Source organism: Pyrus communis, chromosome 8 (genome assembly GCF_963583255.1).
Source record: "Pyrus communis chromosome 8, drPyrComm1.1, whole genome shotgun sequence".
Lineage (NCBI taxonomy): Eukaryota > Viridiplantae > Streptophyta > Magnoliopsida > Rosales > Rosaceae > Pyrus > Pyrus communis.
The window spans coordinates 21,372,539-21,514,412 of NC_084810.1; the positions used below are offsets into that span (position 1 = coordinate 21,372,539).

Consider the following 141,874-nt stretch of genomic DNA (forward strand, 5'->3'; position numbering starts at 1 on the left):
GTCACATCAAACGTCACGCTGGTGTCACTTAATATGAAAGTTACTTTTCTTTGCAACCCTAGCTATGAATGAAAATTTTGAAGTCTCTACGTTTTTTGAGGGGCTGGACTGTGATATTGCTGATTTTCTCATAGTTCCCCTAAAGTATCATTGCAAGAAAGCTTGTTGTGGATGCAACCTTTCTAAAAATTGTAACAGTTACTAGTGAGATCAAGCTTTCTTAATTTTTAAACTTCATGGGGGCTCAAGACTCGAGAGCATTGATTGAAAATTCTAACATGAAGGTTTAAGTCCCCATTAAACACGTTGTCAGAGGGTCTCTTCCTTGTAAACATCTCCTGCAAGAGAATTTCAAAACTGTAGACATATCCAGTTATTAACACCTCACTTCCCATACAACACTCTGCCATTCAAACATCAGAAAATATTGTTAGCAAACTGAGAACAAAATAGTTGAATTATGCAAAAGTTTAAAAGAAGAAATAAAAAAATAAAAAGATATTTTGGAGAGGATGTGAATATTTACCTAAAACCACATAACCAATCGTTCCTGTTATTATGGCAAAACTTGTTTAATTTGTTGAAGCTTTTATACTGGTCAGTTGTGAGAGAAACCTTGCTAATCAAAGTCAGAAACATGTCTAGTCGACATGTTGTCCAAAAGAATGGTACTTGGCTTCAGATCCTAATGAACTATCGATGTTTCACAATGATTATGAAGATAATCGACTAATCAAGAGCACAAGCAACATCAATGGCAATGCTGAGCCTTTGCAAGTTTAGTGAACTGTAAATCAAATTTAGCAATTCTATTCTTGAGAAATGCCAAGGAGACTTTCTCAAAAATGAAAATTTTCGTGAACTCTTTGTTATCTCATAGTTATATTCACAATATTTTATAATGTTGACACGGAAATTAACATTAAACTGTAAAATAACAAATTGTCCATATTGACACAAGAATTAACTATAGAGTCACACTTTGAGAGATTTTCTTACCATGTCCCCTCTCTTCTGTTAATTCTGTAAGTATTCTAAGCTATGAGTCCAGGAAAAGAGGATCAAACTCGACCCAAACTTGAATAAGGAGTCAGACACACAACACCAACTTACAAACCTAACCGACATTTGCATCACAGTTTACACTTGTTCACTAAATTTGGAACTTAGTTTTATCCTTATGTAGTGATGCATTGCACGCCTAGAACGCGCATGCTCCTCAAGTGGATAACAAAAGGCCAAGAGTAAGGCCAAAGGATGACATAGTGGCATATGTTAAAACTAAGGTTTTTGCGGAGTTAAATATTCCTTACTGCCCATTCTTATTTTGCTTTCAGCATTTGGGATGGGCAAAATCGAAACTTTTGAAAGAACGGAAATTAACTAACCCATAAGAAATATCAAGAATTTGCGGCAATAAGTCAATTTCAAGTGAGCCCTTTCCACATGGTCAGTAAATAGATTGTTTGGATTTTCTATGGAACAAGACTTGGCTGCTGAAATTCCAGCAGCCACTCCTACTTACACCTAATTCCGTGTGGACATGTATCCAAATTTTAATTTTTTTAATTAAAACTTGGGCATGTGTCTACACGAGATTGGTTGTAAGTAGGAATGACTGCTGAAATGTTCAGCAACCAAATTAATTTCTTTTCTATGTGCTACCAAACATGTGATACTCTTAATTTTTTAACTTTTGATATTTAAGAAGTCCGAAATATTGTATATACCGAAGTACCACATAATTTTCTATGTGCCAGTTTTGACGCCAGTTGCGGCTCATGCTCATCCAGCCGGTCCTGGCGCCTTTCACGCTCACCCGCACGATATCCCCTGCGCCCGCCACGTTGCTGATCAGAACCAGGTTGAAGCAACGGAAGCCGTTGATTGTGAACCGGATCCCTCCGCGCTTCCAGCATGGCACCCTGCGGAAAAAAGTCAAAAATCGTGAGGGCATGTTCGGAATTTTGACTCCAACGTGGATCGTGGATCGCGGACCGTGTTTTACGGCGGGCATGATGAAATGAGCCAATCAAATTGAACACTAAATGGTCTTTTCACATTGATCGACGAGTCTCGGAATTTTGGGGACTGTGCTTTGGAATGGTCTGTGATTTTGTACGTAGGGAACTGTGAACTACATGCGCTTCGTACTGTGTGATCGTATGATTTACTGGTCAAAAAGTACGTACAGTGCAGATCTTGCCATAGACCAAAGAGCATAATCCAAGAAAAAAGCCATGTTTGGTAGCTAAATGAAAGTTTAGTGAACTATAAGTCAAATTTAGCAACTTTATTATCGAGAGATGCTGAAGTGGTTCTCTTAAAAGTGAAACTTTTCGTTGACTTCTTGTTATCTTATTTTTTTTTTCACAATATTCTATAATATTGACACGAAAATTAATGTTAAACTGTAAGATGACAGATTGTTTATGTTGACATAAGAATTAACCCTAGAGTCGCACTTTGACAAAGTTTCCTTAGCATGCCCACTCTCTTTTGTTAATTTTATAAGTATCCTAAGCTATGAGTCCAAGAATAGAGGATCAAACTTGACCCAAACTTGAATAAGGAGTTGGACACACAACATCGACTTACAGACCTAACCGACATTTGCATAACAATTTACACTTCACTAAATTTGGACACCCAGTTTTATCCTTATGTAGTGATGCATTGCACGCCTAGAACGCGAATGCTCATCTAGTGGATAACAAACGGCCAAAAGTGAGGCCAAAGGATGACATAATGGCATATGTTAAAACTAAGGTTTTTGGGGAGTTAAATACTCCCTACTGCCCATTCTTATTTTGCTTTCAGCATTTGGGACCAATTGGGCAAAATCCAAACTTTTGAAAGAACCGAAATTGACTAACCCATTAACTACCATAAGAAATATCAACAATTTGGGGCAATAAGTTAATTTCAAGTGAGCTCTTTCCACATGGTCAGTAAATAAATTGTTTGGATTTTCTATGGTACCAAACATGTGATACTTCGAATATTTGAACTTTTGATATTTAGGAAGTTCAAAATATTGTATACTCTGAAATACCATAGAATTTTCGTCGTTAGAAACCATATACATTCTGCGAAAGCAATTAAAACTCATACCAGAATCCAACTCACTTTACCACAGGTGTGACCCGCAAGATTGAGAAAGGTCACACCTTAAAGAAAAAAGAAAAGTAGTCCAATTTATTTCATATGAAAAGAAATTAAATCAGAAGAAAAAAAGAAACACTCACAACCAATTCCAGTACAATTATATTGGAGAGAAAAGTGGTCTAAGTAGAAATTTTGGAAACCACATTTCATTGGGCTAAAACGTTACAACTATTGTTTTTTCAAGAGTAACAGGTAATCGATGTGAGTTAGATCAATTAGTTTTCTGAACTCACGATCGAATCTCACTTTACATAGATGTAAAAGAATAGTAACTCATTTTGTTAAAAAAAATGTTCCCATACTTCCAAATCCAAGTTATTACTTTCAAATTGTTAAACTAAATAACCAAACCTAAAAATAGAGCAAGGAAAACAGAGAACAAAAACAGAGATGTGGGCTTTACTAACTTGCGGTAGGAAACAGGGACGATCCCAGCTCTGTACTCGACAATCTTGAGGAACATGGGCATGGCGAGGTCGAAGTGGGGCCCTAGGAGGGTTGCACCATCCGCCATTGTCGCTTGGTTGGGCAAAATTGGGATGGCAAAAGTTAGTGGCAGTGATGAAAATAGATGGACTTCCGGCGTGGCACCAGCTGGGGTCGTCTACACACTTGAGCTCAAAGCAGGCTCCGCAGCTGAGGCCATTGTTGAACAGTGCTGTGCTCAGTGCCGCCGTGTTAACTCCGTACCCTTGGCTGTATAAATTTCCGTATCCACAAGCCCCACCTGAAAAATTCAAGTGTTTTAGTTAATTAATTGATAATTAAGCTTGATTAAGTTCTTGGTTTTAGATCTTTGATGGGTTTTGTTGGATTTTGCTACAGTATCCCAACTCAGTCATGCAACGTTATGTGTAAAAATCATAATGCATGCAGCGCATGATTAGGATATTGACACAATGACATTCCTAGTGCATGTAAGTTTTTCCGCTTTAAAAGGAATGTGGCATTATTGTGTACATTAAGAAAAATGAAAAGTTGAGGCAAATGGTGAAGAGTTTGAAGGGAAATGTAGGATTTTGGTTGACGTACCCATGGTTCCGGAGGCGTCGGAGCCACCGTAGAAGGTGGCATGAGCGCCTTGCCATGCACCACCAGTGTAGACTCCTGGGATTCTTGCTTCAGCCACCCACATTAGTGAGATGATTAGAGAAGCAATGCAAGTAGAAACACTCACCACTCCCATTTTCTTTTTCTTCTAAAATTTCCCCACTTTACTTCACTATATTTCTTGTCAATTTCAAACTTAAGTTTAATTTTACTCTCATTTTCATACATCTGTTAGTTTTTTTAATCAAAAGTTAAATTAAGTGACGATGTAGCATTGCTCTGGGCCACAAAATTTGGCACATGAATTAAGAAATTAATTAAATAATAAATTAAGGAATTTTGTTGTGGCCTGAACACAATTAAAATTAAAGATAATGTTAGAGAGATCAAATTTTTCAAATCAAATTTGCAACCCAAATAATGTAGTTGTTGATGATTGAATTATTATTTAAACGTTAATTAACGTACTTATTTGTTATAAGTGACACGTCATTTAGGAAGAGTATTCAATTGAGAATTTGAGATATTTTAATGGATTTATAAATTCATGGATTTTTATAGAGTTTAATTTATTTGTAGAAATTCCATATAAAATTTTGATTCAATTCTCTCGAAATCTCATGGGAAGATGTGCGATTTGTGGATGCTTAAAACACATTACGAAATCTCTCTAATTCCTTGTAATTCATCAACTTTCCCAAATTCTTTAATATCAATTTCTAATTGAATACACCTGAATTTCTAAGCATTTTAATAAACTATCTTAAAATTATAATTGAATACACCTTGAATTTTAGAGAATCACTTAAAATCCTGATTGAATACCCCTATATTCATTAAAAGAATTAAAATATTACAAAATCTCAATTGAATACACCTCCTTAGTTTGTAAGTTTAATTTAAAACTTTAATCTCCGTAAAATTATTCTAAAATTAATGAAAAAGACACTCTCGCTTCAATTGTCGACCCTATCCAACTTCATATGTTCCACCGAAACCCTTATCCCCATTCAGATCGTCGAGGATTCCTTCTCCGAATTCGTGACGGCTCTTCCACCAGGGTAGAAGACCAAGTCCGAGAAACGACATGACCCGGAAACCCCTGTTCTGGAAGGCCTGTTTCAAGATTCTAGTGCCAGCCAAGGCCAGAAGCAAGCTGATCCAAATAGGCGACCGGGTCTCGTCACCCGGGTCGTCTTTGCTGACGGAGAGTTTGCGATCGTCATCCTCCTCTAAGAACCATTATAGGGTCCAGAACCAGCTCGTTGTGAGTCGAAGTTCTCGAATGGATCTCAGATCTCGTTCTCGAATGGGTCGCCTTCTACGGATCGAGACCGCATCGATGTCAACATGTATCTCTCAGATCTTGTTATCGAACCATTACCCTATATTCCCACTTCTGTTTCTTTTCGATTGCACATAGCACAAACTCAACAAAAAATAATAATCAAAATCAAAATTTGCAATTTTGTTTGGTGATTTTTCTTAAATTTCTTAATTTTAAATAGAGATAAAAAGAATTCTTAGAGAAATGATGAAGACCAAGAACATGATTAAACGGCAGTGGGGCGATAGCCCAAGTCGATCCTGGGATTCGAAGAGAGAAAGGGAAAAAGAGAAGGGAGAGGGAGAATGTTTTCTAATTTTCAAATAATTTAATTTGCCAGTCTAGGTGGCAAATTTGAGGGGCCAGTTCACGTCGTACTTGACAGAACTAATAGAAGTATGAAAATGGGAGAAAAATTAATTTTTAGGTATGAGAGTGAAACAAAAAAAAAATGTTGTAAAGTGCGAAATTTGAAAAATTTAAGAGTACTAAAATGAAAATTACCTTAACTAAAACGAGGCAAAGCCAACTAAAGTAGACGATGTGCCAACTAAAGAATTTGAAAAATTCTTCCAACTCAAATTTAATGATTCAAGCTGCCTAAGATTTGCACAACATTCCCAAGTTGTAGTCGATGTGCCCGAGTGGTTGAGTGCTTGACTAACGAATGTAACCATTAAGATTTGGATTATTTTTTAGGGTAAGAAATAACATTGCTAATTTCGGATTTATGGGTTTGAATTTTTGTCGAGTATGTGATTTTGTGTTTTGTGTATATTGATTGACTGATGAAAAAAATGTAGCCATAAAATATTGATTTTGACAATTTTGATTCTGAGATTGCCTCTTTGTATAATGTACAATTTTTGTAGTTGCCTTCAATGTTATTGTCATTGGCTCGGGTGCTCAAAAGATCTATACAAAGTCATTTTGCCAATAATGTAGGTATTGGGTTGAATATCATAGAAGTGAACATCTGTAACTATAGATTTGCAAATGTTCGGTAGATAGAGCAATTTGGGAATTTGTTACCAAAACATTGATGGATAACATGTATATCATTTTTTTTACGTGAATGTTGAATGTTGAATGCCTTATCATGTTGGTTTTTAACGTGCCATTGTTTATCTATATCCAAAATGAGTCTGAATCTTTTCAAATAAATGTTACTTTCTGATTGAGAAACCGTAATTCACTTTTTATTGATCTTTTCCTGTATATTTGATTTACAAAGCTCTTGGGTTGTCAATTGTGACTGAAAATTCTACTCCTTACATGGATCATAGGTAAAAAACACTATTTTCTTTTCTTATTACTTTTCCTTTGTGTTTTATTCTGAGATTGTCTCTTTATATATTGTTTGGATGCTTTTAATTGTCTAGTTTTAATTGATGTTTGGATGCTTAAAAATATTCTTCATTTTGTCTTTTTGAACCTGAACAGGTAATCAAATTGGAATGTATTCTATTCTTTTAGTTCATTTTGCTTATCAGTTTATCTTACTTCATTAGAAAAGCCACAACCATTAACAAATTGTTTGCACCTTTACGCAATCTCCATTAGAAAAGCCACAAGTTTCTCAACCAAGCAAATTGGCATCATAATATCCAATGGGTGCAAATTAGCCTTTTCTCCTTTTTTTATTTTCTTTTTAAAAACACAAGAAGCAGGTAGCTAGCACCATCACTATGTCTGTCCAAACATCAAATGCCCCTTTCTTTCTGAAACAAAAAAAACAAACAAACACAATAAGCAGGTAGCTAGCACCATCACTACGCGTTTAAAAGGTATTAAGCTCATATAACAGTGATAAATAAGGGAGTAATCATTATTTGAGTGTGGAGAACAAAAATATTCTTATAATATTGTACGCAAAAGGGGGAAAATTTCCTAATTGCAAAAGCAAAATAGAGGTAATAATTAAAGTGTTTATAAGCTCGTAATTAATGGTATTTAATTTGCTTGGTAACGAGAATTATCTGGGAGTCAGTCACCTACCGCTTGCATGCAAATTGGAGGAGACAATTCATGGACCAAATTACACCACCGTATCCTTTGGAAGTTCGCTTATAGCCCCATGTTCACTAGGAAGACATGAAAATTATGAACAAAATTGATTTTTCTACTAGCCATGCCAACTGGGTCACGATAAATTTATAACTCAATCAAGTTTATTTGTTTTGATAATTAATATTTTGGGTAACAATTTATGATGAGATTCATTAAATACTAACAATTAGAGGACGATATTAATTGAAGTGCATTAAAGATAGGGCAATAAGTTATAAGGTCAGTGACACAACTATAAGCTTTAGACCTGGTTTGGTACTGAGGTGATTTTGAAAAAAGCTGATATAAAAAAAAGCTAGGAGCTGTTTTTGTGTTTGGTAAACATTTAGCTTCAGCTTTTTTTCACAATTTTGGGTGAAAAAAAAAAAGCAAAAAACAAGAAGCTGCAAAACCCAGCTTTGAAAAACTGGCTTTTTTTCACATCTATTTTACATAAAAGTTTACCAAACACTATAATACTGTTTTTTTTTTTTTTCAAAGGCACTTTTACAAAAAAGTTTACCAAACACTCTGCTGCTTTATTTCACAGCTGCTTATTCTTATAGTACAATAAAAGCAGCTTGTTTTCAAAGCACATCAATACCAAACCAGCCCTTAGTTTGGTACTGAGGTGATTCTGAAAAAAGTGGCTATAAAAAAAAGCTAGGAGCCTTTTTATGTTTGGTAAACATTCAGCTTCAGCTTTTTTTCACAGTTTTGGGTGAAAAAAAGTCAAAAACGCAAAGCTGCAAAACCCAGCTTTGAAAAAAAAAAAAAGTGCTTTTGAAAAAAACAAGTAGTATTATAGTGTTTGATAAACTTTTACGTAAAACAGATACGAAAAAAAGTTGGTTTTTCAAAACTGGTCTCTTACCTCTTCAATTACAGGAGGGGATGCAACCACTCCTCTAAGTTCCTTTGGTGCATCAACTCATAAACTAGAGCCTTGAAATAATCATTGAGAAAACATGCAGATATGACCTTGACGCGATTTTGATGCTTGAAATTTCTCAAAGCCTCATATTTGGCTATGAAACTCTTTGATGCTCCGTGACGTATAACATGTTAAACACCAGTCGAATTAGCAAAAGAAAACCAATCAGTGGCTTTTGAGAAAGTAGCATATGACACTTGCAAGTAGATCAAGTCCGAATACTAAAGGGATTATTAATTTCAAGCTATGAGCTAATCTTCTTTTCTTGGAGCTCTTTAGACTTGCAATAGGGCAGCTTGAGATTAGGAATTCCCTTGCAGAATCTAGTGTTGTCAACAGTTCAAATAGAACTTTGATTTTGGAAAACACCTTACACATATGGTGGTCAAGTCTGATAGGAAACTCAACTCACCATCTTTACAGCTTCCAAGATGATTTTATTGAATGTTGAGGGTCTTGAGGTTATGAACCTTTCTAAAATTTGGAATCTGTCAATGTGAATATTCAACAATTTCCTGGCACGAACTAGATTTTAATCGATGTGAATATTACACAAAAATACCAAGTACAAGAAGTAGTAATACACTCTTCACACAATGAACCTCATTGGTGATTATTTACATTGCAAACTTCCACATCAACTGTGGTAACAAAAAAGCTAGACTTCACAGGCAATACAGGAAATTTCTCCATCACAAAAGCTCATGAAAAAGAGTTTCTATCCAAGAAAAGTATTCCTAATGGAGTGAAGTTCAGATGCAGCATCATTGATATTTTTTAGTCGATCTGTTGCAGATTCAGCAGAACAAGCAATTCCAATTCTAAATATTGAACTCAAGCACACCTCAACTTTATGAATTCTCACACTGCATTGATTTGGATTCTCGTTCGTGCCTCCTTGAAGAAGTGGTGCGTCTGCAATCTCAGTAACTCGCCCAGAGAGAGCCATCTTGACAAAATTATGAAGGTTGAAGCTATCACCAAACATGTTGTCAGTGGGTCTCTTCCCTGTAAACATCTCCAACAAGAGAATGCCAAAGCTATAGACATCACCATTCGTTGACACCTCACTCCCCATGCCATACTCTACAATTCAAACATCACATTTGTGTATAAATAGTTCAGTTTGAATTTTGTAAATTAAATACTCCAAAATTAAAAAAAAGGAAATATAATGAAGTATATATCTAGCATGTATATACCTGGAGCTGCATAACCAACCGTTCCTTTTATTCCAACGGAACTTGTCTGACTCTGAATTGCTGAAACATTACTCGTTACTTGTGAGAGAAACCTTGCTAATCCAAAGTCAGAAACATGGGCAGTCAATTCGTTGTCCAAGAGAACGTTGCTTGGCTTGAGATCACAATGAACTATTGGCGTTTCACAATGATTATGAAGATAATCTAGTGCACAAGCAACACCAATGGCAATTTCTAGCCTCTGAAGAAGACTTAACTTCTTGGTTACATGATCTCTTAACTCCTCAGTTCCAGTAGGTAGATGCAGCCACTCCTCTAAGCTCCCTTTGTCCATGAACTCATAAACTAGAGCCTTGAAATCATTACCATGAAAATCAACACTTGAACACACGGTTGTAATCTTGACGAGATTTCGATGCCTAATATTTCTCAAAGCTTCACATTCGGCTATGAAACTCCTCGAAGCTCCATGTCGTAACAAGTTAAACACCTTCACGGCAACAAGTTGAGCTTTATCATCCTCATCAAGAACTCCTTTGTACACTGACCCAAAACTACCAGCACCAATTAAATTAGCCTCTGAGAACCTGTCAGTAACTTTGAGTAGAGTAGCATATGACACTTGCAAAATAGTGTTCCCCAAAGTGCTCAATGAAATTTCTTTCCTTTTCTTCCGTGATGAACAAAGAAAGAAATAGGAGAACACCATGGCTATTCCTAGAAGAGTAAGTCCAAATACTAAAGGGAGTATTAGTTTCAAGCTACGATACAATCTTTGTTTCTTGGTCTCTTTAGACTTGCACTTGGGAAGCTTTAAATTAGCAACAGGACTGCACAGATTAGGGTTGCCAACAACTGAAATAGCACTCGCATTTTTGAAAACACCTCCAGTTGGTACCACTCCCCAAAATTGATTGAATGATAGGTTCAGATGATTCAGGATTCTAAAGCCTTCTAAAAAATGTGGAATTTCACTTGAAAAATAATTGCGAGAAAGGTCTAGATCTCGAATCCCTCTCACTGAACTCATAGACAAAGGAATGGACCCGTTGAAGAAGTTTCCTTGCAAATGCAAGACTTCTAAACTCTCACAACCACCAAGGCTACTGGGGAGTTCTCCAGATAACATGTTATCAGAGAGATACAGTTCACTTAGACTATGGAAATTCCCAACCTCCGGGGGAAGGGAACCTGTGAAGAGGTTATTAGACAAGGCCAAAGAAATCGATAAGGAGGGGAGTCTAAAAACTTGTTTGGGTATTGTGCCATTTAGGAGGTTATAAGAAAGATTCAACGATTGCAACCCATGGCATTCCCCCAGACCTGAAGGAATGCTGCCCTCAAGATAATTTTCATCCAACGCAAGTTTAATTAACTTGGTTAAATTTCTTAAGGAAGACGGAATATTTCCTGATAATTTGTTTCTGCCAATAAATAATATTCCAAGGTTTGAAAGCTTACCCATGTCAGAGGGGATGTTACCTGTGAAGCTATTATCCCCCCAACGCAACGATTCCAAGCTCACCAGGTTCCCTATCCCAGATGGGATGCTTCCATATATTTGGTTATATTGAACCCAAAACATTTCAAGTTTGGTTGAGAGATTGGATATTGACATGGGCAATGTCCCTCCAAAATTGTTGTCGTCAATAATCAGCCATTGTAACTGGGTGGCATTGGTCAAGTCCGAGAGAAAACTTAAGTCACCATCTTTACCGCTTCCAATATTATTAAGTTGAACGTTGAACCACCAGAGGTTGTGAAGCTTTTGGAGATTCGGTACCTGTCCGATTAGGTTGTTACTCCCAACGTCAAATTTCCACACACTTGTGACATTGGATATTGAGGGAGGAATGGACCCAGTAAGTTGGTTTGCGCCGACGTTGAAGATTTCGAGATTAGGAAGACTTTTGCCAATATCTGATGGAATACTCCCTTGAATTTGGTTAAATGCCATGTAAAATGAAACAAGAGATGAGAGGTTATAAATGGAGGAAGGGATGCTACCAGACAACTGATTTAACCCCAATCCCAATGAGGTTAATTTTTTCAATTGGCCAAGAGAACTGGGGATGTTTCCCATCAAGTTATTACCAGCAAGACCTAGTCCCTGGAGAGACGAAAGGTTCCCCAAGGAAGGAGGGACCTGTCCCGTTACATTATTATATTCTAATGTAAATTTTTGCAGTTTCGAGAGCAATCCAATTTCTAAAGGAATTTTACCCACCAACTTGTTGCGAGTGAAATTCACAAGGATAAGGTTGAAGCAATGTGATATATTGTGTGGAATACCTCCACTAAACGAGTTAGCGTCTAATCGCAATACCTGCAATCTACGCAAATTTCCTATTTGTGGAGGAATTTCATGACTAAAGAAGTTGTTTTGCAGCTGCAGCTCCCTTAGAAAACTCAGATTTCCTATGTTTGGGGATAGTCTCCCTACCAGATTTTGAGATTGTAGGTCCAGGTTGGTGACCCTTTGGCGATGTCGTCGACTGCACGTCACACCATGCCACATGCAAAAGTGCATGGATTCGTTCCAGGAGCTCATCACATTGTAATTATGGAGATCTTGCTTTATTTGAGCTTTGATGGCTAGCAGCGCCAGCCTATCCGTCGCATTCCCTCCAAGTCCCGATTGTTGGAAGCTCCAACAGCAAACGAACACTGCACAGGAAAGTATGCATGTTAAGATCAATTTCACAACCAAAACCCCCATTTCATAACAAGAGAGAGAAGCAGAAAGAAATAGAGAGATGGGTGTTGAGTTGTGAAATTGGTAAGTTCCATTTGTTGCATGACAAGACAATTTATAGAAGAATAGGACCATAGGAGGAACTTGCATCACAGTTTCTGGTTCTTGAAAATTCAAATATGAGAAGGGAAAAGTTCAAGTAAATGACGAAAAAACAACAAAAAGAAACACCAAGTTCCATGTGGCACTTTCTGTGAACACCAAGTCCAAGATGAAAAAACAACAAAAAGAAACAAAAAGAAAGTCAGTCAAAATTTCACGACGGCATAATTTTTATTTTATTTAAAAAGCAATTGTTTCCTTCCTACATCCCAAATCATTATAAAAAAAAATAAAAAAAAAATCCTTAGAAGTTTATTTATATCAAAATGTTTTGTCATTATGTTTTTTTTTTATCAAATGTTAAGTATTCTACAACATAACAGACAAAGAAGTATTCTCCAACATAACAGACAAAGAAGTATTCTGAAATATTCAAATCTGAAATCTGTACATGTATGGTCAACTGCAAAGCTCAGCACATAGCTGCTGAGTCTGGGAGGGGCTGGGATCCGACAACGAATATGTTCCATTTCTACCGTTGCTTACGGATGTTAAGTTCAGCTGATTTCCTATCTGGCTCGACTGCAAGGTTGGTGCATAATGCATATAAAGAACAATATGTCAGTACGAAATCAAATTATAGTACCAACAAAGTACATTGTAGAAGCAATTTCCTGACTCAGAATTTCTTAGTCATTTCTTAAATTACATTTCTTCAAGGCATTAGATTAAACGGCGTGCCAACTAGAATGACTGAATGCAACCATGATCGCATAAATAAGCAAGCACTTCTATCTATCAAATATTAAGGCGGAAGTTAATTTACCAAACAATAAATATTTTGTGACTTGCAATTCCATTTTGACGCAGGGACACAGCTCAAATAATGACACCAGGAACAGTGATTGTTTAGATTGACCCCTTGAAAAAGAGTAACCAAGCCAAGAGTATACCTGTCAAAAACATGACGTCTGTTAGAAAATGCCTGCATATTCTGATACTGTGCAGATACGAGGAAAATGAACTTTTATTTCCAATAACAAAACAACAAAGTACTGCCAACACATACAACCCAAAACAACAAACTAGAAGCCGCTATCAACAAAGTGACCAATTAGTACTACAAAGAGAATAGCGATAACACAATGCCTTCTCCAAACCATTCTGATCAGAAACAAGCAGATACAGAGACTATTCGCAATGACAACAATGAAGACATATTGCAGGACGCATGATATCTACATATCTACACAAAATCAAGTTCTCTGATTTGATAAAAAAAAAAAAATGTGCATGCGTCAACTGTGCCTACAAGATACTCATGCAGGAAATTGATTAGGTTCATGAATTCAAACAATTAAATTTCTGAGATTGAGGAGGAGCTTACCCAACAATCAATAAAATCAAAGAGAGGACCCACAAGACATATTGATACGTCTTGTGTTTAGATTTAACTGGAGTACTAACACATCCAGGGGGAGCATTCCGTTGGGTAAGCCATTTAAACTGGGAGCGGATCAAAAAAAAAAAAAAATTCCAAGAAGAAATCCAGAGACAAATCCTCCAATATGAGCAAAGTTGTCCATGTGTGGTAGAATTCCCACTGCTAAGTTTATTGTGATGATGAAAAGGAGAGTAAGCAATGCTGCTAACTGCGGACTGAAACTGTAAGATCAAAGGGTCGTGCACAAACTATAAGGAGGTGCATCATTGAGTATACAGAAACTTTATTTACCTTATTTACATACATTGTCCAATTTGATATGAGCTCTGAAAGCATGCTTCCGAGTAAACCAAAAAGTGCACCAGAAGCACCAACAGAAATACATATTGAATAAAAAGCGTTGAAAGCAAACTCCCACCAAAACCAGATGTGAGATATAGGAAACCAATTCGAACTGCAGAAGAACAAATCAGAAAAACATTAGAATTTCAAACCAATTAGTTAAAACAGTTCATCAAAACAACTGTACAAGATGTAGATCAGCATCAAACTATTATTTTTTCAATCTTTTCAAATAGACAGCATCTCAAAACATTCAAAATGAGGTGCCATGTCTCCATGTACAGGATATCCAAAACAATCCTTGTTCCCACAGATGTGATGGAAAACTGAAGTAATCTCTCAGCTTCTGTTTCAAGCAATTTTCTTCTGTAAAATGGAATACTATGTCTAAAACTAAAGTTTGAACCCCATCTTCGGTGTATAAACTCTTTTCTTTGCTCACCGCAGAATAAAATGTCCTCTTGTTTCCATCAGACCTAGCAACATACTGGTGTAAGTTATAATGCAACCAGCACTACACGACCACTACTCTAGGATTACAATTCAATAAACAAATGCATAGAAATCCTGTCTAGATTAATCGCAAGGTAGCTAAAGCCATCTGGAAAGTGTTTCTCTTCTAGATTTATGAAATGGTAACTAATTTATTATTCTACAATTTATGTCGTGTGCTTTATCTTTTACCACAAACATTTATGGATGTGGCTATACATGCATGATAACATACATGAAGCTAAAAATCCAGATGCATACCAAATCCAAATTCTTGCTCAAGCCAAATTCCAATGAATACAAGGCTCAGCATATTGGCAAGCACATGGAAAACTCCAGCATGTAACCACATACATGAAATCAGCCGCCATCCCTGGTGTTGATGAACCACTCTCTGCGCGTCTAGAGCACCCATCTTTTCTAACCTTCAGGATGAAAACACATGAGAAACAAGTTAGATATGCAACTGAGACCTATTGACCCTTATGGGGCATGTCTATGGCTCTTATTTCCAAACAGATGATATCTCCCTTGCCCTTGTATTGCTACTTTTAGCAGTTATAGACTTTGGCTGATGCATAATGAAATAAGCACACTAAACAGCTTAAAAGAATGACAAACAAGTCCCTTAAGAATGCATACCGCTCTTAAACAGCTTTAAAGAATCATTCTACCATTGACCTCACAGAGCAAGGAAAGTCAAACAAAAATTTTGAAACTAAATCGCTAAAGAACACTACTGTAAAACTTTAACCCTGTAACATATTACAGGGGACATTTTGGTTAACATAGCAATCTAATCAAACCAAGTAGTTCACTACTTGCAGCTCTTTGAGCACCTTTCTCCTTTTTTCAAGCATTTCCGATATGCCGACATCAAATAGACATCAAGCATTGCCTGAATGTCACTAAATACATAAACCCTCATTACCTGTCAAGCTCATTTAAGTTTCTCAACTAATCGTAGATTCGCTTCTATATTCACTAGGGTTCCCAAGTCCAACATTGATTAAAAGCAGAATTACATCAAGTTTTATGCAGTTCAACTATTTTCTTTACAAATATATGTAATATAACCAAAATTCCAAATCCACCAAGTCATAAAATTTACCAAAAAAATGGTAAAAACATAACTTTCACAATTACTCTTACCTAAAAAAGTCTCAACCTTGATTGATCCCTCTCTAATTTCACAACAAAACCAATCCAACTATCCAACCCTCCTCATCATAGTTTCACCAAAAACACACAAACGAGATCAACTTACATGAAACGGGTTCGCCGCCACTCCGGCAATTCCCCACAATCCACAACTAAAATTTTCCAAATTTCCACATGTAAATACCCAATAAATCCCAAAAACACAAATTTCAAACCAAAACTCCAAACCCCAACAAATTTAAACAAAGAGAAATTAATAAAAGAGTGAAAGCCTTACGTGGTTGAAGACGGCCCAAGAAGTGGGTTTTCCTTGAAGGGCTGAAAGGAGAGGCGGCCGAGGAACCGACCAATGCAAGTGTCGGAGTTCTTGGGGCAATCGTTCACGAACATGGTCACCACAAAAACCACAATGTTGGCCACCACAATCGACGGCACCAGCCATGACACCCACCTCTTCAACGGGCTGTACTCGCTGAACGACCGCCGTGGCATCGTCGACTCCGGAGGCTGTCCCGCCGGGTGCACAACGTTGTCGCCCCGCCGTGGACTCGCCACCTTTTATCTCTAAGCTGCTCGGCGCAGCAGGTTGACCTCTCTCCATAAAAATCTCCCCTTTTTTCGTTTTTTTTTTTTTTTTGTCTTCAATCAAGGATTTTGATTCAGACCCAGAAACCCCATTTGGGTTTTGATTCGAGTCTCATCGAAATCAAAATGTAGGACAAAATTGAATGAATGGGTTTTGAATTTTGCCTCTTTTTTTTTTTCCTACTTTTGGGTTTTTTTTAAAAAATAAAATAAAATAAAATTATGTTTCTTGGGTTGGAGTAGAGATGACATTGGTTCGGTTTGGGAACGAAAATATTATATGCATTCCCATAACCATGAAAACTAACCATATTCATAACGGTAAATTAATCATCGGGTATTATCCATAACCATACCCACCGAATAACAAATTCTTAATCGATTAACGGTTATATCTATATTCATCAATAAAAATAATATATCTATTCAATTGACGCATGATAATTTAGTAAATATTAATTTCGTCATTAAATATTTAATGTATATAATGATTTAATAAATGGATCTTGTAAAGCATAAAAATTAAAGCTAAACTTTGATAAAGTTGGTTTGATATTTGATATCTCTCATAAGTATCATTGAATTCTCATAGTTTTGATTCATATTAAAGTTGTTGAACTCTTTCACATAATGCAATTTTTGTATTCTCAAAGTAATGGACTGGGTGAATAATAAATAAATATATGTATATTTTTTTTTAAAAAAAACTTTAATATTATATACAATATATGTTATTCGGTTCGGATTTGGGGATAGATACAGATTGGGGATCCCTATAACTATATCAAAAACCATAACCGAATAATAATCACGGTTTTCCCCATACCCAAAATATACCCAAATTTTCAAACTCAAATCCAATCCATTCAGAAGGTTATCCTCGATTATCGGGTTTAACAGTTAGAATTGACATCCCTAAGTTGGAGGGGAATGTGAAGGCTTTATGGTTAAGTAGTTTTAGCTTTATGATTTAGATTTCTCTGGAAAGTGTTTGTGGGATCTGCTTCGGTTTCAAGCAATATTGTGCTAAGATAGTATTCCTAATTTTAAGTATTTTTTTTTAATATACTGCGTTCCGGGTTCATACTCTTATCTCTTCCTTTTAGTATAGATGAGAATAGTAATGTCGTTTGTAATTTAAAAAAAAAAAAAAAAAGAATAGAGAATTTGTGAGTCTCGTAGTGAGTATTTTAGTTTTATATTGGTGTGTTATCGGCTTTCATGTGTCTACTTTGTTGTAATTGAATACAACCCTTGGTACAACAATGACAACATACTGCATTTTGGGTTAGACTCTCTCTCGTCCTCTATCATAATAGTAATGTTGTTTGTAATTGAAAAAAAAAATAGATGAGAATTTGTGAAAATGAGTATTATAATTTCGCGTTGATATGTTATTGATTTTTTTGTTTAATTTGTTGTAATCAGTATATTTATTGATAGTGTTGTGCAGTAAATTCATATTTACAATCATTTACAAATTAAAAGGTTATGTTGAAGATGTCTTGCATATTAGCTAATTAGTGTTTGTCAATTATACAAGTTAATTTAAAATACAAATAAGATAGAAAGACACGAAAAGATTAAGGACACTTCTCACCTCATAGTTAATTTTCAAACTAATTTCATTACATGACGCAAACGTTCTCATTGGGTAATAATTTCATGACTTGATGATTGAGAAATTCCAAAATTATGCAAAGGTGTTTGAAAAGAAATTGATTCTTCGTTTTAAGGTGGTTATAGAACTTGTACAAAATTTTAATTAATTGAATTTTTTTTTTTTTTTTTTGGTTGACAAAGGGGCATAAGCCTTAAAAAAAAAAAAAAAAAAAAATTGATGTAAGAGCATCTCCAAATGAGACATTGGATTCAAAACATCAAATTTAAATTTAATGACTGACTTGGCAATTTTACATATTGTCAATATTTTCCTTCCACTCGGTATGCCAAAATTTATTGTTTCATTTATGTTTTTTTCAAACAAAATAATAAAAGTTCGGTTGTTGTGGGTTTAAAAGTAATAAAATAATAATTAACTATGCTAGCATTTAAGGTAAGGCAAGTGGATTACCTTTGGAAATAGCAAAAATCAAATTTGAAGGCAATTTCAAATTTGATATCTCTTTGTCCATGTAAGCTTAGCTTTCTTTTTCGTGTCATATTTCATATATCAGTTGGAGTAAATTATATGTCATTTGTTACCGTTATAAGTCTATGTGGTATTTTTAATATCTTCTTTGGAGATGGTCTAAGACTATCAAAAGGCACGCAACTAGCAACTGACAACAAGAAGGATGAGTTTGCTACAGAAAACTAAACACAAGTTGTATGATAAACCCAAACGAGTTTGATTTTTGATGAGATTTTCAACCACTTTCGTCGCGCCACGTATCATTATTCATTAGTAATATTCGGTCTGATTTTTGTTCAAGTGTGAACTTTGTAAGGTTTTTAGATTTTTTTTTTTTTTTGAAATTTTCACCATTGGATTAATTTTAGCCGTTAAAATTTTCAATTTTTTGAAATCAGATGCGCTACAAAGCACCACGTGATACATCAGCATCATTTTCCAATTTTCCTTTACCGTTGGGAATCTAACGGTCCGGATCAACAAATTGTTGGAAATCCAACAGCTGTGGCGCGCCCAAATTGGAGTTGTTTGACTCACTTTGATGAACGTGGTGGGCCCAATCTTCTATTACTTGAAGTCAGACCCGAAGCCACCAATTGCTAGAAAGCTCAAGGCCCGACAATTGTTGCATAGTGTCTTCTTTCACCTCGTCTTTCTATCTCCTTCCATTCATTCCTCTCACATTCTTTATTCTGTCTTTCTTTTTCTATAAAAAAATAATAATAAAAAATATTAACGTGGCTTAACCATGACCATTCAAATGGTAGGAATGGAAAAATAAAGAAGAAGAGAATCCCACTCCTTCCATTTTAGAGCGATCCGTCATAATGCTTTTGTTATAGTTGTACCTAAGGATATTTTTGGGGCTACCTACATGCCCATGTAGTTCATTTAACTGGGAGCTTCATCAAATCACAATAATATGCCGGGGATTGAAGGGAGACCTCCTAAATTGGCCGTTTGCCCTAATTATATGAAGGTGGTTGTGGTGGTTAGAATTCAATTAAACCCCATACGTTTAGGAAGTTTTCATTTAATCTTGCAAACATATATATTTAAGCCAAATATTTCCCACTAAAAATAAGTATCTTTAGTGTTGGTAAGATGATATTATAAGCTATAACCATGTGGCTTTGTTTGTATAGACGCAAACAAAATCATGTGGCTTTATTTGTATCTCGTATCGGGGGCTCCTATACCTAGGACTCTCTTGAGTGAGAATGGTTATTTAACACTTTGACATCAGATTACTCTTACCTAAAAATTTGTAAAAACATAACTTTCACAATTACTCTTACCTAGAAAGGTCTCAACCTTGATTGATCCCACTCTAATTCACAACAACAACAACAATAAATAAATAAATAAATAAAAACCAATCCAACTATCCAACCCTCCTCATCATAATTTCACCAAAAACACACAAACGAAAGCAACTTACATGAAATGGGACTACCACTGCGTCAGTTCCCCATAATCCACAACTAAAATTTTGGGTAAATTACACAAAACTACCTAAACTATTGGTCGAACCACAATTTCATACCTTATGTTTTAAACATTGTAATGTCATACCTTAACTTATGAATTCGTTGCAATGTCATACCTCTATTAAATTTTCTGTCAATTTAGCTGTTAAATAATGACGTGACAAGAATGGGGCCTAGTACTTATCCAACAAAACTTAAAACATTAAAAATTAAATTTTTATGAGCCCACTACTTATCCAACAGAAATAAAAAATTAATTATATGACAATTAAAATTAATTATTAAGAAATCTCCTCCTCACTCTCTTCCTATCTCTCTCACTCATCTGCCTCACTCACTCTCTCTGCTCTCACCCCTTCCTCCATCCCCCTTCTTCCTCCCCTTACTCCCTCCTCCATCCCTTTTCTTGCTCGTCCTCCTTAAACATTCCAATTTCCTGCGCCGATCCCCAACCACATCTCTCTCGACCTCAACGCTCTCTCCACTACGTTATGAACTGTAATCCATGTGATTTTCTTAATCACATTTTTAGTAAGTGAGTTAGTATTAAGCATGGGGTTAGATACAATTGGTTATGCTTTTGTTGTTTTGTGCTGAAATGGCCAGATGGCATAGTTTGTATGGCTTTATATGGCCGAATGGTTGCAGTGGACTTCCAACGGTTAATTGAATTAAAAATATTATTCCAAAAAATAGGAGCTTAGGTCCCCTTCTTCTCCATCACTCCCATACTCCATTGTTATACCCTGCTGCAACAAGTCAAGGTTGAATTAGGTCCTAACATTGGTATCACCCATTGCCGGTCCTGGTTTCCCTTCCGTGCTACCCAAACACACTACCACCACTTGCTTTATGGCCATGGATGAGATAATGGCTGCTCTCGAAGCTTCTTTTACTTCTTTGTAGTCCTCTTTCTCTGATATTCTGGACGTCAAACTCGCGATTTGCTTTGAGCAGTTTCGCCGTGAACTCTCTTATAGGGGAAAGAATGGTGGTGAAACCTCAAATCCAGAGCGTCGTTCACCTTCGATCATGGAGAATCTCCTAGATCTCCGAGAATGAGAGCTTATACACACTCCATGCTGCGAGATCTATGACGGTGCACACCAACAACGGCAAAACCTGCAACATTGTATCAAATTTCCCAAATTCACCAATGGCGATGATTTGATTGCTTGGATTTACAAGGCCGAGCAATTTTTCACTTACTATGGCACTGCGAAGCATCAAAAAGTGGTTATAGTCTCTTTTCACTTGGAGGGCGAGGCGTTGCAGTGGTTTTCAATGGATGGACTGTTTGGTCACTACACATTGGGATGATTCACCACTGCGTTTTGCCGTGAATTTGGACCTTCAGAATGTGAAGATTGCACTAAATCTCTCTTCAAACTCCGTCAATTAGATACTCTCAAGGAATATTACTGGGTTTCGTAGGCTTGCTAATAGAACTTCTGATGTTGGTCCAATTTTCCTCAAGAGTTGTTTCCTAGGTGGTTTAAAGAAAGAATTGAGATTTGATGTGAAATTGCTACGCCCTGCCACTGTCCATGAGGCTATTTCTATAGTTATTTAATTGGATACCTAAGTATGCTAAACTTAAATTTGGTTACCAAAAACCTTTCCCTCAGTACAAACCCACACCACAGCCTGCTAACCCCCACAATGTTGCCAATCCTCAGCTCCCTAACTTACCACTCAAGAAAATCTCACCTGAAGAAATTCAAAAAAAGAGAGAGGGGTGATTGTTGGTTATGTGATGAGAAGTGGGTTCATGGACATGAGGGTGGCCAAAAACAATTGTTGATGATCGATTTCCTAGGAGAATACGAGGTAGTATTTAAACCACCTGATGATGCATTGGCTAAGATCCAACATATGGAACTTAGTGAATGAGCTTATTTTAGGGCTTATTTTAGGACTATATCCAAATAAACACCTCAAATTATGAAAGTGGTAGGCTTCACTGGCAGCCAAACAATGAAAATCTTACCAAATTATGGTAGTTCTTAAAGTTTTGTGGATTCTAGGCTGGTGAAACAAATGGGTTGGCAATTGCAGAGCACAAAACTTTTTGAAGTTATGGTGGCTAATGGAGGAAAAGTGAAAAGTCAGGGCTGTTATAAAGAGGCTTCCATATCTTGAAGGGGTTATACATCTACTCATACATTTTTTACTCTTCCACTTGGTGGATGTGATGTTGTTTTAGGTGTTGATTGGTTATCTACCATCAGCTCTATACTCTGGGAGTTCCATCTTTTAACTATGGAATTCATAGTGAATGACCAACATTATAAACTTATCCATAGCAACTCTCATCCATTACCTTCTTTACAAACAATATCTTTGCACAATTGGAAAAAGAGTTTTTGAATTCTACTTTGGGATTGGTGCTCTACTCATTTGAAGGTTCTAAAATGGAGGCTTCTGAGTTAACTCTATCTCAACTACAAGACTTTGAGCCTCCATTTGGAATTCCTACTTCTCTACCACCTTCACGAGTGCATGACCACAAGATTTCTCTCTTGCTAAGCACCAAACCGCCCAACATCAGACCCTACCACTATGGTCTTCTCCAAAAGTCTGAAATAGAAAAAGCAGTAACTGAGGTGCTACAAGTAGGTTTCATTTGTCCAAGTCGAAGCCCTTTTGCTTACCTAGTGTTACTTGTGTTGAAGAAGAAAGACGGTTGTAAGCTTTGCATGGACTATAAAGAGCTAAACTCCATTACCATAAAAAACAAATACCCTATCCCATTAATAGATGACTTGCTTGATGAATTGTATGGGGCTAAGTTCTTTACCAAGCTTAATTTGCGATCTAGTTACCACCAGATTTGAATGTGTGAAGAAGATATCGAGAAGATTGCTTTTCATACTCATGAGGGACACTATGAGTTCCTAGAGATGCCCTTTGGGCTCACAAATGCACCTGCTACATTCCAAAGCTTAATGAATGATATCTTCCGACCCTACTTAAGGAAATTTGTGCTTGTGTTCTTTGATGATATTCTCATATATCGCAAGTCATGTCAGGATCACCTTTCACATTTAAGAACAACATTCCAGGTACTCACATATCATAAGTTTTTTGTGAAGAAACAAAAATGCTCTTTGGGCTAGTCCAAAGTTGAATATTTAGGGCATGTAGTTTCTAGAGAATGTGTAGCAACTGATCCCTCCAAACTTCAAGCAATAGTTGATTTGCCTATACCTGTGAATGTAAAGGGATTGAAAAGGTTCACAGGCCTAACTGGCTACTATAGAAAGTTTATTCCAGGCTATGGCAAAATCTGCCAACCCCTTTATGAGTTGACAAAAAAAGATAGGTTCAATTAGAATTCTAGTGCTCATGAGGCTTTTCTTACCCTCAAGCAAGTTATGGCTTCTCCTCAGGTACTTACATTGCCTAATTTTTCAATGCCCCTTGTCATTGAATGTGATGCATCTGGGAATGGCATAGGGGTAGTGCTACAACAAAGGGGAAAACCTATTGCCTTTTCTAGTCAAACACTTGGTCCTAAGAACTAATCACTCTTAACTTATGAAAGAGAACTGATAGCAATAGTGCAAGCTGTCAAGAAATGGCAAAATTATTTGCAGGGAAGGCACTTTGTCATTAAAACAGACTACATAGTCTGAGATACTTCCTCAGTAATAGTGCACATACTCATTTCCAACAAAAATGGGTATCTAAGTTGCTTGGATTTGATTATGAGACCCAATATAAGAGTGGTTCTGAAAATGTGGTTGTGGATGCTCTCTCAAGGGTAGTTGAGACCTCTTAGAATCAAGAAGAAACCAATGCCCACCTTGGAAAGGTTGTTACTTGTCAAGCTATCTCATATCCCTATATGGGGTGGATTGATGATTTGAAGAGGTTCAATGAAAAGGATGAATGGATCTTGCAAAAGGTGCAAGATTTAGCTAAAGATACAACAACTACCTCTCACTACCAGGTTGACAATAGGCTGCTCAAGTATAAATCAAGAATAGTGCTCAGTCCCAGTTCGATTTGGAGAGATAAGGTTCTCATTGAGCACCATTCCACACCCACTTTAGGGGATGAGGGGGTTCTTAAGACATATAAGAAGGTTAAACGTGACTTTTATTGGCCAGGCATAAAGAATGATGTAAAGAGATTTGTTTCTAAGTGCACAGTTTGCCAACAACATAAATATAAAACCATTGCTCCTTCAGGTTTGTTACAACCTTTGCCAATTCCTCAAGGTATTTGGAGAGACATTAGCATGGATTTCATTGGGGGTCTTCCTTTGTGCTCTAGTAAATCTGTGATAATGGTGATTTTAGACAAGCTTTCCAATTATGCCCACTTTGTGGCATTAGCAAACCCTTACACTGCCTCCATTGTGGCTTATGCATTTGTGAACCATGTCTTCAAATTACATAGCATGCCTGCATCTATAGTTAGTGATACATACCTTATCTTCTTGAGCTCTTTCTGGAAGGAGTTCTTTAAACTCCAAGGTTCAACCATCTGCCTAAGCTCAGGTTACCACCCCCAAGCCGATGGCCAAACTGAGGTTCTCAATAGGTGCTTGGAGACTTATTTAAGATGTTTCACCAATGCACAACCTAAGAAATGGTTACATTGGCTACCGTGGGCTGAGTGGAGCTACAACACTTCTTATCATACCTCTGCACAATTTACTCCATTCGAACTGGTTTATGGATCCCCCCCCCCCCCCGGGGCACCGGACATTGCAACTTATGAGATTGGCACATCAAGAGTGGAAATGGTGGAGTAAAGTTTGATAGCCAGGGATAGACTTCTGTCTTTACTCAAATCCAACTTGGACAAAGCTAGGAACAGAATGAAGGTGCAATTTGACAGGCATAAAACTAAGAGAGAGTTTGTTGTGGGGCAATTGGTTTATCTCAAGCTTATACCTTATTAGTTGCAATCCTTAGCTTCTCACTCTTATCACAAACTCCAGCCTCGATTTTATGGTCATTTTGAAGTTTTGAAGCAGATAGGCTCAATAGCTTACAAGTTAAAACTCCCTAAAGGCTGCAAGTTACATCAAGTTTTTCATGTTAGCTGTCTTAAGCAACATTTGGGTCCTGACATTATGCCTAAAACTACCTTGCCCTTTATCAATGATGATGGTTTGAAACAACAAATGCCCATTGTCACGCCCCAATCTCGACATACGGTCAGGGTCGACACTTGACGTCACCAAGTATCTATAAATCTAACAAACCCGCCTCCGAGATATGTACAAAGTGCAACTCAAGATTCGAATTGCATATAAATCTTCGTAAACTTTATGGCTACATCTAACCTCGTTAGACTGCCTACGTACCCTAAACAGCGATCAAGCCATTCGTAGTTTGTCTTTCACTATACTCGAACAATTGTCACATAAATCACTATGTCTCAACATAATACCACAATGCATATCATGCAATATTTCAAAGACCAAACTACGAAGCAAAAAAATATTCTCTAACCATATTGATCATCAAGTCTAATCATAATGCCAACAATCACAACCAACATCATTCTACAATCACATCATCAATAACACATACAAAACACCGAAATGCAGGGCTAGAGTGACACAGTTCGGCCAAAGCCTACATCTCTGAAAAATGAGATTTCGGACCACTCAACAAAATCCAACAAGATTAAGTTCTTGACCACTCAATGGAACCAAAACACCAAGCGAGATTCCATACCACTCAACGGAATCTAAACCAGGATACGATTATGGACCACTCAACGAAATTGCGGAGTAGAAAGGATTCCAAACCTCTCAACGGAATCCGAGTGGATATGATTCCGAACCACTCAACGAAATCGCGAAGTACAATGCGTATCGAACTACTCAATGAAATCCAAGCTAGATATTATTCTGGACCACTCGACGGAATCGCGAAGCATGAGGGATTCTGGACCACCCAACGAAATCCAGACAGAGCAGAGAATCGGACCACTCAACGAAACCCCAGCAGATACCCAGTTCTAGATCACTCAACAGAACTGAGCTGAAAGCCAAGAAATATATCAACGACTCGAACAAACAAAACATGAATCAAGTGCACAATTTACAAAAGCTCAACGAAATGAAGCAAAGTACAAGTACTAAATTTAGAATGGTCAACGAAACGAGAAATGAAACAATGAAATGGGATATGAAAAAAGCTCCGAAGCAACAAACCCCATGGCAATGGGTTAACGGTCCACTTCTAGCCTTCACATTTCATCACATCATGCCAATCATACAAATCGAACCACATTCCACAAACATATCAATGCACAAATCAAAACATACTTAATAAACAAGTATAATATAATATGGTGCCACTCCATTAGTACATGAATCGAATCACACGTCAATCGAGGAGACACGTCATCACGATGAGCCCGTCAAGTTCCATGAAATCTCAACCACACTCTAAGCTTAGAGGTACGCTAGAAGAACTCGGGCTAGTTGACAGATTTCACTATATATACTTCTAATGGAATGCTCTTGGTTAATTATACTTAGCACAGTGCCATACCCTAAAGCCGATCCTCTCAATCTCGGAGGAATCCGCCGCTACTACATCTTTCTCAAATGGTACCTTTTCAACTGAGCTGTTTGTATCGTTCGTCTTTACCTTCATTGCACTACCTTTCCTTCATCACAAAGCGTAACACATTTCCTTGCCAATTCATATAAAAATCCACTGTCTAAACCTTAAGAATCCTTTATACGAGAACATTAAATTATCCCGTCCTTACACTATCTTCCCAAAAATCATCAGCCATGACATTGACATAGAAAAGAGTGGAGATGTCTTATTAAATATTTGCCTAATGCTACAGATTATATGAAGTTCCCCGTCATTGCATCAAAATTGAATGAGCACGCTATATAATTCTTTTATGTGTGGAACACAAGAAAGGAAATGCAACCAATAAAACATAAAATATAAAAAGAAGAGTAAATTACACAGAACTACCTCAATTATTGGTCATTAACAATTTCATACATCGTCTTTAAAGTTTCAATGTCATACCGTATCTTCGAATTTGTTACAATGTTATACCTTCCGTCAGTTGTCTGCCAACTCCTTTATTAAATGCTAACGTGGCTTATGACGTGACACACTTTCTATTTAAAAACTAAAAAAATATTATTAAAAACTAAAAAAAAAATCATTTAATATTTTTAAATATTAAAATAATAATTAATTAAAGAAAAGTTATTTATATAAATAAAAAAAACCCAAATTCATCTTCCCCCCTCCCACCCCTGCAACCCAGAAATAAAAAACATAAAATTATTTAAGATATATATTTATACACACACACACAAAATTGTACATTTACTACAATATAATAATTTTACATAAAATCACATGTTGAAATATTACAAGCTGTACACTAAAGCTAACCATAAAACCAATGAGTTATACTGAGAAATAAGAAACTATCCATGAAGGTACCAAACAAAACATTGTCATTTGAAAACCTCACACATTTCTTTGAACATCTCCAAAAAAAAGGACTTAGAGAGTGAAATACTGCACCTAATGCTTCAGCTTCAGCAATTGTTGTCTCTCACATAGACATAAGCATTTGCATAGTCTCCAACAGTCCACGCATGAAGCCGAAAATTAACCATTAAAGACTTGCACAAATATACAAAATTAACTCCAACAAAAGCATGTAGTGCAAAATTAGCATTGCACATGCAGAGAATTGAGCAAATGCAGCCAAGAACTTACTTACAATCATTAAGTTTCTAGATATTCTTCTCAACTCTTGACAAATTATAATACGGAGAGCACTTTAAGAAAAGATAAACACATGATTAGATTATGAACCTACTAAATAGAGCCACTACATATATTTCTGCAGATATATACTACATAAGATTAACCAAACCAATCTGATAAACCAAATAAATCATTAGCCCAAAAATTAATATCAAATGTTTACTCTGTGTTAGGATTTTGGCTTGTCAAATATGTCCTAATTGGTTTAGGATCGTTTTAGGAAAATTAGAGGTATACCAATTCTTGTCCTAGAGGGTTTAGGAAAGAATTTCAGATTTTCTTATTCAATTTAGGTTTGGATTTCTAGAAGTCTATTTGGATTTGGATAAGTGTAATTTCCTAATCCACTTAGAAATAGGAATTCAATTAGCCTTAGGACATGTAAGCCGAACCTATGCCTATAAATAGGTTGCGGCAACGTTTATTTTTAAGAGAGAAAACAGCCAGAGACAGCCGAGAGTTTTGATATTAGTTCTAGGGTTTGCAAAAGTTATGTAATTTCCATTCTTAATCAAATGAGCGGTGATTTCTCTACCTAGAGAAATCACAAATGGATGTAGGAAAAAGTTTTGCCGAACCAGTATAATTCTTGTGTGTTTCTAAGTTTTTCTATATTTGCTAGTTTAGTCTATTGTCGTTGGTTATATTAAAGAACAAGGTCTAGTGGGCGTGTTTTTCAACAATTGGTATCAGAGCTAGGATCAAGGTGTTCTACGATGTCAAAAGGGAAGATGAATACGGATCCAAGACCTGTGTTAAAGCCATTTGACGGCAAGGATGACTTCACGGACTGGCAAAGGATGATGAAGAATGTACTGATACAGCAGGATTTGGACGATGCACTCGATGGTGAGAAGTCGGAAAACATAATAGAAGCAGCATGGACTAAGGTTCTCAAGAAGGCCAAGAGTTCCATCGAGGTCCATCTCACAAGATCAATTCGTGTTGGGTTTTACGGCTCAAAATTAGGATGATGCAAAAAATTAGGTTTGTGTTACCTATTTGGTTTTGGTGTCTTATTTGGATTTGGATTTTGACTTCTTAGTTGGTTTCCTTGGTGGAGAGATTTTGTTAATTACCTATTTGATTAGGATTTGGATTTACTTCCTATTAGGATTCTTATTGTAACCTAAGTCCTATGCACTATAAATAGGACCTTAAGGTTAGTGTATTTTGTGTGGCTCATTCGTGTGGCAATTTGGTGAGAGTCAATTTGTGAGTTTGTGAGTTAGAAAGCAATTTGGGAGAGACTACTCCATTTGTTTTGAGTTTTCTACTCGTTTGGTTTAGGGTTTGTAATTTTTGGGATTTGGGTTGTGAGAGTTTAAACACTCCTTTGTAATCTCCGTTTGTTTAGTGAAATTCCTCACCGTGTTTCGCTCGTGGCCGTAGGCTTTACACTGAACCACGTAAATCTCGTGTGTTAGTTTGAGATTGTTTTAGTTTTCACCTACGACATTGATATTGGTACTTTGTTAAAGTTCGCTTCCATTTGCGCATAGAAGTACAACAGTTCGGTCACACATCACCGAAAAATGATTGCCCAGGAAGCATGCGAAAAGTTGGAGAATGTTTATATGGGAAAAATTATGTCTAATAAACTTTTTCTAAAGGATGAACTGTTTGGGCTTCGACTAGAAGGAGGTGATATTGAAGATCACGTATACAGGTTCCAGAATTGCATAGCTAATCTTCAGAAGGTCGAAGAAACTTACAAAGATGATGATATGGCTATTATCTTGCTGAGGTCTCCCTTGCTAATCTTCAGAAGGTCGAAGAAACTTACAATATTTGATGGAAAACTCCCTTGAATTTGGTTACCTCCTATGGAAAATGTAACAAGAGAAGAGAGGTTATAAATGGAGGAAGGAATGCTACCAGACAACTGATTGGTGCCCAATCCCAAGAAGGTTAATTTTTTAAATTGGCCAATAGAACTGGGGATGTTTCCCATCAAGTTATTACCAGCAAGACTTAGTCTCTAGAGAGACGAAAGGTTACCCAAGGAAGGAGGGACCTGTCCCGTTACATTATTATAATTTAATGAAAAAAGTTGCAGCTTCGACAACAATCCAATTTCTGAAAGAATTTTACCCACCAACTTGTTGTAAGTGAAATTCACAAGGATAAGGTAGAAGCAATATGATATATTGAGAGGAATACTGCCACTAAATGAGTTAGCATCTAATCGCAATACCTGCAATCTACGCAAATTCCAAATTTGTGGAGGAATTTCATGACTGAAGCTGTTGTTTTGCAGCCACAACTCCCTTAGAAAACTTAAATTTCCAATGTTTGGGGATAGTTTCCCTACCAGATTTTGAGATTGCAGGTCCAACTTAGTGACCCTTTGGCGATGTCGTCGACTGCACACCACACCATGCCACATGCAAAAGTGCATGGATACGTTCCAGGAGCTCATCACATTGTAATTATGGAGATCTTGCTTTATTTGAGCTTTGATGGCTAGCAGCGCCAGCCTATCCGTCGCATTCCCTCCGATTCCCGACTGTGGGAAGCTTCAACAGCAAACGAACACTACACTGAAAAGCAAGTATATTAAGATCAATTTCAAAATCAAAACCCCTATTCCTGATCTGGTTAAGTATATAACTATAGAGAGAAGCTGAAAGAAATAGAGAGATGAGTGTTGAGTTGTGAATTTGGTGAGTTCCATTTGTTGCTTGACAAGTACATTTATAGAAGGATAGGATCATAGGAGGAGGGTTGGTCACTTGGTCCTGAGATTTTGGGGATCTTGTGCAAGACTTTAACAGATGCCTTTAAATTGTATAGAATTTACATTGCTATGCTTTCTGTAACATTTTAATTTTTATGATTATGAATGAATTGAGATTAAAAAAAAAAACAAATTTAGGTGTGGTGGACCGGTGGTTAGGTACTTATTTGCATCCCTATGTTTTTTAGTTCGAAATTTCTTATTTTTGAATACAAAAAAAAAAATGAATAAAAACCCTTAAAATGTCTGACATTATAAATTGTATAGAATTTAGATTGCTATGCTTTCTTTTACATTTTAATTTTTATGGTTATGAGTGAATTGAGATATATATATATATATATATATATATATATATATATATATATATATATATATATTTAGGTGCGGTGGACCGGTGGTTAGGTACTTATTTCCTGGATCAAGGATAATACGCTCAAGACAATAGCACAAAGAGGACAATTTAGTATATCATTGCACATTTAAATTTATATATGAAATATAAAGATAAAGTAAATTTGTAAATCAGGGTCCTTCTGAATTTGGAGACTTTGTGCAATGGCACCACTTGCACATTCTCAGGCCGGCACTGCAAAGGAGGAACTTACACCACAGTTTCCGGTTCTTGAAATCCAAATATGAGAAGGAATAAGTCCAAGTAAATGATAACAACTTTGGCTTCTTTTTATTTTTTAGACGGCTTCACTAGCTTACTTCCACTCTTGGGACCTATTGTCCGGTACTTTCGGTACGCCAAGGACCAAGACCAGTAAAGCACATTGATTCCAGAAGCTGACTGGAAACATTTGGCAACCATCCAAAATGAAAAAACAAGTACATAAACCAAATTTTTAGACATTCATTCCAATTCAAGTCTAAACTTCAAGAGTAATACGTAAACCAAATTTTTAGACTAAATTTGCAACACATATAACATGTCATTGATAAGGAATAACAACCTTAATCAATATTTAAGTAATAATCCAATCATCAACAATCACATCATATAATTTGCAAAATTTGATTTAAAATTTTGGTATCCCTAGCATTAGGGTTTAGGGTTTAGTAAATAAGAAAAAAACACATCACAAGTTGTATAAAAAACTTTAAAATTTTAAACAGAAGGGAAACAAAACTCATCATCTATCTACTTGTACGTCCGGGGTTTTTGGGTTCCCTTCTCTCAATACAAAATAAATTGGTTTTTCCGTATCTAAATTATTGAGTTTGAAGTACTTTTCTAAGTATAATTTTATCGAAATCTTACGTGTGAAAGCAAAAATAATTTTTAGGAAAACTAATAAAAAGAGCTTAAAAACTTTGAGTTGTAACGATAAAGACAAAATAAAGCGTAGAGTGAATAGTACCAGGATTGACTTTTTAGTGTAAAAATATGGTTTTTCGTTAAAGTGAACAGTACCGCGAACTTTTCGTTAAAACTCTCATTTTTTTTCTTTTATGAAGTTAGGACACATTTTTTAAGTCTTTTTAAGCCTCAAAAGTCTCAAGACCAGCCCAATCTTTGCTGCTCCGTGGCATAACAAGTTAAAACACCTTACGGCGGCAACCAATTGGTCTGTATCATCAACATCAAGATTCGAGAACTCCCTTGTACACAACCCCAAAACTCCAGCACCAATCAAATTAGCCTCAGATAACCCATCAGTGGCTCTTAGCAGAGTAGCATATGATATTTGCTAATTTACTTAACGAATTTTCTTTCCGTTCCTTTCTTGACGAACAAAGAAAGAAATATGACAAAACACTAAAGGGGATTATTAATGTCAAGTTTCGAAATGATCCTCCCTTATTGGACTTGCACTTGCAGTTGGAGATTGGCACTACCTCCGTAAAGCCTGGTGTTGCCAGTCATTGAAATTTCTTTCCTTTTCTTATATTGATATTGTACAATAATTCGAATTGTCTATTTGTGTGTCACCCTTTAAAGTCCAACTTCACCAAAAACCAAAGAAATTCATATTTGTTTTGTCACCTAATTGTTATCCAATAAATAAATGAACTATATTTTTCAGTTAAATACTGACAATGTTAAATTAATGGTTAAATGATTTTTTATTTAGTTGATTTTTTTTTTTCAAAGTTGATCTCTAGAGGATGAACTATAAAGTATACATGTATCCGATTATCTTGCAACATTGCAGAATGAGAGAGAGAGAGAGAGAGAGAAACGAGAAGGTAGAGCGCAAATATTCGACTGAGAGGATCTGTAACATCCCACATTCAAAAAACTTAGGTATGGTGAGTAAATTGCGCGTTTAAGTAAATTCAATGTGGCGAGTAAATTTCATAGTTGTCGGTATGAGTTTCAACTGTCCTGGGTACTAGAAAAGAGGTACAAAGGCAGTAAAAGAATGAAAAGAATAATGACAATAAGAACCATTGCTTGGTGAATACACAAGACTATTTTACCCAACAAAAAACAAAAGAAAGAGAATGAATACTTCCTACAAGAATGAAGCATATCAATCAACACTCTCTAATCACCTTTGAAATCTGTACATGTATGGTCAACTGCAAAGCTCAGCACATAGCTGCTGAGTCCGGGAGGGGCTGGGATCCGACAACGAATATGTTCCATTTCTGCCATTGCTTACGCACGTTAAGTTCAGCTGATTCCCTATCTGGCTCGACTACAAGATTGGCACGTATATGCATATAAAGAACAATATGTCAGTACAAAACCAATTTATAGTACTAGTAAAGTACATTGTAGAAGCAATTTCCTGACTCAAAATTTCACGAGTCATTTCTTAAATTACGATTCTTTAAGGCATTAGATTAAACGGCATGCCAAACTAGAACGACTGAATGCAGCCATGATCGCATAAATAAGCAAGCACTTCTATCTATCAAATATTAAGGTGGAAGTTAATATACACAGAAAAGAAGTACAGCATGTTACCAAACAATAAATATTTTGTGACTTGCAATTCCATTTTGACGTAGGGACACAGCTCAAATAATGACACCAGGAACAGTGATTGTTTAGATTGACCCCTCGAAAAAGAGTAACCAGGCCAAGAGTATACCTGTCAAAAACATGATGACTGTTAGAAAATGCCTGCCTATTCTGATACTACGCAGATACGAGGACAATGAACTTTTATTTCCAATAACAAAACAACAAAGTACTGCCAACACATACAACGCAAAACAACAAAGTAGAGGCCACTATCAAAAAAGTGACCAATTAGTACCAAACAGAATAGTGATAACACGATGCCTTCTCCAAACCATTCTGATCAGCAACAAGCAGATACAGAGACTATTCGCAATGACAATAATGAAGACATTACAGGACACATGATATCTACATATCTACACAAAATCCAGTTATCTGATTTGATTAAAAAAAATAAAAAATTATTGCACACGTCAATTGTGGCTGCCGGATTCTCATGCATGGAATCAATTAGGTTCATGAAGTCAAACAACTAAATTTCAGAGATTGAGGAGGAGCTTACCCAACAATCAATAGTATCAAAGAGAGGACCCACAATACATATTGATATGTCTTGTGTTTAGATTTAACTGGAGTAGTAACAGGTCCAGGGGAAGCATTCCCTTGGGTAAGCCATTCAAACTGGGGGCGGATCAAAAACAAAAATCCAAGAAGAAATCCGGAGACAAATCCTCCAATATGAGCAAAGTTGTCCACATGTGGTAGAATCCCCACTGCTAAGTTTATTATGATGATGAAAAGGAGAGTAAGCAATGCTGCTAACTGCGGATCGAAATCTGAAACTGTAAGATCAAGGGGTCGTGCACATACTATAAAGAGGTGCATCATTGAGTATAGAAAAACTTTATTTACCTTATTTACATACATTGTCCAATTTGATATGAGCTCTGAAAGCATGCTTCCTAGTAAACCAAAAAGTGCACCAGAAGCACCAACAGAAATACCATATTGAATAAAAAGAGCTGAAAGCAAACTCCCACCAAAACCAGACATGAGATATAGGAAACCAATTCGAACTGCGGAAGAACAAATCAGAAAAACATTAGAATTTCAAACCAAATAGTTAAAACAGTTCATCAAAACTGTTCATGATGTAGATCAGCATCAAACCATTTTTTTTTTTTTTAAATCTTTTCAAATAGACGGCATCTCAAAACATTTCAAAATGAGGCGCTATATCTACATGTACAGGATATCCAAAACAATCCTTGCTCCCGCAGATGTGATGTAAAACTGAAATAATCTCTCAGCTTCTATTTCAAGCAATTTTACTCTGTAAAATGGAATACTATGTCTAAAACTAAAGTTTGAACCCCATCTTCGGTGTATAAACTCTTTTCTTTGCTCACCACTAAATAAAACGTCCTCTTGTTTCCATCAGACCTAGCAACATACTGGTGTAAGTTATACTCTAGGATTACAATTCAATAAACCAATGCATAGAAATCCTCTGTAGATTAATCGCAAGGTAGCTAAAGCCACCTGGTAAGTGTTTCACTTCTAGATTATGAAAGAAGTTTTGCTCTTGGTAACTAATATATTATTCTACAATTTATGTCATGTGCTTTATCTTTTACTACAAACATTCATGGATGTGGATATACATGCATGAAACTAAAAATCCCGATGCATACCAAATCCAAACTCTTGCTCAAGCTGAATTCCAATGAATACAAGACTGAGCATATTGGCAAGCACATGGAAAACTCCAGCATGTAACCACATACAAGAGATCAGTCGCCATCCCTGGTGTTGATGAACCACTCTCTGCGCGTCTAGAGCACCCATCTTTTCTAATCTTCAGGATGAAAACACATGAGAAACAAGTTAGATATGCAACTGAGACCTATTGACCCTTATGGGGCATGTCTATAGCTGGTATTTCCAAACAGTGATAGCTCCCTCGCCCTTGTAGTGCTACTTTTAGCAGTTATAGACTTTGGATGATGCATACTGAAATGAGCACATTAAATAGCTTAAAAGAATGACAAACAAGTCCTTGAAGAATGCATACCTGCTATTACCAGAGATATTAAGACAAAACAATTTCATTTTTCCATAATCATTCTACCATTGGCCTCACAGAGCAAGGAAAGTTGAACGAAAATTTTGAAACTAAGTCGCGAAAGAACACTGATATAAAACTTTAATCCTGTAACACATTACAGTGGACATTTTGATTAACACAGCAATCTAATCAAACCAAGTAGTTCACTACTTGCAGCTCTTCGGGCACCCTTCTTCTTTGCTCAAGCATTATGCCGACATCAAATAGACATCAAGCATTGCTTGAATGTCACTAAATACCTAAAACCCTCATTACCCGTCAAGCTCCTTTTTCTCAACTAATCGTAGATTCGCTTCTATATTCACTTTCCCAAGTCCAACATTGATTAAAAGCAGAATTACATCAAGCTTCATGTAGTTCCCCAAGACTACATTGATTACCGCCACTGCGTCAGTTCCCCAAAATCCACAACTAAAATTTTCAAATTTCCACATGCAAGCACCCAACAAATCCCAAAACACAAATTTCAATCCAAAACTGCAAACCCCAACAAATTTAAACAAAGAGAAACTAATAAAAGATTGAAGCTTTACGTGGTTGAAGACGGCCCAAGAAGTGGGTTTTCCTTGAAGGGCTGAAAAGAGAGGCCGCCAAGGAACCGACCAATGCAAGTGTCGGAGTTCTTGGGGCAATCGTTCACGAACATGGTCACCACAAAAACCACAATGTTGGCAACCACAATCGACGGCACCAGCCATGACACCCACCTCTTCAACGGGTTGTAGTCACTGAACGACCGCCGCGGAGTCGTCGTCTCCGGAGGCTGTCCCCCCTGGTGCACAACGTTGTCGCTCCGCCGTGGACTCACCACCTTTATCTCTAAGCTGCTCGGCGCAGCAGATTGGCCTCTCTCCATAAAAATCTCCCCTTTTTTCGTTTTATTGTCTTCAATCAAGGATTTTGATACAGACCCAGAAATCCCATTTGGGTTTTGATTCGAATCTCATCGAAATCAAAATGTGGGACAAAATTGAATGAAATGAGTTTTGAATTTTGCCTCTCTTTTTTTCTACTTTTTGGGGTTCTTTTAAAAAATAATTTATGTTTCTTGAGTTGGAGGGGAATGTGAAAGCTTTATGGTGAGTAGTTTTAGCTTTGTGATTAAGATTTTTCTGGAAAGTGCTTGTGGGATCTGCTTTGGTTTCAAGTTATGAACAAACTGTTGTTTTGGGTACGTATAGTCTTGGTTATCTGTGTCTTTGTACTTTGCTTTCCTTCTTCTTTTGTTCTTGTTTGATTTTCTTATTAGTTGGTTAATTACATCGCCAGTTTTGCAATTATGCAGATTGTCTTGTGGTACCAAGAATTGTTGTTGCCATTTTGCTATTTAAGACCTGTGTAAATTTTTTCTTCTATTTCTATATTTGTTGTCAAGATTTGTTTAATAGCCTATTTGGCACGAGCAATAATGTGCCAAGAGAGTATTCGTGATTTTAAGTGGTAGATTGTTATTGTGAATACAACATTCTTTTTCAACTTAATGCGTTCCGGGTTTAAACTCTCTCGTCCTCTTAGTACAGCTCCTAATAATAACGTCATTTGTAATATTTAAAAAAGAGAGAGAGAGAGAGAGAGAGAGAGAGAGAGAGAGAGAGAGAGAGAGAGGAGAGTTCGTGAGTCTCTTTTAGCAAGAATTTTAGTTTTGTATTGGTGTGTTATTGATTTTTTCTATGTCTATTTTGTTGTAATCAGTATATTCATTGATGATATTGAGTACAAAATTCATTTTACAATCATTTACAAATTAAAAGGTTATGTTGAAGATGTCTTGCATATTAGCTAATTAGTGTTTGTCAATTGTACGAGTTAATTTGAAATAGAAATAAGAATGACACGAAAAGATTAAAGACACTTCTCACCTCCTATTTAATTTACACACTAATTTCATTACATGACAGAAACCTTTTTATTCGGTAATAAGTTCATGACTTGTCGATTGGGAAATTCCAAAATTATCCAAAGGTGCTTGGAAATAAAAATTGATTCTTGGTTTTAAGGTGGTTCTACTACTTGAACAAAATTTTGATTAATTGAATTTATTTTTTTCCGTTTCACAAAGAGGAATAAGCCTCAAAAAAAAAAGAAAAAAAAAACAACGTAAGAATATCATGAGGCACGAGATTCCAGCTATGTCTACAGCTAGCAATTAACGACAAGAATGAGGAGTTTGCTAAAAAAGACTGAACACAAACTGCATGATAAATCCAAATGAGCTAAATCATTAGCAACATAATTTTTTTCACAAAAATTTGATTAATTGAATAATTATGAAGAAAGAAGGAAATGGAAAACTTTAAGAAAACGCAAACCTTCCAATCACGTCATTATTTGCCCTACACGCAATTACTTGCCCTACCAAACGAGGAAAGTTTAGGAATAATCAAAACCACGTTGCCAAACAAGTACTGGGGGTTGAAGACTCCGTTTGGTATAAATCATTTTATCCTTTGTTTCTGTCTGCAGATTAAGACATATATCCACCTTAGGTTAAACATCTGCAAGTTAAAGAAGAAGAAAAAACACAGAATTGCAGGTTAAAACAAATTGAAGGAAGAAGAAAAAACAGAAGTGCCATATAGGTTTTAGAGGAATACCACTAGACCGTAACATTGTTCTAAAAATCCTTGCCTAGCACCGCCTAGGTGCTAGGCGGTTGGTTACCGTCCTGATTAATGCCTAAGCATTTGAAAATTAAGAAAGGGCGCCTAAACCTGCTGAGGCGTCCGTCTAGGCACCTGCCCAGACCTACCTCGATCGCGACTCACTTAGACAAAATGTAGATAACTTTCATTTTGCATTTTTTTTTCCATAAATTGTAAGAGACATGTTGCATACTTAAATGAACACACATTGTATCCTTATTCCCCATGTTTTCATTATGTTCCAATACTTCATAATATATATGTCATTCTATTTTGTAGTTTATGATGAAATTATATATATTTAAAGTATAATCAGACACTTATTTACACAAATATAATAGATTTATTTAAATCTGCCTAGTCCACCTAAGTTCTGCCTAGCCGCCTAGCCGCCTATGCGGTAGGCTCCAGCCTACCGCCCAATTAACGCCTAACATCTTTTAGAACCTTAGACCATAGTCTAAGCGGCATGCTGTAGCTAGATTTATATTGTAGTACATGTGGTGGTTTTAATTGTTTGGATTAATGTTGATGCATGCTGGTTTTTCAGTCATTTTCTTTTTATTAACTAGTTTTTCTTGTGCTTCGGTTGCTGTTTTGTACTATGTGTTTAGGCTTTTCTGGTTCTCCACTTCGATAAAATTAAATGTTGGCTGGTCATTGTAAAAGTTTAAATATAAAAACATTGATTATTCAGTTATTAACCATTTTGATATTATTTTCTAACAATCACTCATTCTTAAGAGTTAAAATCAGCATTCTTAAGACTAAAGAGTCAGGGTAGAAAAAGGAGGAAAGTTCTCCGTTCCTAGTTCTCCTATAACTAGATCCTCTAGGACTATCTTTGAGTGTGGTTTGAACTATTGATTTACGTAATTGGAAGTAACCAATTAGGTTTCAGATGAAACCTAGAAATCGATCACATATTTTGATTCCTATATATCCACTTATGTGGTACTTTATTATATGATATCTATATAAGAATTATACGACATATATATAAGATCCATTTGTATAGATATCATCATCTACATTCAGAAAGAGGTACGCTTCGGAAGAAGCTTGTAGAGTTTGGGAAAGGGTTTTGATTGATCAAAAAATAAGAATCTACTTCAACCGATATGCTTTTAGGCATGGCCATACATAACATAGAAATCACACTTGGAAAGGGTGGACAATTAGCTAGAGCAGCAGGTGCTATAACAAAACTGATTGCAAAAGAGGGGAAATCGCCACATTAAAATTACCTTATGGGGAGGTCCGTTTGATTTCCAAAAATTGCTTAGCAACATTCATACAAGTGGGGAATGTTGGGGTGAGCCATAAAAGTTTGGGTAATGTTGGACCTAAATGGATGGGTAAGTGTCCTGTAGTATTCTAAAATCATATTAAATTTGTTACTTAGTAATACAATTTAGTGTTATACTTCTCCATTTCTTAGTATAAATATATTGTTGTATTAAAAAAAATTATACCAAACTTACATGTGACCCGTTATAAATTCAAACTCGTTCATGTTGTGTTGAATTTGGACCGACCAAACCAAAACTAGGACCAATTAATTCGGTTTGGTGTATTTTATGATAATTTATTTGTTGATAATGATTGGCACACATGCTTTTTAATTTCGCACACACTAAATTTTCTCGAAAATTGGTCATATTGATGAATCTACAAAGGCCCAATGGTGAACTAACTAAACGCTAAACATATTGTTGGACCATGTAATTTAGCTAAAATATTAAGTTTGAAGTGATTTTCACTAAAATATAATGGTTTCCAAGAAAATGTGTTTTTTATTGAGTACTAACAATATGTATTACACTTTCAGCGTGCACTAAAATTCAACACAATATGAGTATGTATTAGTATTGCATCTAAGGGTGGCGTTTTAGTGGGTTTACCGACCAACTCAACCGAATTTGGTTAGGTTGGGCTATTCGGTTGAGTTGGGCTAGGTTGTAAACTTTATATATTTATTTTTGCGTAAAATTTCAACCACACAATCCGACCACCCATTCACCAAGTAGGTTGGGTTGAAGTATTACTAACCTGTTTGAGACTGACCCACCATAATATCAACAATTCTTAAACATATATACATATACATATAACCACACTTGTTTGTTTCTACTTTATTTCAGTAATGAATTTAAATATCAAGTAACAAGTAATGATTCTATAACACTAAATTCACATGTTTAAAGCTAATATGACATTTATTTTAGACTCTTTTTATTCATACTCACTTTAGGAATAAGAAAGAAACTAAATAATTCCAACATATGGAATTCGCCCAATCCAACCTGCCTTAGAATAGTTTGGGTGGGTTGGTTTGCCCATTTTGTTGAGTCGAAATTAGTTCCAATAATACCAACTCAAGCCTATTGGATTGGTCAAGGGGTTGAAATCTAACCAGACCAACCCACCCAATGCCCACCTCCTAGGGTTGAAGTCTAACCTGACCAACCCACCCAACACCCACCCCCTGGGTTGAAGTCTAACCCGATGAACCCATCCAATGCCCACCCCTATCAGCACTAATTTAAAAGAGTACATAATGACATTTTTTGAATTGTTATTAGCAAAAACTAATAATCACTTTAGAAATAACCCATCGAGTTCAAGGTTTTGATCCAACGGCCAGTGGTAGCATGTGACAAAAAGAAAAGGCATTGCTACTGAAAGTGATCAAGTCATGTATAATTGCGTAGCAACGTCCCCAACTAGATCTCAGTCTTTCTCTCTTCCGAATTCCCATCCACTTTCCAAGCAATCCGGACATTAATTTTTCCTGCAGAAACACATACAAACCTTTTCAAACCCTTGCATTTCATTTTCTTGCCTCTAAATGCATCTAATTCCACATTAAATATTCATCTTTTTTCAATCAAAAACACCATTAATCTTTTGATATTCCTCTTTTTTCTCACATGGGTTGGTTCGGTTTCTTGCACCTGCCACACTGTTCCATAGAGTTTTCTTAATCCTCATTGATCCAAGATTTACAGAAGGTAGATAATTACGACGGCTTATCGGAGAAGGTTACGAATGAGGGCCTTTCGTGACAACATGGGAAGGCCTTTCGTGACGTTTGCAGCGTGCCGCAACCAATACTGGTTTGTATGTGCCTCATTCCTTATCTGGTTTCTATTGCTTTGTGTATACCACTCGCAGTTCATGGTAGGAAAGAGCCTGATTGCATTGTTAGGTAATCACAATATCAACATTTCTGTCGATGTTGCTAGTGAGTCTGATGATCTCATTGATTCGGTTTCTCTGCCCGAAGAAATCAATGAAAGTAGTAGCAGAAAATCTAGAGATGATGCTCATATGAACATTGTTTTCAATGACCGAAGTGGTGGGGATTTTAATCTGAGAACGAAAGATGTTTTCGGAATCACAGAACATGGCTTTGAAAAATTTGGGCACCTTTCTAAGAAGGAATCAGAGCCTCGTGACAGAAATGATCAAGCACGCGATCTGAGCGAAAATAAAGCTCAATCCGAGAAAGGGGATGATGCCGTTAAGCCAGAAGAACATGTGGTTGAAAGGGTTGAATCGTATTCGGAATCCGTTTCTGAATCATGCTTAGGCAAATACATTTATGTTCATGACATCCCTAGCAAATTTAACAAGGACTTGTTGAAGAAATGTGGTTCGCTTAGCAATTGGACTGACATGTGTGAGCTCGCATCAAACTTTGGTCTTGGTCCCCATCTTTCGAATTTTGAAAAAGTTTACTCAAACACTGGTTGGTTTGCTACAAATCAGTTCTTGTTAGAGGTCATATTTCACAGCAGAATGAAGCAGTACAATTGTTTGACAAAAAACTCATCCCTAGCTTCAGCCATTTTCGTACCTTACTACGCTGGCCTAGACGTCGCACGCTACCTTTGGGGATCGAGCATTTCCATGAGAGATTCTGGTTCACTTGAGATTGCGAAATGGCTGAGAGAAAAACCAGAGTGGAAGAAAATGTGGGGAAGAGATCATTTTATGGTGGCAGGAAGAATTACTTGGGATTTTCGGAGATGGACTGACAAGGATTCGGAGTGGGGAACGAAGCTTATGCTTTTGCCCGAATCGAAAAACATGACAATGTTGGCAATAGAATCCAGCCCTTGGAACAGCAATGACTTTGCCATACCATATCCAACATACTTCCACCCTTCAAAAGACATTGAGGTGTTCCAATGGCAGAACCGAATGAGGAGGCAGAAGCGGCGCATATTGTTCTCCTTCGCTGGCGGCCCTAGGCCTAATCTCCAAAACTCAATCCGCAACGAAATCATAAACCAATGCAGGGCAGCAAGGAGGAAATGCAAGCTCCTAGAATGCACATCCGGTCCAGACAAGTGCCACAAGCCGGTTTTTGTCATGAAAATGTTCCAAGGCTCCGTCTTCTGCCTGCAGCCTCCCGGGGACTCTCTAACCCGAAGATCAATCTTCGATTCAATCCTCGCAGGCTGCATTCCAGTGTTCTTCCACCCAGGGTCCGCGTACGTTCAATACCTATGGCATCTCCCCAAGGACTACACCAAATACTCAGTCCTCATACCAGCATTCGACATAAAGAAAGGGAAGGTGAGCATTGAGAGGACACTCAATAACATTCCGAGGCAGAAAGTTTACGACATGAGAGAGGAGGTTGTGAAGCTGATTCCTAGAGTGATATACGCCGATCCAGGCTCCAGATTGGAGACGCTGGAGGATGCATTCGACATTGCGGTTAAAGGGGTTCTTGAGAGAGTGGAAACAATTAGGAAGGACATGAGAGAAGGGAAGAACACAAGCTTCGATTACGCAGAGAAAGTGAGTTGGAAGTACAATTTGTTTGGGAATGTGGAGGAACATGAGTGGGATCCTTTCTTTGAGAGACAACATTTTTAAATCTTGCCTTAGCTAGGCAGATGAGAGTCTCTAGTTTAATCAAATCAAAGAAAAGGTAAACTAGTTTGTTCTTTTTCTCTCACACGTACAATTTATTGGTGTTCGGAATTACTGAGCTTTAACCTTGAAATTCTTTCATCACTGGTAATTTGACAAGATCAATACATCTTCTATATATTTTGAGACATTTTTGAGAGCAGAACTCCTAAATAGTTATCATGCACTTCTCACAATGCTCGTATTTTTACAGAGAAGGAGTTTGAAATGACTTGTTCAGTGTGAAACAACTCCCATGTTGAAGTTATGTTGCAAAGGCCTCCATCTTCCTTTTGCCAAATAACGAGTGCGATCTTACTTATCTTGATCACATCATCAATGATCCCTGTACATTTTATACGTCAAGCTTCTTAAACCACACTTCTTCTCACTAATCATATATTGGGCAAGGAATTCAAGATATTTGTGCATGGAAATACTCTTTGTGCACAGTGCTTAACTGGCATGTATTTTAAACTTAATTAAATAATTACGTGCAAAGTGGTTAACTTGCATGTATTTTAAACTCAGTTAAATAATTAGATAAATAGAATTAGTAGGCAATCCTTTGTAGATAAGCGTTTGTAGTCCAACGGTTAGGATAATTGCCTTCCAAGCAATAGACCCGGGTTCGACTCCCGGCAAACGCAATTATTTTTTTTTTCCATTTAATTTAATTTTTTTTTTTTTTTTTTCCTTTGTGTAAACTGCGTTACTTTGAAAAGTATCCTCTCCACTTTCGGACCTCAAAACCACCGAACCAGAGCCAAGCAAACCAACCAGATATTTACCCGCCAAAACCATTTCCGTGGCCCAAATTCTCTCTCTCTCTCTCTCTCTCTCTCTCTCTCAACCGCTTACTTCAGAGCATCACCTTCCACACTCCAATTTCATGGCGGCCACGAGCGCCTCCTTCACTCCACACTTGGTGGGGTCCACAGTCCCCGAACTTTCCAGAAACCCTAGATCCACAGGAGCTCCGTTCTCCGTCCGAATCTCATCCGGCAGTAACTACCCGACGACCCGCGATAATCTCTCCGAGGGCCCCTACTGCATCTACGTCGGCCCGATCGAAACCGCCAGCAAAGAAACCCTCGAAGCCCTCTACCGTCAGGTAATCCCCCTTCTTCCCTTTCCGGTTTTTTTTTACCTTTAAATTTCTGCTTTTTGGGTGAAATTTTGATATCTGATTGGTTGGTGGTGCACGTGATAGGCACGTGATGCGTATTACAGTGGCGACCCTTTGATTGTCGATGACATGTTTGATAGAGTCGAGGTATGTATATATGTATGTGTGACTTATGAGTTCATAGATTTTCGATAGGCCGATGTTTTTTTTACCTTTCCTTCTAAGTTTTGTTTTTTGTTGTTGACAAATTTTGCAACTGATTGGAAGAACAGATGAAGCTACGATGGTACGGATCGAAATGCGTCGTGAAATACCCACGTTGTAGTCTTAGGAGACAATCAACTTATGCAGATGCTGAGGTAATTGGTTTTTGTTGAGTTTTTTGAAGTGTTGTTTCTAAGTTTTGCATTAATTCATGAATATTGCTAAAAAATATGGGAAGATAAGAGGAAATGAAAGTAAGGTTATGCTCGAATCGATGTTGGGTTGGGGTAAATGGGTTTGATAATTTGTCATTCATTTTGTTAATGAGCAAACTATATGTTACTCACGTGTTCGGATGATTGTCAGCGCTAATGTATGTGCTTGAGACTCACTGCAGAACCCTCATACATGAATGGTTTACAATCGTCTCCCTAATGAGCAACCCTTATGTTAGTTCACTGATGTATGTACATGAACCCCCATACATGAATGGAGGATTGTCTTCATTGATGTATGTGCATGAGACTCACTGCAAAACTCGCACACATCAATGGTTAACAATCGTATCATTGAGTTACTGAGCAAACTTTATCTTAGCTCACTTGTTTGGACGATTGTCATCGTGAATGTATGTACTTTAGACTCACTGCAGAATACATCAATGGTTAACAGTCGTGTCAGTTATTTAATTGCAATGTTAGTTTGTCAACCAAAATGTAGTTGTTAATGCACCATCTTTTATGCATTTTATTTGGTGAAATGGAAAAGTGGGTTCTATCTTTCTTTCTCTGCTTGAATATTGAGTGACATGGATGTAGGGCAGGAAGATTTCTCACAGGTTTTTGCATTAGCGAGCATATGGATCCTCTTTCTTGCTTTTGGCAGTTCAGTGTGTCTTGTGCCTGTAGTTTACACTGGTGGCTTAGCTTATCAAGATGCTTTCAATCCAGTATTTTCGTATATAAACCAAGCACCTGCTCTTTCGATGCTGAATTCCATTCTCTTCATGATACTGGGTTCTGTCATCGGTTACCCAATTGCATCAGCTTCTGGTAAGTTAACCTGCATCCATTCATTTCTAAAGCATTTATGATGTCAAATTCTTGTGCGGGCACTCTATGTTAAATCGAGAAAATTGGATATTGATTAGGAATTTGTATAACTTTTGATGTTATAATTGTTAAATCTCAGCATATACTAAAGTTGCCTTTCTCACAGTTAAAGTACTTCAAGGCCTGTGGAGAAATGACTTGGTGGCACTAAAAGGGGCGTGCCCAAATTGTGGGGATGAGGTCCGTTGATTTAGTCTGAGAACTTCAAACAACTCTTAATTTATAACCCTTGAGGCATCCATTTTCTTCTTCTGATTTGAATAGCATCTTTCTGCAGGTGTTTGCATTTGTGAAATCCGATCAGTCTAACTCCCCGCATAGAGCAAATTGTCACGTATGTGAATGCTTGTTAGAGTTCCGTACCAAGGTTGAGGTAACCTAGTTTTCTTCTCTCGCACTCCATAAATTTTATTTGAGGGATTCTGGATATTAACAAAGATACGCACCAAGAACCTTTTACTGTAAATGGGGTTCTGTAAAAGGTAACCAAACAGGACTGGAAAGTATCCTCGGACTTAATATTCTTTACAATTTATTACATCAATTAAACTACATTTACTTATCACATTGCTAATCATATCTCTTACGGAAGTGAAACCCACCTGAGACCGGCCTATACAAGTGGATCCTGCTTATGTAAAATATATCAGAAATGTGGTATATATAGCATCGCTCTTGCCACGTCGTGTACCGTAGGTGTTGTGAGGTTTTGTAGCAAATGGCCTCACTATCTCACTTGTCAAAGTGCCTCTATCCCTTTTCTCACGGTGCTAAAACTGCCCGGGTCAAGTCATTGGCTCTGTTAAATACTTCCTCTTTTTTATCTTTTTGAAATGTTTATCGGCTCTCTGAACACTGAATGGACAAGGAGTTCAAAAAGATACATGTTCCGTTGCCATTTTATAGAATGAAATCTTTTGAGTATGTTTTTTGCTCACATTGGAGGTTTTTTTTGTGCAGATGTCTATTTCACCACTCGGTAGAAGATGGGTACATGGCCGTATCTACCTTGTTTCGCGAGGAGGCAGAAGCCAACCCCAAAGACGGCTATAAATGTCTTTGAAATCCCAAGTACAAATGCGTATTGGAAGCTTTATGTACGGTAGGACAATTCTTTCAAGTCCTCATTTTTTTTCCAAATTATAATGTAATAAATTTACCTGAATAGAGTCGTCCCATCCCACCATGTCAAGGAGATGTATTTCCCACAAGTTATTGTCATGGGTCATTGGACAGTTGAGCTTCTTGTATTGCATTCTGATATGATCGTTTGGTATATGATGACGGTATCAGTTTCACTTTATGGAAATGTTTAATTTGAATACAATCAGACATGTTACGTTGTCAAACTATCGATTTAAATCACCGATGGCGTGAATTCTTAATTGACAATGTGATATCTTTAGTTTATTTGTTTTGAAATGAAGATTCCCAAAGGTTTCGCATCCAAATTCTTGGACTAACCACAAAAGGGGTTCCTACTTTTCATGAAATGTTATTCGAAAAATCGGTGCCCAATTTTTTGAGGGCAAGCTCGAAGAAAACCACTCGATGAGATATAGTCCCAGTACTCAAATAGGGAAAAATGTATCGACACATAAGCCTGCAATCGTACTCTGTGCGGTGTCACACAAATTACACAACCACATATTATTGTCGGCAAAATCTACAAGAACAATGATTGCAGGTAATTTTATTAGAGGCTACCAAAACAATTTTGATTGTCAGTTCTGCAGGCCATACATTGCTACATTGCGTGGACGTTTTTGAAGGACATTGACCGGAACATCGATTCACCAACTCATAGTGTTGCTTAACATAAAGAAACGAGCAAACAGTACCGACTTAATGACTTCTAATGAAACTTTCTCATCGTATCCAAGGTTATCATTCGTCATGTAACCAAAGTCCTATAACTGAACACCAACAGGGATGGAAATGACGGCGATATTGATTAGATAGCCAATCAGAAATGTCCCAAGCTGTATACTAGAATCCAGGCAAGCTGTTAAACAGAAAGAAACGGAAATGAGAAAAAGGTAAGAGACTAAAAGAAACGCATTGATCTTAATTTATTTGAGAAGGTAGTCTCAAGGGGAAATAGGCGATAAAAGTTTGAAAACTACCAGAAAAAGAGTTATGGAAGCAAAAAGCCCCTCTTGGAGGAGAGCTCCATGACCACCAAAGTCTTCTTCGTCAACCCTTAGTACCATTGCGTAGTAGCCATATATGATTCCAGTTGATATTACCAAAAAACTGTGAAAAAACAAAGTCCACGACATAAAGATTAAGAAAATATATGACACTAGTTTGGAGAAAAAGAAAATTGTTATCTTAAGATGGTGAAGCATATGATACATAAGAGAAAACTCAAAACCATCAAATCATATTTCTCAAACACGTAGGTGGGAAGCAAGGACATCCAACTCAGGCATACATTCTTCTCTCTTGGCCTGAAACTAAGAGATAAGTTGTCTGTGTGAATCTAAATAGTATTACATGCCCGCGTAAACCTATCAAGTTGGTACAGTAAATTGAAAACTGTCTGCACTAAGTCCCCCTAAAGTTGAGGTAATTCTCTCTTTCCGAGAACTACAATATTGCAGAAACAATTTGATGAATGCTCCAGCTTTACAGTTGAACTCACGAAGGTAACTCTTCATCTAATATGTCGATTTGGAAAGAAACTTTCTAAAATTATAATGCTCTAGCGTTCATATAGGCCATTAAGATTCTAGGCAATGACGAGAAGCTGAAGTTCTACACCCCTATGATTAAATAGGATTCCTGAAGTCTTGAAAGTAACACCGACAACCTAGAGAATTTAAGTTTCAGCATACTTACTCATATGTTTTATGATCCAAATATTGGGCAGTCGCAAACGAGTTTTAAGTCCCATTCCTACGGATTTCTTAACACTAAGCAAACAATGTTACATTTGGGCAAATTCCTTGCCAAGATTTGCTTTGATGGGTTCCTAACGATCCTCAAGTTAAATGAGCTGATCACTGATTAGCAACACAAACATATGATGATTAAGTGGAAACGGTAACTATGACAAGCAATTAAGAAGGTGTCCAACCATCAACTTACATGACGAACCATATGCCTCCGACCAATGGTATTGCACCCCACAGTAGCCCACATGCGAGGGCCATTGCTTGTCGAATCCAATGCAAGACATCTCCCAATTGATCCTGCACACACACACACACACACAGAGTAAATCATTCAAGTTTGCCATGAGAAATATTAACGAATGCAGAATTTTATTAATTTTCCGCTCGTTACACTCAATAAATTTGACCGTTTCAATATTGGCCTTCAATTCCAAAATTTTAGAAACACATTGTAAATTCCGATGCTTCAATAGATACCCAAGATTCAAACTTCTTTTTCTAGTTCGTTTTCTATCAAACTTTCTCGGCAACCAAACATATCATACATTCTCGGGAACCAAACATATCGTACTATCTCGGGAAGTTGAAGTACCTTGTCCCAGGAAGCTTCCGGATCCAACAACTTGGCGAATTTGAACGGCGACAAGTGACCGTTCTGGTGCTGCGGCGGCTGCGGCTGCTGCTGTTGACCGTTCAATTTTACTGACTTCCCTTCTTTCATGCTTTGCAAAATCACAAATTTTATCCAAAACAATAACAATCGACCCCAAATCTTCACAAAATTCAGTGGGCTTCTGCCGAACTTGCAGAGGGATGATCAGAGCTCGTTAGGGTTTTTGGATTTGGCCGGAGAACAGAGAGAGAGAGAGAGAGAGAGGAAAGTGATTAAATTTGAAAAGCAAATAAAATTGAATAATTGAATAGAAAAATGGAATAGCTTCGCTGTAGATTGCGATTGGGACTTTTAGACTGCACGTGACATCAGATTTCTTTCAAATCATTATAACATTTCCAATGAACCCGACTTTTTACACCAGTTGTCATTATATAAATTGTTGTATATTTGAAATAAAAAAAATTTGAAAAACGTAGAATCTTATGCCTCATTTTTAAGACCTTTTAGATTATACGATTATTATTATTTTATTTTTTTTAATCAAAGTTCAAACTTTTCAAGTTTCAATTCCATCAATTTATATCACGATAGATGAATTCCATAAAACTTGAAAAAGATGTAAAATTTACAATAGCTCCGATACTGCACTAAACGTTTTATTAACTGAGTCCAACATAGTCAGTTTTAAGTCACTCTAGCTTAGTCCATGAATCTAGTCCAGTCTAAAATAGTCTGGTATAACAAAATCACCTTTAATTTATTGTTATTTTTACGGAATCTCATCCCTTCCTCAATTTGAGGATTCAATTATAGCTAGTGAGGGTCGAAATTAATTTGATGAAATATAATAATCAATATATTTGGTATTATCGTAGTCTTTGGTATGAATAAGATTTGGGATCAAATAGTCCTACGTAGGTATGTAGGTGAATTATGCTAGAGATAGGTATGGAAATTCGTGGTCTTTGGTATTATCTTAGTCTCGATCCAGTAGTGATTAAGTAGATACCAAAAGGATATTGAAATGATAAGATTAAGGAGTAAGATATTACACTTTGATATACTTACTCGGAACTTTTGGAAGAGCACATACTTACTCGGAACTTTTCTTCTTTTTAGTAGGGGTGGGTTCAAAAAATCGAAAATCGAAAACCAAACCGAAAATAGAACCAGACCGAGGCCCAAAAAAACGAAACCGAAACTTTCAAACCGAATCTGGCCAGTTCAGCTTCAATTTTTGAGGTTCGGAAACCGAACCTAACTGATATATATATATTTAATTATTATTTTTCAATGTTTATAAATAGTTTAGTCATACAATCATAACAAAACAGAATCTATTGCGAAGTTGTTTTCAATGAAACTTTCCAAGCTGGATTTTGGAGATTTTTTTTAATTTTTATGACCAAATCAACAAAACCCTAACACAGCCAAACCTTTTCTATTTTTCATTCCCCTCTTCTCTCTCTCTCTCGTTCCCTGCCTCCAGCCTCCCTCCATGTCCATTTCTCCATTCTTCTCCATAACCCGCATCCTCCTTTCTATTCCAAGCTTCATATTTGTGAGACCCTCCATGTCCATGCCTCCAATTTATCCATTCTTCTCCATAACATGCATCCTCCTTTCTATTCTAAGCTTCATATTTGTGAGACCCTCCATGTCCATGCCGCCAATTTCTCCATTCTTCTCCATTCTATTTCCATGACAGTAATTATTTGCTCGATTGCAGATTTGTATTGCAACTTTATATTGCAGATTTGTATTACATCTTCGTATTGCAGATTTGTTCGATTTTTTGTTGTGGGTTTGTTAGTTATTTGAATTTCAGATGAATAAATGTAATTATTGATGTGAGTTGTGGATTAAGATAGTATTTTGATGGATTATGTGCTTGTGTTGCTCTTGGTGTTGCAGACTTGCAGATTTGTTTATTTCCAGATACATTTCTTTACCAATTTCCAGATTTACTTGTTTATCAATTTTCAAATGTCTGCTTCTCTTTTTGTGGTTGCGGTTTGGTTAATCTTCACTTATGGTGTTTGTTGGGTTGCTGGTTCATGGTCGCCGAAGCTTGCTTTGACGGCGGCTAGGGTTTTCAGTTTTTTTTCTTTCTTTTTCAAGCTCAACCCTTGGGTTGGGTTGTTGCAGTCATATTTAATATACGGATGTGGTTATATAAATCCTAACATATTTAAGGATATCATGATGAGATTATACCATAGATTATACTTTAGATATTATCTTATTAGAGTTGTAATCATATTGGGGTACCTTCCTACTACTATAAATAAGGGCACGGTGAGGTAGAATAACACACACCTCACAATTAAATCTCTCTCTACTATCTCTTTGTGCCAGTGGCCACCCCTTCTCTGTCTTCTGTAATTGTTCAGTAAAACAGGCTTACATCACGTTATCACCACGCTCTTGACGCTGCGTTAAAGAGAGTTTGATCTTCAATCAGGAGAGTATTATGTTTTAATCATTTCTTTTATGATTAATTTATTATTTTATTGAATTGATCTACATGCTATTGATTCAACTTAATGTTTTTTTGTTGAACGTGATACAATGCATTAGATATGCAATTTCAGCTTTCCAGGAAAGATATTCTACAAATTCAAAGGTTTTTGTCCTTTTTGGCCAATCAAGTACGCTTAAAATAAAAGAAGATATTTGAAACGATCATGAAGTATGAAAATAGTCCCCATGATTCATGAATCCCCTACATTTACAGTTACATTTACCTTCCGACACACACACACACATTACACAATTTTTTTATGTAGAATTTGTAAGTCAAAGAATCGAAAGAAATTAGAAACAATTAGGATTTTTCATGATGAAAAAAAAAAAATTAAATTGGGATTTTTTTTTACGGCCTCGGGAGGGACAACGTCGTTAGACGTCTAGACCACCGCGGGCAGCAACCCATTGGGCTTGTTGCGCATGCATAGAAAACCAGACTTCAACTTGGGTGGGGTTCCACACGGGCCTGCAGCTCCCAACCCAATCCAGATGGCCTGGAGCCATGATGGGCCTTGTTCTCATGTCCCTGGCCCAAACCAAAAAGCGTGCTGCTTGCTGGGCTTCACCCAATGCACACTGACTCACTGCACACTTTCAATGGATATTAGATTCAGTTTACTTGATGTTATTGTTGAAAAATATTAATATTTAAGTTTATTCTAATATCTTTCAACGGAGTTTGATTTAATTTACTTGATGTTATTGTTGGAAAATATTAGTATTTAAGTTTGATTTAATTTACTTGATGTTAGTTTAGGATTTGGGTTTAACCCTTCTGAGTTAGGGTTTTTTGGGTTAAACAAATCAGCCATAATGTAATTTTTGAGGTTTTTGTAACTGTTTCAGCATTATTGATTATTTAATAATAATTTTATTATTTAATGATATTTAACTTGGTATCAGAGTAGTTTTGACTTTTAGGGATTTAATCTGCTCTCGTCTCGTCAGTTTGTTGTCTGTCTTCTGCTATTTGATTGTTCCAGATTAGATTCATCGTGAAAATTGTAATTGTTCGTTGTTTGTTCTTGTCCCCGTACTCCTGCACATGACCCGTATCCCGCACCGTTTCCGCACGTGGATCCATCCCACCAGCCGCGTCCCCACCTTCATCTACATCTGCTCTTCATCCGCATCTTCACTCACAACCCGTATGAAGTCCCCTTCTGCAGTTTGACTTTGCAGAAGTTGTTTTGTTTGCTGCAATTGGTTTTGCCCAAATTGAAGAAAGTCGGAGTGAAGGAAGAAAGAAAAGAAAAAAACAAAAGAGAAAAAAAAATGAAAGAAAAAAATTTGCCGGTTTTTTAGGCCCTAACGGGCAAGGAGAAAAAGTATTGGTTGGTTTTTAAGTTATGGCTGTTGGTTTTCTGATCGAATTCTTTGAGTTCCTTTTCCTAGGGGTCATGTGATCTTAGAGATTCTATGATCGTTCATTATATATCGTGCGGTCAGCTTTCGTTAGGTAATATTTATATTTAATTTTAAAATTTAAATTTTGAAATCATTTCTAACCGTACGATGTACGATAAATGATGATGAGATCCCTAAGAAAAGAATCTGACGAGGATCATTTTTCGTCATTATATAGATTGTTGTATATTTGAAATAAATTTTTTTTAAAGTTCCAACTTTTCAAGTTTCAATTCCATCAATTTAAATCACGATAGATAAATTAGCACAACAGAGCTTGCATCCACATCGTCGATTGTTAATGTCACATTCCGGCCCCTGCGGGATCACTTCTCGGGCTCGACTCCACCGTAGCAAGATATTGTCCGCTTTGGGCTTACCATTCCCTCACGGTTTTGTTTTTGGGAACTCACGAGCAACTTCCCAGTAGGTCACCCACCATTTCTTTAAGGTTTTGTTTTTGGGAACTCACGAGCAACTTCCCAGTGGGTCACCCATCATTGAATTGCTCTCGCGCGCTACTCGCTTAACTTTGGAGTTCCAATGGAACCCGAAGCCAATGAGCTCCCAAAAGGCCTCGTGCTAGGTAGATATGGAAATATACATATAAGGATCACTCCCCTGTGCTAGAACGATATTGTCCGCTTTGGGCTTACCATTCCCTCACGGTTTTGTTTTTGGGAACTCACGAGCAACTTCCCAGTAGGTCACCCACCATTTCCTTAAGGTTTTGTTTTTGGGAACTCACGAGCAACTTCCCAGTGGGTCACCCATCATTGAATTGCTCTCGCGCGCTACTCGCTTAACTTTGGAGTTCCAATGGAACCCGAAGCCAATGAGCTCCCAAAAGGCCTCGTGCTAGGTAGATATGGAAATATACATATAAGGATTACTCCCCTGTGCGATGTGGGATGTCACAATCCACCCCCCTTAAGGGCCCGACGTCCTCGTCGGCACACACGTGATCAGGATTAGGCTCTGATACCAAATTGTCACATCCCGGCCCGGGCGGGACCACTTCCCGAGCCTGACTCCACCGTAGAACGATATTATCCGCTTTGGGCTTACCATTCCCTCACGGTTTTGTTTTTGGGAACTCAAAAGCAACTTCCCAGTGGGTCACCCATCATGGGATTGCTCTTGCGTGCTACTTGCTTAACTTTGGAGTTCCAATGGAACTCGAAGCCAGTGAGCTCCCAAAAGGCCTCGTGCTAAGTAGAGATGGGAATATACATATAAGGATCACTCCCCTGGGTGATGTGGGATATCACAGTTAAACTCATGTCATGTACCGCCATGAATTTGATGGGGGTGTTAAAAAAAATATTAGTATTTAAATTTATTTTAATATTTGGATTTTGCTTGTTAGTTTACGATTTAGGCCTAGCGGGTTTCTTAGGTTTTGAATCTCTATAAATAGAGGTTGTAGCTTAGTATGATAAATAAATCAGTCACAATGTAGTTTTTTTTTTATTTTGTAATCGTTTCAGCATTTTTGTTTATTTAATAATATTCTTATTATTTTGTAATCTTGTTCGTTGCACATCGTGATATTCAAGCACTAGATCTAATTAACAGAAAGGATTATATATATATATATATATATGTATATGTATATGTATATGTATGTATCATTTTCATAGCAAACGAGACTCGATACTCGATCGAGAACCACCAATGATGTCTGTCACAAATCGTGCATGTCAAGAACCAAATGAAACAGGCTCATTTTATTATATATATATATATATATATATATATATATATATATATATATGTATATATAGACACACACACACACTTTCTTGTAGACAAGAGACTTAACACCACATTACAAACTTTTAACAGAAACTTACACCAAATCTGTTCAGCGAGTCCTTAAATGGCTGAATTTGTTTACTAGTAGGCATACATTTTAATTTAATTTTTGTTCCAAGGTGAAAACAGAACGTTCGATTTTCATGTATTTGCTCGCCTCTTTTTTTCACGTGACAGTTTTTGGGCAAATCTGCACAAATTATAAAACAAACAGACATATCAACCACATTTTTTGTTAACACCAAGCAGTATCTACCGTGCTAACCAAAATGAAAGGGATCATAATGATTCTTGTGCTCACGCACTCTGCAATTGCGTCTTTGTATTTGCGTGTCATGTCAGTTGGTTCATCATACCAGCCAGTGTCGAGGTTCAGTGCACTGACAGTTTTTTCAAGGAGGTCAGTCCCCAGCCTTCACAAGTTTTTTGAGATTTTCAGGACTTGAATTAGTCATATCAATTTCATCAGGTTTCAAGCCATCCTCCTGCAGCACGGATAACCAGCAAGTGAGAAGGTGTGTGCCTGCATCCGGAGACGACATTGAAGTAAAGCATACATGGACATGGTTAATCAGTTGAAAAATAAACCTGGATCCGGAGATAATTGCCATCAGAGCCGGAGACATTGAAGAAAGCAGACAGGCATACTTCAACCATGTTGACACTTGGAGTCGTAAGAACATCAATTAAAGGGATACCGCTTCTTTTTGGATTCATGAACCAATTCAAGATTCCCCATTCGTTGGGATTTCCGACTTCCAGCATCGCATCCTTCTTTGCAGATCCAGTTCCCAGGGACAGAACCAGAAGTTGAATGTTGAATTCAAGTACTGAAAAAGAGGACATTTGAATTGTTGCAAACTACTAGTAGCAATATAATTGGTGTGGCCTACAAGTAGTAACCATAGTCATGTACTTCATTTGTTCAACGCTACCATTCACCTCTTGGATTTCCAGAATTTAAACTCTACCCTTTGGTCTAAAGGTAGTAACCATAGCCCTTTATCGCCACCATTGCCGGTATGAACCTCCCGCACACACCCACCCTGCACTACAGCTTCTCAACCAAATGTGCTTATCTCCTTATCACGAAATCCAAAAATCATATTAGGTTTGTAATATATCTTTTTGTTTTTGGATTTGTTACTTAACTTATTTTATTTTGGTTACATGTTAATTTGACTTGGTATGAATGATTGGTATTTTAATTTGTATGAAATTTGAGAATATCGAACCATCCCGAAATATATACTGAAAATATTTCGGGAATCCAAAAAATTGGGAATATTCAAATTTTGGTTCGAGATTGGTCTTCAAATTTCTGTTCCGAAATTTTCAGTTTGAAATTTGGGATTTCATTTTCGATTTGAGATTTCATACTGAACCACACCCTACTCTTATGACTCGTTTACTAATCCGTAATCAGAATGAGAGGAATTGAATTGAGGAGGAGTTGAAATTGGATTTTGTTGAAGCTGTTTACTTAAATTTTCTGAAATCGGAGTAAAAAAAATATTGATTCCACTTAATTGTTTACTAATTCACTGGAATCGGAATATAATTCCCCCATTCCCTCTTCTCCAAACCAATCTTATCTTTCTCTTCCCCAAATAACCCACTCCTCACCGCCACCTCTCGCTATCTCAATCCATTCCATTATGATTTCAAGTCCTGGGCATTTGATGGCAAATAAACTCCACTGTTACTCCCTCATTCCCTCTTTCTCTTCTTCTTCTCTCTCTCTCTCTCTCTCTCTCTCTCTCTCTCTCTCTCTCTCTCTCTCTCTCTCTCTCTCTCTCTCTCTCTCTCTCTCTCTCTCTCTCTCTAACTGAGTGCATTTTGATTTCAAAATTTTCTTGGGGAAACATATAGATATGGCGGAACGTGGGAGTAGTGGGTTTGGGTTACGTCGCTGGGCATGGGGTGGTTGTGGTGTTGGGGGAGGGAGTGGCATTGGAAATTAGCGTTGGACAACGGTGGGTGGATCTTCTGTGTTAATGCAAAGGGTAGTGCTGAAATTTTTAAAATAAAGTGAGGATATAAGTGGTAGAAAATTTGTATTCCGGATTACCCACAACAGGCGGAATTGAAATACCTCATAGATCTCAAAAGTCCAATTCCTCCGTAAGAAGGAATTGAATTCCAAAATTTTTAGGTCCCACTACTTTTTCAATTCCTCTAAATTTAGTAAAAACTAAAATACTCCATTATTGGAATTCAAATTTGTATTTTAATTTCCATTACGGTACGTAAACGCGCTGACTTCCAACTTCCACTACGTATCTGACAAGCGACAGCTGCGACACGGCAGGCAAAAATAAATTGATAGTCAACGCCTTTTTCTTCTTTTTCGTTTTGTTTGACTGTTAACGTCTAGGCCCACAGCTTGGGCTTTGAGCTATTTGCTTTATTGATTTTTAATAGCCTTTTGATTAGGCCCAAGGTTTAAGGTATGATTAGGACTTTGGCACACCAATAATGGGGTCATCACTGATATATAAAGTAATGCTAGTAGAAATGCTCTGGGCTCTCAAAAGTGAAACTTTTTAACACTTCGTAACTTAATGTCAATGTTTTTACTAATAATATAAAAATTTGTGTCAAAAATATAAAGTTGCAGAGAGTCCCACTTTTAGATAAGAGTGTGAAATCCGTTTCTAGATTTCACTGTTATAATCTACGTACTTATATTATTGAGATTTTATATTATTTTTCAAAATTTTATATTAATTTATTTGAACTTAGATTTTAATTAAATTAGTTACAAAGTTTGAGGTTTGAAAATTAATTATCTAAAATCCATAGACCTTTTGAGGCACAATTTATATTTTCGATTAAAGCTCGATCTCACGAATACGTGGGCGCAAACTATTCATGAAATGGAATTATAATGAATAAGTTATGAACGAGCAAAGTTATGGACGAAATGATCATTTGACCATAAAATGGAATGCTCCACAAAATCTGGAAGGCCACGTGGGTGGCTATGATGGAGAAAGGAAATGGATGGATGGCTAGGATTGAAAGAAAAGAAGAGAAATGAGGGTGGGGTGCGGCCAATGAGAAAAAGATTAAGACAAAAGGACGACCATGCAAAGTTGACAGTTCTGCCATGTAGCACAAAAAGAGTCAAATGAGTAGTGATATTAGAGTGAACAACTTGTACTCAAAATACCGTGTTGATCAATTTAAGCAACTTCGAGGGTTAGAGAATGTAGCCACTAATGATATTGTGGTTCTTGAAGATGATTAAAAATGTTTTGATAGATATGTTGAAATTTCCTTTTCTTTAGTTTATTTTCTATCATGTTTTAAGTTTAGAACTCACGGTGGAAAAATTCGTAATGTAAAAATGTGAACTAGTTACAACAATCTTCCTGTAATTCTTTGAATGAAGACAAGCAAGTTTATCTACTTACTGTTGGAAAAGTTGATAATTGGTTTCTTTTAATTGCAGGGTCTTTGGTTTTTTAAATCTTAGTATTTTCCATGTTGCCAAATATCTATGCCTCGTAATTGGAAAATTTTCAAGGAGAATTGTTTGATTTGTTGTTTATGCGCATCAGCGGAAAGAAAAAAGGCAAATGTGTGGGCATGGTAGTAGAAAGATAAAAAGTAGTCATGGAAATGCTAGTAGGAAGAAGGGGGTGGGGCAAGGACACCATTTTGAAAAAGAAAAAAAAATCAATTAGAGATGTTATTTACAAAGGGAATGAGTTTAAAGATAATTTATCATTTTGAATTGGGTTTGAGAGAATAGTTTAGATAATAAATTTGGGTTTAAAGAAAGATTAGTTCTTTAATAAAAAACAATATGAATTAAAAGAGTAAGTTAAGTGTAGAAAGAAGTTACATGAGTTCAAATATAACTTTTTGGGATTTGCATGCATACAAATTATAATAGGATTGTAGTGGAGGGTGTAAATTATGCCACGTGTCAAAAGACAAGGAAAATAAAGCGTTCATGAATCTCCCGATTCATTAAAAAGGGCAGAAACAAAAAGGAGCCGAGAGAGTAAACACATCAGGAGGATATGAATTTCCACGTCGTTCTTCGCGAGGCTCTGTGGTGGCTCTGCAACCCAGACTCATTCCGACGCTAGGTGAATTTTTTTTTTCCAGAATTTCCGAAATTTAACTCTCTTTTGGCGACCGATATATCGGCGATAGAGCCTGAAGAAATAGTCACCCCTTTTTCCAATGCCAACGCCTCAAGATTCCGATATATCGCCGAACGTGCCGGTTTCTACAAGATGGCTTGTAATTCAAGAAGCGAAATTGCAACTGTGGCTGGCGGGTCCTCTGATTGCAGTGAGCTTGTTGCAGTACAGCTTACAGGTCACAGCAGTCATGTTTGTCGGCCATATCGGAGAGTTGGAACTTTCTAGTGCTTCCATGGCCTCTTCCTTTGCTAATGTCACTGGATTCAGCGTCTTGGTAAGCGACTTTCTCTTCAACATTTTGTTCAAATTTTCTTTCAATTTTTCCAGTTTGTGGCGGTGTTTAAGCTTTTCTCCATTTGTCACGGTGGTTTGGGACAAACGCCGACGTTCCCGTTCCATGAAAGTCCTCCTGTTGCTAACGATGGATAATAAAAAAGTACTGTATTGTACAAGTCTAGTTTGACAAACGCCAATGTGACGTTCCCGTTGCATGAAAGTCCTCATATTGATTACGATGGATAATAAAAAAGTATTGTATTCGACTCTCATTAGAATAAAAACATGAATAGGATTTAATTCTTTAGGGGCTTATTTAGAAATGTTTTTTAGGAAACACTTTTGGCATTTTATTAGAGGCCCGTAAAAGAGTATCAAACATGTCTCACAGTTGGGAATGGGAAGTGCATTGGAAACACTATGTGGGCAAGCCTACGGAGCCAAACAGTACCGCATGCTTGGAGTCCACATGCAAAAAGCAATGCTAATATTATTAGCAGTAAGCATTCCCTTATCGCTAGTCTGGTTCTACACAAGCAACATTCTCATGGCTCTTCACCAAGACCACGAGATATCTGCCGCGGCAGGAACCTTCAACCGCTGGATGATTCCGAGCCTGTTCGCCTTCAGCCTCCTCCAATGCCTCAACAGATTTTTACAGACGCAAAACAATGTGATTCCAATGATGATCACCTCTGGAGTCACAGCTTTGCTCCACATTGCGGTTTGTTGGGGACTTATTTTTAAATCTGGACTGCGAAACAAGGGTGCCGCGTTGGCAATTAGCATTTCGCATTGGCTTAACGTGGTGTTAGTGGCAAGTTATGTGCTGTTCTCGCCCGCCTGCAGGAAAACTTGGACTGGATTTTCGAAACAGGCATTGCATGACATTTTCAGCTTTGTCAAACTTGCCATTTCTTCAGCTGTAATGCTATGGTAGGTTTCATTTTCTGCTTAATTGATAGTACAAAACATCAAAATTGTCATGCGTACCAGAAATGTTGGATCGTTTTTTTTTTTTCTATCTGAATCACTGACCACATACACGCTTTCGAATTGCAGCCTCGAATATTGGTGCTTCGAAATGGTTGTTCTCTTATCCGGTCTTCTCCCGAACCCAAAACTAGAAACATCTGTGTTATCAATAAGGTACAGAAAGTAGAAAACTATAGAGAACTATTATTCGTTCACTCGTAAGTAAATTTGAATAGTTTCTGATTTTGTTGTTGTCTTTGCAGCCTTAACACATGTTGGATGGTTTATACGATATCAGTAGGCCTTGGCAGCGCTATAAGGTCGGTGATTCATGTGATTTCTAACGGCATATCAACATTCATTCTTGTACTTGTAATTATCTTCTAATCTGAGAAATTGAGAATAATGTTTTCCTGTTATTGTAACAGCACAAGAGTGTCAAATGAATTGGGTGCTGGACGACCGCAAGGCGCAAAATTAGCTCTACGAGTCATGACTGTGATGGCTTTGTTAGAGGGTGCTGCAATCGCAATAGCAACGGTTTTGATACGCCATGTTTGGGGAAAGCTCTACAGCAATGAGCATCAAGTGATCAAATATGTTGCTAAAATGATGCTACTGCTTGCAGTTTCCGACTTCTTGGATGGATTCCAATGTGTGCTTTCAGGTTCTAGCAATTACTGAATCCAATGGCTTCATGAAGTTTGAAACTTGACATATTTAATTTAAGTGCTTTATTTCTTTTCAAAATTCTGATTTCACAGCTAAAAAGAATTAATAATTGGGTATGCAGGGGCTGCCAGAGGCTGTGGATGGCAGAATCTTTGTGTAGCCATAAATCTTATTGCTTATTATGCTGTGGGAATTCCTACTGCTGTGGTTTTCGCCTTCGTCCTCCATATTGGAGGAATGGTGAGTCTCTCTCTCTCTCTCTCTCTCTCTCTCTCTCTATGTGTGTGTGTGTGTGTATGGATCAGCCATTGAAGTTTAAATTTGTGTGTATAGGGACTTTGGATGGGAATCATTTGTGGACTTGTTGTTCAACTAACCGCACTTGTGGTGGTAAATTTACGCACTGATTGGAATAAAGAGGTAAGTTCAGGACATGTCCTTCGTTTCACCTTGCTAATACCATTTTGTCCATGTTTAATACAGTTCCTCATTTCAGGCAACGAAGGCTGCCGATCGTGTTCAGAATACCACCTCAGTCATCGACAGTACGACCTACGTAATTTGATGCGGCAGATCAAAGCAATCTTTTCTTCTGTTTTCGATAGAAATTTATTGTCATGAAATAACAACAATTCGGAAGCCAATTGGAAAAGAAAGAACTTCATTTGTGGACCTGCAGTGACGCTTAGGAAAGTTCAGTAGCAAACCAAGCCCCAAACAAGTTGTTACCATTTCCTAGGAGTCCTCGACTTCAAATAATTGCATTGCATTCTATTTTCCTATTTAACATCGAAAGAACACAATACATAATCTGAATTACGAAACTCTTGTTGTCATGCAATGATATTGGCTATTATGCACTACTAACAGCAGACTCCAATTAAACTAGCATGAGAAATGCTTAGGAGATTCTCTTAGCTAAAAGTGGGACTCTATGCAACCTTATATTTTTTGGATATGTTTCAAGACAATTAAACTAACATCGAAGGGATACGTTATTAACTAATGAGATACGTGTATCGTACTATTGAGATAAGAGTATCCTACTTTTCAGATACGTTTCAAACTAAAATCGGACGATAATAACAAAAAATTGCAATAAATCCGTACATAATCTTGATTGATTGAAGTTAGCTAAACTGAAACGATTGTTTGACAAAAAACCGAAACGATTTTGTGTATAAAATTCAAATTTACCTATTTTTCCTTACTCGAACCTCAGAAATCACTCTACTTGGGAGACTTTCACCATTGACCGTAGTCTACAACTGCTCCCTTGTCTCTGTTTGGAACTACTCCATCGTTTCCATCTGCAATTGCTGGTGAGAGCTTTCGTTTTCACGTTGTTGATAGTTTCAATGCTTTCCTGATATTACTCATCAGCTTTACTGATTCAATGACTCCATTTGAAGCTTAATCTGATTCCCCGATGCCAAAACCCATCTTTGAAACTAAAAGCCCATTTTACTTTTTTGTTTTTAACTTTTTGTATATTATAATAATAATATTATTGTATTTTGTATATTATAATACTACTGTGCAGTGGTCTGGATATTTAGATTATAATAATTTTATGTATGCTTTCGTGATGCGTTTTTTCATCTCTTGAGTTAACATAAATTTTTGATGTAATATTATTTGTCTCTACGATGGATTTGAATCATTTAAAAAGAAAAAAGATCTAGACTGTTCAAGTTTTGTATTTTTGTGAATTAGACCAGTGAGATTAATCAACTAATTAAAGTAATAAAATTTAAATTGAATGATCTGAATCTCTCGATTTTCTAAGTGCCAGACAAAAAAAATTGGAGTGAATCTCAATCCGTAAATTAGGTCAACTAATCTCAATATCCCAAAACAACATTCCAACGCATGGGATGACCTCATTAAGGAGAAGAAAACACGCGTTCCTAAAACGGAGCGGAAAAACTAAACCGAAAATGCGTCAGGTCCTCGCTGTAATCTGGAATTACAATTCTACCCCCACTTCCCCCGGCTCTCTCTCTCTCCAATTTCTGGGTTCTTTGCTTCTTAAATTTCCGTACGATTTTCCTCTGTTTTTCGGACCCTTTTTTCCCCTTCATCCTTCCAATTTTGGAATTAGGGTTTGAACGATTCGCACAGAATCTAGAGAGAGATGGGTAGCCCAAAGAAGGATGAAAACAAAGGCTTCTTCGCAGCCATGAGTTCCGGCCTCTCCATGTTCGGCAACGCCATGCACCGATCCGTCGGCGGGTTAGCTTTTTTTTCCTTTCTTCCTTTCTTCCTCGTAATTCAATATTCCGCTTGAAATTATCTTCCTTTAGAGGTGATTCATGGCGGCGGCATCGTCGTCGTCAAATCCTGATTGTTTGCTTAATCAGTTCTGTAGATATACTCTAAATCACTTTTTGATTTGGGTTCCGTAATTGGATTGAGCTGTGACATTTTGATCTTGCATGCGAAGACTGTGATGTATTTGGTTGTATGGGTTATTGATATGCAACTTTTGTGAGTGAATTGTTGAATGGAGAGTTCTGTTTTCGATTTTCGTGGTTTGATTTGTAATTGTGAGATTGAAGGGTTTTAGGATGATTGGGTTAGTTTAAAGAGACAATGTGGTCTTTGTATCAGCTCTTGAATTACTATACGAGTTAACTTGAGTTAGTGTTTTAATGAGCTGGTGAGACGGCTTGTGTGTGCGTTTGTGTTCGCGTGTGTAGTTATTTACAATCATCATCGTCCTACCAATTTAGATTTGTTTAAAAGTTTGGACATTTAATTTAAAACTAATCAGTTCTTATATACATCTCTTAATTTAAATTATTCGAACAAAGAAATGCTTATTACTTGCTAGACAAGGGTGCCTTGGATAGCACTCTATTAGTTACCAAAGAGGTAGTCTATGACTTGGAATAAAATTGTAATGAAATTTTTAGATATACCAAAGAGTGATTGTATTAATAGCTTGGTTCTCTGTGTGTGTGTGTGTGTGTGTGTATGTATTTATCTTTTTCATAGCAAACGAGACTCGATACTCGATCGAGAACCACCAATAATGTCTGTCACGAATCGTGCATGTCAAGAACCTGAAGAAACAGGCTCATTTTATTCCATATATATACACACACACATACTTTCTTGTAGACAAGAGAATTAACAACACATTACAAACTTTTAACAGAAACTTACACCAAATTTGTTCAGCGAGTCCTTAAATGGCTGAATTTATTTACGAGTAGGCATACATTTTAATTTATTTTTTGTTCCAAGGTGAAATTTTCTCCCTTTCTTGGTAAGAGACGACCGTTATTCTCATCTTCAAGTACTATGATATAAAACCACAAATTAAGAGGGTTATCGAAAACAGAACGTTCGATTTTCATGTAGTTGCTCGCCTCTTTTTTTCACTGGACAGTTTTCGGGCAAATCTGCACAAATTATAAAACGAGCAGACATATCAACCACATTTTTTGTTAACACCTAGCAGTATCTACTGTGCTAACCTAAATGAAAGGGATCATAATGATTCTTGAGAGCACTCACTCTGCAATTGCGTCTTTGTATTTGCATGTCATGTCAGTTGGTTCAACATACCAGCCAGTGTCGAGGTTCAGTGCACTGACAGTTTTTTCAAGGAGGTCAGTCCCAGCCTTCTTAAGTTTTTCGAGATTTTCCGGACTTGAATCAGTCATATCAATTTCATCAGGTTTCAAGCCATCCTCCTGCAGCACGGATAACCAGCAAGTAAGAAGGTGTGTGCCTGCATCCGGAGACGACATTGAAGTAAAGCATGCATGGACATGGTTAAACAATCGAAAAATAAACCTGGATCCGGAGATAATTGTCATCAGAGCCGGAGACATTGAAGAAAGCAGACAGGTATACTTCAACCATGTTGACACTTGGAGTCGTAAGAACATCAATTAAAGGGATACTGCTTCTTTTTGGATGCAGGAACCATTTCCAGATTCCCCAAGTACTGGGCTCTCCGACTTCCAGCATCGCATCCTTCTTTGCAGATCCAGTTCCCAGGGACAGTACCAGAAGCTTACTACTATCAATATGCAGGCGCTCTGCCCCACTTTTATTATCAGACTTCTCCTTGGCACTTTCAATGATTGCAAGCAAAGTCTGGAAACGTTGGTGTAAGATGTTTGTTGAATATAATGCAATCTTAAAGGAATTTTTTATAATTTATATATGGCATACACCATCATTAAGATCATCAAAATTAAGGATTAAAATTGTACAGCAGTACGTACGGGATTGTTGGCTGCAACACCACCATCGACTAGGTCATATTTTCTTGTGCCCCCCTCCCAAGTCTGCTCAAATTTGTGAGGAGGGAGATAGAACGGTGCTGCAGATGTAGCAATGCAGACATCACTTAGCAGAACATCCTTTGACTCGTCTCGTTTTGCCTGCATTATGATTTATATGTTAACGAGTACTAATACTAGAGAAATAAACTCATATTATAGTAGACTTAGGCTAGCGTACACTATATCATCCATAAAAGAAACTCGAATATTAGTTATACAAAAATGCTTCGAAAACCATTACTAATCGAACCTCCATGGTGGAGAAGACGACCGGATGGAGGTACTTCATATCACAACTGGGAATGATAATGTTGGTTATGGTATCTCGAATCTTTGTTTCTCCAATGGTCCGCTTGATCGTGTTATGCAGATTATCACCATCGAACTTTGGTCCCATAAGCCATAAAAAACGCTCATGCAAAAAGTTTCCTGCCTTACTCTTCCACTTCTTAAACGTCTTCAAGATGATGCCGTCCGTTTCTCCCATTCTTTGTTGTTCAATTTTGAAAAAAAACAAAAATAAAAATAAAATAAAATTAGTAAGTACTAGATTTACCTCGAGAAAACCCTCTTGAGAAATAGGGGCTCCTTGCTTTGTTTCTCTCATTCTTTGTTGTTCAATTTTGAGTCGTGTCTTAAGATCAATGTTGTAAAAGGTGAAGGCATAGCCAAGGCGTTTCATGGATAGCCCTGCCTTACGAGACTTAAATAATTAGGGACTACTGTGGGTTATTTAAAATTAAAAATTAGATTTGGACAAAATAACGTCATTCTGCCTAAGTCTTAAAGAAAAATCATTCGTCATCTACTTCGCAACCATCTTCTTCGTGATGACGCCGCCGTTGCAATTGAAAAAAAAAATAAATAAATAAAAGAGGGCAGAGCCTCAAAGGCCCAGCCTTCAACTTCGAGGGGTCCCCATAATATTGCAAGCAAGGTTTTCAACCGCCTGAAAACACCCTAAGGTGCACCTCGACCACTTCCAGGCGGCTGAAGATTGCGGTGCTTTGATTTCAGATTATAGATTGTTGAATCATGGGAGACGAACGCCTAATGAACTACAAGCACAAAAGTAGGGGCGTTCTGCCTTTAAAATATTGCATTTTGCAAGCCTGAATCTTCAAGTTCGTCAGTTTTTCTTACTTTCTCCCTAATTGTTTATATTAATCTTGTACACAATCGATGTTGTGATTCTCTTTATGATTAGTATCATTGGAATTCTTGTACTATTTCCATATTTTCTATTATTGCTCCAACAATATACACGTACCTTGGCTCCTCCGCAGGATTGGGTGGAGGGAAGAATCTTGGAGCCTCTTCAACAAAAAATTCAACGATTTTATTTGCTACAAAAAGAGGTTTGTTTTGTTCATCTGGTTTGGTGAGCATGGCTGTGATAAGGCCTCCTGTGCTGGTTCCGGCAATAAAGTCGAAGTAGTCTGCAATCCTTGCATCTTCACCATCGAGTTTCTTTTGAAATTTTCAAGCACACAGATGCGAGGAACAATATCAGTAACAATCAAGGTTTTAAAAGACGCTAGGTGCTAGTCGGGCAATGGGATGGGGCCTAGTGCCTAAGCGGCTAGGCGCAAATATATTATATATTATAAATAAGTGTCTATTTATACTTAAAAGGGACACATAATTGTATTAGGATACGTAAATTGTAAAATAAATGACATATAAATTATAAAGTATTCAAATATATTGAGAACATAAGGAGCAAGCATATAATGATTGTTCATTCGAGTATTCAACAAGTATTTTACATTTATTGAAAAAATAAATTGCAAAATGAAAGTTATCAAATTTCTGTGTAAGTGAGAGTCGCGATCTAGCGGGCATAGAGGGGTGCTTGGGTCTGCTAGGCGGACGCCTAAACAGGTCTATTATTTTCAAACGCCTAGGAATTAATCAGGGCGATGCTTAGCTGCCTAACACCTAAGCAACGCTAGACGAGGATTTTAGAACAGTGGTAACAATTTGGTACATACTTAATTAAAGAACATATTCAAGTTAGGAAGAATTAAGAATAAAAGGCGGGAACAGAGACAATATACATAACCTGGAGTTGGGATTCAAGACAGTCTAGTATGGTGGCTGGGATGATGCCTCTCACTCCTCCTCCGTCAATGCTGAGAATTGTGGTATATTCTCCACGATTAAATGCTGCCATTGTTGTTTGAGAAACTAATGTAGTTGGGAGTAATGGTATATGATGACCTTTATAATCAAAGCCAGCGTTGAGAGGGAGCTATCGGTTTCATGGCACAGGGCCCCCAAAAATTTAAGAGCCTTCAAAATAGTTTTCTGTTGAAAATGCTGATGGGTAGTGAATGCCCACAGTGTTTTGATGGAGTTTTTCAATGCCCTCACAGATTGGCTTTTAACATTTGCATTGTTTATGAATAAACATATACATTGTCAATTCCCATGACAGTTTGAAAACTGACTATGGGAATTCAGGATGTCATTTGTCAAAAAGTGAGTTGTAAATTTCAAATGTAGTAATACGAGTTGCTCTATAAATAGAGCACTCGACTGCAATCAAAACATATACAAGAAAAATATAAGAAGAAGAAAACGAGAGAAAAATATTAGTAACATCATCTATTCCTCTGTCTTTATTTGTTATCCTCTTGTGCTATATTTTAGTGTGACATTTTACATCTACCTCGCACCTACCATTAAAAAGGTTATCTCTCTAACTTTGGCCTATTTATAACATGTTATCAGCACGAGTCTCTAAATATAATTATTCTCTCATCTCTCTTCGACGAACGAAAGAAAGAAAGAAAAAATGTTTCCCCTAAGGTTTTTACTGTTCATCTTCTTCCTCTGCCTCAACTGCGCGATATACCCTCGTGACGAACTGTTTGCTCCATGCCTGCTCTTAGTTCTCAATCTAACGGTTACATACATCTTTGATTACTTGTTTGGTGTAGAGATTGATTACTAACCCAATATTTATTTATGTTAATTTTACTGCAATCCAAGATGGTGCGGTACAATCGCCCATCTTGAACTGCAAATTTATTCTTACTGCGATTCAAGACGGTGCGGTATCATCTCCTATCTTGGACTGCATATTTAATTTTACTGCAAATTTTAGGTGGAGCGGTATAATCGCTCACCCTACCCTTCATATTTAAATCTACTTGCTGTTTAATTTCATTGCAATTTTAGGTGGTGCGGTATAATCGCCCACACTGCTCTGCATATTTAATTTTCTTATTACTTGAGTGGTGCGGAATAATCGCCCATTCTATATTACATTATTTCAATGAGAATGGTGCGGTACAATCGCCCTCCTCATTCATCTTGAAAATCTCGAGCCAGAAGTTTCGAGTGCTTATCATTTTGGCCTGAAGATCAAAATGAAAAATTTGTAAGAACCAGAAGTTCTAACATCATATTCCTCTAGGAATACATATTATTGCAAGTTCTTACACATCTCATTTTCTTTCAGAAAAGAAAATGGCGAACTTGGCGAAGCTTGAATTTGCTGCCCTGGATATTACCGGGAAGAATTACCTGACCTGGGTACTGGATACCAAGATCCATCTGGAAGCAGGGAATCTTGGAGATACCATCAGGGAAGAGAGCAGCTCATCCTCTCAAGATCGGGCAAAGGCCATGATTTTTATTCGCCGCCATCTTGATGAGGCGCTAAAGAGCGAGTACTTAACGGTTGAAAATCCGTTAGCTCTCTGGAATGCCTTGAGAAACAGATACAATCACCAGACAACGGTGATTCTTCCAAGGGCCCACTATGAGTGGACTCATCTGAGGATCCAAGACTTCAAGTCAGTGGCAGAGTACAATTCTGCGTTGTTCAGAATTACCTCTCAGATGAAGCTCTGTGGGGATATTATTACTGAGGAACATATGCTGGAAAAGACTCTCAGCACATTTCATGACTCCAACGTGCTCCTGCAGCAGTAGTATAAAGCACGAGGCTACACTGAGTACAACCAGCTGATATCTGTGCTTTTAGTAGCTGAACAGAACAATGAGCTCCTGATGAAAAACCATCATTCCCGACCTACTGGATTTGCACCATTCCCAGAAGTGAATGCTGCTTCCCTCGAAGTGAACGCCATATTCTCTGGTGGTGATAATCATAAACGAGGACGTGGCCACAAGCGAGGTCGATGGAATAGGAAAGGCAAGAACCATGGAGTTCAGTTTCACAACCAGGTTCTGAGGCATAATTTAGGCCCGAGCTTTAAAAATGTGAATCGCCACAAAGGCAAAGCTCATATGAACAATGCTCCTAGAAACTCTGAAGGAGCCTGTCATAGGTGTGGTGGCAATGGGCATTGGGCGCGTACTTGTCGTATCCCAAAACATCTAGTGGATCTGTATCAAGCCTCCCTTAAGGAGAAGGATGTCGAGACCAATTTTCTCGACCAGGCTAGACCAATGGATATACCTGATCCAGTGTTTGACTTATCAGGGCAGTTGAACACAACTCATCTAGATGTTCCAGACTTTATTGTGGAAAGGGGAAATGAAGTATACCGGTCCGATTGAATCATTAATGTACTTTTATTATGTTGAACTTGTAGTATTTCAGATTCAATAAAAGTGGCATGTAAATTTCTTGTTATAACTTGCTTTTAACTCTGATTCTCTTACTCAGAGAGCATGGATAAAAATTGTAGTTATTCTTAGAACATGAGAAATGGCGGAGATATTTGTCTTGCAGACAGTGCAACTACACATACAATACTTCGTGATCGAAAGTATTTCTCAAGCTTAATACTTACAAAAATAGGGGTAACAACAATATCAGGACCTTCAGATGTAATTCAAGGTTCAGGGAAAGCCCAGATTATGTTACCAAATGGAACAATATTGTCCATACAGAATGCATTGTATGCTACTTGATCTACTCGAAATTTGTTGAGTTTCAAAGACATATGTATAAATGGATACCACATTGAAACAAAAAGTGCAGAAAATGTGGAGTGTCTATGCATTACCTCTAATGATACCCAGAAGCGTATATTGGAGAAGTTGCGTGGTATGTCGAGTGGATTGTATTATACATACATAAGGACAATTGAATCACATACTGTCATGAACCAGAAGTTCATTGATTCAAAATTTTACATGCTTTGGCATGACCGTCTGGGTCATCCAGGATCTACCATGATGCGTAGGATCATTACCAACTCTAATGGACATCCATTAGTGAGCAGACACATTGCTGCCTCAAATGATAACCCTTGCAAAGCTTGTTCTCAAGGGAAGTTGGTAATTAGACCATAACAACTAAAGGTTGATGTTGAATCCCCATGATTTCTGCAAAGAATTCAAGGGGATATTTGTGGGCCTATTCAACCATCATGTGGACCATTTCGATATTTTATGGTTTTGGTTGATGCATCTACCCGATGGTCACATGTTTGTCTCTTGTCTACTTGGAATGTAGCCTTTGCGAGACTTCTTGCTCAAATAATTAAGTTACGAGCACAGTTCCCAGATTATCCCATTAAGTCAATCCGACTTGATAATGATGGTGAATTTACGTCTCAAACCTTTGATGATTATTGCATGACATTGGGCATTGATGTTGAACACTCTGTTCCTCATGTCCATACTCAAAATGGTTTAGCAGAAGCGTTGATCAAGCGACTTCAGTTAATAGCTCACACTCTTGCTTATGAAAACCAAATTACCAGTCTCTGCATGGGGACATGCCATCTTACATGCTGCATCATTGGTTCGATTGAGACCTATAGCCAACCATCAATACTCTTCAGTACAACTCGTGTTTAGACATCAGCCAAACATTTCCCATTTACGAGTTTTTGGTTGTGCTGTTTATGTGCCTATTGTACCACCACAACGCACTAAAATGGGACCTCAGCGTAGACTGGGAATTTATGTGGGTTTTGATTCACCATTTATCATTAGATATTTGGAACCCTTGATAGGTGATATGTTTACAGCTCGTTTTGCTGATTGTCACTTTGATGAGACAATTTTCCCGTCGTTAGGGGGAGAAAAGACCGTTCCAGAAGAACGGAAAGAGCTGACATGGGTTGTTTCCACCTTGTCTCATTTTGATCCTTGCAGCATTCAATGTCAAAATGAAGTGAGAAGGATCATTCATCTTCAAAGCATTGCCAATCAAATGCCAGATGCATTTAATGATGCTATGAAAGTGACAAAATCACATATACCAGCTGCAAATGCACCTGCAAGAATTGATGTCCCTGTTGGACAAAATAAAGTGGCAGCGAATGATTCATCTGGTGCACGCCTGAAGCGTGGTAGACCCCAAGGTTCAAAAGATTCAGCCCCTCGAAAGAGAAAGTCGAGGGCACAACTGAATCCAAATGAAATCATTCAGGAAGAGAAAATGAATGATACATCCACAATTCATGATTCTGGACTTCCAGAAAAAAAAAATGTCCTTGATAAGACATATGTCCCTGAAGAGACAGAAGTACATGAAAGCAAAGAAATCTCCATAAATTATGCATGTACAAATGAATTGTGGAATCGGAATGAAATAATCATCAATGATATGTTTGCATTTGCAGTAGCCACTGAAATCATCTTAAGTGATGATATTGAGCCCCGCTCTATTGATGAATGCAAATAGAGACAGGATTGGCCTAAGTGGAAAGATGCAATCCAGGCAGAATTAAATTCCTTGGAAAGGCGGAATGTTTTTGGACCAGTAGTCCAAACCCCGCCTAGTGTAAACCCCGTGGGTTACAAATGGGTATTCACAAGGAAACGCAATGAGAAAAACGAGATCGCAAGATACAAAGCACGACTCGTTGCACAAGGCTTTTCTCAAAGATCTGGAATTGATTACGAGGAGACATACTCTCCTGTAATGGACGCAATTACGTTCCGTTACTTAATAAGTTTAGTGGTTTTAGAAAGACTTGACATGCGACTTATGAATGTCATCACTGCGTATCTATATGGAGAATTAGATACTGACATCTATATGAAAGTCCCAGAAGGACTTAAGTTGCCTGAAACAAGTAACAAACCACGAGGTATGCTCTCGATCAAATTAAGGCGATCATTGTATGGTCTGAAACAATCTGGACGAATGTGGTATAATCGTCTCAGTGAGTATTTGATCAAATAAGGGTATATCAACAATGTTATTTGCTCTTGTGTGTTCATTAAGAAATCCAATTCTGGATTCGCTATAGTGGCAGTATATGTTGTTGATATGAATCTAGTTGGAACTCCTGAAGAGCTCAATAAAACTGTTGAATATCTGAAAAGCGAATTTGAAATGAAAGACCTTGGGAAAACAAAATATTGTCTCGGCCTGCAGATCGAGCATTGTGCTAGTGGAATTTTGGTCCACCAATCAGCTTACATTGAAAAAATTCTGAAGCGATTTGGTATAGACAAGGCTTATCCACTCAGCACGCCAATGGTTGTTCGTTCTTTGGACATTAAGAAAGATCCATTTCGTCCAAGAGAAGATGATGAGCTAGTCCTTGGTCCATAAGTACCATATCTGAGTGCAGTAGGTGCTTTGTTGTATTTAGCACAATGTACTAGACCAGATATAGCTTTTTCAGTTAACTTGTTAGCAAGGTATAGCTCTGCTCCAGCAATTCGCCATTGGAAGGGTATCAAAGATGTATTGCGATACCTTCGTGGGATAACAGACATAGGTCTCTTCTACTCAAAGAACTCCACAAATGACCAGGTCCTTGTTGGATATGCAGATGCTGGTTTCCTCTCTGATCCACATAAAGCCCTCTCACAAACTGGATATGTGTTTAAGAATGGAGATACAGCAATCTCATGGCGCTCAACCAAGCAAACATTAGTTGCTACATCTTCAAATCATTCAAAAATACTTGCTTTACATGAAGCAAGTCGTGAATGTTTTTGGTTAAGATCAATGATCCATCATATTCGGAATTCATGTGGTCTAGCTTCGAAGACAGATAACCCAACTGTCATCCATGAAGATAATGCAGCCTGTGTTGCCCAAATGAAGGAAGGATTCATCAAGGGCGATAAGACTAAACACATATCTCCAAAGTTTTTCAGTGCACATGAGTTTCAGAAGGCTAAAGTTATTGAAGTCAGACAAGTCCGTTCAAATGAAAATCTGGCAGACTTGTTCACCAAATCTCTACCAAAGTGCACGTTTCAGAAGTTAGTGCAAAGCATCGGATTACGTCAACTTACCAAACAGCTAAATTTGGAGAATGCAGAATCAGGGAGAGATACATATCAGGGGGAGCATCCATGATACATGCTTGTTGTACTCTTTTTCCTTCGATTAGGATTTTTCCCACTGGGTTTTTCCTATCAAGGTTTTAACGAGGCAACATAAGCATACTTGACACTATATCAACGATCCAGGAAAAGTTGTACTCTTTTTCCTTCGCTATGGTTTTTTCCCACTGGGTTTTTCCAAACAAGGTTTTAACGAGGCAACTGATGTTGATATGTAGGCATCCAAGGGGGAGTGTTGAAAATGTTGATGGGTAGTGAATGCCCACAGTGTTTTGGTGGAGTTTTTCGATGCCTTCACAGATTGGCTTTTAACATTTGCATTGTTTATGAATAAACATATACATTGTCAATTCCCATGACAGTTTGAAAACTGACTATAGGAATTCAGGATGTCATTGTCAAAAAGTGAGTTGTAAATTTCAAATGTAGTAATATGAGTTGCTCTATAAATAGAGCACTCGACTGCAATCAAAACATATACAAGAAAAATATAGAAGAATAGAACAAGAGAAAAATATTAGTAACATTATCTATTCCTCTGTCTTTATTTGTTATCCTCTTGTGCTATATTTTAGTGTGACATTTTACATCTACCTCGCACCTACCATTAAAAAGGTTATCTCTCTAACTTTGGCCTATATATAACATTTTCCATATAATCGGGTATTCTATGAAATAATATTATATTATTTATATAAATAAAAATACTAAACAGAATTTAAAAAAAATAAATAAATTCTAGTGGGCCCACAAACCACACGCTTCATGACTGGCTACATAGGCCACCAAATCGTAAGAAATTTTATAAAATTATAAAATAATGATATTCCTCACAATGTTTCTCAATTCTCACTCCAAGAGTCATGGTCCACTTCTCTGTCTCACCCAAACGCCCCATCTCTTGCTCCTCCTGTATCTCCCATTCCTCATTACTTTTTTTTACACAAACAATTGAACCCTAAATTCAGGGTAGTCTCTGAGATTTCGAAGGCTCTATGCGAATTTATAAAAGAAGCACTTCTTAAGACAATCTTAAAAAAAAAAAAAAAAAAAAAAAAATTGAACTTCGTAGTTCTATTTTTTTAACAAAAAAACCTATCAATAACTCGTTTTTTAGACAAGTCAGTTGTTCAACTTTTTTTTCTTTGGCGTTTCAAGTAGACACATGAATATTTTTTAGTAGGTGTCATCTTTTATATCTCAAACAATATCACAATTAAATTATACTAAGTATAAATAAAAAAACTTGATAGTTCGCAATGCATGTGCGTCTAGTGGTTTTTGTTTACTGCTCTCCTCTTGCTATGACGATTACTTGATTAATTTTTATGAGTTTTGCCCTAAAAAGTATCAAAGGAAAAAAAATAATTATTAATAAAAATACCTAAATCTTCCAATTCCAACTTAATATATTTGAACTAGTAAATACCTTATTTTAATCGAAGTCTATACCACTCTGATCACTTCAATTGTCTTTTGTGATTTGGAAAATTTTCTTCAATGACATGAAATTCTAAATTTAGGGTTTAATGGTTTGTGTAAAAAAAAAAAAAAAAAAAAAAAAAAGAGTAGTAAGGAAGGGAAGATACAAGAGGAGCAGATCCCCTTCTCTCTCTTTAAAAAATCCTTCCATCTCCCATGGTTGTCATTCTGCACCCCCATCTATTCCTCCGTAGTCATCCAAACCTCTTCCTCTTCCTTTTCTTCATCATTTGACACCTCTAAATTTCAAGAGCACTAATTAGCTTAATAATTGGTATGAGCTTCTGGTTAAAGTGTTTAATGAGTTTGGTGTGTTTCAATTAAATGAGAATCTTCTAGCCTCTATATTCCTATTTGTGGTAGAAAAATGGGTACGTCCATGATAACTTTTGGTAGATCAATGAATATTTTTAACTGTGGATATTTATTAGATACTAAAGTTGCGGACAACAATTCACATTACATTGAACCGTGGCTAAAAAGTATATCGCCTTTGCACGTTTTATAGGCGAACTCATAGCTAAGTAGTTTTTATTGTGAAGCAAAACTTCGGGAATTGATCTAACCTAGATATGTAATTGAGTTTATGCAGTTTAATGATTAAACTGATAAATATTTCGACCATATATGGATTTAATATCGTAGTATCTTTTAGCCTCTATATGCCACAAAAGTTGGGGACAAAAATTCACAATACATAGAACTGTGGTTAAAAAGTGTATCGCCTTTGCATGTTTTATAGATGAACTCAAAGGTAAGCAGTTTTATTGTTGACCAAAACTTTGGGAATTGATCTAACTTGAATGTATAATTGAGCTTATGCATTTTAACTATTAAATTCATAAATATCTCGACCACATATGAATTTAATAACGTAGTGTCTTTTAGCCTCTATATTGGTATCTGTGGCAAAAAAATGGGTATCTCCATGAGAAAATTTTGTAGATCGATGAATATTTTCAATTTGGATATTTATTAAATACCAGAAATTATAAGTCTATTCGCGAAAATCTAAGTCAATGCCACGTACAATATTTGTTAAGACATCTTTAGGGAACTGTTATTAGCACTCAAAAAATCTTATTCTACACTTTGCACAAGTGTATTTTTCTTTCTAATTATAGAAAGTTTGGAGTGCCAAATGAGATTTTTGGAGTGCTAATAACAATTTTCTATATTTATATACAATTTATTTTAGTTTGGAAGTTGACTTCCTTTTTTTTTTTTTTTTCTTTATCAAGTTGAGAGTATCACTGACTGTGACCCTGTGCAACTTTTTGTTCATTCGTTTTGAATAATCAACATTATTTCTTATAATGTCTTGGGCGTATGAATAACAGAAAGAAAATGGTCATGATACAAGCTGAATAGTAGTAATACTAATTAGTAAACAACATGTGCATGACGTTTGCTTATAACCAAGTGGCATGAAGGGACAAATGTGTAGGTAGTATTAGTAAATGCATGATGTTTGCTTATAACCAAGTGGCATGAACGGACAAATGTGTATGTTTCATGCGTGACTTGGAATAGTATTAGTAAATGCATGATGTTTGCTTATAACCAAGTGGCATGAAGGGATAGATGTGTATGTTTCATGCATGACTTGGCATTACACTGAAATGACGATGAAATCAACCACAAAACTTGAGCAGCACAGCAAAGAGGGCATCTACAAGACGGTCATTCAAAAGCATGCTACAATGGCAAAGAAAACCAAAATGCTACGCAATCGCACTATGCATCCCTGCAGCGATTACGCAAGCAGTTTCTTGCACTGCACGACAACGTCACCACCGAGGGAAACTATGACCAAAAGGCACTACATAGCGTAACCTCGCTGCAGTCTTTTGCATAGCATCACATGGTAAAAAAGTGACGCACTGCAGCAAGCTCCAAGCAGTTACAAGCCAGGACACCAAGCTCCAACCAAGCTACAAGGTACGGCAAACACAGTGGCAGTGCATGACAAGGGTGGTTTGTGACAAAAACACACACCCAATTGTCCTATAAATAGGGGTCCATTGCTTTCTAATGCTATAGGGAAAGTACATACCAAATAGTAAAAGGAAAATTAAAACAAGGAAGCACATTCCAACCAAAAGAAGGAAGCAAGTTCCAAGCAAAAAGGGCAAGGGGATACATGGCATTAAGGGAAAAAAACATGATGTTTTTGTTAAAAAAAAAATCAGCAAAGGAAAGAAAAGGAAAAGAAAAAAAAAGAAAAGGAAAGGGCTTCAAAATTTCCAAAACATCAAAGGAAAGTACCTCTCCTTGCCAAAATACAATAGGGAATCCTTCCAAAGCAAGGACAAGCCTTCAAGTTTCCCAAACCAAAGGGGAAAACACCCCCTTGGCCGAAAAAAATGGAAAAGGAAAGGGAAAGCCTTCAAGTTTCCCAAACCAAAAGGGAAACACTCCCTTGGCTGAAAAAAGAAAGAAAGGGAAAGGAAAAAAAAATGCAAATCCTACTTACCCAATGACAAGCATTAAATTTTTCCAAAACCTTGAAGGAAATCACCATAGCTTTCCAACATTTTGAAGGAATTTACCTTCATTACCAAAATTGAAGGAGATTCCTACCTAAGGAATGAAAAGCATTTTTTCCCACAACCACAAGGAAAAATCCAAGTATCACATCCCGGCCCGGGGGGGACCACTCCCCGGGCCCGCTCCACCACCGTAGCACGATATTGTCCGCTTTGGGCTTACCATTCCCTCACGGTTTTGTTTTTGGGAACTCATGAGCAACTTCCCAGTGGGTCACCCATCATGGGATTGCTCTAGCCCCCTTCTCGCTTAACTTCGGAGTTCCTACGAAACCCGATGCCAGTGAGCTCCCAAAAGGCCTCGTGCTAGGTAAGGATGAGAATATACATATAAGGATCACACCCCTGGGCGATGTGGGATGTCACAATCCACCCCCCTTAGGGGCCCGACGTCCTCGTCGGCACACCACGGCCAGGGTTAGACTCTGATACCAAATTATCACATCCCGGCCCGGGGGGGGGACCACTCCCCAGGCCCGCTCCACCACCGTAGCACGATATTATCCGCTTTGGGCTTACCATTCCCTTACGGTTTTGTTTTTGGGAACTCACGAGCAACTTCCCAGTGGGTCACCCATCGTGGGATTGCTCTAGCCCCCTTCTCGCTTAACTTCGGAGTTCCTACAGAACCCGAAGCCAGTGAGCTCCCAAAAGGCCTCGTGCTAGGTAGGGATGGGAATATACATATAAGGATCACACCCCTGGGCGATGTGAGATGTCACACTAAGTCTCAAAATACACCAAATGTATTTTTTTCAAAATTATAGAAAATCAATACGCACAATAAGTATGTGCCGATTTATCCATTTCCAAAATTTCTTTCAAGATCAAGCCTTTACGGCCCTTGAAGAAATGTTTCGTCCAAGAAATACGCCTCTACGGCCCTTGAAGAAAAATTTCATTTCTTTCAAGATCAAACCTCTACGGCCCTGCCCTTGAAGAAAAAAAAAATTCATTTCTTTCAAGATCAAGCCTCTACGGCCCTTGAAGATAAAAAATTTCATTTCTTTCAAGATCAAGCCTCTACGGCCTTTGAAAAAAAAAAATCATTTCTTTCAAGATCAAGCATTTACGGCCCTTGAAGGAAAATTTCATTTTCATTCAAGATCAAGCCTCTACGGCCCTTGAAGACAATTTTCATTTCATTCAAGATCAAGCCTCAATAGCCCTTGAAGAAATGTTTTGTCTAAGAAATACGCATCAACGGTCCTTGATGAAATTCATCATGTCAATTCAAGAAACATGCCTCTACGGCCCTTAAAGAAGCAAACTAATTCAAATCAAGTCTCGACGGCCCTTGAGTTCGAACATTCACATTGCAGGACTTCAAAACACATTTCCTACATGTGACAAGCACATGCCTACAACACGCCTTGAAGTGGGGGCATTTGTAGACATGTAAAATTCGTTACATACAAATGATGCATCACAAAGCTCCACGTGGCATATAACTCATCACAAATGGACAAGGCATCAATGACATGTGGCACAAATCAAGCAAAGGAAGTACAAAATTAAGCATTAAAATTGTACATGGAATTTTTTGAATATAATGCAATCTTCATGGAATTTGTTATAATTTATATATGGCGAACACCATCATTAAGATCATCAAAATTAAGTATTAAAATTGTACAGCAGTACGTATGGGATTGTTGGCTGCAACACCACCATCGACTAGGTCATATTTTATTGTGCCCTGCCCAAATTTGTGAGGAGGGAGATAGAACAGTGCTGCAGATGTAGCAATGCATACATCTTTTAGCAGAACATTCTTTGACTGGTCTCGTTTTGCCTGCATGATGATTTATATGTTAACGAGTACTAATACTAGAGAAATAAACTCATATTATAGTAGACTTAGGCTAGTGTGTAGACTATATTATCCTTAAAAGAAACTCGAATATTAGTTATACAAAAATACTTCGAAAACCATTGCTAATCGAACCTTCAAGGTGGAGAAGATGGGTCGGATGGATGTACTTCATATTGTCAGAATACAAAGAGATTTTTGTTCATCATATGTGTTCTTGATAGAGAGAGAAAGAGAAAGAGAATAGCAGTTTTAGAGATATAAGGGAATTATATCTTATATGTATTGAATCAATCATCTGAGTTACAACAGCTGCATATATATATATATATATAAACAAGGTTATCTTAGTCATTAAGCAAGCTAACTACTAATAACAAACTTAACTACTTAGCACCCTAATCTACGTACACTTGTCAATATCTGAAGCATCTAATACATCTTTACATCCCCCCGCAATCTCATGCTTGGATGAACCAAGCATTAGATTGGAATAATGAGACTGAAACAAAGGTGCAGCAAGACCCTTGGTGAGAATATCTGCAAACTGTTCTTTGGAGGACACATGACAAACATTCAAATCTCCTCGAATCACCCTTTTTGTGACAAAATGGTAATCTATTTCAATGTGCTTCACCCGAGAATGAAACACTGGATTAGAAGACAAAGCAATTGCTGAAATATTATCACAGTAAATCATTGGTGCAGTGAACACAGTAAATAATTGCCCTCTCATCACATATAAATCTACATTTTTTATCCTTACAAAGTCTATAAATGGATAATAAATATTGAGATATATGAGGAACATGCAGAATTTTCTTCAATTCAAATGCATATTTAGGTGTCCTTAATGTACTGGAGCCAATATGATAGATATGCAAACCTGAGCCACTGGCTGTGGTTACTGTATCTGTGCTAGAGAATGGAGTTGCAAGATTAAGGTTTGCCAAATCAGAAGTCATGTGAGATGTTGCTCACGTATCAGCCACCCAAAACTGGTCATGAGGTGCTGATGGTTGAAAAGTTGTATGCATAACAGATAAATTTGGAGACTTGGTATGAGAAATCAGTTATGTGATAACATTGCAAGGCAATATGTCCAACTTTCCAATAGATTTGATACTATGGCCTGGAGGATGGAGTAATGGAGGATGAATGTCTCTAGAAGCAGTCAACAACAATGTGACCTTGTTTGTTGCAAATTTGGCAGGTTGGAATATCATATCCATGATCAGGACATGTAGAAACATGTGGTTTTCCTGGACCAAGAATTCCTGCACTGGAATTTGAAAAACCAGAATCGAGTCTATTATTAGAATTATAGTTGTTTCTGCCTCTTCTTCTCCTTTGATGGAAATGTACCTTCCATTATCATTAGAAGAGCCACCATTATAAGTACCGGTGCTGGTTGATCCACTAGGGGCCCGTTTGTTTGATAGGATTAAGGAGGACTGGACTGGACTGGACTATAGTCCCTTGTTTGGTCTGCTGCAGGATTTGGTTTAATGAGATTAGGTGGGATTCGCTCGGATTAAACACCTCCTTACGAGGTCTTAACCAGGATCCCCGAAATTGGGCGGACTCGTAAGCCCAGAGAAAATCGCGAGGGTGACTTCCTGCTCGTCCTCCTTTCTCCGCTCTTTGTTTCACTCTCTCCTACTCTCTCCCTCTCTCCTTGCCCAGAACCCAGAATTATGAGACCTCATATCTGCTTTTCCCGTGCACATCTCTAGTTTATCGTCGAGCTCGCTGTCAAAAGGCAGTGCTTCTCCTCTGTTCAGATCCTCGACTTCGTCAACTCTCAATATCGTTCTCGACCATCACCTTCATCCGCCGGGACATCGTCGGCAAACTCCACGATGCCAGCCAAAACCCAGAAGACAAAAAATACCAATCTGCCAAAACCCAAATGAAATTCAAAAGCTTGTGAAAAGTTTAGGAAAAAAAAAAAAAAAAACCCATATGACAAATCAGAAGCTTTTGTTGAGAATTAATGAAAAAAAAAATGGAATTTGAAGATGAGGGAGAAAGTGGTGAAAAAGAATGGTGATGAGGGAGAAAGTAAAAAGAGAGACACAGAGGCAGTTGGACGGGAAGGAGGAAAAAATGGAGAGCATTCTAGAGAGAAAGGGTGCTCTAGAAAGGTAAAAGAAAAAAGAAAAAGAAAAAAATGTAAAAGATAGAATTAAATATTATTATTTTTATTATTTTAGTTTTTAATCCGATATTACACCAAACGCTTCACTAAGTTAGTCCAGCTTAATCCCTAAAATTAGTCCAGTCCGATTTAGTCCGGTGCAACAAACGCACCCTAGGAGTATAGTTCTATATTTGAGATTGATTATACCCTTCTCCTAACATCAAAGCCTTTCCTTTGTCTTTTTGCTCATTTGCCATCATTGCAGACACAAAGGTTTCACTCATAGAATTATTTTCAACAACAGCTTCTTCTGCTAATAGCTGGGACCTAAAATCCTTGGGTGAAATGACATTATCTCTCCTACTTATAACTGTTCGAAAAGTATTATACTCAGCAGGCAAGCCTTTAAGTGCCAAAATTACAATGTCATCATCTTCAAAGTTCACTCCTGCAGCAAAGAAATGATCCCTTACATCCTTGACTCTTTGAAGATATTGAGATACTGAATCAGAACCTTTCTTTATATTCTGCAACTCAATTTTCAGCTGAAAAATACTAGCTTTCGTGATTGTGGAGAACCTATCCTTTAAATTAGTCACATATCATGAGAAGTGAGACAACCAATGACACAAGACATGGCTGTGGGAGATAGTGTAGCAATGATCAACTGCATGAGAGCGCGGTCATGCATTTTCCAAATATGAAACTCCTCAGTTTCAACACCTTCAACATCCGAATCATCTTTAAACCGAGTAGGACATGGATGAATGCCAGCAACAAAGTCAAAGATACCATGACTTTGAAGAAGTAATCGAATTTGATAGTTCCATACAAGATAATTTGTATCATCAAGCTTCACAGTAACTGAATTAGAGACATTCGTAATGAGATTCGTGATCGGAGATTGTACAATCTGTAATTGTGCAGCAGTTACAATATTTGCAGACATAACTATGCAAGAATTTGAGAATTTGTGAAAAAGATCACAAAATTAAAGTTTCAGAAAGAAGAATCGTGCAAAATCACAAAGAATTCAACTTGTAGAGATCTTGTAAACTGACAGCACTCCAAACAGATCTTGTAAGAAGTAATTAATCGAACACTTGGTGTGCACAATCATGCATATACTTCACAGAACAACTTCGCAAATACACAAACGCACAGAGCTATGGAGAGAGAAAAGAGAGTAGAAATTCACACCAGAACAGATTGATCAGGAATGCGGAAGCAAAAAAGCAACTCAGGATCGAGAAATCTTCATCCCTGGTGAAGATACCATGTCAGAATACAAAGAGATTCTTGTTCATCATATGTGTTCTTCATAGAGAGAGAAAGATTCGAGAGAATAACAGTTTTAAAGAGAGAAGGGAATTATATCTTGTATGTATTGAATCAATCATCTGAGTTACAATAGCTGCACATATATATAGACAAGGTTATCTTAGTCACTAAGCAAGCTAAATACTAATAACAAACTTAACTACTTAGCACCCTAATCTACGTACACTTGTCAATATCTGAAGCATCTAATACATTTTTACACATATCACAACTGGGAATGATAATGTTGGTTAAGGTATCTCAAACGTTTGTTTCTCCAACGGTTTGCACAATCTTGTTTCGCAGATAAAGACCATCGAACTTTGGTCCTGTAAGCCGTAGAAAAACCTCCTGTAAATAGTTTCCTGCTAGCCTCTTCAACTTTCTAAAATTCTTCAAGAAGATGTCATATGTTTCTCTTATTCTTTTTTGTTTAATTTTGGGAAAAAAAAACAATAAGTATTAGATTTACCACGAGAAAACCCTCTTGAGAGATAGGGGTTCCCTAGTCTGTTTCTCTCATTCTTTGTTGTTTTGTGTCTTAAAAGCAATGTTGTAAAAGGCGAAGGCGTAGCCGAGGCGTTTCATGAATAGCCCCGCCTAAGCGAAAGCCTTGAGCCATGAGGCGAAGCCTTACGAGACGTAAATAATTAGGGATTGCTGTGGGTTATTTAAAAAAAAAAAAAGATTTGGACAAAATGACGTCGTTCTGCCCAAGTCTTAAAGAAAAATCATTCGTCTTCTACTTTGCGATCATCTTCTTCGTGAAAACGCTGCTGTCGCAACTGGAAAGAAAAAAAATAGAGGGCAGGGCCTTAGAGGCCTAGCCTTCAACTTCGAGGGGTCCCCATAATATTTCAAGCAAGGTTTTCAGCCACCTCAAAGGTGCACCTCAACCACGTCTAGGCGAGCTGAAGATTGCGATGCTTCAATTTCAGATTATAGATTGTTGAATCCTAAAAGACAGACGCCTAACAAACTACAAGCACAAGAGTATGGGCAAAATTATGTCTTTAAAACAATGCATTTATGCAAGCCTCAATCTCTACGTTCGTCTATTTTTCTTACTTTCTCCCTAATTGTTTATATTAATCTTGTACACAATCGATGTTGTGATTCTCTTTATGATTATTATCATTGGAATTCTTGTACTATTTCCATATTTTCTATTATTGCTCCAACAATATATACGTACCTTGGCTCCTCCGCAAGATTGGGTGGAGGGAAGAATTTTGGAGCCTCTTCAACAAAAAATTCAACGATTTTATTTGCTGCAAAAAGAGGTTTGTTTTTTTCATCTGGTTTGGTGAGCATGGCTGTGATAAGGCCTCCCATGCTGGTTCCGGCACTGAAGTCGAAGTAGTATGCAATCCTTGCATCTTCCCCATCCAATTTCTTTTGAAATTTTCATGCACACAGATGCGAGGAACAATATCAGTAGCAATCAAGGTTCTAAATGACGCTAGGCGCTAGTCGGGCAGCAGGGTGAGGCCTAGTGTCCAGGCGGCTAGGCGGATTTAAGCAAATATATTATATGTTATAAATAAGTGCCTATTTATACTTTAAAATGACACATAATTGTATTAGGATACATAAATTGCAAAATAAATTATATATAAATTATAAAGTATTCAAATATATTGAGAACATGAAGAGCAAACATATAATGATTGTTTATTCGAGTATTCAACAAGTCTTTTACATTTATTGAAAAAATAAATTGCAAAATGAAAGTTATCAAATTTCTGTGTAAGTGAGAGTCGCGACCTAGACGGATGCCCAAGCCCGCTAGGCGAACACCTAAGCAGATCTATCATTTTCAAACGTCTAGGAATTAATCGGGGAGGTGCCCAACCGTCTAGCACTTAGGCAATGCTAGATGGGGATTTTAGAACAGTGGTAAAAATTTGGTACATAATTAAAGAACATATTCAAGTTAGGAAGAACTAAGAATAAAAGGCCGGAACAGGGACAATATAATAACCTGGAGTTCGGATTCAAGACAGTCAAGTATGGTTGCCGGATGATGCCTCTCAGTCCTCCTCCGTCAATGCTGAGAATTGTTGTATATTTTCCACGATTAAATGCTGCCATTGTTGTCTGAGAAACTAATGTAGTTGGGAGTAATGGTATATGATGACCCTTATAATAAGGAGAGCGAAAGGAGAAAGCATTTAATAGAACCCTAATCAGACGTGTAGTGGATGGATGAAGCAAGTATTGACCTCTTTGAGAAGCTTTCCATTATCAAACATGTAGTGGATGGATGGATGAAACGAAGTATATCTCTTTGAGAAGCTTTCTTTTATCAAACATGTAGTGAAGAAATGGATGAAACGAAGTATATATCTTTTTTAGAAACTTTCCATTACCAGACGTGTAATAGATGGATGGTTGAAGCGAAGTATGTATACCTCTTTGAGAAGCTTTCCTATAGTAATAACCTTTATATGATTTAAGCCTTCATCTCTTTGAGAAAAATTCCAATCATCCGTTTAGGCATTTGTGCAATGATTGACGAATAGGCTCTCTCTTTTCGTGTCAATTAAGGCATTAATTATGCAATGATTAACGAATAGGAAAGCATCTCTCTTTTCATGTTAAAGTATTAATAACTAGGAGCGGGCACTCGTCGGGCCGGATCTACAATTGAAGGGATTGGACTGGATCTGTTTGAAAATAAAGCGGGACAGATCAGGCCATGTAATAGAAAATTAAAATTAGATTCAGACTTAATCCAACGTGTTTGAAACGGGCTAGTTCCCACAAGTCCACGGGTCCAATTTGGTTTTTTTTTTTACTTTTCTAAATTTGTGTACGGACTCAGAGAGGTCTGTGTACTCTAGAGGATGAAATAAATCACTTCTTATCCAACGTGAGCGTGGTTAATGGATCAAGATTGCTATATTTGCAAGGGACACATTCGCAATGCTATGTCTGATGACTAGTTCGATCTCTGCCATTATAATTATTCATGGTGATGTAAGTGACTAGGTTTTGTCTTCAATCTTTAAAGGATGAATACTTAACTCGGCGAATATTTCTTCTGTCTTGGCTTAAAATGTTAATGTCTTTACTCTTCAGTTAATACAAGACCGTCATATTAAAAAATATACCAAAGTCCAAAAGCAATAATCAGAAAGACGAATGGCTGCAATGCGCCCAATAGATATAGAGTCCCTTTGAGGAATACAAATTACCCTGCCTGCAAGAGCATATAATAAAAAGGAAAAACTAACGAAAATGACTTGAAAACTTTGAGTTTTAACAAAAATGATAAAAACGTGTTGTAAGTGAATAATATCATAATTGATTTTTTAGAATAAAAATGTGATTTTTCATTAAAGTGAACAGTACCGAAAGTATTTCGTTAAAACTCTCATAATAAAAAGGACATGAATCATGAACAAGTATATCAATACATTCATGCTTCTACTACTGCACAATCTTTCGTGTAATATGATTATAGCACACATCAAGAAAATGTTGCCATCACAGTCAAAAAGCAATAATCAGAAAGAAGAATGCGAGAAAGAAGAATGCGAGAAGGAAGAATCATCGCTCTGAAAAAATGATGGCACAAATCATCAGTCTGAAGAAATGCTTCTTAACGATTCATGTATGAAAAATGGTAATAATTCACTTACAGGATTATATTGGGTTTATCTCCAGTTAAGCTTCCGTTTGATCACTTTTCTAATACAATCCTTAACAATGAAACCTTACAATCTAAAAGCTTAAATTTTATACTTAATTAGTGTAGCCTTGTTAATAGACAACTGATTTTTTACAATGAGATATTCTATTCTAAACTATTCTATTTTCTGAGCAATATAACGTCATCTAACCTAAAGGAAATTTTGTATAGAAACATATGTATTCTACAATTATAACATGTAAAAAGTCCACCTCATAAAATTAAGAAAATATATGACACTAAGAGATAAAGTGAAGTATATATCCTTTTGAGAAACTTTCCTTTATTAGACGCGTAGTGGATGGATGAAGCGATGTATACATTTCTTTGAGAAGCTTTCCTTTATCAGATGTGTAACGGATGGATGGATGAAGCGAAGTATATATCTCTTTAAGAAGTTTTCTTTTATCAGACATGTAGTGAATTGATGGATGAAATATACCTTTATAGAAATCCAACCATGAACATATAACAAAAATGACAAAGAACATTGGAAAATTAGTTGCCCTCTCAAACTTACCAACCAAAAACTGCCTTGCTCCCCTGTTCTAAACACTCATCTACACTACCCTTTTTGCTCAAATACCGCTAACTTCATTGATACGATAATGACAACATATGAATACAATAACGACAATAATATTTTTAAGACAGTAAGAACAGTACATTGATAAGTATCGATATAATATGGAGTTGATTATAAATTAAAGCAAAATTTATGAATTCATATCGACTATAAGTTAAGAGTATTTTGTAACAATTAAAAAATACGTTGCTAATTTGGATTGGTGTGTTTGTACAAAAAAAAAAAAAAAAAAAGAATGAGTTCCGGTACAGATTTTTGTGTCCAGAACCAACAAATTGAGAGATTTGGATCGTTAAGAAATAAAAAAATATCTACATCATTCAAGTTTTATATTTCTGTGAAGTAGACCAGTAAGATTAATTGACTAAAATAAGCTGGAAAATTGAAATCGAGTGATTTGAATCACTCAACTTTTAAATTCCAGACAAAAAAATTTGGAGTGAATCTCGATCCGTGAAATAGGTCAACTAATCTCAGCATCCAAAAAACATTCCAACGCATGGGATGACCTCATTAAGGAGAACACACGCGTTCCTAAAACGGTGCGCAAAAACTAAACCGAAAATGCGTACTCTCTCTCTCCCTCCCTTCCCAATTTCTGGGTTCTTCGTTTCTTAAATATCCGTACGATTTTCCTCTGTTTTTCGTACCCTTTTTTCCCCCTTCATCCTTCCAATTTTCGAATTAGGATTTGAACAATTCGCACAGAATCTAGGGAGGGAGATGGGTAGCCCAAAGAAGGATCAGAACAAGGGCTTCTTCGCAGCCATGAGTTCCGGCCTCTCCATGTTTGGCAACGCCATGCACCGATCCGTCGGCGGGTTAGCTTTTTTTTTTTTTCTTCCCTTCTTCCTCGTAATTCAATATTCCGCTTGAAATTATCTTCCTTTAGAGGTGATTCATGGCGGCGGCGTCGTCGTCGTCAAATCCTGATTGTTTGCTTAATCTTTTCTGTAGATGTACTCTTAATCACTTTTTGATTTGGGTTCCGTAATTGGATTGAGCTGTGACATTTTGATCTTGCATGCGAAGACTGTGATGTATTTGGTTATATGGGTTATTGATATGCAACTTTGTGAGTGAATTGTTGAATGGAGAGTTCTGTTTTTTATTTTCGCGGTTTGATTTGTAATTGTGAGTTTGAAGGGTTTTAGGATGATTAGATTAGTTTAAAGAGACAATGTGGTCTTTGTATCAGCTCTTGAATTACTATACGAGTTAACTTGAGGTGGTGTTTTAATGAGCTGGTGAGACGGCTTGTGTGTGCGTTGGTGTTCGCGTGTGTAGTTATTTACAATCATCATCGTCCTACCAATTTAGATTTGTTTAAAAGTTTGGACATTTAATTTAAAACTAAACAGTTCTTATTATAGATCTCTTAATTTAAATTATTCGAACAAAGAATTGCTTATTACTTGCTAGAGAAGGGTGCCTTGGATAGCACTCCATTAGTTACCAAAGAGGTAGTCTATGACTTGGAATAAAATTGTAATGAAATTTTTAGATATACCAAAGAGTGATCGTATTAATAGATTGGTTCTGTTTAGGGACGTGATTTTAACGTCTTCTGAATCTCTTATTGAGCCATTAATCAGACTTATGTATAACTTGCATGTTCATTATTGTTGTCCTCGTTATATTATGGGTGCTTTTTGTGTACGTTTTCTGCGCTAATTTCATTTTCTTGTGTAATTTACTAATTGAGAAGAAGATGTCCGTGTCCTTATGAGATGTTATTATGCAGTGAGTTCTGCCAGTTGAGAATCTGGCTCTCTTGTCTCTTTTAGGTTGCTTGGTTATGAAGGGGTGGAAGTCATAAATCCAGAGGGAGGCAAAGAAGATGCAGAGGAGGAAGCTCAAAGAGGAAGATGGAAGCAGGAGGTATATGCCATTTTCATGTTTAATTCCAGAAATTAAAATGGAATCCTAGTTATCATTTTCTGGTTTAGTAAGCAATTTTATTGTTTGGGAAGGCTTAATTTTTCTGTTTTTATGCTTCAAATGTGAAATTATAATGTTCATTTTTAACTGACATCTCTTATACATCCTGACATATTGGCTTTCTGCATTTTTACTGTTTAAGGAACGAGACAGTTACTGGAGGATGATGCAGAAGTATATAGGTTCAGATGTAACATCAATGGTGACTCTTCCTGTACTTATCTTTGAGCCAATGACAATGCTGCAGAAAATGGCTGAGGTTTGTGAATATCTTTGCAGTGTTGTTATGCACATTGTATATATAGTCAAGTATGGTATAAATTGTGCATTGTCTGTGACAGTTAATGGAGTATTCACACTTGTTGGATCACGCCGATGAATGTGAGGATCCTTATATGCAGTTGGTGTTTGCCAGTGAGTATACCTTTCATTTGAACTTTTTTGTGATTCACATGCAAGTATAACTGTTTGATGCATTACTTTTATGTTATCCGTTGCAGCATCATGGGCGATATCGGTCTACTATGCCTACCAGCGGACGTGGAAGCCATTCAATCCTATCCTTGGGGAGACTTATGAAATGGTTAATCACTCAGGGGTTACATTTATTGCAGAGCAGGTGAGCCTTTGGGGGATATCACTGTCTTACCTATGTTAGTTGTCCTGAGTATGAGCTTTTGAGTGTTTGAGGTCGTTAGACCTTTGTCCCACTCAATAAGCAATAGTACCATCTTCTTGGATAAGCTTGATATTAGAACTTCTCCAAAAAGACCCTTTCTCCGAGAACTTTGCAAAATATCTTTTACGCTAAAGCTATTTTTATGTCTAGTAATCTTTTATCGTATTTCGATTTTCGAGTACTTCATTGTTAGTTTTTTCTTGCATTTTCTTCTGTCTTCCGTTTAAGAAGTAATGTTAAATGATTCATCATATATCATTGTTCCAGGTGAGTCATCATCCACCAATGAGTGCTGGGCATGCAGAAAATGATCATTTCACTTATGATGTGACATCAAAACTGAAGACTAAATTTTTAGGGAACTCTGTTGATGTTTACCCTGTTGGAAGGTAGTACACAGGTTTCTTGGTTTTTTTAACAAATATTTAGTTATGTATGTGTTTTATGTTCTCCCAACAATATAGTTTACATTTTTGGATGCCATTACCTTGTGTGAATAGAAGGGTTTTCTAATCTTCTGTTTTTTAATGATTTCTAAAGCCAATTCTTTGTGTGAGCTTAAACTGGTTACGCATTGCTATTATAATAGTATTTTTTATGGCCACTCAATACACATATCAACAAAATAGATGAACTGTTTTTGAATTATGGATATATGTTATATCATTTCAGTTTTGTTGATTTGTACTTCTGTTGATGCATATGGTTAGCTTTTTGAAATTTTATTACTATCATGTACTTTTTTTTATCATCATCGCATTTTCCTATTTCTTGGTCATCCTTTGAAGCTTGAATCTTGGTAACAATATTTATATGTTGTTTACAGAACACGTGTGACTCTTAAAAGAAATGGTGTAGTCTTAGATTTAGTGCCACCTCCCACAAAGGTAAACAACTTGATATTTGGCCGGACATGGGTTGATTCACCAGGAGAGATGATTATGACCAATCAGACGACTGGGGACAAAGTTGTGCTATATTTTCAGCCATGTGGCTGGTTTGGGTATGGCTTCAAATGTCTCTATAAACTAATAAGTGAAGACGGCTGCTTCATTCTAAATGATTCATTGGATCCCGCTGTAAATAATCTATTCCAGTATAATCAAGTAAAATTTGCGAAACTTTGTTACACTTTCATGACTTCCATCAGTAGCGCCCAAAATTAGAGCATACGACGATCTCTAAGTAGTTATCCATGTCCTTTCGTCTCACTTGTCACCTGCTAGTGGTGTACAATTAAAAGTTGTATTTGGTTGCAGAGCTGGCCGCTATGAAGTGGATGGATATGTTTATAATGCTGCTGAGGAACCTCAGATACTGATGACTGGGAAATGGAATGAGTCAATGAGTTATCAACCATGTGATTTGGAAGGGGAACCCCTTCCAGGCACAGAATTGAAAGAGGTTACTCATGGACTCTGTCTTTGTTGTATAATTTGGTTTGTTATTGAAATTTTGTTCTAATATTTCTAGTCATTGTGCTGTGGAAAGGGTGAAATCTGTGGCCTGGGCATTATTATTTTTTCTGATACAGTCAGTTAAGTTTAGGGTAGTGCTATTCGCACACCTCTTCTTACCTCCCACACACCCTTGTTAATTTTTGTCCATTGATCTTCTTCAATTCATTCGATCCGACGGCCGGAAATTGAGAGGGGTGTGCGAGAGGTAAAAATAGGTGTGTGGATAGCACCACCCTAAGTTTAATCTGCAACATGTGCATTTACTTTTCTTGGATTTAAATCACACACGTACACAGGTGCGCGTGCACGCACACACAGGAATATATATATGTATGACTGTAATTAAGAGAATTTGATGCAATTATTTCTTGGATGACCCATAGTGTATAATTAGTTAAGAGTGATGCTAGGGAGACTAAATTTGTAGAAAAGTTTGTAAACTAAATAACGTCGAAGTTGATGAGTGGATTATTAATTAAACATTGATAAACGTGCTCATTTTCTATTGGTTAGTTTGCAAATTTAGTCTACAAATTTAGTCTCCCTAGCATTACTCAATTAGTTAAAGACAACTAGCTTCCCACCAGAGTGGTGTAAAGGCTTGTTACTTTTCGTGCTTTGTGAAAGTCTTCACTAGTATTTGTATGTCGGGTTTCAGCTGCGTCCTTTGGTACAGAAACAACAGTTTCAAGAAGATGATGATTAGTTTGTTCACTAGGCTCTCTTTCCAGAACATTGTTTTTTACTGGATCAGACCTCGTATGATTTTAATTAATTTTCTGGGTAAAAATACTGAATAGCATACATTTATTTTTCTGCAGGTTTGGCACGTTGCTGATGTTCCAAAGAACGACAAATTTCAGTACACATATTTTGCGCATAAACTAAATAGCTTTGACACCGCTCCTAAAAAGTTTTTGGCATCAGACTCTCGTTTGCGGCCGGATAGATATGCACTTGAGAAGGGTGATCTATCCAAATCTGGTGCAGAAAAAAGCAGGTCTCTCTCTCTCAAAAAAAAAAAAAAAAAAAAGGATTTAGTGTTATTTCCATTAAGGAATCAGATGGTGATGTTCTTTTTAATGGGCTTCCATCATTTGTTTGTTTCAGTTTAACATAACCGGTCATCATGCATGCATTGAGTCTAATGTTCCCCCAAAAAGCTGATTGTCCCTTTGTTACCCTATTTTTCTTTCAGATTGGAGGAGAGGCAGAGAGCTGAAAAGAAAGAACGAGAGGCCAAGCATCATCAGTTTACACCAAGATGGTTTGACTTGACTGAGGAAGTTACACCTACACCTTGGGGTGACTTGGAAGTCTATCAATATAACAATAAATACACTGAACACCAAGCCGCAATTGATAGCTCTGACTCGATTGATGTGGTTGATGTTACATCAATTGAATTCAACCCATGGCAGTTTGGTAACCTGTCTGCAGAATGAGGTATACCCACCTTCGTGTTAGCTTATTGGATTTTGCTGCTAGTTCGGGAACATTTTCGCTTGTGGAAGCAGTCTGTCTTCTGTTGGCATGTGTACATTGTTGTATCCCGTTCCATAATTCTTTTCCGGTTGATCCTTGCTCTTCTTTGTTCCTTTCCCCTCCCCCCAAAATTTTTCCTGTTTGTTACCAAGATCTTCTAATCTACAAAAGAGAGAAGCAAAGACGTGGAAAAGGTTACATGAGTCTCTGGTAAATGTTATGATATCGCGGTGATGCATTGCCAGGTCTTCTGACGTGCGGTAGAAACAGCTATGTCCATGGAGCAACATCACTGCCCTGAGCCTCGAGTAAGAGTTGGTGTTATGTCATCTTACTGGGTGGTGGTTTCACCCTTCCCTTCTAGACATGGACCATGTTTCTTCTTCTCTCTTCATTTAGTTGATGCACATCGCTTTACGGACACCCGAGTTGGGATAAGAAATACACTAGTTTACTGTACAAAAATATGAATCATTTTTTTCCCCTTTGGTTTTGTTTCCCCTTCTCTTAGTTATCTATATGCTCTAAGGGGGTGGTGTATGGTTACTTAAAATTTGAAACCTTCATTTTCATGTTTTGTGAAATGTTGATCATAGTGAATAGAACAAAGGAAAATAATTCTTCAATTTAGGACCAATATAATCGAATTCATCATGGTTCTCTTCTATGATTTAGCAGGATAACTCTCACACCAGATCAGACCAGTGTGAAGTGTGGTGTCACATGGAATCTCATGTTCTATGAGAAGTACTTTATGTATGATGTGGTCGTGCCTCCTACCCAAGTCATTCCACCAAAGTTCGTTGGGTATTCCTCAAGTATTTTGTTCTCACCCAAGCTTGCGCTAATCGCACCTGGTGTGGGAGGACTAACACGAAAGGGTTCATTGCAATAATGGCGTATCCTAGTTCAATAATGCAATGTTATGTGTAAGTTTCTCTTCATATGATATTATATTATTAGACTAGAAAATCGTGCAATGGTGAACATGTTCTATGTTAATTGCTCTCCTGTGTGAAAGTCATCTTAATTAGGTAACCCAACCTAAATTAGAAAATTGTGCAATGGTGAACCTGTTCTATGTTAATTGCTCTCTTGTGTGAAAGTCATCTTAATTAGGCAACCCAATCTAAATTTCTTTGTGCATTCATTCCTCTTGGCTTGGAAAAACCATGGTTTACATCTGAAACTCAAATACCACAATGGCACCTTGGGCCCATGTTATCATGGCCCCCACATTCATTTCAAATCAAGGGCCCATGGGTCTTAATATAGTGATGTCCCCATCATTTATGGACCCTGGTGAAGAGATTCTCAAATTTTATGTCCCTCCCAATTTAACAAGTTTGACGGCTCCATCAACAACAGCTTTTCCGCCCCTTGCATTTAAAACTTCAAATGACCAAAAAATGGTATTTTCCCAAAACAATTGAATTACAAAAGAAATGTAATAGACAAAGAGTGGTGGTCCTACGACTCCCACGTCCTACCCCAACATTTGAAGGCACTTGCACTTTTACTTGCTTGTTTGGTTTATGTGTCCAACTAAATTCTAATAGTTGCCTAATAACAGGCCCCCATTTATATACTCAAATATGACAATTTGGTTATTACATTAGATGAGGTTTTCTCTTGAAACCAATGCAAGTTTTAGTAGCGTCACAGGTCTAGTTGATAGGATTAAAAGTACAGCACAAAGTAGCACATAAATATCCTATTAATTTTCCTTATTAACAATAAGATTTGTCAATTGTAGCATATGAAAATAAGGGTCTTTCCCGCAGAAGATTGTTTTATCTAACTACTTAAAATGTCACAAAAACTGGGCTGTTGTCCCTACTGACCAGCCACTGAAAAATAATTATTAGACTGACTTACACTTATCTAAAGTCTACGAAATTTTATATGTAGATACTAGACACACAGAGCTACACTCACACAATTTTTTGGGATTTTTGGAGTTGATTTGCTATTTAAATTAAATCGAACAAAAACAGAACAGAAACAGATTTAAGTAGTTCACAAATTAAGAAAAACGAGTTAGGGGAATTGCTATCCACCACCAAATAATCATACAAACATGTTATGTTTCATTCAAATTCCTTTTATTTCCGGATGAAGATGCTCAAGTTGGCTCAATGTTAGAACTCAACCTATTACTCTTTCTTATGTAGTATGTTAAGAGAATGACGTTTTCAACTTAACTTAGTCCCTAACATGCAATCTAGAATGGTGTGTTCATAGATTTAACAAGTAGAAATCATTAAGAACAAAAAGAGTTTGAGTCATCACAAGGCATCGTAAGTGCTGGCGTTGTCTTACTTATCCTAGAAATTGGTTCACATGTTAATCGCAATTAACAAGTACTACTCTAGAACATATGTAGATCCTTATTCGACAAGGGCAGGCACACACATATTCATAGCATTAGAATCCTAGATATGCTTACTAAGTATGCATCCGTAGAAAACACATAAAAAATTCATCAATGAGACAAGTAGTGAATTAATTTTCATCCGTTCATAAAAGTAATTCAAACGAAATGTCATAACAAACTTGCAATCATATTTGGGGCTTCAAAACAGCCCCTAACTACTAAAAATTTAGTTACACAATCGTTAAGTTAAAACAAAAGATAGACATGAGTTTGAGAAAATAGAACCGAAAGAAATCGACTGAGGCTTCCTCTTTCCTTCCTTCCCCAATACTACTTTTAAACCAATTCTTGCCGCATCATTTTCTTCTCCTTAACTCACCCACTAATAGCCATTTAGTGATGATAATAAATGAGAGGAAATGGTAAAACAATTGTAACTCCTTGGGTAGCCTTTATGCCAATTACTCCCTCTTAATCCTCATCTTTAATTCCATTTCCTCTGATATTTGAATAGGTGTCAGCTGGCTTGTTCTTGATTGCATCAGTTTTGGCTGCTAGATTTATTGGATTTATTGCTTTCAATGCTTTCTTGTCAGTTACAAACTGCTCAGCCTCTTGGGAACCTTTCAGTGTTAAAATGACCATAACTTCTTCTAGAAAAATGATATTAGTAATCCGTGAAATGCTCCTGAAAATAGATATCCGTAGCTTTCCAACCATATAAGCCTCATACTCTAATTCATTCTGAGCTGTCCACAACTTGCTTCCAAAGTCAGCTGACGTGCACAGGCAGTTTTGACGAATTTGTTACTTAAAATCCCACTTGTGCTATTTTTCTTTTCTTTGCTTGACAAATCCTACAAAACACAAAAACAAAGTAAATATCTCAAAAATATAAGGAACTAACTAAGAAAAGACAAGTGAATTTGATATAAAATATATATAAATATGAGCTTATCACTAGTCACTGTGTATTCAGAGAGTGTTATCAAATAGATATTTGTCATTTGACATCACCGATAACATGAGAGTATTTCTCATGCATTAAAGACCATCTAAAACACTATTAATGAGTATCTAGGGTGTCTATTATATTCTTAGTTCCATTGAGATATTTGTAAGAATATCCCAAGATCTAACAGGATGGTCTTAGGATAACAAAAGAAAACAATATGCAGACTGTACTCACATATGCATGTGGCATGGCATGCATGCATATGATCGTGAAATACTTACCTGTTGCCATGAGTGCTTTTGGTGCAAAGTTGAAGTAGTCTTCTACTTCCAATACCTCTTTATGAATTCTACGAGCGAAATAGGTTTGTAGTTTTGTGAGATTCCGGTATGGAAGCAGGGACTTCTTCTTGGTTATATAGCTAGGGTTTCAACCAATTCCACCCTATTAACGGAAAGGATATCCACCCTAATTTTTCTAATCAATTAGAGTCCCATCGTGACTCTTATACCTTGTATTCTCTTAATAAAAGGCCCATAAATTGATTGCAAGTAATTAGGACTCCAATATGTTTATTCCCTTAAGGCTCCAAGAATCATGAAAGATTTCATTAACTTGATTATCAAGTCAACTACTCTATCCAAGATTCTCGGCATAATTCATTGTCATTCACAAATGGTTTTACAATATTTACCATTGAATTCAAGTTATAGCACGTGTTTGTTAATTAATATTATACGTTTGGTATAAAGATGTTGTCCGCCATGTGTTGTTATAATCAAAGTATATAAATTGACAATATCACATGAGCTTGCCATGCAATATTAATGTTATACACTTTGTATAAAGATGTTTGCTGATCAAGGGTTGTAATTCGAGTAAATTGATAAGATCACGTTAGTTTACCATGTCAGATTATACACAATAGTTTTTTCGATCGATCAATAGTTCACAATGGCCGTCACCCACTCTTCCGTGGACAATAGTGATCATAAGTCTTGCAAATTTTTTTTTTTATATATATACAACGATATATTTACACTCACAACGATACACACACACACACACACACACTAAGAAGAGTGGGGAAATAAATTAGTTGCCAACTCGTAATTTTCAACATTCGAACTTGAGGTCTCTCACTGAGAAATAAAAAAAAAATTTACTAAACCATAATACTAAGTGACAAAGTGTTGCAAAACTTTAAATAAATAATTTTAGCATCACCTTAATGTCCTTAAAATTAAAAGTTCTACATGATAATCCCTTAGGCAACTTGGGGTCTTGCATTGCACCATTGCAAACCTGTAAATCCGAATAGGTTCTTCATCTCCAATGTGGGTGGGAATAATTATTGGGAATTATTTTGGAGATATAATTAAATAAATAAAAAGAAAAAGAAAATAAATAGTTTGAATATTGTTCCAATCTTCTTCCTCTTTACCTGGATAGGGTTGGTCATGGGTCAATGACATATCATAGTCAATTATGCCATGCTTCGTTGGAATTGGAAATTAACTCTCACACTATTTTACAGGCTAAATAAGAAACCTCATAAACCATGTGCTCTTTGGCCAAGAGTTTATTTTCTTTTCTGCTTCTTTGGTTTCTTTAGTCTACATACGCGGTGGCCTGAGTAGAATGTGCAATAATTAAAAAAAATAACATCTTTAAAAATATTTATTTTAAAAGCACTTTCGAACGAATTTTATAACTTTTTTATGAAATATAAGAAAATGACTTGTGTTTTGATTTTTTAATGAGAGAACGAATTAATTGTTGAATGGGTGACCCAGCCACCGTATCTGAATAATGTCATGACATATATCAATTTTACCCACAATTTTCTTCCCAACAAAAATAAAAAAGAAAAAAAGAAAAACAAAAGAAAGGTGAAGTCAACTATGCTGAGATTAATAAAACAGTTGTAAGTAGCGTGTAATCTAATCCCAACCCTAACGAATAAGAATCTCCTGCCGCTTAATTCTAATTTATAAGAAGAAAACAAACAATAATAATTAACATTGATTAATTGTGACTTAGTACAACGGTTTAGTGGTATTCCTATTTACGTGTAAATGAGAGATTTTAGGTCCAATTCTTACCAAAGGCAAATTTGAACCACATTATTGCTAGCCAATTATGAGGCTAAGTCCTCCCCCTTCCTCCTTAGTGTAGATATAGTTTTTTGTTAAAAAAAAAAAGACACATATTATGTTTTTTTAATAAATAAAATTAAGATAACATATTGTCCAATAATATTTTTTTACTCTAAAATGGATCAGTTAGTGGCTTCGCTATGACAGTCTAACATTCCGAATGCTAGGAAGATTCTGAGAAGCATTAGAACCTCCCATGTCCACTATTGTGTGAGTTACAAATACCAGGAATCAAACCTAAGACAAATAAAATACGAACCTTAAATTCGTCCTCATCTATTGAACTATTCCGTGGTTAATAATATTCTTGTTGTTGGGTTACAAAGTCTCTGTTGAAAGGCTCCACGTAACAGAAAGCTACAGGGAGCAAAGAGTTTCTCAACCGCCACTTCCAACCATTACCCCTCCCACCTCTCAACAAAATGAATGAGATCTGATGTTCCCTTTTACGTCAAGAAACCCTTCATCTTACGTGAACTTCAATTTAACTTCAATCCTGCAAACTTTCGCTTTAAATTAAAAGAAACATGAAATGGAACACTTTTCTTTTCCTATTTGCATAAAACATTGATGATGATATATAGAAATTTTGTGTGTTTTGTACTCTTTTGTGCTTTATATTTTATTGTCATTGTTCAAGTGGAAAAACAACTAGTTGTTCAAGCATAAAAACGACTAGCATGAGTTGCTTATGTACGAGTAAACCAATATAATTGTCAATGAATCTTGAGTTTCAATAGAGTCTACATGAGTTAAAAGTTTAGGATCGGCTAGGTACTTGAAGTATTGTGTTTTAGTATATCTCATACACGTAAATTATGGCATAAACCTGAAACAGAAAAATCAAGTTTTTGAACTGTCACCATGTAAAAAACTCATTCACTCATGTTATAAATACTTCAAACATTTAATTATTTAGTTATTATTTTTTTTACGCACATTTGAACGTATGGATACGTGTAATATTATTAAGTGGATATGTCACGATAACGGTGGACTTATTCTTTGTAATTGCTCTACAATATATATAGCCAACTAAAGGAAGATTCCAAAGTCATTGGCAGAAACCGACAGGCAGCTTGTGGTCCCTATTAGTATTGGAAATTCCAAATCCGAATGGGTAAGATCAAGATGAGATGATCAGCTGGCAGTTGAACAAGGCTGAGAACAAATGAAGGCATAATCTTAAGGGTTCTTTAGAAAAAGGCTCTGAAACTCTAATTTTCCAAACAAAAACCCACATAATATTAAACTTCTAAATAAAATTCAAATTTCAAATAGAGTATCATGTAGACAAATATGTAACCAATTATCATCACATATTTACAACTTATGCCACAAAACTCTAGTTATGTCAATAAATATTATTACCCACCCTAATTATGATTAGCAATTAACCCCATATGGAAATTTTACCTTTCTTGTATGATCAATATTAGGAATATATATATATATATATATATATAAATTTAGCTATGTTCATAAACAATTTATGGGCACATTTTTCGTTTGGAAAGAAAAATCCTTTGTACAATCAGTTATTTTGCATCAAATAATAATATTGTTTTATAAAACAACAAAAAACCAATTAATACTCTTTTATGTTGTAGGTAAATTATTTTACCTAGATTATTACATACATTAGGCATTTTTTGTTTGTTATCATATATGCTTGTTAAAAATAATTTATCTATATTTATATGTAAAATATAAGTAAATTAATTTTGAATCAGATAGTATTTATTTTGTAGGTAAATTAAAATAGTAGTTCCATTATTTTGGGAAAGTTAAACAGTGCCTAAATAATTTCGTAAAAATTAAACCAAGACAAATTATCTCCATTAAAATAAAACAGTACATATTCGACAAAAAATAAAAATAAATAAATAAATAAAATAAAATAGTAGATACATTATTTTCTTATAAGATTAAACAATAGGTAAATTATATTGTAGGTACATTATATTTGTAGTATAAAAAAATAAATTGAAATTCATAAACAAAAAGTAGTAGATATATTAATTTTTAATCAAATTTCCTTTATTTGTTGGTGAATTATTTTCATGCATTATTATATATATTGGGCATATTTTACTACTAATATATATATATATATATATGTGGAAAAATTTACCTATATTCTCATATAAAATATAGATAAATTTATTTTGAATCAAATAACATTTTTTATTCTATAAGTAATTTTTTTTTTTTTTTTGAGTTGAAATGATAGTGACTTTATTAATGTCAAGAAGACGACATACAATAATCCAAGAGGGTACCCTGGAGTAAATTATTTTGCATGTATCATTACATATACATGGCAAATTTATTACTAATGCACATGTCCAAATAATTTACCTATATTTTTTAAATATAGGTAATTTATTTTATAGTGCTCTTCCAAATTTTCATTTGGTAAGAAAATGACAAGATTAAATTAAAATTGTCTAAATTTATGCAAATTTAAAAAACAATTACAAACTCTTAAGGAAAGTATAACATTATTAGTTCTTTTTTGCCTTAACATACAATTTGTTTTGATATATTAATGCAATGATTTTAAACATTAATACATTTCTTTTTATTAATTTCTCCCTTCAAATCTGCATAGAATTAAATGTCTACGTCAAAACGGTAATTAGGGGTATTTTAGGCATCTAAAAAATAAAAAATGTGTAAAGGCAAACAAAATTAATGAATTTACTTATGTGGAGCATAGTCTTTGGGTTTTATTCAGATAAAAAGACTATGTCGGGTTTTATGTAAAGAAACTTGAGTTTCAGGGGCTAAAGTCATATTTTCAGTAATCTTAATTCTAAAGGCCTACCAGCACCGATCATACCATACCCATACGCTTCAAAACCTCCCAACGCTATTTTCCTTCTGATTTATCATTTTAATTCAATTTAATTGGAATCACACATTTATTTGCTTTTCCCAGATTTTATCCTAATAAAACTACAAATCGTTATCTGCATGCACTTTTTCCAGCTTTCTTGGGGCTGCATTTTTTGCCTTATTCAAACGGAATGCAATTGCAGACATCTCTCTCTCTCTCTCATGCATGCATGGGCCAGCTTAGCAAGCAGCCAAAGCTAAACCGTCTTACTTTGACATGTGCATTCTACATCCATCATGTGCATGTCATTATCTCACACTATTTCAACCGAATACCTGTATTCAAATCTAGCTACTTTCCCGTTCTACCAGATCTAAACGATTAATTAAAAAAAAAAAAAAACAGATGTATAACATATACAATAATTAGATAACCAATTATGCCTTGATATTAATTAATGGATGAAATAATTATGCATGAATAATAGAAAAAGTGTTGCTCGATAAGAAATGTTATGTTCTCTGATAGTATGTTCTACTACGTTAGACTATCAATTTAGACTATAGTTAGTTTTAGTGTGTTAGGCTGTCAATTAAAACTATTTGTTTTGTGACTTCTTTTTTCAATATCAGATTAGAGGGTTAATATGTTATTTTTGCAATCAAATATCCGAAGAATCAAAGCGTATAAAACTCCCGTGTGTAGTAAAAAACGAAAAATATCAAGTTGGACAGAAATAAGAGAAGTCAATTGTCTTTACTTGTATATTTCATTACTCAACTGCATACAAATTTGGTGGACTATGAGGATTATGAAGTAATTGACATTCAACAAAACGTCATGATCATACAATAAAAACCAACGTTGATTACTAATTAGAAGTGAAAAACATATCTTGATCCCTGATTTGGCAGAATTAGAACAAGCTGGATCTCTTTGTATTGGTCGTCTAAGCTGTGGACTAGTCAATAAACATCAATTTACATATTACATGCGAATTAAGTGTTTAAGCTTAGGATCTGGTCCATGCACGTCTCTACTATGACTCCATGCATGCTGCTTGACTTGGTGTTCATCTTGATCATTTAAACTTTTTTGAGTTCATCTTGATCATCAATTAATTTTTTTATAAACATATTATTCAAGTTCATTGACAAGTTTTTTTTTAATGAAGTTCATTGACATTTTAATAACCCTTTTTAGGGCACGTGTTTTCACTTTTTGTTTTAGGAGATTTAAGTTTCATGAGAGTTTGTGTAGGATTATCAGATAGACGGGTCGAAGGTCATCACTTCCAACAATATTGATATTGTCCCCAACTTGTTAACTACCACTTGCACAGTTTGACAGGTGTGGGGTATTATCATAATTCGGTATTAGTTGGAGTGGGTTGAAATATTTAAACTCTTCTTTTTTCAGAGATACGACCGATGTGGGATGTTTCACAATTTGGTGGCACAAAATCAGATAAAGAACGTTAAAATGAATATATATATATATATATATATAAATATGTATGTATGTATATATATATATATGTATGTATGTATGCGTGTGTGTGTGTGCGCGCGCGTGTGTGTGTGTGTGTGTGTGTGTGTGATGTAGAGACTTAATATCTTTTAATTTAATGCAAAGTTTTAAACCCCCTTATTAGTTTACGTAACGATGTGAGATTTACATTTTTAACAGGAAAAATGATATATAGTCGATCTAATAAGATCAAGTATTCTCACTGAAGATACGAAATTTAAGATGTTAAAACTATGTTTACATACATTTATGGTAGACGTAAATGTAATTTTTGCTGCAATGAGGGAAATGTAAATTATTATTTGTTCGCTATTAGAGATGATAAAAAGGATGTATATATATTTACGTTTTCCTCCCAATATGAGTATCTAATTTCCCCTTATAATTTCTCAACAAAGAACTTTCCAACTAGTAGAAAATGTATGTGTTATACGTCTGATATGGATTCGGATTGGAGATGCTCTAATTGTATTGTCGTAATATGTAGCATGTATGCTCAAGGTCATTAGCGGAAGATTAACATATGTAGGACTTGTATAAGGTCCCCATTCCACATATCTTTCACACCATGGTTCCATTTGCACTTTGCATTCCCATCTTGTGCACACGGGGTCGGTTGAAGATGGCCTAACCCCCCCTCCGGGCGCCGCCCTATGGTTCTGCAAGAAATTATTTTTTTAATAAACAGTGCCTTTTGGTCTCTTTCGGTTGAAGATGGCCTAACCCCCCCTCTGACTGCCGTCCTATAGTTCTGCAAGAAATTATTTTTTTAATAAACAGTGTCAGACCATATTTTGTATCATCTCCAACCGAGGGTGCCAAAAGGCCATAGGCCAAAACATAGCCCTTGACAAAAAACTCATCTCCAACTGAAGGGGGCTATTTTTTAGCCCCCTCAATAATTTATTATTTTAATTGAATTAATATGGTTAATTGACTTAAACTACTATATTAAAATAAGGTTTTCAGACATATTTTGAGTGTCACTTGTCGCTAAATTAATAAGCTTTGGGATTTGTGATCTTTATATAATGAAAATGATGTGAAAAATTGGTGAAGAATTGAAGTAAAATTAGGTAAGATAGTATGAATTGGTGAAAAGGATGTGAGAAATGGGGTTGAAATGGCTTAGGTAGGTGTTTTTTTTTTTTTTTTTTTTTTTTTTTTTTTTTTTTAATTTCATCAAAAAAAAAAGAGTCAAAACTAACAATAACTTGATGTCAGCATGACGTCAAGTAGCATGTGTTTGGGCTGGGCTATAGGGCTGGCTGGTTGGCTACTCTTGGCCAGCCCTTTGGCCGGTTCTCCAATTTTTCGTCGAGTGGGGCCCACGAGCCATTTGCCCTAGCTCTCGGTTGGAGACAATTTTCGGGTCAAAACAAGCTATTTTTTGGTCTATGGCCCTTTGGCCGGGTCGGTTGGAGATGGCCTTATAGGGTGACAAGGGCATGGGTAGAGCCATAAAGGGACCAGAATGGTCCTTGACCTATCCTGCCTTTTTTTATTCTTGTTACCCTAATAGATCATGTTGTTATTGCATATCATTCTGATATGTATTCTCAATCCAATTTTTTTCCATTCCAGGCCATGCCTCATTTTTCTCACCATCCCTCTTATTGCTGTGCAGATTTCACTTTCCCTCCGTATTCTATATACTTTTCTTTAGCTCAATTATATTTTAAAAATTTTCTTACTTACACTTTACCTTCTATTCGGGTTTCTGGAGATTTGTACAATGTTTTTAGTTATCTTTGTTGACTTTAGGGTCTTTAATTTTTATGAAAATTACTTAAATCTCTCATGTTTTGAGTTCAAATTACATATTGTGTGAGAGACATTTCTTTCTCGTACACATGAAATCCTAACTCTGCCACTAAACAGGGGAGATGAGTAGGGCAAGATTGGGAGGAAAAGATGGGGGCACCCAATGAGTACACATGAAATTCTGCCTTTTAAAAGGCTACACACATATCTTTGATATGTTGTGTTAGAACCAACAACTTTTTTTTTTTTTTTTTATTCTCCACAAAAATGCTCATCCTATTGACATACTTCTCACCGCCACAGGATGCTCCCAAATCCATCCCTCCACGCCATGTATTACGATAAGTCCCACGTTCCCGTGTAAAACACAGGAGAAGCGCTTTCTGTGTCCTTGTTCCTCTTCGTTCCTTGGTATCCCACCCTCTTCGCCCGCCACGCGTCCACTCCAAACTCCTTTCCGTTGAGTCGATGGGCGATGACCGCCACTTCTTATCCCCCAAGTCAACGCCGTTAGCTATCTTAGTTCTTCAACAGCCACGTGTCCGTCATCCCTAACAGAGATCCCTCTCCGTCACCTCCTCCTCGGGGTCCCACTCGTCACCGACTCACCTTGCTCCTGTCCTTCTCGGGTGGAGATAATAACACCCACCAAAAAGCGACCAACCGTGACCTCCCTTTTCGCCACGTAGGATTCGGACTCCGTCTTACGTCACGCCACCCCGGTTAAATCCACAAACAAAAGTGAAATTCAAATAAATTACGAGAATTTTAACGAAATATTTACGGTACTGTTTATTTTTAACAAAAAATTAAATTTTTGTTTTTCTCTGGTAATATTCACTACATTTTTATTTGTTATTTTTATTAAAACTAAATTTTTTTTTTAGACTTTTTGTTAGTTTTTCTATAAATTATGGTTGCTAATTTCTATTTTTTTGTTTTTTCAATTAATTAATACTTTATTTGGCAACGCAGAAAAAAAGTGCGCAACATGCTTATCGGGATAACTGCATGGACAAATACGATAAAAATGTACAAACAGGGATTAACGCAAACTTAACAATTGACGGTAACATTAAATGACGGATACACCCTCGACGGATGATCGGATCCGTTTTAGAGAATAACTATGCTTTAGATCTAAGTGCAAAGAGCGTGAGGAAAGAGAAAGAGAGGGATTAGTATTATAAGGAAGCAAGGAATAAAATAGTGGTGACTTCAATGGCTAGATCTCTACGGTCTACCCCACCTTTATTATTTTATGGTTTTATCCGTAATTGGCTAACTGCTTCTATCGCGTAATTTATCAGTGCCATAAATCGGAATCAAAATGCGTCGTATGAAATATAGGTTTAAAATTCGTCCATGCCAACTGAATCATTCCGTGGTGGTTTCTGCTTCCTATATTTACCTTAATGAATGTATTTTTGGCACTTAATCCTTTTGAATATTTCACACGAGCTATAACCTTCTTAGATAATGAGAATATCTTTTCTATATTATAAAAAGGTTTATTTCTTCCATTACATTCAGAAAAATTAAACTCTTGACCTATTCTGAAAGTAATTTGGTACTTACATATTTACTTGCTTGGAACAATTTCACTCTCGATCAGATTGAATATGATTTGTACAGATCTCTCCTAATATCACGCAATAAAAAAAAAAACATTCGTACGCAGTAAAGAGAGTGACGCTAGTGCGATGCTTGTGAAAAACAATTGACAGTCGGAGAATTTTGTTTCATACTGGTGCATTGCTTGCGTAATCTTCTGATACTTAAGTTAGACTTTAATAAACTGCTTAAGACCTACTCCAACCTTTGAAGTAAAACTCAAATTTTAGGTTCTAAACTTACCCCAACTTACTCCAACCCTTGGGGCAAATATGAGTTAAAACTCAAAAATCATTTATGGGCCAAATTTAGCCTAGGATTCCCTCAGTGTTAGTGGGTTAGTGGAGCTGGTCCACCATATATGTATATTTTTTTTAGTTTTATATTTATAAATTCATTGAATCTAATGGTTAAAATCTAATTTGATGAAATCCAACGGTAAAAAAAAAAAAAAAAAAAATCTAACGGTCCAAATTTTAATCCAACGACTAAAGTAATTAAAAAGAATTTATTTTATGTGTTTCATATTTTTTCATAGTGTTTCACAAGTTTCATGGTGTCGGTTAGTGATTTTTCAATATTTATCGGAATCTAAATTTTTTAAAGTTAAAATGTTCATAAAATTAAATTAAGATAGTCTACATAATTTTTTCTTTTAAAAAAGTTACTTTAAGAAAAAAAATTAGCTTAAATTCATTCTTTAAAAATTTGGGGCTAAAATTTTAATCAATAAGAGTTGGAGTAAAAAAAACTGTTTCTAGGTTAAAACCTAAGGGCTTGTTTGGTATCCCATTTGAAATTTTTTTATCATTTCTCAAAACATTTCTTAAGAACATTTCTTGAAAATAATTTTTTTTAAGACTCAGAAACTTGATTGGTTTGCGATTTAAATTTTTTAAATCTTACGACTTAAATTAGACAAGAGAGATCTAAAAAGAGGGGATCACACGAAAGGGAGAAAGAGGAGAGAGGATGAAATAAAGTAAGAGATGATTGAAAGAAACAGAAAGAAGAGAGATGATTGGACGAGATAGAGAGGAAGATGAGTGTGAGAAAGAACCGAGAGAATGAAAATAGCGGGTTGGAGGAGAGACGAAAAATGTGAAAAAAAAAACAGGAGAGAGAAAGAAGAAAAAAGAGAGAGATAGATTTGGAGTAAGACGGGAAGAGGGAGAGAAAAAAAAATGAGTAAGTTTAAGTTTAAAAACTCTAAAAATTCAATTTTTATATTTTTAGAAAATATACTATATTTTATAGTTAGTCTTGAGTTCGGTTTTTTAAAATAGTTACACCAAACAAGTTTTTAAAGCCTAAAACTTGAAAATTGTTTTTGAGTTTAAAAAGCTGAATTCAAGTAAAGTACCAAATAAACCCTAAATTTTCTGGACTAAAAATTTTAAATTTTAATCTAAGAATTGGAATGAAGAAACTACACCAATTCATTTTCACACAAATTTTTTATTTTCATAATATTCCCAAATTTGACAAGTAGTTAACCCAATTGGAGAAAAATGAATTATAAACTAACAAAAGGAAGAATCATGCAAATTTTGAACACCATTGTTTTGTATCTTTTTCTTGGTAACCAAACACCATCCGTTCATTTTTCATGTGGATAACCAGAAATAACTCCCAACGTCTATTTGGTAACCCAATGAAAATTGGATATTATCGACATAAACTCATTTTCTTCGTGACCCGACGTTTTTATGGATCCGGCGGGCCACAAGCAGCCACATGAAAGCATAAATCTCCACGTGTCACGATCACATGGCAGTTGGAAAGTGGGTCCAGCCAATAGCGAAGAACCGATCCTATACGTGGGTTCCACACACCTGTTATAGCCGGTCCTTTAGGTGGGAATTACCGTTAGGTCCGGTGAGAGGGGTCAATGGTAGAAGAGGCGGGGGTTTAAGCAATGGTTGGTGGTTTTCAGAGGGTTTTGGCGATCAGAGGGAGAGAGAAAGACTAGTTTTTTTTTGGTTTTAGAGAGAGAAAAATGGGTGTCGTTTGAACCGGAAGAAAAAAAATCTAGATTTTCCGGGAAAATATGGGATAGAGAGAAAATGGGTGAGAAAATAGCGTAAATTTCCGTATTATTGTTTGTTTGATTTCTCCGACAATTCCCCGATCTTACATTCGCCTGACAGTTCTCGAGATTTTTCGATTCTGGGCGTAGAGATTTGAGGTTTGAGCGAAAAATCGTTGGCTAGAGGTGAGCATGTTGTAATTTTTTTTGGCGAAAATTGTTCAAGCTTGCGTTTTTTTATTTTTTATTTTATGTACGGTTTCGATGAGCCTTTCCCGAACAGTGTGTTTGGTTGCCGAGAAAGTGCGGAAAAGGGGAGAGAATTGTTGGTTTTTGACGCGGAATTCGACCCAGAATATTTTTTTTTGGCTCGAAATTATGGGATTTTCCGCTCGGAAATTCTGGGCAAACAAACGGTTCTTGAAAAATGATTTTTTTTTTCGTTGATCTTTGTGGACGATCTGATTTGTTTCCAAGGGTTTGATGGATTCGATCTGGGTTTTCCGGTGGGAATTCATAATTTCCATCCCAATTTTTGTTAAAAAATCTCAAATTTCTCTCAGAAATTCGAGAAATGAAGATTCTCTGTTTGTTTTTGTCTGTTGTGGAGAACCAATCTGAATTATGTGTTCTTCAAGGTCGATCTCGGCCGAAGGGTTTTAGACCTCTTTATTTTTTTCCTTCGGATTTTCGGATAATTCCCTGAGGATTAAGGGAATTAAATTCTCCCAATTTTTCAGAATTTTCCTTTTTGTTGGCTGGATTTTGTATTTAGATCTGTCTTTTGGGTTTTGCAGCGGTTTAAGGACTTTTTTTTTTAGTTCATTTTTTTTCCTCTTTCTTTTTTTTCTTTCTTTTTTCCCGCTTCTCATTTACTCCGTCAAAAATGGCGAATCTTTGGTTCTCCTGACAGGAACTGTTGAGGATTTTATTTGATGGGTTCGATTGTCATTTGTTGTTTCGTGGTATATTTACGGTTGATTAACCTGTTACCTAGTCCCTGGTCTCTGTCTTTTTATGTTAATTCTTAGTTTTTTCCCCTTATTGTTTGTTGTTCTTCCTGGGTTGCTATGTTTATGTTTTTGAAGTCAGATCATGTGGATCTGATCGGAGGTTGGGACATGAAATTATGCTTCTAGGTTGTAATTTGGTATATCCTTGTACGTTTTCGGAGTTTTTGTATGCTAAGATGCAATCGAATTTGGGTAATGATGTTCCGAATATCTCCCGGGAATCTATTGATATGCTCCTCGATTAAATGTTGCATGATAGAGTGGATTATCAGAGATCATTTTCTGTGATCCTAATTATTAGTTTGTTTCTGCGAAACTGATTGCTTGCATTCATTTGTTTTCAGGACTTAGCTTTTGGATTCTCTTTGGTGGTGGTGGTAGCTCGCGACGTGTATATTAGTTGAAGGGATTAATCTGAGTCCGGGTTCTTTGTAGTTGATGTAAATTTTCGTGGTATGATTTTTAAGATATGGTGATGCAGAAGAGGTTGGATTACGGATTCAATGGCTATCAGGTGCCTGTCACTCCTAAAGCTTCTAGATCAGCAAGGGTACGTGTATCCAACGACTCTTTATGATTTATATTTTACGTTTATGACCTATATGCTTAATGTTCTATCAAATTAATCCATATGCTTAATTTTGGTAACGATTTTTCAGAAGCGTCGTGCAGTTAGAAAGATGGTTGAAGACAATGCAATGGGTGCATTTGACTTGTTGGCGACTGTAGCTGGCAAGTTATTGCTCGAGGGAGAGAGTTCTCCGGCTTCCAGTCATACATCAATCGGAAAAGATCAATGTGCAGGTATTAAGGAGAATTATCTGGCTGGAGATAAAACCTTGAAAGCAGAACCTTGTGATCGAGGCAGTTCTGACAGGATACCTTTGGTATCTGAATATAAGTCAACAGGTCAGAATCTAAGTTCGTGCTCCAAGGCTTCTCCAGTTCATCAGAATGAAAGTCATTCGGTTATGACAACTTCTGATTGCTCGGAGAGGTTTGTTTCTGACATGTTGGCAAGTGGAAAATGCAAGAATGAATTGGGAAGTCTTACTGGGAAAATAGAAGCAGGCTATTCTGGGAACAGGGAGTCTGGTGAATGTAAATTAGATAATGAAGTTAAAGTATTAGTAAAGGATGAGACTAATAAGAGTGGGGAGGTGGTTACCAGTACCGGGCCTGATATGTGCAGTTTTCAGGATCCGGTTGTCTGGGAAGGTGAACCTCCTCCACTACTTAGTTCAGATAGTAGCACCAAGGTGCCTATGTATGTAGACCATATTCCTCAGAGATCTTTCCCCGCTAGCCGGGATGATGTAAAATTAGTTGGTAGAGATGATGACGAAAATTTCTTTGGGTGTACTCACCCTAGTACAGCCATGAAGTATTCAAGGCCAGCGCCGTCGCGTATTGGAGACCGAAGAATACGGAAAATATTGGCTTCGAAATATTGGAAAGTAGCTCCAAAGTCGAAGGATGAGACACATTCTAATTCCTGTAAGTGGCTGCCTCGTACTAAAAGAATTTGTGAGTTTCTCGAGCTTCCTTTCAAAGTTTTAGTAGCAATGCTGTGTAGTTTTGCCAAACTGTTTTCTAATAGCAATCATTATCTTTTTCTGAATATTTAGATCGGGATATGAAACCAAATTACCACAACAGGAAGAATTGCTACAAACGGCAAAGATCTCAAATGAATATGCCTTTCAAGAAAAGGAGGCTTTTTGACCGTAGCACAGTTCCAAATCCTGATCAAGGTATTAGTAGAGAGGGATTCTTTGACTTGCGGGGGAAGGGAACCAAAGGAAATGCTTCTGCTTCGTGTTCAAAGATGCAAGGTCATTTTCAAAACCAGATTCTATTCAATCAATGTGATTATCTTGATGTGTTTTGGAATGTATGAGTTTTTTTACCAAGAAGTATGAAATATTTATGCAGCCACTGGGATGTCTTCTTCGGTAGGAGGTCAGCACTCATCTTTCCAATCAAGGAATTCACATGGTACAAAAAAATTTCAAGAGCACTTGATATGTACACTTTTAATTTGATTGGTGTCTGACATTCCAAGAGATTTTTACAAGAAGGTGATTTTTCCTTTATTCAGTGAAGCTCAGGATCAAGTCGTTTAGGGTTCCAGAGCTATTTATTGAGATTCCGGAGACGGCAACTGTTGGTTCATTAAAGGTATTTTGGGACTATTTTGATTGTGCATCTCCCTCTAGTTTAGCTATGTAGTATACTGGATTTGTTTATATGAGATACGTACGGCACTTTCTCATGGTCTTAGTTTGGGTCCTGATGATGTGCGATTATTCTGCAGAAAACAGTTATGGAAGCAGTGACAGCGGTACTTGGAGGTGGATTATGTGTTGGTGTACTTCTTCAAGGAAAGAAAGTGAGAGATGACAACAAAACTTTACTGCAAACAGGAATTTCTCAAGATGACCATCTAGATTCTGTGGGATTTTCCTTGGAACCCAACCCTTCCCGAACCCCTCCACCTTTATGTTCTGATGGTTCTCCCAGTATGCTTCCTTGTGATGATGTAAAGCCTTTAACAAGGTAGTGCAAATATGCTCTGGTCTCGTCAGTTTTGCACCTCGTTCAGTTTTTTATTTCTTTCCTTGCGTACTAATTCATTACAGATGGCGGTGCTTCTTTTCGCGTTCATTTTTCTCTTTTTCCAATTGAATGCTAGGGTGATTCCGAAACTTTTTTACAACGTTAGCAACTCAGCAGTCAGGTTGTACATATTAGTCTGGTCTAGTGCTATGCAATCTCAATCTCGTAAGATTGCTTTCAGACCAAGACTAGAAAGTTGGTTGCTATTTAGCTAATAATGATTTTGCACCAGGTACCAACCGGGTCCTACTGGCGAACTACTACCTGAACCTCATGTGGCCAGTTTTGGGAGCTACATTGAAAGTGATCATGATTCAGCACCCTCTCCAACTGATATGTCAGCTGAAAAAAGCACAACAGATTCTAAAGCACTGGTTGCTGTTCCAGATGTGAGTGTGGATGCACTAGCTGTGGTTCCTGGGAACAGGAAATCAAGGCGGTTTGATATTGGACAGCGCCGAATTCGTCGACCTTTCTCTGTTACCGAAGTGGAAGCACTTGTCCAAGCGGTTGAGAAACTTGGTACCGGAAGGTATAAATGATATACGAGCATAAGTTGATTTTGTCCAGCTTGACTTACTAAAATTTTGCTGCGGTGTGGAGTTTTAATGGTTTTGCTTATTTACAGGTGGCGTGATGTTAAACTCCGAGCTTTTGACAACGCTAAGCATCGAACATATGTGGATTTAAAGGTAAGGAGTCTATTTGCCAATGATAAAGTTTGAGTACAAACATTGTTTCTTTTAATCTTTTCTGGTTACCTGATTGAGTCCCGGTAAAAGATTTCAAATTTAAATTTCATATCATGTGTTACTTTCACATGGTTTATGATTGCTTCCTCACCATTATATTTTACTAATTTATGAGTCCTTTTGTGCGGCTTGGGCCCGCTCGAGGTACTTAGTTTGATCTGATCAGTCTGTCAAACAGCTTGCTTGAATTAGAGGCAATGATTAGGCAGTCTTTGTAGCTTTGTTAATCTGCATAACTTTACCTGTTCACTACAACTGTGAAGGAATCTCTTATATTCTGATCTTACACGCATCTCCTAAATCTAACTTTGTCTGTTAAGTACTTTTGCTGCTATGCTTTTTTGTTTTCTGTTTGAAAACTGCTTAAAAAGTGAGGGATGTGATGTGGGTTTGGTTATGATTGTGTCGTTTTTACGGGTTGTGTAGGATAAGTGGAAAACCCTAGTGCACACCGCGAGAATATCTCCTCAACAGAGGCGGGGAGAGCCCGTCCCGCAAGAGCTCTTGGACAGGGTCCTAACAGCTCACGCGTACTGGTCCCAGCAGCAAGCCAAACAACAGCTCAAACAGCCCGAGACTTGCCTTCTCGTCTAGATGTTCGATCAATTGTGTTCTTTTTGTATCTTTGTTAATGATGTAGAAAAAGTATGACAAGAAAGTAGGAGTTGAAGGATGTTTATGTAATATCAGTCTGGTCCGTCGTCGCTCTTGCCACGGCTCCCTTTCCCCGAACGGAGAGGCCGCCGGCCCTTGTAAATGGATGACAAAATAAGAAGAGAGATGGCTAACTGAATTCTTTAGAAACCCAAGTTGTTGGTTGGTGTTTCCTGATCTTTTTTTTTTCTTTTTTCTGGTAAATGTGTGGTTTGGGTTGTTATGAAGGTCTTAGTTAATGTAATGCTGATTTAGTTGTTAATTTAGGGTTAATGCTAATTCTTGTAATCTTCCAATTTGCATTTCAGTTGCAAATAGATATTATAATTTCAAGGCCATCTTGGTCTTCGTATATTTCAAATCTACTGTTTATAACCTAAGTTTGATCCCAGCATTTCTATTTCTTGCAACACTTGTTATTCATTCATCGCAACAAGAGAAACTTACTTGCAAATGGGCATATCACTTTAAAGATATTTTAAGAGAATTACGTGATTGTTAGTGGGTTTTAACTTTCTCTGCACCATGGGTTTGAGATATCGATATTGTAACGGGCATATGCCACTTATTGATTTCAAGCCAACCGCACAGTGGTATGAGTTTTCAACTTTTTCATGTGTTCATGCACAATTAGTTTAACAAACTGCCACCTTGATATTTTCGTTGCACGAAAATCCTATATGAATAGGCTCAAAATTGATGAACTGCTTAAATTTTTTTTTTTTTTTTTTTTTTTTTTTTTTTTTTAAAAAAAAAATTTTGAATCAAACTTTTTCTAACATGAAGGTGGAACTGATTTATTTAATTTTTTTGTTTCTTTGGGGCCGTGTGGGGTTGTGCAAGTGAATTGTGACGAAAATATGGACCCCTTTAGCCTTTAGGGTACCAAAATAAAATGAGAATCCCACACCCTTCCATCAATATTAATCATTTTTTTGAAGTTTTTCTATTTTATACAATAATACTCTATTTAAAAAAAAAAAAAAAAAAAAAAAAAAAGCTTAGAGCTAGGCATAACCAGACATTGAACTCAACCCAATATTATACATCCTAGCCGTGCAAGTCGAACATAAGATCTTGCATTTACATGTGAAGAAGAATACAACTTGATTATGATACTAGTAGTTAGTTGATGTTTTTAGTAATTTTAGTCCCCAATTGAATTTTCGCAAAATTGAGTCGATGACTTTTAACTGACTTTTTGACACAAAGTGCGTCAAAGCGACTTTCAGATGACATTATACAACATAAGCTTTGTTTATTAAATTTGCTTTTGGGACAAACAACACTATAAATTTTCGATGATTAATTAACTTACAAGTAGTCACAATTTACCATCGAAGTCACTACAAGATACAAATATATATAGGAGACAGTGACATAAATTAAGCCTATAAACAAACGATGGGTGGTGTCTAGTTTTCCTAGTAGAAAGTAGAAACCTAAAGACCACTGCTTTAAAAATTCCCGTCTAAGTTCCGTGTTGGTCACGATCTAAGTGGCTGGTCATCACTCAAATTAATCCTTAGGTGTTTGAAAATTAAGAAAGAGCGTCTAAACCTGCCTAGGTTATGACTCTTAGACAAAAAATAAATAACTTTCATTTTGCATTTTATTTTTTCAATAAATTGTAGAGACTTGTTGAATATTTGGATGAACACTCATTATATGTTTGTTCTCTATATTTTTAATATGTTCTAATACTTTAATATAAAATAAAAAAATCACTTAGAATCCTATCAGTTACCCGACTAGTGCCTAGCACATTTTAAAACCTTGCTAAAGAAAGAATAACGAACTTGACAGATTTGAGGCAGAGTAGGGAAGAAGAATACGAGAATATGCCAAGGGCATGTGAATAATTGAGTTGATATATACTTGATCCTCCTCCAAGTTGTTGAAGACTGTTACTTCACATCATATGTCATTCAAAATAAAAAAAATGTTGGAAAAATTGTGATGTTCCCACCTCCCCACAATTTTGCCAAATTGCCACTATTCATTACGTCCATACCTCTCTATATCTATATATCTATCTCTTTCGTGTAAAGTGTACTAATTCTACATGGATTGTATAGAAAGGAGTGGATATGTGGTTAATATTAATGGGGTTGTCTCTTTGTGCCACAATTCTCATTTACAAGAACCACAAAAGATCTATGGGAATATGACTATCCTTTGCTATAAAAGGCGAATAATGACTTTAGGTTTTTGGTTTTCTTAAAACTTAAAAATAAAACGAACACAAAAGTTTGGAGAAAACATGCGGTGAGACATGATTGTTTGTCTGATACGGGTCATAGCATGTTCATACCAACCCTTATGGGTTAACCATCACCATGGAGGCTAGCTCCACAATGTAGAAAGGGAGGTCGGCTGTTCACAAAAGGAACTAAGTTGCAAAGGTCAATTGTGGAGTGATGTAGGTCATGAAAGGCATGATGGTTCTTACTAGGTTCGCTATGGTTGATTCTAGCGTCGAACATCTACTGAACCCAATTGGCATTTTCATTCAAAAAATTGTCAAAAAGTTACCTCAAATCGACAAAGTGGTAGGCACGCTGCTTGACCAACTGTCATAACTTGCATTTGCAAAACCAAACCATAATTTGAGCTGCCAATTTGTGCACATTTCTGTAAAGAGCTTATAAATATTAGGCCTCAGGATACCCAAGTGCCCTGGGCTTGCTTTGTGTATGATAGAATCGGTCGGCTGGATACAAACCAACAAGGGACTTCAACTCAAGGGTTTAGGCTTGTTTGACGATGTAGAAAAAGTGTCAAGCCCAAGGGTCCATTCAATTAGTGCTCAATTTCCTCTTCTTTTTTTATTTTATTCAGAGTTTAGGGTTTAGGATTTAAAAAAAGACATCGATTTCCCGAATTTTTTGAATTTTTCAAAAACGAGAGTCAAAATTAACATTTTGTTTGGACAGGACAATGTGATAGAACAATTTGACTATAGAAAAAACTTTAGTTGTTTGACCTCGTTATATATAATTGAGACTACTTTTCCAAGAGGTGGAAAATAAAGCCGTCTCGTGCCTAATTTGAAGCGAAAGCGATAATACACATGGTAGAGATAGTCGTACAAATCTAAGAAAGAACATGGGGTTGTAAAAGTTTTTCTCAAATACACACAATTAAATACAAAGATACATTGGACTTGTTGGACTTGTTGAATTTGTTTGATTTCTTGAGGAGCACTACTAATCTTTTTGACTAGTTGGTAGTATGAACGCAGAGAGAGACCTTCAAAAGAAGGAAAAGGAAAAAAGTGAAAAATCACACGAAAAAAGAAATGGACCAGAAATGATGAGGTCCCAAAATGTTACTGAACAAAGACAGGACGTGGATTATCTCCGAATCCATTGGTCCTAATCCAATAAGTTTTATCATTCGAGCCGTTGAAATTTGATTAAACGACTAAAGTTATTATAATTTTTAAAGTGAACTCCTGTTTGTAACCGTTAGATCAAATTTCAATAACCCAGATGATGAAACTTGATGGATTAGGATCAATGGATCCTGAGAGGATTCATGTCCAAAAAGACAAAGTTGCTAATAGTGACAACAGCACCAAGGGCTTACGTTCAATGGATAATCATAATATAACTACTAGTGGCCACTGGGGTATGTGTAAAGTATATGTTTGAATAAAAATAGTAGGCCTGCTTTTGGGAAATGAAAATGACCAGAGGAATTGGGAAGATACATACAAAATAGGGTCCTAAAAAGATTAGATCAATCCCATTTTATATTTACATTTTTGTTTGCATTGTCCTTCAAAATAAGGGGCAATTGAGTAGGATGTCGTGTCGTGTCGTGTTGTGTTGTGTAGTATAATTTGAATTTGTATTAGAATATAAATTAAATGAAATTGAACAAAGCAATATTCATATACTTATAGTGACAAAGTATGTGAATTTCACAATAATGAATTTAGACATGAGCGAGGCGACACGAAGTAAATAGGGTTGATCTAGTTGGCCTTAATTATGCCAACTCATTTAACACAGTTAATAATTAGTTCGTGTTTTAGGTTTTAACACGCCAAACTGGAAAATAACACACTTTAACACTCTTATTTTCTCATGAACCTCATAAGCTGTATCACATGAGGCAATCCATTTAAATTGAAAATGAAATAACAAGTTTAACCTTTTTGTTTGATGTAAAGATTATATTTCACGCTTTATTTTTAGTTATGAACATTAAAAAAAAAATCGTGTCATTATGTGTAACCACATTTAATTATCACGGTTTGCTTGAGCTTGGACAAAATGACCTAAATAATAAGGCTTTTTAATTAAAATGATTTTTGAGATTGACATCTCTTCATTTTGGTCTCTGAGATTTGAAATTAATAGAATTAGCTCATGAGTTTGTTCACTGTCAATCATTTTGATCATTCCGTGATTACCTTGAACTTTTGTCAATCATTTTGACCCTTTGTTTATTAATGAGGGGTATTTTTATCATTTTGATCCTTATTTATCATAATTTTTAACGCAAGGAAAAATGATTGATGGTGAACAAACTCATGGACCACTTCTATTGATTTCAAATCTCATGAATCAAAATGAAGAATTATACCAATCTCAAGGACCATTTTAACTAAAAAAACCAAATAATAATCATGTTGTATTTGGATGGACTCTAATTTTGTTTGTGTCAACACAAATGGCTAAATAGCCAAAATGGTCCATGAGATTGAAAATTAATAGAAATAGTCCCTGACATTGTCCACCATCCATCATTTTGGTCATTTCGCTAAAAACTCTTTGGGCAATTTTCAAAGCTTCGTAACTCAATCATTTTTTAACCAAATTCGACCCATAATATATCAAAATAAATATAGGAAAGTATAGAACAAGATTATACCTATTTGGAAGCCCAATGGTTGCCGGAGATGACCGGAAAATAGTCTCAAAGTGGACTGGTCCGTGGGAAAACTGGAAAACTCGCTGAAAACTGGGTGAATTTTAAACGTTTATAACTTCTTCAATACTCAACGAAATCGAGTGATTCAAAAGCTAAAATCATACTTCTCGATGAGACGAAGATAATGGTACCTTTTTCGACAGCTAACTCACCGTGGTTTGGCCGGAAAACGGCTCAAAAGTGGCTAACTCGAAAATAGTTAGCCATTTCGAGCCGTTTTTCTGCCAAACTACAGTGAATTAGCCATCAAGAAAGGTACCATTCTCTTTGCCTCGTCGAGAAGTATGATTTTCATTTTTAAATCACTCGATTTCGTTGAGTATTGAAGACGTTATGAGCGTTTAAAGTTGACCCAGTTTCCGATGAGTTTTCCAGTTTTTCTGCGGACCAGTCACCTTTGAAGCTATTTTTCAGCTATCTCCGGCAACCACTGGGCTTCCAAATAGGTATAATCTTGTTCTACACTTTCCTATGTTCATTTTGATATATTATGGGTCAAATTTGGTTAAAAAACAAATAAGTTACGAAGTTTTGAAATTGTCCAAAGAGTTTTTAGCGGAATGACCAAAATGATAGATGGTGGATAATGTCAGGGACCATTTCTATTGATTTTCAATCTTAGGGACCAAAGTGATGTGTTATGCAAATCTCATAAACCATTTTGACTATTTAGCCCAACACAAACCAAACACATAGCCCTCAGAAAACATTACAGATAAATAAAAACCTAATTGAAAAAAACTCAATGCTTTTAATTGGGAATACAACATTAGGACGTAAATCAAAAGCAAATGGACCTTGAACCTTAAACCCCAAAGAGAAATTGACTCAAACTATTTCCAACGTTTTGGGAATGAATTTATATAAAAATGCCCTTTTTCTAATTCGTGAAGCATCGTGCATGCCGGAAATTGTTACCTCTCCAAACTAGCATGCATGCATGCATATCATTTTTTCTCATTTCAATTTTGAGAAAAGGGAAATAAGGGGCTTGTGATCGACTCTCACACATGCAAACCTAACCCCACCATGAGATGATATTGATGATGCATGCACGTTAATTTTATATATACATGAATTGCCAACCAAGCCTCCCTAGTAAAATCATACGACAGCTTTTGAGATCTTTTCTTTTTTATTTACAATATCCTTCTGTTTCTGGTGCACACTACACACGGGACGAAGTTATCTTCAAGATTCTCCACTGATTGACTATCTCCATCTCAATCAGTTTACTTGTACGCTCTAAGTTTGTATCCAAGCAGGCTTCAAAGTTTGAACCTTGAATATACAAATACTAACCAAGAACGCTTAACTGGTAAGTTAAGTAATATCTATATATTTATTTGAGTCTTGTTTTTATGTCATCTAGTGATTAAATTTTTATGATCTTTCACTGTCAAATTTGGTAGTAATCAAATATTTATGATCTTTCACCGTCAAATTTGGTATCATGAGTGGAGATAAACACTAAAACTGCCACCTATCATTCTTAACCTTTGACATTCCATGATTAATTACCAGGTGATTACAAGAACATTTCTAATATTTATTCATTGAAACAATAAAACTTTTGTACGAGTTATATTATTAAATCCCAAGTCAAATATTAAACAGAAAATTATGGTACTCGATCCATTAAGATAAGCTAAACTAATTCTTGATCACCAATTATACACACACATTATAGGGTTATTTCGTGGTAGTTTACTACTTGGAAAAAGTTACAGTTGATACTCAGACATTTCGTATTTTAATTATATTGTTTGTTTTGACAGATGATAGCTCAACTCTCCTGCAATCAAACCTCAGACCACACAACTATCAAATTTATCTTGTCCTCATTGTTTCTTTTTAAATCCCATTGCCTTCGACCGACCCACAATTAATTTTAGGTTAAAAGTTACTATTTAAATGAACCTTTGTAATATACAATCCATCGTTTTGTTGGATGATCGGATTAAGAATATCTGATGCGATTCGCTCAATTTTAGACATATATTAGCACATGCATGCCAAGCAAAATCTAGGAGATTTAGAGAAAAAAAAAATTTAAAAACTGATCAAGTGATATGATCACAACAGGGGCGAGAGGTCTCCACTAGAGATTCTGGTATCTGGAAAAAGTATTGTGTATGTCGTACTATTACATGACGTGTGTGACGTGGTGTTACTACTTTACTTAAGTATGTAAAATTCTTCTTATGTAAGTTGATTAAAGACAAAAATGTTAGATGCACACGAAGACACTGAATTTACGAACACATGAAGTGTCTGCTATGAAGTTGGCTTCATGGTGGTTATGTTTAAAATGGATGGACTAATAAACTTCTAAGGCCTTCTCCAACCCTAAGCTAAAACTTAAATAGCAGTAGAGCACCCATTAGCTAATATCCGAAATGCAGATGTGAGCTTTTGATGAGGTGATAGACTTTGTCGGCCAATTGCATCTATCTTCCTTGCAAAGTAGTCCTCATCCGAAATCGCCTTCGAAAATCATGAGAAGAATATCTTGGATGTTCGATGAAATAATATTTCATCATCTGGTCATGACATTCATCTATATCACGTTGTACAAATGAACGCCCCGTGACAAAACCACGATAGCTAGATTCGGCATGGTGCTCATATAGCATAAGCGAGTTTGCAAATTCAGCTTCTTCGTTGTTCATTTCTGCATCCCCAGTTGCACGGCTTGCTTGGTATTGTGTCATTTGCATTGCCAAGCTACACCTTCTATCACCCATTAATGAGATATTGATGATTTTTAGGAAAAAAAAACACTTTGAAAGTTGGAAGATTGGTGAATATGTTGTGTGATGGTTAGATATTCAACGTATGCTTATATAGAGGATGATTGAAGGCTTGAGTTTCATGTGTAGGTTTGTGTTTCATGCGTTTCATGTATTTGGTATGTGTTTCGTGTGTGTCATGTGCTTCACATGTGTTCTATGTGTGCTTCATCTCTATCATGTGTTTTGTCTGTCCTTCACATGTGTATGTGCTTCACAGGTGTTCTGTGCGTCATTCACATGTGTTTCATGTATTTTGTGTTTATCCATCTCTATCATGACTTTCATATTCTTCCATAGCGTTTCATGTATTGATTTCGTGATTTTTCAATATTGATCAGAATTTAAATATTTTTAGATTAAAATGTTCATAAAATTAATTTACAATAGTCTACATAATTCTTTTTTTTTTTTAAAGTTAATTTAAGAAAAAAATTAGCCTAAATTCATTCTTTAATAATCTGAGGCTAAAATTTTAGACCAGAAGGATTGAAGCAGAAAAATTATTTCTGTGCTGAAATTTTTAGATTTTAGACCAATGATTGAAAATGGTATAACAATGTGCAAGATGTTCCGAATCTACATTTTCATTTTCTAGAGGATGTGGTCTCTACACATAGGAAGTCAAATCAAACCTTTACAATCACATTTAATATACACTATAGAAACCTTTGGCACCATTAAACGTTGGCCTGCAGTTTTCTAGATCTACTAATGTACTGTTGGTTTAAAATGGATGGACTCAAAGAGCTAATCTTTCTATTAAAAGAACATCAGTGGATCTACTAATATACTGTTGGTTGAATGATGGAGCCATCAAAGTTTAGCTTGTTAAAACCTTCAATCGGAGGTTTCCATTTGATAATAGGGTGACAAGGACCTTCTTGGCAGGAACAACCATCATTTTCTGTCTACGAAGAACATGAATTTTTAATCCCTCATTTATTAGGAGATCATGAATTTAAATCTTATATAAAAAAACAACTAAAAATTGCTTCGTTTTTGTTTAATATTTTTTTAAAGTACTATTTTATTTAATATAAATCGGTGATAGTCTAACAATTTTTTATATGCAATCCCACTACCATCTAAAGCGGTAACGTATTTTTAAATCATAGATTTAATAATATGTCAAAGTAAAAATGGTTAGCCAAATAATTCAAACTTGAGTTGAGATTTCAAAACGTTTGGTTGCTCGGTACTCCATCAACCCCTTCGGGTTCCATTCATAACCAGAAAAAAAAAATTCCACTTGACATCATCGTTTTCCTTTGAAAAAAACGTGAGAAAAAGGTGCCACAAGGTTAAAAACCATTGCTCAACTTAACGCTTCCACAGCTTTACCAATTGCCTGAGCTGCAACAAAAATGCCATGAAACCACGCTGTGTGGCGCCTCCTGCTTCTTGACTTCCACACCCTCCGCCCGTTCTCCCCACTTTGGCCTTCGTCTCTCCTCCACCACTCGTTTCTCTGGCGATACCTCAACCCAGTAGTGGATTGGGGTTTCTCTGTTCTCTCTCAGGTAGGCAGATTCTTCACCTCAAATCCCAAAGTTTCAATCTTTCGCTCTTAATTTCCTCAATTTTCACCAAACTCGATCTGGGTTATCGTCAATATTCTCAAAATTTGATTGCTATGGATCCAAGTTCTTATCAACTGCCCGATTCCAATTCCAATTTCATCGACCAGACACTTTCCCCCAATTTCAATGAGTACCCAAGCAGCGATCCTTTTGTGGATCTTACCTTTCTGTGCCAAAATCCCAGCAACTCTGCTCTGTCTCCGAGCTTGAGCCCCGAGGGAGATGACGGTGACTACTCTGACAGTGTGCTCAGGTACATAAACCAGGTGTTAATGGAGGAGGATATGGAGACAAAGCCCTGTATGTTTCATGACCCCTTGGCTGTCCAAGCCGCTGAGAAATCTCTCTTTGAGGTTCTTGGTGGGAAGTTTCCGCCTTCTCCGAATCAGCATCCGCTTAATTTTGAGAGCCCTTATGGTCGTTCTTCTGCAACTTTTAGTGATCATAGTGGAAATAATAGCTCTAGTCTTAGTTCTAGTACTAGCTATTGGGATGATTCTCGGAGTAGCGTTGATGTTATTGAGCATAAGGCCTCTATTTTGCAAAACCCAATTCCGGAAAACTTTGTTTTCCAGTCAAAGGCTAAGTCTCAGTTTTTGTCGAATGGGAATGGATTGGTGGGTTCTTATGTGAGTGACCCTATGGTTTCTAATTTGTTTGGTGAGAATGAATTGGTGTTGCAGTTTAACAGAGGGGTAGAGGAGGCTAGGAAGTTTCTTCCTAGAGGTCAATTGATTGTTGACGTTGAGAATAACAAGCCGTACACAGTGGCGAATGGAAAGGCTGAAAATGTGGTGGTTAAGACGGAGAAGGATGAAGGCGAGTATTTTCCTACTAGTTCGAGAGGAAAGAAGAGTCATGAGAGGGAAGATGCAGATTTGGAGGTTGGGAGGAGTACCAAGCAATCAGCTGTTTATGAGGATACGGAGGCTGATCTATCAGAGATTTTTGATAAGGTGCTGGTCTGTGGTGGGGGGAAATCCAAGCCTATTGTGAGTGAAGGTGAAGAAGTCTGTCTGGATGAAGCAAACAAAGCTCTGCAGCAGAATGGGCAATCTGTTGGAACTAGTAACGGAAAGACTCGTGCCAAGAAAAAGGGCGACAAGAAGGAAGTGATAGATTTGAGGACCCTACTGATTTCATGTGCACAAGCTGTTTCTTCTGATGATCGTAGGACTGCTAATGAGCTACTAAAGCAGATTAGGCAGCACTCTTCCGCATTTGGCGATAGCTCGCAGAGGTTGGCTCATTGCTTTGCAAATGGCCTTGAAGCACGGTTGGCTGGCACTGGAACTCAGATATATACTGCTCTATCTTCCAAAACAACGTCAGCTGCTGATATGCTGAAGGCTTACCAAACTTATTTTGGAGCCTGCCCATTCATGAGGGTCGCTATAATCTTTGCAGACCAAATGATTTCAAAATTAGCTGAGAAAGCAGAAACACTGCATATTATAGATTTTGGAATCCTCTACGGTTTTCAATGGCCTGCTCTCATCCATTGCCTCTCAAGAAGAGCTGGTGGGCCTCCAAAACTACTACGCATTACAGGGATAGAGCTTCCCCAAAGTGGTTTTCGACCTGAAGAAAGAGTCCAAGAGACAGGGCATCGTTTGGCAAAGTATTGTGAGCGGTATAATGTTCCTTTCGAGTACAATGGCATAGCAAAGAAATGGGAAGCTATCCAATATGAGGAACTCAAAGTCAAGAGAGATGAAGTGCTTGCTGTGAATTGTCTATTCCGGTTTAAAAACCTACTTGATGAGACAGTTGTGGTAAACAGCCCAAGGGATGCTGTTCTAAATTTAATTAGGAGCATGAATCCTGATATCTTTATCCATAGTGTCGTTAATGGATCTTACGGTGCCCCATTCTTCGTCACACGCTTCAGGGAGGCTCTATTCCACTTCTCTGCATTGTTTGATATGTTTGATACCAATATATCTCGCGAGGATCAGATGAGATTGATGTTTGAGGAAGAGTTCCTTGGACGAGAGGTTGTAAACACAGTCGCTTGCGAGGGCTCTGAGAGAGTTGTGAGGCCTGAGACATATAAGCAGTGGCAGGTTCGGAACATGAGGGCTGGGTTCAAACAGTTGCCATTGGACCGTGAACTCATGAACAAAATAAGGGCCAAGGTGAAACGGGGGTACCACCGTGATTTCATGGTTGATGAAGATGGAAACTGGATGCTGCAAGGATGGAAGGGCAGGATTATCTACAGTTCCTCCTGTTGGGTACCGTCTAGGTCTAGGTCTTGAAATGCATGCTGTTTAGAACTGAATTGACTTGCACAAATAGGCTTCTGTAGTTCTATACAGATGTATAGATAGTGCTGTATTTTGCAATCACCGTGCTGTCTAGGTGACAATGTACTGGTTGCTTATCGGTAACTTCTAGCACTGCATAACTTCGTATTAGAAATTTGATTAATGATGAACTATTGTAATGTTGAACATTGTAGTTTTCGTTTTGTATATATCTCACTTGAATCTAATCGTCAAATAAACGCAATTTTTTACTTCTATGGTATATGCCCCGGAGGATTTGGTTACCCTTTTCCCGTTCATCCAAACTTTTTCTATATGTCATATAATAAATAAATTTAAGTAGAAAATGCTTTGCATTTTATTTTTTTCAATACAAGTTATATAGTCTTACATTATGCGTTTTAAATATCTAGCGATATTTAGAACATTGACAACATCGTCAACCACAAAAAAAAAAAAAAAAAAAAAAAAAAAATTGCGTCAGCTTTGAATGGTGTTCATTGTACTCGCCATTGTGGTTTTGATTTGAGAACAAAAGGCAAGGAGATAACGGTGGCAAAAGGGTGCTTAGTCGACGATGTCCCTTCTATCGTACTCATATCCTTATGTTCTTATGTGTGCGTGCACCAACACGTTCACACGAGAGAACGAAAGCGACATGAGAGTGAGAACGCCGAGAAGAAACTAGAACGCTGCTGACTGCATGCGGTCCCATGGCCTTGCAAATTGCAAGTCGGCTGTCTCTAATCTCTGTCGAGGTCCAAATCACTTCACATCTCATAAGGTCCCAAAACAAATGAACTAATCTCTAGTTGGATCAATTATTTTTTAATAAAAAAATGAACATTAAATTTGTTGATGCACAAAAGCCGCTCAACCAAGTTGGGTCAAAGTCAAACAAAGCTCGAGTACGGATTTGAGCCTCTTTTTGATCTTTCATGTAGAGTGATTGAGTTAGATCTATATTTAATGAGCTTTGTATTGACAGATAAGAGATTATCTATTCTCTATTGCTTCTCATTAATGCAGGGTAAGTTAATCATGTTGTTCGTTATGAACGCCTACTTAGATCATCTTTCCACTCGTGTGCGTATCCAAATTCCATGTGTTTACACGGACATTGATTTGTATTAGAAATTTAGAAGTTAGAACAACCGAGTTTGACAGTTCCTGATTGTATTTGGAGCCGTTTCCTATGTGCTCGGTGGCTACATTGACGTTGTTGAACTTTTACTTGGCTCAAAGAAAAAACCTAATACAAATTAACCTTTGACCAATATTAAGTTCTCAATGTGATGCCACATCAAGACATGCACATAATTTCCGAGGCTTTCTGTCGACCATGCTATGTATTTGTTTGTTTATTTACTAACGAATTATCAATTAACAGACAACATATTTTGGGAAGGGGTGTATTTTTGCTCGCCATTTTAAATTATGATGTATGCTCACTATATATTTCATCATCTGTAACTGTGGTTAATTTTTTTTTTTCAAAATTGGAAAAGGAACATTTAATATTAAAGTTAATTAGAGTTAGTTGAAAGGACATTTGTCAAATGATGAGGTGTATGTTGAGCATACACCACAGTTATGGTGGTGAGAAAAAATGCTCCCTTTGAGGGGTGCTACCGACATTTTCACTAACCTTTGGATTTGGATATTTACACTTCTTTAAATACCACGTGTCATTTTATTACACAAAAAAAAAAACAAGATATTGACTAGGAATTAATAATGAAAAAAAAAAATTTAATTTCAAAAGACATTAAAGGTCCTTTTATTATTATTTTTGTGTGTGTGTAAACAAGTGTCATTTAAAGAAGTGGAAATGTCCAAATACAAATATTGGTGCCAAGATTGCTAGCATTTTTCTCAATTTAATAATTTATTTTATCTTTTTGTTGATCATTTTCCATGTTTATTTGAATAAAATTTCCAAGGCCCCGAATTTTGATAATCTCTCATATTCTTGCATAAATTTGTCATTGTTTTTCAGAATACGAGTGGTACATCACGTGTTATCATATTAGTAAAGGAAAGTTTTATTTTTTAATTTTTAAATTTTTAAGACAAATATTTCACGACTTGTACAATAACATATTATGTACCACTTTATATTCCGGACACATTGAAACATCAGTCCGTTTTCTTGAGGCCAAAGCAACACGTGAGAGATGCATATTGTGTTTTGACCTTTACCATGATATGAGGGATTAAGAAGCAAAATCAGTGTTTTCTTCTGATAAAATAATAAGGAAAGCAACACCTTTTCTGTCATCATCAACCTCTATTTTCCACCCGATTAGATCACAATCAGAAGACATCAATTTTTAATGTTATTCACAGTATCATGATAATGTGAACGGGGTTAAGGAAATGATTAGTAAATTAATTAAAAAAGATGAAAAGCAATAAGCATTCGTGCTCTTCAAGACAGAGGCTTGTTTCTCAAGTCAAGTTTCTTATGAGTAACCGGTGGCTTTTCGATCACAGGTAGTCTTGAGCTAGTTTGACCATGTCAAAGTTGCAAACAATCAAACAGATATACCTCACAAAATATTGGATTTTTCAATTTTTTTTCTAAGGGTCGGAAAGTCAACCTCTAACTCTCATAAAATACCCAAGATATATTGCAAATTTACATCTAAAATGTGTGAAGGTATTGTAAGTGTGTGAAAGTGTGAGCAGACTGAAATATGGGCATCAACATTGGCTTAAGAGAATAGAGCGCAACGTATTTCGATGGAGATATCTTATGTGTAATCGTTAAATGTATCGTATATCGTGGTTGTGTAGTATTCACATAATTTTGGATACGCAAGGCATATTGTATGTATATTTTTATCGTTTGAATGAGCTTATAGCTTATGAGTTGGGTAACTCTCATCTTCCTTTCATGTTCTTTTTCCAAATGTATTTTTCGACTTATCATTCAACACTGTTGGTATCGCGGTACTTGGGATGCTACTTTTGATTTTGTGGTAATTTCTACCTCAGTGGCAATGTCTATCCCATTGTTAACAACGATAGTTGCTCCTCATGAAAACAAGTGGTGTTCTTGGTCTTATGTTTTGGGCTTTTGTTTCGATGGAACTGTTTCAACATACTTTGTAGCTTTCAATAGATCAATCATGTTATGCGGATTTTTTGACCATCTGTACAAGTAAATTGTTATGTTGATATTGAAGCGCGAATTTCTTTTTTTGTTGATTGTGTGTATTTTCTCCTGTTGAAGTCAGTTTTGAGTTCAAAAATTTGTCTTATGTTGGAATTGGTTCCTTAAAAAAAAAAAAAAAAAAAAAACTAACTGTGTACATATCCAAATCATTCACATTAATTTGGTGTTAGCAATTTAAGTTCAAACAAACTAAATCGAATCGATTTATTATAATTAGTTTGATAACAATTTTAAAGAAAATTATAGCAATGATCCCTCAACTAAAAATTCATTACCATTGGTCCCTCAACTTATCAAAATGTGTAGCTATAGTAATTTTCATCAATTTCGTCACAATTTCGTCAAAATAAGTTATGTTGGAATAACCATTTATATAATAAGGGTCCCTCAACTCATCAAAGGGTGTAATTATGGTCATTTTCGTCAACTACGTCAATTTTTTTTGTCAAAATGAGTTATGTTAGAAGGACAATTGTTACAATTAGGTTAAAGTTAAGAGATCATTTCTCCAGTTGAATTAAAGTTGAGGGACCAATGATAATGAATTTTTAGTTAAAGGACTATAGCTGTACGTTTTAATGAGTTGAGAAATCAATGGTAATGAATTTTTAGTTGATGGATCATTGCTTCAATTGAGTTAAAGTTAAAAGATCATAGCTACAATTTACCCATAATTTTAAAACCGATCCAATCCGGGTATGTCAAAACTCAAAAGTAAGCAAAGTTCTATAGAGTGAACTGTTATTTTAAGAATCTTCCACTCTCCATGTCCCATTACCATAATCTGCAACACTGAAGAACAATAGAGAAGGACAGAGATTATCGAAAGAAAAGCAAAGGACAGAGTGGGACCAAGTCCATGGTTGCAAAGTCAAAACATGTGCATGACTAATTCACGGCCCGATCCACCGGGTTGCAAAAAGTGTTCAGAGCTCTCCCTGACTGACACATGCTCTGCTCCTCCAAAAAAGTTCGTGAAGCCACTCACCCCCACCAGTTTATACATATCAGAAAACCTCTTAATTTGGTTCCCTGAACCTAAAGACGGCCGCCTTTTGTTTTCACGTTTCAACGTTTTTCTTCAAGGTACGCCAGTACTTTTCTGTTCATGTTGTTCTCTGTCATCCTATTCAGTAAAGGTTCGATCTTTGCTTGTTCTTAGAGCCTTCCACTTCAAAACCTTTGCTTCCTGTGCAATAAATCTGCAAAAACTCTGATGGGTTTTTGTGGTTTTTCGGTTTTGCTTCTGATTTGTTCTTGCTAGCATGCTTTGTTCCTTATGGGGTTCCTTCTGAATTTCTCTGTGAGATTAAATCTTTAAATTTCATCACTTTTGTGGGTAGAATCTTTAGTTTTAGAAGGTTTTAGAGTTTAGAATTGTACCCAGGTACTGTGTTTTTCTGTGATCGTTATGGATCATCCAACTTTCAACGGAAGTCCTGATTACATGAATGGTTTCAGTATTGATGATCTAGCCTTCTCACCCAATTCAACCCAATTCTCAAATCTCACAAATGAATACCAATTTAACCAGTTCTCTCCGGATCTTAACTTTATGGACAATCATTTTTCCCTTCCACCCGATTTCGAACAGGGTAATATTGTTCCTGAAGTTAGTTTGACCACAAGTGGAGAGTCATTTGTTCCATCTAATAGTTTGAGTCCACCTGATGGAGGCTCTTTGTCTCTGCCTACGGCTGTGAGCGTCGGAGGAGTAGACAGTTCCTCCGATGACAATGATTTCTCTGAAGCTGTTTTCAAATACGTAAACCAGATTCTTTTGGAAGAGAACATAGAGAAAAAGCCTGGCATGTTCTTTGATCCGTTGGGTCTTCGTGTGACCGAGAAATCGTTCTATGATGTTCTTGGTCAACAGTACCCCTTTTCACCCAATCAGCAACCACTTCATATCAATCCGAATGTTGAGAGTCCCGATGGTAATAATTCTGGGAGTTGTGGTGATTGTAGTGGTAGTAATAATAGTCCTAGTCCTGGTACTAGCAATTCCATTGATCCTCAACGGGTTGGCGATTCGGGAGATCAAAAATCTTCTTTTCCACAAACTACCCTTACCAATGACAACCCTTTCCAGTTCACTTCACATTCGAGTTCACAGTTGTCTGTTCCTCTGGAAAATCGCATGACTAGCGTTGGTGATGGGCAGCATGTTGGTGGTGGGCAGCGCCTTGATGATATGCTACAGGGCTCCTCCGTAGAAGAGTTTGTGGCTCAGAATATATATACAGATAGTGATTCTATCTTGCAATTCCAGAGAGGGTTAGAGGAAGCTAGTAAATTCCTTCCGAAAAGCACTCAGCTGCTTGTTGATCTGGAAAGCAACACAGTGTCTCCAGAAGTGAAAGCAAGTGTGCCGATGGTTACTGTCCAGAAAGAAAAGAGTGAGAGGAAGAACTCACCTAATGGGTCAAAGGGAAGAAAGAATCGCGAGTGGGAAGATGTTGATCTCGAAGAAGGGAGGAGTAGCAAGCAGTCTGCAGTTTATATAGAAAAGACTGAAGAGAGTGAATTGTCTGAGATGTTTGACAAGGTGTTGCTGTCTACTGGTGGAAATAATGAATCTCGGTGTGACAATGTTGCTTTTAAGAATGAACCAAGCAAGACCTTGCAGCCAAGTGGACAGCCACAAGGATCTAATGGTAATGGCAGGAAGGCTCGTGGTAAGAAACAAGGAAAGAAGAAGGAAACTGTGGATTTGCGGAATCTCCTGATTTTATGTGCACAAGCCGTGTCTACCAATGATTTTAGGACCACTAGTGAACTGTTAAAGCAGGTTAGGCAGCACGCTTCTCCTAACGGTGATGGATCTCAAAGGTTGGCTCACTTCTTTGCGAATGGTCTTGAGGCTCGTATGGCTGGTACTGGCACCGGAACCCAAAAGTTTTATACATCCATTGTCAAAAGGTCATCAGCCGTTGATATGTTGAAATCTTACCAAGTTTATCTTTCAGCTTGCCCTTCCAAGAGAATGTGTATGCTCTTCAAAAACAAGATGATTTTGAAGATGGCCGAGAAAGCAACAACCCTTCATATTGTCGATTTTGGTATCCTGTATGGTTTCCAGTGGCCAATCCTCATCCAGCATCTTTCAAAGAGACGTGGTGGACCTCCGAAGCTGCGCATTACTGGGATAGAGGTTCCCCAACCTGGGTTTCGTCCGGCAGAGTGGATTGAAGAGACTGGACGTCGCTTGGCAAGATATTGTGAGCGTTTTAATGTACCTTTTGAGTACAATGCTATAGCTTCACAAGATTGGGAATCCATCCAACTGGAGGACCTCAAGACTGAAAGGAACGAGGTGCTTGCTGTGAACTGTATGTTTCGGTTCAAGAACCTACTTGATGAGACCGTTGAAGTGAACTGTCCAAGGGATGCTGTTCTACAACTAATCAGAAAGATGAAACCAGATATTTTTGTCCACTCTATTATCAATGGTTCCTACAATGCCCCTTTCTTTGTCACTCGATTTCGGGAGGCTCTCTTCCACTACTCTTCCTTGTATGATGCATTTGATATTAACATATCCCGTGACAATGAAGAGAGGTTGAGGTTTGAGAGTGAGTTCTATGGCAGGGAAGCTATGAATGTAATAGCATGTGAGGGCGTAGAGAGGGTTGAGAGGCCTGAGACATATAAGCAGTGGCAGGTTCGATGCATGAGGGCTGGTTTACAGCCGTTGCAATTGGACCAAGATTTAGTGAAGATTCTTAAGGATAAGGTGAAGGCATGGTACCACAAAGATTTTGTACTTGATCAAGATAGTGATTGGATGATTCAAGGATGGAAGGGCCGAATTGTGTATGCTTCTTCTTGTTGGGTGCCAGCGTAGGAATCTTGTAGAACATGCTTGTTTGAACTTCTTTGATAATTGCGATAGAAAGGATGATCAACAAACTAGGCAGAGGTACTATTTCATTTCGTATTTGAGTATTCTGGTTATCCATGTTGTACTCTAATATACTAGTCGGCTTTGAGGCTTTTGGCCTTAATCGAAGATATTATTATTTTGCAGGTACATTTTCGTCGAAGGAAAAGATGACAGAAATTTGCATCCACACAATGATCATGAATTGGAGTTTGAAAATTGAAGTCCTCCACCCGCAATGGAGAGAAGAGGACTTATGCAATCACATAGTTTGTTAAACTAGATTTAATTTAGAGATATTTTTCTTCACAATATTGAAATATGTCTCTAGTTTGATCAATGTTTTTTTATTTTATTAATAAAGATGATAATTAAATTTGTTGATGCACAAAAGCCCGCTCAACCGACTTGGGTCAAAATCAGCCCAAGCTCGATTACTGGCTCAGACTGTTTTGGGCATCTCTTTGACTCATTTAGAGCAACTGAGTTGGATCTATGCTTAATGAGTTTTGTATTGACAAATAGAGGATTATCTTTTCTCTATTTGTTTTGGGCATCTCTTCGACTCCTCATTTAGAGCAACTGAGGTGGATCTATGCTTAATGAGTTTTCTCTATCACTTCTCATTAATGTGAGATAAGTTGATCACGTTGTTCGTAGCATCATGTGAGTAAAGGTAAAACTTTGCTTGATGAATGCCTACTTTGGTCATCTTTCGACCCATGCGCGTATCCAAGTTCCATATGTGTTTAAGGGACTGGTTTGGTATTGCGGTGCTTTGAAAAAAAAAACATGTTGTGAGAATAAATTAATTTTTGCTGCTTCAAGTTTTCAGCTTTTTTTCATCCAAAGTTGTGAAAAGAAGCTGTTTATAAGTGTTGACCAAACACCTTTTTGAATTCAGTTTTATTTATTTAATTTTTTTTATTCCTATTTTTTATAAAAACACCTCAGTATCAAATCAGTACCTGTGAGATATGTGCCTGATTGATTTATATTATAAATTTAGAAGTTAGAACAACCGAGTTTGACAATTCCTCATTGTATTTGGAGCCGTTTTCCATGTGCTCGGTGGCTCCATTGACATTGTTGAACTTTTACTTGGCTCAAAGACAAAACCTAATACAAATTGACCTTTGACTAATATTTAGTTCCTAATGTGATGTCACATCAAGACGTTCACATAATTTCCCAAGTTTTCTGTCGACCATGCTATGTATTTGTTTGATTATTGACTAACGAATTATTAATTAGCAAACAAGGAGTGCTAGCAATACTTGCACTAATTTTTGTATTTGGATATTTACACTTCTTTAAATGACACGTGTTATTTTATTTCGCACACAAAAAAATGGCGAGGAATTAATGATGAAGAATAACAAATAAAATTTCAAAAGGCATTAAAGGTTTTTTTTTATTTTTTGGGTTAAACACGTATAATTTGAAGAAGTGAAAATGTCCAAATACAAATGTTGGTGCAAAAGTTGCCAGCATTTTTCTTATTTTAGTCATTTATTCTATCTTTTTGTTGACCATTTTTCTTGTTTATTTGAACCGAATTTTGATAATCTCTCATATTTTTGGAGAAATTTTTTTATTGTGTCCTAAACATGAGTGATACATTATTATATTAGTGGAGGAAGTTTTATTTTTAAAGTTGTTAATAATTTTTTAACACAAATGTCTCACCACTTGTATAATGGCACGTAGTGTACCATCCCATGTTTCGAGTACATTGAAAAATCTTTTCATATTCTTGAGGCCAAAGCAATGTGTGAGATGCTAGGAAAACTAATGAAAAATCCAAAAAAAACTATAGTTTTAATGAAAAAGGACAAATAAATGTATAGTGAATAGTACCAAGAAAAGATAAAAAAGTGGTTTTTCGTTAAAAGTGAACAATACCGAAAGTGTTTTGTTAAAATTCCCGATTATGTTTTGACCTTTACCATGATTAGAGGGATTAAGAAGCAAACTGTGTGTTTACTTCTGATAAAAGAATAAGGAAAGCATTACCTTTTCTGTTATCATCAGCCACTATTTTCCACCCGCTTAGCTCACAGTCAGAAGACATATCAAATTTTAATGTTATTATCATGATAATGTGAACGGGATTAAAGAAATGATTAGTTAATTAATTATAAAAAGATGAAATGAATGTTCATTCGTGCTCTTCAAGACAGAGGCTTGTTCCACAAGTCAAGATATCTTATGAGCAACCGGTGGCTTTTCGATCACCGGTACCCTTGAGCTAGTTTGACCATGTCAATGTTTCAACCAAGCAAACAAATGTAACTCATACAATATTGGATTTTTCAACATTTTCCAAGGGTTGGAATGTCAAGCTCTGACCTGTAAAATACCCAAGATCTATTACAATTTACATCTAAATAAACTAAAAGTGTGAAAGAATTGTACGTATGCATGGGTGTGAAACTGTGAGCAGACTGAAATATGGGCATCAATATTGGCTTAGAGAATAGAGAGCAATGTACTTCGATGGAGAAAAAACTTATATGTAATATTTAAGGGAAGTGTTATTGACACTCTAAAAATCTCATTCTACACTCCTCACAAGTGTATTTTTCTTTCCAAATATAAAAAGTTTGAAGTGTAGAATGAGATTTTTGGAATGCCAATAACAATTCCCATATTTAAATGTATTATATATCGTGGTTGTGTGCTACTCACATAATTATGGATATGCAAGACATATTATTGTTTGAATGAGCTTATGAGTCGGGCAAGCCTCACTTCCCTTTCCTATTCTCTTTCCAAATCTGTTTTTCAAGTTTTCATTCGACTCAGTTGGTATTGCGGTATCTGGGACGCTACTTTTGATTTTGGTGGTGATTTCTACCTCAATGGCAATGTCTATTCCGCTATTAACAATGAGAAATGCTCCTCATGAAAGCAAGTGGTGTTCTTGGTCTTATGTTTAGGGCTTTTGTTGCGATGGATTTGTTTCAACCATAGCTTGTTGCTTTCAATAGATCTATCATGTTATGTGGACTTGTTGACGATCTGCATAAGTAACAATTGTTATGTTGGTATTGAATCACGAATTTTATATTTTATTAGTTATGTGTGCTTTTTCCAGTTCAAGTCAATTTTGAGTTCAAATTAGTCTTTTAGTGGAATTGGTTCTTAAAAAAAGGAAAAAAAAAAAAAAAAAATAAGACTGCGTACATATCCAAATCATTAAAAAATATTTTGGTTTTGGCAACAAATTATGATTAGATCGATAATAATTTTAAAATCGATCCAATTCGAGTATGCAAAGTTGTATAGTATGAACTGTCAAGTACATTATTTTAATAATCTTCCACTCTCTATGCCTCATTTTGAAATTCTGTTAACACTGAAATAGAAAAGAAAAAGACATATATTATTGAAAGAAACAAAGGACAGAATGGGGCCAAATCTATGTTTCCAAAGTCAAACATGGCATATTGTATGCAAGTTTTTATCATTTGAATGAGCTTATAGCTTATGAGTCGAGCAATCCTCACCTTCCCTCTCTGTTCTCTTTCCAAATGTATTTTTTGAATTATCATTTGATACGGTTGGTATTGCGGTATCTGGGATGCTACTTTTGATTTTGGTGTTGATTTCTACCTTAGTGCCAATGTCTATCCGGTTATTAACAACAATATTTGCTCCTCATGAAAGCAAGTGGTATTCTTGGTCTTATGTTTAGGGCTTTTGTTTTGATGGATTTGTTTCAACATACTTTGTAGCTTTCTAGATCAATCATGTTATGTGGATTTTTTGACGATATGTATAAGTAACAATTGTTATGTTGATATTGAAGCGCGAATTTAATTTTTTATTGATTGTGTGTATTTTCTTCAGTTCAAGTCAACTTTGAGTTCAAATTCGTTCCTACAAAGAAAACGACCATGTACATATATCCAAATCATTCACATTAATTTAACTTTGTCAGAAATTTAGTTCAAACAAACTAAACCAAATCAATTTATTATAATTAGTTAGATAATAATTTTAAAACTGATCCAATCACTCAAAAGTAAGCAAAGTTATTCAGTGTAAACTGTCAAGTGCATTATTTCAAGAATCTTCCACTCTTCATGTCCCATTACCATCTTCTGTAACACTGAGGTACCGTTTGGTACGTGGGACGGGACGGAATAGAGTGGGACAAGGCGTTCCGTCCCACGTTTGGTGCATCTAAAACGGGTGGAACGAGCTGTTCCACGGGACGAGTTTTGGGTGAATTTTCGTTCCACCTCACCCTCCTGGAACGACTCGTTCCACATCCGTGGAACACAAAATTATAACCTTTCCGTCTCCTTCTTCTTCCTCCTTGTTTCCATCTGAGGGCATCTTTGCTCCCGTTCCGTTCCGTTCCGTCCTGTCCTGTTCCGTTCTGTCCTGTCCCGTCTGCATACCAAACGATACATGAATAGAACAAAAGAAAAGGACAGAGATTACCGACAGAAAAACAATGGCCAGAGTGGGACCATGTCTATGGTTACAAAGTCAAACACGTGCATGACTAATTCACATACCGATCCACCCGGTTGCAAAAATAGTTCAGGGCTATCTCTGACTGACACATGCGATGCTCCTCCAAGAAAGTTCGTGACGCCGCTCGCCCCCACACGCTTATAAATATCAGAAAACCTCACCGGCGCTGTTAGTTTGGTTCCCCGAACCTGAGATCGCCGCCTTTTGTTTTCAAGTCTCAACGTTTTTCTTCAAGGTACGCCAGTACTTTTCTGTTCATGTTGTTCTCTGTCATCCTATTCAGTAAAGGTTCGATCTTTGCTTGTTCTTAGAGCCTTCCACTTCAAAACCTTTGCTTCCTGTGCAATAAATCTGCAAAAACTCTGATGGGTTTTTGAGGTTTTTCGGTTTTGCTTCTGATTTGTTCTTGCTGGCATGCTTTGTTCCTTCTGAATTTGTCTGTGAGATTAAATCTTTAAATTTCATCTCTTTTGTGTGTAGAATCGTAAGTTTTAGAGGGTTTTAGAGTTTAGAATTGTACCCAGGTATTGTGTTTTTCTGTGATCGTTATGGATCATCCAACTGTCAATGGAAGTCCTGATTACTTGAATGGTTTCAGTATTGATGATCTACCCTTCTCACCCGATTTAACTCAATTCTCAAATCTCACAAATGAATACCAATTTAACCAGTTCTCTCCAGATCTTAACTTTATGGACAATCAATTTTCCCTTCCACCCGATTTCGAACAGGGTAATATTGTTCCTGAAGTTAGTTTGACCACAAGTGGAGAGTCATTTGTTCCATCCAAGAGTTTGAGTCCACCTGATGGAGGCTCATTGTCTCTGCCTACGACTGTGAGCGTCGGAGGGGCAGACAGTTCCTCCGATGACAGTGATTTCTCTGAAGCTATTTTCAAATACGCAAACCAGATTCTTTTGGAAGAGAACATAGAGAAAAAACCATGCATGTTCTTTGATCCGTTGGGTCTTCGTGTGACTGAGAAATCGTTCTATGATGTTCTTGGTCAACAGTACCCCTTTTCACCCAATCAGCAACCCCTTCATATCAATCCGAATGTTGAGAGTCCTGATGGTAATATTTCTGGGAATTGTAGTGATTGTAGTGGTAGTAATAGGAGTTCTAGTCCTGGTACTAGCAATTCCATTGATCCTCAATGGGTTGGTGATTCGGGAGAGCAAAAACCTTCTTTTCCACAAACTTCCCTTCCCAATGACAGCCCCTTCCAGTTTAATTCACATTCCAGTTCACAGTTGTCTGTTCCTCTGGAAAATCGCATGACTAGTGTCGGTGATGGGCAGCATGTTGGTGATATGCTGCAGGGCTCCTCTGCAGAAGAGTTTGTGGCTCAGAATATATTTACAGACAGTGATTCTATCTTGCAATTCCAGAGAGGGTTAGAGGAAGCTAGTAAATTCCTTCCGAAAAGCACTCAGCTGCTTGTTGATCTGGAAAGCAACACAGTGTCTCCAGAAGTGAAAGCAAATGTGCCGATAGTTACTGTCAAGAAAGAAAAGAGTGAGAGGAAGAAGTCACCTAATGGGTCAAAGGGAAGAAAGAATCGCGAGCGGGAAGATGTTGATCTTGAAGAAGGGAGGAGTAGCAAGCAGTCTGCAGTTTATAAAGAAAAGACTGAAGAGAGTGAATTGTCTGAAATGTTTGACAAGGTGTTGCTGTCTACTGGCGGAAATAATGAATCTCAGTGTGATAGTGTTGCTTTTAAGAATGAAGCAAGCAAGACCTTGCAGCCAAGTGGACAGCCACAAGGATCTAATGGTAATGGAGGGAAGGCTCGTGGTAAGAAACAAGGAAAGAAGAAGGAAACTGTGGATTTGCGGAACCTCCTGATTTTATGTGCACAAGCTGTGTCTACCAATGATTTTAGGACCACTAGTGAACTGTTAAAGCAGGTTAGGCAGCATGCTTCTCCTAACGGTGATGGATCTCAAAGGTTGGCTCACTTCTTTGCGAATGGTCTTGAGGCTCGTATGGCTGGTACTGGCACCGGAACCCAAAAGTTTTATACGTCCCTTGCCAAAAGGTCATCAGCTGTTGATGTTTTGAAATCTTACCAAGTCCATCTTTCAGCTTGCCCTTTCAAGAGAATGTGTATGCTCTTCAAAAACAAGATGATTTTGAAGATGGCCGAGAAAGCAACAACCCTTCATATTGTCGATTTTGGTATCCTGTATGGTTTCCAGTGGCCAATCCTCATCCAGCATCTTTCAAAGAGACATGGTGGACCTCCGAAGCTACGCATTACTGGAATAGAGGTTCCCCAACCCGGGTTTCGTCCAGCAGAGTGGATTGAAGAGACTGGACGTCGCTTGGGAAGATATTGTGAGCGTTTTGGTGTACCTTTTGAGTACAATGCCGTAGCTTCACAAAATTGGGAATCCATCCAACTGGCGGACCTCAAGACTGAAAGGAACGAGGTGCTTGCTGTGAACTGTATGTTACGGTTCAAGAACCTACTTGATGAGACTGTTGAAGAGAACTGTCCAAGGGATGCTGTTCTAAATCTAATCAGAAAGATGAAACCAGATATTTTTGTCCACTCTATTATCAATGGTTCCTACAATGCGCCTTTCTTTGTCACTCGATTCCGGGAGGCTCTCTTCCACTACTCTTCCTTGTATGATGCATTTGATATTAATATACCCCGTGACAATGAAGAGAGGTTGGGGTTTGAGAGTGAGTTCTATGGCAGGGAAGCTATGAATGTAATAGCATGTGAGGGCGTAGAGAGGGTTGAGAGGCCTGAGACATATAAGCAGTGGCAGGTTCGATGCATGAGGGCTGGTTTACAGCCGTTGCAATTGGACCAAGATTTAGTGAAGATTCTTAAGGATAAGGTGAAGGCATGGTACCACAAAGATTTTATAGTTGATCAAGATAGTGATTGGATGCTTCAAGGATGGAAGGGCCGAATTGTGTATGCTTCTTCTTGTTGGGTGCCAGCGTAGGAATCTTGTAGAACATGCTTGTTTGAACTTCTTTGAGAATTGCGATAGAAAGGATGATCAACAAACTAAAGCAGAGGTACTATTTCATTTCATATTTGAGTATTCTGGTTATCCACGTTGTACTCTAATACACATGCATATGCTAGTCGGAGTTCATCCTTGTGAGGGTTGAGTTATTCGACCCACCCAGCAAGTTAGAAAAAAGCTTATTCATATTTTTAATGTTTTTTCAGGTCATTTGTGGTAATTCCTTCTCGAAGAAGAACCTTAACAATAGAGTGGTGTTTCTCATTAGATATTTACTAAATTATCTTTTTGGCTTTTGATCGATGCATACGATGGCTGAAGGCGTATTGGTCATGGTAGATGATGGTTGAACGCCTCTCCTGCTGGTATGATATATAGTTATGTACATGCAGTCGGTTGCAGAACTATGGACATTAGTCAGACAGAATAAAGAGATGGAACAAGCTATATGAACTTCTGTTGTGACGAAGAGCTGTTGTTACACATGTCGGTCGGAACTTTTTTCCGTCAGTAGTTGCAATGTCGGGGATTTTCTGTTCTTAATCTTTGTACAATCTTTTTTGGATCTTAGACTTTTGTGTTTGTTCTATCAGATGTATCAACAAGTAGAAGGCCTTTTTTTATTTTTTTATTTTTTTATTTTTTATTTTATTGATCAATTAACTGTGTTGCTCACAAGTTCTCGTCTTCCGTTCTTCATTTTGGTAATGAAAAATTACAGAGATATGCAACTTGCAAGTGCTTTGCTTCGTTATGATCATGTTGCGTGTATGGTAGGGTGTCTTGTATATATGTTTGTAGGTTTTGATAGGACATAGTATTCAATTTGTTCTGTCAGAGCCATCATTCTGTGCGGAGGCTGCATATGGCATCAGACAACCGAGTGGAACCAACTTCGCAGGGACCGTAATCTGGCATCTGGGGATCCCGTTGTATTTGTGACTTGTGAGAAGTGCCACATGCCTTGTGTGGTCCGATTGTCCGGACCTAAGAATTTCTTCACCATAGGAGCCTGCTTGGCTGTTATTTTCTATTAGGGGTTACTTCTCACACACCCTTGTTAATTTCTGTCTGTTGATCTTTTTCAGTTCATCTGATTCGACAGTCGAAAACTAAAAATGTGTGGAAGAAATAAAAAGGGGTGTGTGGATATCACACCCCTTTCTATTATTCAACAAATTATCAAAGTGTCTTTTTTGGGAAATTTAAGAAAGGGGATATTTGGAAAACTAAAACCTTCTTCTAACGAGAGATACTAGGTCATTCCTCCTTTGCAAACAAGTCACAATTAAGAGATGTTCTTGTGTACGGCACCTGGATTGGGGGTGGTGTGAGAGAGTGATGGATCAAAAGTGGTCCAGGTTAACATGACAAAATAGGGGATGAGGTAAAGGGAAGGTTTTTGTGTCTGGGTCTGTAGGGGTGAGTTGGTCCGACTTGCGGACCTTAGAGTTTCTCCATAATTTGACATATGTACCATATATTTTAGATTCATACTAATCAGTCCATTTAATAAATTTTTAAATGACAAGTATACCCCCACAATTTTATAAAATTGCAATTATGCCCTTACATTATTTTCTTTGACAATTTAATATTTGACATTAAATATTATTATTTTTTAGTCTTTAACATATTCACAGCAGTTTGTCTAAAAGTTACCAAATACTCAGACACTATTTTTATTTTTATTAAAACCGTTTTTACATATTTTTAAGCTATTTAATCTCACAACATAACATAACAATTTATTTATTTTTGAAGCACAATACTACTAAACTAGCCCTAAGAGGGTGAGGGATTGGGCTACGGCGCTAAGCCTCACAATGGGCTAGCATACATTTAACGAGAATCGAACCTAAGACCTCTCATTTACAAGTAAAGAGGAATATCGTTAGACTATAGTACTAAGTGGCAATATATTCTTTTATTAAAAAGACGTTATGTTATCTTTTTTTTTTCTTTCCTTTTAAGACTCTACATATCTTACAAATATTTTTACACTTCCTTGTAGCCTTTAGATTTTATAGCATCAAAGGGTTCTTATTTATTTATGAAATGACATGGAAGCTTATGGGGATTTTAACTAATACTAGCATTTGCCTACACACTTTGTGTGTATGAACACATTTTTTTGGAAAATGAGAGAGAGAGAGAGAGAGAGAGAGAGAGAGAGAGAGAGAGAGAGAGAGAGAGAGAGAGAATGTGGGGGGAGTGAGAGGTTTTTGTTTTTGGTTTTTTTTTTTAAATTAATTTTTTTAATAAATATTGAAGGTATTTTAACATCACATGTAGGTGACGCATTGAAAAAAAAAAGCAAAATTTGGTTGTGTGAAATTACATTTCTGCCTCATATTTCTTATTCATGTTTTGTTTTAATTAGAGGGTTAAACTGATAATTTTGGTTGACAATGAGTGTTTTATTAATTAATAGAGATTAATGACAAAAAATAAGACTGAAAAAACATAAAATATAAAAATAAATTTTAAAAATGGAAGAAACCCTAACTATTTGTGGAGAGGAGTGTTGCTCTTGCACGCTCTTGCACCACGACATGAGTTTAAACTCCGTCGGCTCCCTAATCTAATAAATCTATCGTT

General features: G+C 36.7%; 12 protein-coding genes, 1 long non-coding RNA gene, 1 other non-coding gene and 3 pseudogenes across 20 annotated transcripts; 10 read left to right on the forward strand and 7 right to left on the reverse strand.

The window, feature by feature from the left end:
* Positions 1–729: 729 nt before the first annotated feature.
* On the reverse strand, positions 730–4,340 carry LOC137743123 (expansin-A6-like; annotated as a pseudogene).
* A 4,583-nt stretch (positions 4,341–8,923) lies between these two features.
* LOC137742496 (probable LRR receptor-like serine/threonine-protein kinase At3g47570) lies at positions 8,924–12,449 on the reverse strand. Its single transcript, XM_068482376.1, has 2 exons — positions 9,731–12,449; positions 8,924–9,614 (listed from the first exon to the last, which is right to left on the reverse strand). Exons 1-2 carry the CDS (start codon positions 12,447–12,449, stop codon positions 9,247–9,249), a joined length of 3,087 nt encoding a protein of 1,028 aa, XP_068338477.1. The 3' UTR covers positions 8,924–9,246.
* LOC137742498 (RHOMBOID-like protein 1) lies at positions 12,257–16,644 on the reverse strand (annotated as a pseudogene).
* A 16,338-nt stretch (positions 16,645–32,982) lies between these two features.
* On the reverse strand, positions 32,983–36,989 carry LOC137742542 (RHOMBOID-like protein 1). Of its 4 annotated transcripts, none has more exons than XM_068482440.1 (6): positions 36,287–36,970; positions 35,320–35,483; positions 34,538–34,701; positions 34,188–34,447; positions 33,626–33,752; positions 32,983–33,353 (listed from the first exon to the last, which is right to left on the reverse strand). In XM_068482440.1, exons 1-6 carry the CDS (start codon positions 36,607–36,609, stop codon positions 33,231–33,233), a joined length of 1,161 nt encoding a protein of 386 aa, XP_068338541.1. In that variant the 5' UTR covers positions 36,610–36,970; the 3' UTR covers positions 32,983–33,230. The 4 variants fall into 4 exon arrangements, with proteins under 4 accessions (XP_068338541.1, XP_068338544.1, XP_068338542.1 ...); XM_068482443.1 differs by having other exon boundaries at positions 35,320–35,478; positions 36,287–36,417; XM_068482441.1 differs by lacking the exon at positions 34,188–34,447 and having other exon boundaries at positions 36,287–36,987.
* A 4,478-nt stretch (positions 36,990–41,467) lies between these two features.
* Positions 41,468–43,328, forward strand: LOC137741472 (probable xyloglucan galactosyltransferase GT11). The gene has a single exon (XM_068481179.1). The coding sequence runs from the start codon at positions 41,468–41,470 to the stop codon at positions 43,286–43,288; it is 1,821 nt and encodes a 606-aa protein (XP_068337280.1). The 3' UTR covers positions 43,289–43,328.
* Positions 43,329–43,902: 574 nt separating this feature from the next.
* Positions 43,903–43,974, forward strand: TRNAG-UCC (transfer RNA glycine (anticodon UCC)). The gene has a single exon. It is a non-coding gene; the product is annotated as a tRNA-Gly (tRNA).
* A 100-nt stretch (positions 43,975–44,074) lies between these two features.
* On the forward strand, positions 44,075–47,045 carry LOC137742783 (PGR5-like protein 1B, chloroplastic). Its single transcript, XM_068482731.1, has 7 exons — positions 44,075–44,438; positions 44,538–44,600; positions 44,726–44,812; positions 45,481–45,709; positions 45,876–45,949; positions 46,047–46,142; positions 46,730–47,045. Exons 1-7 carry the CDS (start codon positions 44,217–44,219, stop codon positions 46,820–46,822), a joined length of 864 nt encoding a protein of 287 aa, XP_068338832.1. The 5' UTR covers positions 44,075–44,216; the 3' UTR covers positions 46,823–47,045.
* Positions 47,046–47,436: 391 nt separating this feature from the next.
* On the reverse strand, positions 47,437–49,534 carry LOC137743271 (uncharacterized). The gene is made up of 4 exons (XM_068483139.1): positions 49,262–49,534; positions 48,863–48,966; positions 47,896–48,025; positions 47,437–47,774 (listed from the first exon to the last, which is right to left on the reverse strand). Exons 1-4 carry the CDS (start codon positions 49,388–49,390, stop codon positions 47,736–47,738), a joined length of 402 nt encoding a protein of 133 aa, XP_068339240.1. The 5' UTR covers positions 49,391–49,534; the 3' UTR covers positions 47,437–47,735.
* A 9,573-nt stretch (positions 49,535–59,107) lies between these two features.
* On the forward strand, positions 59,108–61,949 carry LOC137742676 (protein DETOXIFICATION 16-like). Its single transcript, XM_068482603.1, has 8 exons — positions 59,108–59,476; positions 59,870–60,414; positions 60,541–60,627; positions 60,717–60,773; positions 60,882–61,120; positions 61,247–61,365; positions 61,459–61,545; positions 61,622–61,949. Exons 1-8 carry the CDS (start codon positions 59,240–59,242, stop codon positions 61,688–61,690), a joined length of 1,440 nt encoding a protein of 479 aa, XP_068338704.1. The 5' UTR covers positions 59,108–59,239; the 3' UTR covers positions 61,691–61,949.
* Positions 61,950–63,127: 1,178 nt separating this feature from the next.
* LOC137742643 (uncharacterized) lies at positions 63,128–65,199 on the forward strand. The gene is made up of 3 exons (XR_011069423.1): positions 63,128–63,360; positions 64,814–64,986; positions 65,062–65,199. It is a non-coding gene; the product is annotated as an uncharacterized lncRNA (long non-coding RNA).
* On the reverse strand, positions 64,184–67,710 carry LOC137742641 (patatin-like protein 2). The gene is made up of 7 exons (XM_068482563.1): positions 67,495–67,710; positions 66,700–66,899; positions 65,680–65,917; positions 65,370–65,528; positions 64,933–65,238; positions 64,651–64,829; positions 64,184–64,535 (listed from the first exon to the last, which is right to left on the reverse strand). The coding sequence occupies exons 1-7, from the start codon at positions 67,603–67,605 to the stop codon at positions 64,487–64,489; spliced, it is 1,242 nt and encodes a 413-aa protein (XP_068338664.1). The 5' UTR covers positions 67,606–67,710; the 3' UTR covers positions 64,184–64,486.
* A 1,355-nt stretch (positions 67,711–69,065) lies between these two features.
* Positions 69,066–69,965, forward strand: LOC137743124 (uncharacterized). The gene is made up of 3 exons (XM_068483026.1): positions 69,066–69,356; positions 69,438–69,637; positions 69,734–69,965. The coding sequence occupies exons 1-3, from the start codon at positions 69,066–69,068 to the stop codon at positions 69,963–69,965; spliced, it is 723 nt and encodes a 240-aa protein (XP_068339127.1).
* Positions 69,966–79,328: 9,363 nt separating this feature from the next.
* Positions 79,329–85,074, reverse strand: LOC137743125 (patatin-like protein 2; annotated as a pseudogene).
* A 2,703-nt stretch (positions 85,075–87,777) lies between these two features.
* On the forward strand, positions 87,778–93,405 carry LOC137742474 (oxysterol-binding protein-related protein 3C-like). 2 transcript variants are annotated; one of them, XM_068482354.1, is made up of 10 exons: positions 87,778–88,084; positions 89,008–89,144; positions 89,347–89,463; positions 89,546–89,618; positions 89,705–89,823; positions 90,151–90,272; positions 90,710–90,886; positions 91,143–91,287; positions 92,165–92,343; positions 92,542–93,405. In XM_068482354.1, the coding sequence occupies exons 3-10, from the start codon at positions 89,368–89,370 to the stop codon at positions 92,786–92,788; spliced, it is 1,158 nt and encodes a 385-aa protein (XP_068338455.1). In that variant the 5' UTR covers positions 87,778–88,084; positions 89,008–89,144; positions 89,347–89,367; the 3' UTR covers positions 92,789–93,405. The 2 variants fall into 2 exon arrangements, with proteins under 2 accessions (XP_068338455.1, XP_068338454.1); XM_068482353.1 differs by having other exon boundaries at positions 89,051–89,144.
* A 14,607-nt stretch (positions 93,406–108,012) lies between these two features.
* Positions 108,013–113,490, forward strand: LOC137741855 (telomere repeat-binding protein 5-like). 3 transcript variants are annotated; one of them, XM_068481563.1, is made up of 10 exons: positions 108,013–108,284; positions 109,456–109,661; positions 109,771–110,638; positions 110,740–110,946; positions 111,047–111,109; positions 111,213–111,292; positions 111,429–111,670; positions 111,963–112,262; positions 112,359–112,422; positions 112,909–113,490. In XM_068481563.1, exons 2-10 carry the CDS (start codon positions 109,581–109,583, stop codon positions 113,074–113,076), a joined length of 2,073 nt encoding a protein of 690 aa, XP_068337664.1. In that variant the 5' UTR covers positions 108,013–108,284; positions 109,456–109,580; the 3' UTR covers positions 113,077–113,490. The 3 variants fall into 3 exon arrangements, with proteins under 3 accessions (XP_068337664.1, XP_068337665.1, XP_068337666.1); XM_068481564.1 differs by having other exon boundaries at positions 109,771–110,608; XM_068481565.1 differs by lacking the exon at positions 108,013–108,284 and having other exon boundaries at positions 109,512–109,661; positions 109,784–110,638.
* Positions 113,491–122,151: 8,661 nt separating this feature from the next.
* LOC137743126 (uncharacterized) lies at positions 122,152–132,503 on the forward strand. Its single transcript, XM_068483028.1, has 4 exons — positions 122,152–124,703; positions 124,920–124,929; positions 129,294–131,828; positions 131,937–132,503. The coding sequence occupies exons 1-3, from the start codon at positions 122,509–122,511 to the stop codon at positions 131,751–131,753; spliced, it is 4,665 nt and encodes a 1,554-aa protein (XP_068339129.1). The 5' UTR covers positions 122,152–122,508; the 3' UTR covers positions 131,754–131,828; positions 131,937–132,503.
* A 3,874-nt stretch (positions 132,504–136,377) lies between these two features.
* On the forward strand, positions 136,378–139,887 carry LOC137742066 (scarecrow-like protein 33). Its single transcript, XM_068481811.1, has 2 exons — positions 136,378–139,322; positions 139,480–139,887. Exon 1 carries the CDS (start codon positions 136,829–136,831, stop codon positions 139,244–139,246), a length of 2,418 nt encoding a protein of 805 aa, XP_068337912.1. The 5' UTR covers positions 136,378–136,828; the 3' UTR covers positions 139,247–139,322; positions 139,480–139,887.
* The last annotated feature ends 1,987 nt before the right edge of the window (positions 139,888–141,874 follow it).

What these genes read in the sequence shown, in the direction of transcription:
- LOC137743271 (XM_068483139.1), bottom strand. Translation starts at nt 49,390, where the DNA reads ATGAAAGAAGGGAAGTCAGTAAAATTGAACGGTCAACAGCAGCAGCCG. An exon ending in CGGAAGCTTCCTGGGACAAG is followed by an intron (nt 48,967 to 49,261) that starts GTACTTCAACTT and finishes GTGTGTGTGCAG; the next exon opens with GATCAATTGGGAGATGTCTT. An exon ending in CTTCCATAACTCTTTTTCTG is followed by an intron (nt 47,775 to 47,895) that starts GTAGTTTTCAAA and finishes TCTGTTTAACAG; the next exon opens with CTTGCCTGGATTCTAGTATA.
- LOC137743126 (XM_068483028.1), top strand. Translation starts at nt 122,509, where the DNA reads ATGGATCCAAGTTCTTATCAACTGCCCGATTCCAATTCCAATTTCATC.
- LOC137742542 (XM_068482440.1), bottom strand. Translation starts at nt 36,609, where the DNA reads ATGGAGAGAGGCCAATCTGCTGCGCCGAGCAGCTTAGAGATAAAGGTG. An exon ending in TGAGCAAGAGTTTGGATTTG is followed by an intron (nt 34,702 to 35,319) that starts GTATGCATCGGG and finishes GTTCTTCCGCAG; the next exon opens with TTCGAATTGGTTTCCTATAT. An exon ending in TTGATACTATTGATTGTTGG is followed by an intron (nt 33,753 to 34,187) that starts GTAAGCTCCTCC and finishes TGTTTTTGACAG; the next exon opens with GTATACTCTTGGCCTGGTTA.
- LOC137742496 (XM_068482376.1), bottom strand. Translation starts at nt 12,449, where the DNA reads ATGGGGGTTTTGGTTGTGAAATTGATCTTAACATGCATACTTTCCTGT. An exon ending in GGTTGGTTATGCAGCTCCAG is followed by an intron (nt 9,615 to 9,730) that starts GTATATACATGC and finishes TTTGAATTGTAG; the next exon opens with AGTATGGCATGGGGAGTGAG.
- LOC137742676 (XM_068482603.1), top strand. Translation starts at nt 59,240, where the DNA reads ATGCCAACGCCTCAAGATTCCGATATATCGCCGAACGTGCCGGTTTCT. An exon ending in TCTTCAGCTGTAATGCTATG is followed by an intron (nt 60,415 to 60,540) that starts GTAGGTTTCATT and finishes TTCGAATTGCAG; the next exon opens with CCTCGAATATTGGTGCTTCG. An exon ending in GGCCTTGGCAGCGCTATAAG is followed by an intron (nt 60,774 to 60,881) that starts GTCGGTGATTCA and finishes TTATTGTAACAG; the next exon opens with CACAAGAGTGTCAAATGAAT.
- LOC137742641 (XM_068482563.1), bottom strand. Translation starts at nt 67,605, where the DNA reads ATGGCAGCATTTAATCGTGGAGAATATACCACAATTCTCAGCATTGAC. An exon ending in GTGTTGCAGCCAACAATCCC is followed by an intron (nt 65,239 to 65,369) that starts GTACGTACTGCT and finishes CAACGTTTCCAG; the next exon opens with ACTTTGCTTGCAATCATTGA. An exon ending in TACAAAGACGCAATTGCAGA is followed by an intron (nt 64,536 to 64,650) that starts GTGAGTGCTCTC and finishes TAATTTGTGCAG; the next exon opens with ATTTGCCCGAAAACTGTCCA.
- LOC137741472 (XM_068481179.1), top strand. Translation starts at nt 41,468, where the DNA reads ATGGGAAGGCCTTTCGTGACGTTTGCAGCGTGCCGCAACCAATACTGG.
- LOC137742066 (XM_068481811.1), top strand. Translation starts at nt 136,829, where the DNA reads ATGGATCATCCAACTGTCAATGGAAGTCCTGATTACTTGAATGGTTTC.
- LOC137741855 (XM_068481563.1), top strand. Translation starts at nt 109,581, where the DNA reads ATGGTGATGCAGAAGAGGTTGGATTACGGATTCAATGGCTATCAGGTG. An exon ending in GATGTAAAGCCTTTAACAAG is followed by an intron (nt 111,671 to 111,962) that starts GTAGTGCAAATA and finishes ATTTTGCACCAG; the next exon opens with GTACCAACCGGGTCCTACTG. An exon ending in GAACATATGTGGATTTAAAG is followed by an intron (nt 112,423 to 112,908) that starts GTAAGGAGTCTA and finishes CGGGTTGTGTAG; the next exon opens with GATAAGTGGAAAACCCTAGT.
- LOC137742783 (XM_068482731.1), top strand. Translation starts at nt 44,217, where the DNA reads ATGGCGGCCACGAGCGCCTCCTTCACTCCACACTTGGTGGGGTCCACA. An exon ending in GCCCAAATTGTGGGGATGAG is followed by an intron (nt 45,950 to 46,046) that starts GTCCGTTGATTT and finishes ATCTTTCTGCAG; the next exon opens with GTGTTTGCATTTGTGAAATC. An exon ending in AGTTCCGTACCAAGGTTGAG is followed by an intron (nt 46,143 to 46,729) that starts GTAACCTAGTTT and finishes TTTTTTGTGCAG; the next exon opens with ATGTCTATTTCACCACTCGG.
- LOC137742474 (XM_068482353.1), top strand. Translation starts at nt 87,987, where the DNA reads ATGGGTAGCCCAAAGAAGGATCAGAACAAGGGCTTCTTCGCAGCCATG. An exon ending in TGCTGCAGAAAATGGCTGAG is followed by an intron (nt 89,464 to 89,545) that starts GTTTGTGAATAT and finishes TGTCTGTGACAG; the next exon opens with TTAATGGAGTATTCACACTT. An exon ending in TCTGGTGCAGAAAAAAGCAG is followed by an intron (nt 92,344 to 92,541) that starts GTCTCTCTCTCT and finishes TTTTTCTTTCAG; the next exon opens with ATTGGAGGAGAGGCAGAGAG.
- LOC137743124 (XM_068483026.1), top strand. Translation starts at nt 69,066, where the DNA reads ATGATTTTTATTCGCCGCCATCTTGATGAGGCGCTAAAGAGCGAGTAC. An exon ending in GCACATTTCATGACTCCAAC is followed by an intron (nt 69,357 to 69,437) that starts GTGCTCCTGCAG and finishes GTAGCTGAACAG; the next exon opens with AACAATGAGCTCCTGATGAA. An exon ending in TTTCACAACCAGGTTCTGAG is followed by an intron (nt 69,638 to 69,733) that starts GCATAATTTAGG and finishes AGCCTGTCATAG; the next exon opens with GTGTGGTGGCAATGGGCATT.